Raw genomic sequence first — 144,179 nt, forward strand, 5'->3', positions numbered from 1 at the left:
CGGCGCCCTCACAATTGCAGGGGATTATGTGCGACACACACGCATTCGCTCCAAGCCTGTAGTGCTCCTGTCAGAAATTGAAGCTTCCGCGCCTCGATCGCCCCCCGGTGGCTGGTCCAAGTATAGCTCCTAAACCCCACCCCTCCATGTATTTGAATGGGCGCGAGACACACTAAACAATTTAATTACACTTCAAATAATTGTTTCCTAAAGATGGTTTCTGTCATTTTAGGCAGTTTTTATTACAATAATTTCATTTCAAGTGTTCGTTTTTTAAATAAGTTTAGTTTTAGTGAGGGCACTAACGGACTTTTTTCTGGATTTTTGGGAGGAGATTGGAGCTTTAGCTTTAATTTCTACATTTCCATAACTGTTTATTTCACACCAACATAATGAATTGTTCTGCATCTGCGAGAGTGTGGGCGGGCTTTTGATAATCGCGCCTCTACTTCCTGTTCTCTACTGCGCAACTCCGGTCCCGAGATCGCTACTGCGCAGACTCGGTCCCAAGATGTCAGCGCCGTGAGCGGGCCTATGAAAGCTTCAACTTTGGTCAGCGGAAGTCAATGAAGTCGCGTCGTCCATATTTTTTTACGGTCTATGATTCGCTCCTGTCTCATCATTTCTCTTCCTGTTTTCACAGGTATTACTTTCATTACAACAAAACTATATGCAAGCAAGTCACTTAATTGCTATGTGTATGCTTATGTTGCAAATATATTGTATTTAAGTGTTCTGATGTGTGAATATATTTAAAGTGCGTAGATCATCCGCCATTTTGTGAAAGCTCGCATGTGCTGTGAAATGTATTTAATTTACAGGCTCCAGTTACCAGGTTTATATGTTCATTATTTGTTTATCCCTATTATATTTGTGTTTGGTTAATTAGAGTTCATGTGTGACACAAATGTCAATGCAATTCTCCAGTTAAATGTTTTAAACAGACATTTCAGTGCAAACGAATGTAATACAAATATCTCCTGCTAATGCAGAAGGGAAATTAATTTTACAGTAACATGGTAGCAAATGTGATTGTCAAAATCAGTAACTCAGATGTTAAACATGTTTGGATTACATGCATTTACTTACATTCCCAGTCATGTGATGATTTTATGCATAAAATGCCTCTTGAATTGAGTAGATTTAAAGAAGCAAAGTGAAAAGCTCAAAAGTATGTTTGTAGAAAAAAAAAGGTAAATGTGAAATCTGCATTGTTTTGACAGAGGAAAAAAATAATGACATTTGTGCATTAAGGGGAAAAAAAGAAAATATATTTTATTGATAAAGCTTTATTGGTTTACAATGTGAAAAAAAACATTGAATAAACAATTGCTGGGGATTATATGCGACACACGCATTTGCTCCTGTCTCCTCATTTCTCTTCCTGTTTTCACAGGAGTTTTCTAATCTGCCAACACGGCCCCTCTGCACGGGGCCTGTAACACTTCAACATACCAAAACATTTTATACAATGCTATAATGCTTCTACCACAGCTTTTTGAGAACAGTTTGGATAAGTCCCTTTCCTATTCCAGCATGACTGTGCTCCAGTGCACAGAGCAAGGTAAAGACACGATTAGTTTGGTGTGAAAGAACTTTACTGGCCTTCACAGATGCTGACCTCAACCCCATCAAACACCTCTGGGATAAACCGGAATGGAGATTGTGAGCCAGGCCTTCTTGTCCAACATCAGTGCCTGACCTCACAAATGCTCTACTAGATGAATGGGCAAAAATTACCCAAAAAAATCGAAAAAATATTCAATACTTTTCAAAGGTTTGGGGTCAGTAAGAATTTTTTTTATGTTTTTTAAATAATTCTCTGCTCACCAAGACTGCATTTAAAGACAGTAGTAGTATTATGAAATGTTTTCATGTATTTTAAAATCATCCTAATGGCAAAGCTGAATATTCAGCATCATTACTCCAGTCTCCAATGTCACAGAAATTCTTCAGAAATCATTCTAATATGCAGATCTCTTGGTCTCTTTCTTGGTCTGGTCTCTAATACAGATTATGAACTTCTTACCCGCTCTAAGTGATCTATTGCTCAAGAAACTTATTACATCAATGTTTTTTCAGGGTTCTTTGATGAATAGAAAATTTAAAACAACATTTATTGGAGATGGAAATGTTTTGTATCCGTGTAAAAGTCTTTACTGTTGTAATGGTTGAGCTGTATAGAATCCAACAGACGACGTGTGATGCCGAATGAATGATCAGGAATAACTTTAACACAAGACAATAAACAAAAAGAACAGAGGGCTTAAATACACAGAGGAAGATCAGAACAGGGGACAGGTGAGAACTAATAATGAACTAGAACTTGGGCAAAAGGTGACAGGTGACAGGGAAAATTAAACCGATCATGGAAATGAAACTAAAAAGAACATGACTGTGACAACTGTCACCTTTGATTTAAAAAAAAATCTACTGAATGGCAGTTTATATACATATAAAATAAATGTTTTTTTGTTTGTTTTCAGAGTACACAGCTAATTTTGAATAGCTGTCAATAAACAAAGAAGCTTTTTTAGAAACAGATGGTGAAGTAACAACATCTGCCAGCAGGGGTTAACGGGGTCATGGTAACCAGACAAACCTTGGCTACTTGTATTCTTTAAAAAACCTCCCAGGTCCTTATTTATGAAACCTGAGCAGAATGAATATTTATGTAAATTGTTTGTAAAAACCATGCTGATGTAAACTGTTCAGTTCCATGCAACAGTAGGCTATAAGAATGGAAATTCACTCTGCATGTGTTTCCTGAACGTGCATGAATAGGTCCGTTTTCTTTATATCACATTGTTAATGGCCTTGTGAACCCATTACCTCTAATTATGATCTCGAAATCTCTATGTGCATCAATGTGCTCTCATTCATCAGAGTCACGCATAAGCTGCTCAGAGCTTCCCAAAATACCCATTGATGTATCCAGGGTAACCCTCTGCTAAATACATGGAGGATGGGTTTTCTTCACCAGCATCCCCCATCCCTCTGTGCTATTTTGGCAGGCTTTATAGAAGAATACCACTGATTGTGGACAGAAGAACGGCATATAAATTTGATCAAGATGCACTAAATATCATTGTGACTCCAGAATAAAAAACCTGATGGAATACAAATGATGCAATCTTTTGTGCAATAACAATGATACTTCACAAAAATAACACATTCACATCCACAGTCATATGCTCATACATATCTTTTATCACCTCACAGTGTTGCACATTAGACAAGTCTGCCTGACAATAACCAAAATCATATTTTTGTTGTTATTGTACATGCCCTTTCTGTTTCTCTTCTCTTACTCTGCCTGCTGTCTCCGAGAAATTGACATGCTGCTTCCCAGTCCTACACACACACACACACACACACACACACACACACACACACACACACACACACACACACACACACACACACACACACACACACACACACACACACACACACACACACACACACACACACACACACACACACACACACGCGTACACCACACGTTCTCCTTCAGTGAGAGAAATGTACACAGTATTACCATCTGGACAACACAGAACCCTTACAATGTGAGGCTGGACACCATCTCACATACAATATATATATGCACAAATATGCATGGCATAGACTTTTATCAGTTTTATATAGCTCACTTTGTTTGGCTAAGGTGTTGATTCTGTTGTTAAGTAAAAAAATAAACAAAAAAGAACTGACTGACTGACTGATCAAATGTCTTTCCCATTACTATACCGACTAAGACATGCCAAGAAAATCAAGGGCAGCTGGTTTGTTTCAGCTCTCTCTTTCTCTCTCACTCTGTCTCTATTTCAGTTTATGAGAGTCCAAACCAACAAAGCTTTGTTGATGTGACTGTACATCAAGTTGTTTTGTCCATATCTTTAAGGTATTAGGTTAACTTATTTTGCTTGCTGTCCACTGATGAAGGCCTCGATGAAGCAGCTTCAACTTGAGCTCTGATATACCCCCACACGCAGTGAATAAATATAGGATATTATTACATAGGGCAAGGTACTTAAGATGAGGAGTGGAGTGGAGTTTGAGGAGGTGGAGGGATGCTGGAACAGCTGAGATTGAAGAGAGGTAAGCAGCTGCTTATATACTCTGGCTGTTGATTGGAAGCTTAGATTGGCTCGCTCCTCCCTAAATTACGTTTAGGAACTTCACTTAAATAGTACAGGAGTATAAAATAATAATAAGTATGTCATAAATGATTGTGCTCGTGACGCATTTGTTGATAAGTGGTATGTGCTGTCAGGCTGACCAATATAAAAGCACACTCAGATGGAGACACACATAGCTACACCTTTAGAGCAAATGAAATCTCCTCAAGCATGATTCTTGCTGCCACCAGACATGCATGAGTCATAATCAGACAGTTCTTCCAGAAACACTTTAAGAATCACTGTAACAAACAAACACTAGCACACAACAGGCTATGTTCAAATTAAGTTAAACTGTCTTTATGAGCAGTTTAGGTGAACAACAAAAGACACAGGAAGCTTTTGCCTCATTTTTAAAAACTGATAAGCTTATTTATTTGGCTGTACACTGTAACTATGAAAGATTATGTGGTTATTTGCACTGTATTTGCATTTAGCATTGATATTTTCCTGCTGTCCATGACCTAATCAAAACAGACCTGATACCCTTTTTTGGGTCCTGACCCATTAGAGAACATCTGCTCTATTTTAGTTTTTTGAGCATCTTTCTATCCAAGTCTTGGGCTTGTGTATGTGTTTGTTGGATAAATAACCTGTCCTTTAAGAAAATGAACAATGGTTTTACTCCAAATAAAACCAAAAAAACATGGTTGTTATAGTTAAACAATATATATATATATATATATATATATATATATATATATATATATATATATATATATATATATATATATATATATATATATATATATATATATATATATATATATATATATATATATATATATATATATATATACTTTTATGTATCGTAGCATGCTATAACTTGGCTGAGGTGATGGTTTGAGGTTTGGCTTCCTGAGTGAGTTCTTCAGAATATTGTAATCTATGATGACACAATGGTTATAGGTTAAGAAATTAATTTAAGAAAGAAAAACAGTGTCTCACAATACTGTTCTCACCAGAAAAGGAGGAGAAAATGTTCGTTCATTTGAGAGTCGCCGCCCCACAAAAATGTGTCTTTTTTCCCCCCATTCTTCTGGGTAGACAAGACATTAGGACCGCGCAGACTCTACGGCTGAAGCATTATATTACTCCAGTATACACTACCCTAAACAACGGGGAACGGGGGGATCGACCCGGTCCGGTGATTATTTTACCGACGACTTTTTGCACTTTTGATCCAAAGGAACCGGTATGAATGGAGTTTACGAATCCCTTTTCTCAACCCAGAGCACGTTTTATCGACTTGAATCACATCTTCTTTAGCGGTAGAAAGTGTGTGGCTCACTTTTTGGTTTTCCCGTGGAGGAGGACCCTCTGTTGATCTTATATTCCCCTCTCTCTTTGTGCGCTCTCCCGGTTCTCCATTCGCCAGACGCGGAGCAGAGCCGCATCACCATCATCATCAGTGCTCGCGCTGCCTCTGTGTCTCTGCGCGTGCAGTCAGGACCCGTGTGCCCTGCTATCCCACCACCATGAATTCGGATATTAACATGTACTTGGGGCGAGAGAAAACGGGGATCATGCGAAAGAGAGCCCTACTACTCAGGAAAGGCTGCAGTTTCGAAATAACGAGGTGAGTTGATATATGGGGAAAGGGGTCTTATGTGGGGAGTGGGCATTTTGAGAGCACCGCATCATCCGGTTACCGGATGGTAGGGTTGTAAATTATTACAGCAGTGTGTAGGGCATCTGAGATAGACATGTTATACTCAAGTGTGTGGTTTTGGACTAGTTTTCATGGGGATTTGGCATAGAACAGCAGCATATTAAAGGGTCTTAAGGCTGTCGCTAGGGATCTCAGAGTCAACAAAGCTTTATTGGCATGATTGTCAGCATATATTGCCAAAGCATAGATGCAGCAGTCAAAGTACTGAAATAAACAGGAAACGCAATAACAGAGAATACAGATAATACAGAAAATAAATAAGAGTAGGGCACATAAAACCATACAATGGGAATGCACACACACACACACACACACACACACACACACACACACACACACACACACACACACACACACACACACACACACACACACATATATATATATATATATATATATATATATATATATATATATATATATATATATATATATATATATATATATATATATATATATATATATATATATATATATATATATATATTGAGAGTTTAGACGCGAGTCATGGTTCATTAAACGCTGAGACATCAGCCTTTAACGGCTATAACCCACTTTTTCCATCGGGATTCCCCATGAACAGTCGTGAGGAGATCAAAACATGTACTCAGAGAGCTTAAGGCTATGATTCGATTTATTCCTTCCTATAAATGCACATCTCGAGTATCGACCCGTTGTTTTAGTATTTGCAAGAGTATTGTGTTTTCAATGTTGTTTTCCATTTCTGTCAGTGAAAGGATATCATGATAGCAGTGTTAAGGCTCAGTAATGGTTCTGCATTAGTGTCAGACACACCAACACAAGCACTGGTGGTTCAGCACATGAATGTAGTGTGTCTGAGTTTGTGCCAGAAATGCAAAGATACATAGAAAGGGAAGGAGAGAGAGAGAGGTCACACCCCATTTTGGCCTATCGCCTGTGTTGGGACCATCATGGTGTAGACTGCGGTGTTATGTTGAGCTGTAGACTATTTCTACTGAATCTTAATTTGTTTTGAAAAGAGAGACCCTGTGTATTCTGCAGCTCTGCTTTACTTTGTCATGTAAAAAAATTACCACAATTATGTGCCCATATTACATGCTATTATAATTAGGAGTGTGCAATATTGACAAAAAATTATATTTAGGTTTTTTCTGTAATTTTGTTTATAATGATGATAAGACAATATTTTGCAGAGATGTTTTCTGGTATACCTTGGCAGGTTTAGGACTGCCGTGGTCAGCTGACTCCTAAAGTTTTAGCTATTCTTTATATTCTGTGTGGTGGTCAGTTTGTAGCAGTGACAGAAATTACATTATCCAATAAGTTAAAATAGATTTGTACCTTTTATCTGCATAATTTAATCTTACCTAATTAAATGTAGCCTATGCATAATTTATTATGTCATATTATTACAATTAAATCAATAAATTCACGGGATAAAAGAGACGGGTTGTTACCAATCTAATGAAATCAGGATCAGCAAAATATGTCTTTGCAATACAGTGGGAAGCTGCATCTGAAGTGGCATTTAGATGTATTTACACAGACTGTTTTATGCAGCTCAGAGATGACATACATGCATTTAACCTGCAGTTACAAATGCATAAATAATGTTTTGATTTTTAAAAAATATATAAAACATTGATGATCTATGAAAGGATTTTACAATTGAAAAGATACTTTAAATAGGAAACCAAAACTGCCAGTGGCGGCAAGTCATTGTTAATGAGCGAAGTACCGCTGTGTGTTGCTCAGAGACACAAAACAGTTCTGTAGTGGCTTTCTTTTGAACTATTGTGGCAATATTGTGTGTAACATGTAAATCACTTAATTGTTTATTAAACTGTTGTATAAAATCAATATCGCATTTGCAATCGTGCAGATATTTGGAGAAAAAAAGCACTCTTTGTGTGATTGCTTAACTATATCATATGATATTTAGCCTGAAAGACATACTCATACAGGGGCATTTTAATGCGTACATGCAGTAGTCTAACCTAAACTGAAAAGGTTACATTACGCAGTGTATGCACTCTCTAGGCAACAGGATGGACAAACTTGATAATGTCAGATTGCACATTGTTAGAAAATCAATTGCGATATTATCATGGACATTAATATCATGGATATTATCATATCGCACACCCCTACCTATAATATGGATAACATTTCTGGTCTTCAAATTTAGCCAGTGGAGCGATGTTTGTATCACTCATCTAGACAGACAGTCAGTCTGTTGGTAGAGATTTTTCAGAGACCCTATCTGCTGACAAATTACTGTCTTTGTGAGTCAATCGTTGAATCATTCATTCCAAAACAATTCATTCAAATCACTGATTCATGCAGGAACAAAACAAGGGACTGCTTTTATGAACAAGTCATTGAATCATTTGCTCAGGTTGTTCAACAACACTGATTCTTTCATAAACGAAACAAGTGACTGGCTGCATCCGATTTTGCATACTTTACTATAGTAAGTAAAAAAGAGTATGTGAAAAGAGTAGGTGAGTAGATTCACTATTCCTGGCTACATTCTGAAGTGCACATCCAATATTATCCAACTTTACTATCCCATGAGGCCATTGGAGAGGATTTTTGAATGGCAGTGAACTGAACTGACTGATAGGTCACATGACAATGACAACATGATGAATTTAGTACATCTGGCTTACATTCATAGTACAGACATTCACACTATAAAGAACGCACATTTCAATGTTCTTATTCAGAAAAGTACCTACTCATACAGTATTGAGATTTTGGCCAGTGTCATGATCATGCCACTAAATCATCCATTTATTCAAGAACAAAACTAATGTGTATTGCTCAGATACACAATAGCTATTTCTACTGTGACTATCTGGCTACATATTGAATTATTTAGTTTTGTGGTTAGAAAATTAGACACACTGACAATATTGTGCTTAACATGTAAATATGAACTTATTGAACATTGAACCATTACAGTATAAAATCAACTGCAGAGAGTGCAGCAAGACTGCTATTGGTCTGAATATATCTGCTGTGATACTTGAAGCACTTGCAGGCAATTAATAATTAATTAATAACACAGCAACATGAAGTCTGTAAAGTGTGACCAAAAATTGCTTAATATCTTCAATGGGCTCATGGAACAGGATATTTCTATAAAAGCTACATAAATCCCTTCCCATATAAACCACAAATTACATGCTCCCCAAACAAGCAACAAATTACTCCTGCGGACAGACTTATTGTGCTCAGACAAGGACCTTGACGAGGAGGAGAATGCATCAGCCCCTAACGACATGTACGCCAGAGGCTCACTGCTTTCATTTTATTCATCCATAACGTTTTATCATGAAGACAGTGTTTTCTCAAGTGGCAGAGTATAACATGATCATTCAATTGTTTTGAAGGCCACACACAAACACACATGCACAGAACTGTATATCTATTGACAAAGAAGGACTAGTGAAATGCAGTGAAACTGGTGAAGGCTGTTTACAAAATATTGCTGTCCATTATTATGTAACAGCTTTCTATTTTTCCTAATTTGCTACCTTTTTTTCTTTCTGCTATCCTTTCCCTTTCTCTCTCTCGGCAGTTTTTTTTTCAATTCAGTCAAGTCTAGAATCTTTATTAATTTTTGTTATTTCAAAGCTATGCATGATCTTTCTTTCAACTTGATTTGGTGTTACGGTGGGGCTTTGTGTGAGGTTATTGAAAACAACTTGGTCTTTGCTCCCATCTTGGATTCATTTTCCTGTTGTTATTGTTTTCCCTTTTTTTCTTTTCTTGAAGTTTTTGACTTGATTGCCAATATGGACAATATGGACAATATGTTAATATTTGTAATAAAGTTTTTTCGAATCTCTCTCTCTCTCTCTCTCTCTCTCTCTCTCTCTCTCTCTCTCTCTCTCTCTCTCTCTCTCTCTCTCTCTCTCTCTCTCTCTCTCTCTCTCTCTCTCTCTCTCTTACTTAATAGGTAATTTCTGTGCTCATTTATGCACCATTTATTTTCCTCTCTCTTATCTACTTTCTTTTGTAGCCTATGTCAGGAATCAGTTGTAAACACCTCTAATGAGACTTTAAAGGGTTAGTTCACCCAAAAATGAAAATTCTGTCATTAATTACTTACCCTCATGTCATTCGACACCCGTAAGACCTCCGTTCATCTTCGGAACACAAATGAAGATATTTTAGTTTAAATCCGATGGCTCAGAAAGACCTCCATTGGCACAATGCACTGTTTTCTAATCATGATTCGACTCGCTGATTCATAACGCTTCGAAGCTTGCATAGTTGCATAGTTTTGAAATCGGTCATCACTATATAAGTCGTTATTTAGGTTTTTTTTTGCGCACAAAAACTATTCTCGTCGCTTTATAAAGTTATTGTAGAACCACTGTAGTGATATGGACTTTGTAACGACGTCTTTAGTACCTTTTATGGGTCTTGAGAGTGTACAGTGCATTGTGCCAATGGAGGCCTTTCTGAGCCATCGGATTTCAATTAAAATATCTTCATTTGTGTTCTGAAGATGAACGGAGGTCTTACGGGTGTCAAACGACATGAGGGTAAGTAATTAATGACAGAATTTTCATTTTTGGGTGAACTAACCCTTTAATTTCCTCAACATTATAAATCATTCAATGAACAAAATATACCTGTTGTTTATTCTTGTATTTTTTAGTCCTTCAAAATAAATAGTCAAACAAACTAAAATAATAAAATCATTGTGAAGTGTAAGAAATTGAACATCAATGATTATCAATTCCAGACTCCCACTTACTATTGTTTTTAAATAATTAAATATATTTCAAAGACATACTGTAGTACAATAATAGAGCCCCATTGTGATCATAGAAAGTATAGCAAAGCATTCTATAGCCATTTCTTCCTTTTCACTGGAGAAAAGAGAATGAATGTATTCGTGTGGATTTGACAGTTGGTCTTGTGTTACCTACTTCCTTTGTACTGTCGCCATAAAAAAGCAGAAATAGCAGTGAACTGCTCACGTTCTCTACAGGAAATAACTAGAAAGGATCACTGTTAATGTAGTTAAACACAAAGCTCTACATGCACAAATACAGGCCATCACTTTATCAAAAAATAATAAATAAATAAATCCTGAATTTTAGAAGTTAGAAATATTTATATAATTTTTGAAATATTTGGTAACACTTTATTTGACAGTGTCTATGTTACACATTTACATATCCTTACTGTAGTAATAACTGTAGCAATATAGTAAATTAAGCATAATTACAAGCAACAAGCCCTAAAACAAATTCTACCCCTACCATGATTATACACTAATTAATATTACTCAGTAATTATTTGTATAATTACACTGTAACAAGGATACCCTAAAATAAAGTGTAACCAAATATTCATACCAAATTTATGCCTTGATTTTTTGCCTGTCCTGAATTTTAGTACTCATTGCTAAGCAATCTGCAGTTAATAAACAAGTTATCAAACACAAGCCTTCCTCCCCCTGCATTCTGTACTTATTACTGATGAGAAAACGATGAACATAGAAATAAGAGTGAGAAAGTTCATGGCACCATTTAAACTGTTAGGGTGGAGATTACACTCTGTGACTCACACTGAGATCATTTGTGTTTGAACGTGTGTGAATGTGTATGTGCTGAGCAGCTGAACACAAACTCATCCAGTAACCCGAGCATGAGCCTGTATAGTATCTCATGAATCTCATTTGAGTCATATGGATTGTGCCTGCAAAGAGACTAAAGAAGAGCATAAGTTCTTGCTATTTTCAGCCATCTCCCTCTTTCTCTCTTTGGCTTCTGCAGCCAGCCCTGCAGTTCGTACCAATCTGATAATACTAGCACTACATCTAACACTAATCACTCTCAGCTGTGCGGTCGGCATGTGCTCGAGCACAACCTCCTCATTTGGAGAGAAAAATAGACGGAAATCAAGCAGAGGAATAAAAGAACGAGTCCCGCTCTGATTACAGCCCTATGTAAACTTTCATTCCACGCCCACATATGCTTCCATTTAAGGTTTAAAGACGCATACCTACACATTAGTGTTCTTCGCTCCAGGAAGCCTCACTAGGAAAGACTCTCTTCCCGTTATAGCAACCCTGGAACGCACCCAGCATAGGATGGATGGAGCTTTTTGGAGTTTAGCCTTTGGCCGGACCACTGTTTAAAATACTGGTGGTTAGGTCCCCACCACAAGGGCATTCACATGGGTGTGTGTAGCTTATATTTAACAGTGTGGGTCTGTGTTAGGATGGCTAGGGATCTTTAAATTGGATAACATAAAGTTTTTCTATGAGACTGATCAAAAAAAGACAAGAAGTGCAAACAATGGAGGAAGTGCTGTATGTGTAATGCCTGACAAAGTGTTATATGTAGGTAGGCCTATTTAATTTGATGAGGTAAAGAGGTAAAGGATTTTTTTTTTTTTTTTTACATGTGAAGTTAATGACACTTTTTTATTGCTCATATAATCAAAGTTATGGGGTATATTTCAAAATACAGGCAGGTGTGTAATAGCAGGTCTGGAATGGAACTCCTGGAGCAAGGTTGGGCTTCTATCAGCTAGGCGATATACAGTATATAGTTTATCCAGTTTGCCCCACCTGGTGGTCAATGACCACCACTTCTGAAGATAAGATTCTAATTACTATAGCAACATGTTTTCATATTATCTGCTAATAATGAATAATAATTCATATAGCCTATACAGCCTATACACAAAAAAGTTCTATATGGCACTAAAAGTGGTTCTTGGCTCATAATCATAGGGGAACCTTTTTAAGTGCTGGATAGCACCAATTTGGTGCTTCAGTGGTTCTTCAGCGGTTCTTCACCGGTTCTTTTGCTAAGGTGCTATATAGCACCACTGACTAAGGCGCTATATAGCACCGCTACCATATACAGAACATGTTAAGATATGGAGCTATATAGCACCAAAAGGGGTTCCTCTATGATTACGACGAAGAACCACTTTTAGTGCCATACAGAATTTTTTTTTGAGTGTAGCCACATGATCTTCCTAAAATATTCAGATAGTTTTAGGATATTCAAATACATATTTTCCATTTCTGTTATATTTAACTCTGTTAATGGACAATATCAGCTTCTTCTGAATGCAAAAGAAGATATTTTGAAGAATATGGGTAACTAAACAGTTTCCATAGTATGGAGAACAGAAAACTATGGAAAATACTTTGTTTCGACAATTGATCAACATTCTTCAAAATATCTTCCTTTATGTTCAGCAGAAGAAAGAAATTAAGGTGAGAATTAGGGTGAGAACTTGAGGGTGAGTAAATGATGACAATATTATTTTTTGGGAGAACTATCTTTTTAAATAATTAAGATATTTTCTGTAATTCTTCCTAGTGTATATTTGTATTGCATGGTCACTCCCAATAAATCCCAGAGCTTGCTGCTGGATGAGTTGTTTTATATTATACAGTAATGAGTTATCTCTAAATCAGAGGGGAAAGGTTGATTTAGATGTCTTTTAATGCAACTAGTCAACGGACATTACAAGCAGACCACATTACAAAATGTATCTGGTTCTGCAATAGACACATATAACCACTAGAGGACACTGTGGTCAAATTTATCGAACCTATTGGATTTTAAGACACAAGAACCAGGTATCATAATTTAGCTGCACTTTAATATCAAGTCAGTTGATATTTTCAGAGAGATTTGTTGTTGCCACAAAGCATTTCAACAAAGAAAAGGTGTCTTTTGGTTTGCCAAAAGGCCCATATATATATATATATATATATATATAAATAAATATAAATGTGATACCGTGATAGGTTACCAGCTGTGCAATAAGTCCATTTGTGAAATGTCCTCACTACTAAATATTCTACGGTCAACTGTTAGTGGTATTTTAACAAAGTGGAAGCAATTGGGAACAACAGCAGCTCAGCCACATGGTGGTAGGCTGTGTAAAATCACAGAGCGGGGTCAGCACATGCTGAGGTGAACAGTGCACAGAAGTCGCCAACTTTCTGTCAATAGCTACAGATCTCCAAACTTCATGTGGCCTTCAGATTAGCTCAAGAACAGTACGTAGAGAGCTTCATGGAATGGGTTTTCATGGCCGAGCAGCTGCATTCAAGCCTTACATCACCAAGTGCAATGCAAAGCATCGGATGCAGTGGAGAAGTGTTCTCTGGAGTGACAAATCACACTTCTCTCTTTGGCAATCCGATGGATGAGTCTGGGTTTGGCAGGTGCCAGGAGAACGGTACCTGACTGCATTGTGCCAAGTGTAAAGTTTAATGGAGGGGGGGTTACGGTGTGGGGTTGTTTTTCAGGGGTTGGGCTTGGCCCCTTAGTTGAAAGGAACTCTTAATGCTTCAGCATACCAAGACATTTTGAACAATTTCATGCTCCCATCTTTGTGGGAAAAGTTCGGGGATGGCCCCTTCCTGGTCCAACATGACTGCGCACCAGTGCACAAAGTCAGATCCATAAAGACATGGGGTGCTTCTCGTTTTCTTTCCTCGCATCTTAACTCGATCCCATCAGGGTATGACGGAAGGACGCAAGGAAAAGACGCGGGGATGGAGGAATTGAATCAAGTGAAATGATATATCCTCACTCCCTTTAGCGTCACTTCAAAGCGTTGTCAATTAATGACTCTACACCGCTGGATTTAGCCTGCACGTCGGGATTCTTGAACATTAAAGATAATTATTTATATTGTAATAGTTCCAATACCATTTGTCTGTATTTTTTATATTAGTTATTATTAACAATGAATTATTGACTGCTTTTTATTTGTTGTATAGTATACAGTTTGTTTAATTTTCTTTAATTTTCTTATGCTTTGATATAATTCTGTAACTGTCCTCCTACAGTTGTACATGTAGCCTAAACAATAATAGTAATTATAATAGTAATAATAATTAATAAACTGTGGCAAGATGTGAAGGGGGAGGAGAATTTATATGTACATCACGTTTAGTCGATAAAACACTTCTGCAAAGGATACACCTGTGTATCCTCGTTCATGACTCCTTAGGAAGCCTCCTTACTCCTCAATCCTCTCCTCTTCGTGGTGCAGTTAGAGAGTTTAGATGTCCTACAAGATGGCTGAGCTCCATCGGTTTCCGGGTCATAGGATGGAGGTTGGAGGAGGAGGGATATTGAGAAGCACCCATGGATGATCGAGTTTAGTGTGGAGGAACTTGACTGGCCTGCACATGAGTCCTGACCTCAACCCGATAGAACACCTTTGGGATGAATTAGAGCAGAGACTGCGAGCCAGGCCTTCTCGTCTAACAGCAGTGCCTGACCACACAAATGTGCTTCTAGAAGAATGGTCGAAAATTCACATAAACACACTCCTAAAACTGGTGGAAAGCCTTCCCAGAAGAGTTGAAGCTGTTATAGCTGCAAAGGGTGGGCCAACTCCATATTAAACCCTACAGATTAAGCATGGGATGTCATTAAAGTTGATGTGCATGTTCATGTGCTTGTAAAGGCAGGCATCCCCAAACTTTGGCAATTACAGTATATGTTTACCTGCCAATCAATCCAGCCTATAGTATTCTAGGGCATGGAGCATAGGTTTAAAATGATTAGTATTGCACTCTGTTCATCAACTGCTTTATCGTTAGATTTAAAGCTACACTGTGTGATATTTTCCCCCATCTAGTGGTGAAATGGTATATGACCATCCAGTGAATTTTAGTTTCTGTTCCTCTCAATTCCGATTTCGTTTTAACTCCTACGGTGGCCGATTTAGTCCAAGATTAACATGGCTTCCAGTTCGACCTCGTCCACATTCGACACGGTGCCATAGAGTGTTAAAACGCGAAAGGCGAAGCTTGAATTTACGGGTATGTCCCTCTTTGGCTAATGTACTTTCAAGATGGAGGGGCAACATGGTGACCCGCATCCGAACCCCTTACCCGTATGTATTTTCAATGGCATATTATAAACTTACGAGAATACTTTATTACTTGAAAGAAGTAAATATACATTAATGAGCACATATATTTTTGAAAGAACTAAGTGTTTTTAGCTAAGAATAAACTAAAAAGTTACACAGTGTAGCTTTAAACAATAAAATAAGAGACTGTGTATTTGTTAATCACACCAATCATGCTGAGAATTTAGTTTAATGCATTTGCAAAAAAATTTTAACGAATATTTGCTTTGGTTCATTCTTCTTTCCTCAGGGAGAGTTTAGCCCTAACATCTGCCCTCAGTCTGATCTGCTCTAAAATGCCAGCAGTTCACAGACTGGGCTCTGAAAATGTCACTCTGTCAAACACACACCATGAAGAATGACCCCAGTCTTTTTCATAATCAAAGGACATAACCTTTGTGCCACAGCTGGCCAGCAGCAGATATGTGCATTTAGATGCATGTGCATGTCTGCGTCAAAGTCTAAAAGGGAAAAGGTTGCTGTCCTGTCTGGTCAGAAATGCTCTTTTTTTTTTACATTTTGTAAAAACAATAACCTAATGACCAAAAAATCTGTGCGTCATTCATAAATGACAAATTCCGTTTAGGGGATACATATTTTCTGTGTAGCTGCCACTTGCCAATTGTTCATTTCTGGCAGGCAGAATAATAGTCTTTTTTCCTGTGTTTTAGGTTGATGTTAGTAAGTTTTATAGAAGACAGAGTGGAAAAGCTGTACCTTTTCCAGAAAGTATTGACGATAGTGAGGGGGGGGGGGGGGGGGGGGCAATGCATCAGAAAATAAGGTTATAGTTAGAAAGAAAGAAGTTGAAGATCAAGGAAGATAGAAGCAGTGAGGGTGATGGCAGTGATGAAGAATGGAGTCATAGATTGTTGTTGAAGTCAGGCATTTAGGTACATTTTCCTATGCCAGTTTGGAAAATATGATACATACCATTTTGGGAGCATGAAACCAATATTTTTTATATATAAATATATATATAAAGATATAAAACGACACCCTTGCATTTTCGTGTGTACAGCCAAGCCGTATATTTTGATGGGGCCTTAGTTTGTCTGTTTCTTTCCTTACCCTCGTTACTTAAAGGGTTAGTTCACCCAAAAATGAAAATAATGTCATTTAATACTCACCCTCATGCCGTTCCACACCCGTAAGACCTTCATCATTCATCTTCGGAACACAAATTAAGATATTTTTGTTGAAATCCACTCTCAAGATCAATTAATGTACTAAAAACATATTTAAATCAGTCCATGTGAGTACAGTGGTATAATATTAATATTATAAAGCGACGAAAATATTTTTTTATGTGCGCCAAAAAAACAAAATAACGACTTATATAGTGATAAACGATTTCAAAACACTGCTTCATGAAGCTTCGGAGCCGAAAATAATCAGCGAGTCGAATCCTGATTTGGATCTCGTGTCAAACCACCAAACTGCTGAAATCACGTGACCTTGGCGCCTCGAACCGCTGAATCGACTCGCTGATTAGTTTCCGCTTCATGAAGCAGTGTTTTGAAATCGGTTATCACTAAAGTCGCTATTTAGGTTTTTTTTCGCGCACGAAAAATAGTCTCGTCGCTTTATAATATCGCTTTATTAATATTGAACCACTGTACTCACATGGACTGATTTAAATATGTGTTTAGTACATTAATGGATCTTGAGAGTGTAAATTAAATTGATGCCTATGCAGGCCTCACTGAGCCATCGGATTTCAACAAAAATATCTTCATTTGTGTTCCGAAGATGAATGAACGGAGGTCTTACGGGTGTGGAACGGCATGAGGGTGAGGAGTAATAAATTACATTATTTTCATTTTTGGGTGAACTGACCCTTTAAGTTCTGTTCAGCTTTGTTTAGTTAATTATCTCGTTTCTGTCTGCTATTTAAGTTCCTCTTGTTCATCACTCAGTCTTTGTCCGGTCACTGTTATGTGAAGTGTGTGTTTCGGATTTTGGATCTTCTGATTCCTCCATTTGTTACTGACTGCACACACCCGTGAAAAATACACAATTCACCTTTTTTTCAGGCAATGAAGTTGCATCTGAATTTGTGTCAAGTTTTTTACATTTTCAAATGTGAGTTCCAAATGAAATAGTAGCAGAAGATGAAATGTAATGTTAATAAAGTTTTAATATATATATATATATATATATATATATATATATATATATATATATATATACATACATACAAAATTCAGTTAATTACAGCACCGTAAAAAAGGTCAAAGGTTAGATGTAGAAAACTAATTCTAAAAAATTATTTTAGTCTGAAATATTAAGTAATTTTTTTTTTCTAGCTATGATTTTACAATTAGTCCCATAGTGGGTTATCATGTGTACACTGTTAAACAAGTCACATTTACACTCAGATATCACCCCTTTATTGATATTTCTAAATTACTTGATAAATGTTGGCATGTAACATATCATCACTAAATAAGGAAAAAATTACTCTAAAGACAAATGCAAATAATTGTATATAATAATATTATATACAATGCAGTTATATATACTGTATATATATATATATATATATATATATATATATATATATATATATATATATATATATATATATATATATATATACACTCACCTAAAGGATTATTAGGAACACCTGTTCAATTTCTCATTAATGCAATTATCTAATCAACCAATCACATGGCAGTTGCTTCAATGCATTTAGGGGTGTGGTCCTAGTCAAGACAATCTCCTGAACTCCAAACTGAATGTCAGAATGGGAAAGAAAGGTGATTTAAGCAATTTTGAGCGTGGCATGGTTGTTGGTGCCAGACGGGCCGGTCTGAGTATTTCACAATCTGCTCAGTTACTGGGATTTTCACGCACAACCGTTTCTAGGGTTTACAAAGAATGGTGTGAAAAGGGAAAAACATCCAGTATGCAGCAGTCCTGTGGGCGAAAATGCCTTGTTGATGCTAGAGGTCAGAGGAGAATGGGCCGACTGATTCAAGCTGATAGAAGAGCCACTTTGACAACTTTGACCATAATTGGACAGTTGAAGACTGGAAAAATGTTGCCTGGTCTGATGAGTCTCGATTTCTGTTGAGACATTCAGATGGTAGAGTCAGAATTTGGCGTAAACAGAATGAGAACATGGATCCATCATGCCTTGTTACCACTGTGCAGGCTGGTGGTGGTGGTGTAATGGTGTGGGGGATGTTTTCTTGGCACACTTTAGGCCCCTTAGTGCCAATTGGGCATCGTTTAAATGCCACGGCCTACCTGAGCATTGTTTCTGACCATGTCCATCCCTTTATGACCACCATGTACCCATCCTCTGATGGCTACTTCCAGCAGGATAATGCACCATGTCACAAAGCTCGAATCATTTCAAATTGGTTTCTTGAACATGACAATGAGTTCACTGTACTAAAATGGCCCCCACAGTCACCAGATCTCAACCCAATAGAGCATCTTTGGGATGTGGTGGAACGGGAGCTTCGTGCCCTGGATGTGCATTCCACAAATCTCCATCAACTGCAAGATGCTATCCTATCAATATGGGCCAACATTTCTAAAGAATGCTTTCAGCACCTTGTTGAATCAATGCCACGTAGAATTAAGGCAGTTCTGAAGGCAAAAGGTGGTCAAACACAGTATTAGTATGGTGTTCCTAATAATCCTCTAGGTGAGTGTATTTATATATTAGCATTTTATTCTAAGGATTTTTGAATGCTAGCTATGCATTTGCATTATTTTCTTCCACTTATAGAAAAGGGTCTTAATGAATTTTGATGCATTATTAATGTTTTTATTGTGCTGCACAAATAGAAAATGTAAACAAATATTAATTTATTATTATTGTATAATTTATACAACCTATAAGCAAATATATATGGTTTAAGTAAAATTCTGTCATCATTTAACCAGTTCCTATAAAGCCAGCATTTAGCAAATGATTGGAATACTCAATTTGGAATGGAGTGAAATTGTTTTTGTTGATATTGCAAAATGCTGATTTTGTATAGCATGGTGTCAGTGAGGGTGCTTTACATTTAGGCTGATCTATGTGGGAAAAGATCGTGCTGTGCTTAAGTCTGTACTTGGCAAGCAAACACACAATATGTTCATGTGTTTCTGGGCCCACTCGATCTTTGCTCTCCAAGGTGTGTGTGTGTGAGAGAGAGAGCAGAGGATCAGTGGTGTGGTATAACCGGATTTTCTATCAACACATTTCTAGTTCTCAGGTGCACAGACAACAACAAATACTCATAGCAGAATTCTGCCAGACAGTTATTTCTGTGTCACTCTCTGCCTACTTTTATTTACCAAAAAAAAAATCTTCTGATGGTCCACAACATTCATGATGGGAGCAGTGCAAGGGTTTAAGTCGACTAATGAGGATCTTGTTTATGAGCAATGAGGATTTTAACAATGTTATTGTTGTTTTAACGATTGACATCTTAACTATTGCAAGGATTTCAACATTTAAAGCTTTTTTCATGCAACACCCAGAAGTCAAAGACTCATCCATGATCTGCTTAAAGTATCAGAACACTGATAGGTAAGGTTTTTAAAATATACATTTAATGTGCTGATTGCATTGATTTTATATTTGACACTCCCATTCAGGTTTTTTTTTTTTTTTTTTTTGACATATTATTTCACTTTAGCTGAACATATCTAATGTTACCAGATGCATAAACTAGCCGATGCCAAGCAAGTCCTATATTTGTGTATGAAAATACAAATTCAATTTTTATGGAAATAGAAATAGTTTCAGATTATTTATTTTTAAGGCATGAACTTGGATCAGCATTATGTCTGATAGTTACAAAGCAACAAGAAGAACCAGGGATAGCTATAGATGTGTAAGGTATCTTTTGGTTTATCAAAAGGATCATATTTTACACAAAAGGGATTGTCCATAGATCTGGCAGTAGCACATATGATATCTGATGAGGCACAATAGAAATGTTAGCTAGAAGCTTTGCTGATGAGCTGATAATGCCTCAAGTGGCGTGTGGGAAATTGCTGTCCTATGTTGTTGTACGATCACATCTGTGCTGATATTCTACTCTCTTGCTCATGCAATATTGTTTCATTTTATAATAACAAAGTCTACTACTGTTATTCAAGGTCATATCATAACTTTTTGTGTTAATGTTACTAAAGTGTTTTGCACTAACAATACTTAGAAATTGTCTTCTCTCTAATGGATTCTATGCACAATGACTGTCTACATATTTCTTCTAAAATCTCAGCTTCCGTTGTTCTCTAATAGCACATTTTTTCTAAAAAAAATGTCTAAAAACTGTCAATATTATATTATAATACAGTATATTATATATTATTAACTATAGTAAATGTAACATTGTAATATAGTAAAACATGAGAAGCTTTTAATATCAATATTGCTTTGTCCTGTTGTGGGACACTTCAGTACATACATGCGTGTGCTTAATTTTGTTCCAAATTTCTATACCCTGCACTCCACCAGAAGTTGCAGTGGCCACTATTGGGCTGAATGCAGAAGCCATAGCGCATAAAGGCGATTCACAGAATTAACCCTTTCATGCATAGAGGTCACTACAGTGGACAGCTATTCAAAAAGCATTTTCTTGCATTTGCACGGGTTCACATCAACCTCTACAGTGGACCCTAGTGCATCATCCTTTACATTGCCACATGCCACCAAGTGGCAAGCCGTTGTATGTCAGATTTATTTTAGATTAAAAAGTAGTGCATGTTGCTTTAATGTCTAGTGTGTTTGGGTTTTGTTCATCCTTCCTCATGTGTTATGTTCTCATTGGTTGTTTCAGTCATGTGTTCTCAGTTCAGTTCTGTCATTGGTTCATTGTCTTTATTGTTCACAGGTGTGTCTTGTTTAGTTATTAGTTATTTGTGTATTTAAGCCCTTATGTTTGCCATGTGTCCTTGATGGGTATTGTTCCCTGTAACCTGCTGTTGGTGAGTGTCTGTCATGGTTTAGTCAAGTCTGTTCTAGTCTTTAGTAGTGATGGGCAGACCGAGGCTTCGTGAAGCACTGAAGCAAATGTGCCATTTTGTTTTGAAGCTTCGAATCAATCTGACACCCGTCTCTACGGCGACATCTAGTGGTCATTTGCATGTGTTGATCTGAAATACCTTGACAATGATCCATGTAAAAAAAATAGTTTTTAACATCTGTCTGACAACTACATGATCTTGGTTTTGTAACCTGTAGCCTCGTCATTGTAAAGAACTATATATATATTTTGTTTGTTATACAAAATGATCATTAATAAAATAAATAAAGCCACAATGTGTCACATTTGTCACAAAACATTTTTATTCAAAAATATTAATTGCTCTGCTGTTGAAGGACTCAGACGACTTCTTTTTTTACATATAATTTCTCCAGCCTTTGAAAAAATCCTCTCACAAGGGACACTTGTTGCTGGCATGCACAAATATTTTTTTGCAAGTACACACAAATGAGGGAAAATTACTGCTCTCTCTTTCCAATAAATTAATGGATCATGCGTTCTGGGCAAAAACGCATCTTTCAGGTACTTCTTCACTTCTACGGTTGCATCAGCTGTAGTACTGTGTGTCGTCTGGGTTTCACGGATACGACTATCAAACAGTTCCAATAAACTGTCCTGGGTTTCTGCTGGTGTTGTTGTTGTTGATGATGATGATGGGCCTGATGTTGACATTTGTGGCTCTGAATGAAAATTAAAACAACAATTACTTACAAAGCATAAACTGACAGCATATATGAAGTATAATGTTCATAATTATTCAGATTACCCATCTCCATAAAGTTAGATGAAGACTGAGACTGCTCACCAGGAGTTGCTGTGTTTGAACGCATCAGTGAAGCGCACTCCAGTGTGAGGTTTTTTTTCAGCTTCCTGGGCGTATATCTATCCTAACTATATGTCACTGTCTATACCTATCAGTCAATATATCTCATTTAAATCTAGCCTAAATATAACTAACCAAAGCGCACTATAAATCTCACTGCTATCACAAAATCACTGCTATCACAAAATCTCTCTCCTCTCACAAAAACCCACGAGGTGAAGATGGATTTACTTCACTTTTAAACTGTGGTGAATTAGGTTTATGTGTGACTGTGTGGTTTGTTCCCGCCCCCTTTAATCAACGCAGTTTCGGCAGGCGCCACCTGATGAAACACTTCAGAGCTTCGTTTAGCCATAGTCACGTGACACGGGTGTTTCGAATCACAGTTCGGAGCAGTGTTTCGAAACATCTGCACTTCGGGATCTCGTCAAAGCCCCGAAACGTCAGTTTTGCGTCTGCCATCCCTAGTCTTTAGTGTAGGCTTAGTGAAGCACTGAAACAGTTGATGCAAATGTGCCATAATGTTTGTCTACGGCGACACCTAGTTGGTCACTTGCATGTATTGATCTGAAATAACCTTGACAATGATCCATGTAAAAAAAAAAAAAAAAAGACCACTGCATGATCTTGGTTTTGTAACCTGTAGCGTCCACATTGTGAATAACTATATAATTTATTTGGTCATGAAAAATGAAGATTAATAAAATAAATAAAGCCACAATGTGTCAAATTTGTTGCATAACATTTTTATTCAACAATATTATTTGCTCTGCTGTTGAAGGAATTAGCCGACTTCTTTTTTTTTTACATATAATTTCTCCAGCCTTTGAAAAAATCCTCTCACAAGGGACACTTTTTGCTGGCATGCACAAATATTTTTTTGCAAGTACATACAAATGAGGGACAATTACTGCTATATCACAAAATCACTATCACAAAATCTCTCTCCTCTCACAAAACCCACGAGGTGAAGATGGATTAACTTCACTTTTAAACTGTGGGGAATTAGGTTCGTACAGATGTGTGACTGTGGGGTTTGTTCCCGCCCTTTTCAATCAAACACCGTATCGACAGGCGCCACATGGTGAAATAAGAAGCACTTGAAGCTTCATTTAGCCATAGTCACATGACATGGGTGTTTCGAATCACAGTTCGGAGCAGTGTTTCGAAACATCTGCGCTTCGGGATCTCGACAAAGCGCTGAAACGTCAGTTTCACATCAGCCATCCCTACTAGTATGTTTCAAGTCAAGTCATCGTTTGTGTCATATCTGTTCACATTGTAAATAAACTACACTTGGGTTCACTACAACTTGCCTTCAGTGGATTAACATTACAGTTGCTTCTAATTCATTACTTTACTCGTTAGATCAAAAAGTAATCTTATTATGCAATGCATGTTACTTGTAATGCCTTACTTTAGTCGTAATATCAAAAAGGTAATCTGATTACATAATGCACGTTACTTGTAATTACTTTACTCCTTACGTAAAAATATAAGTTGAAAAAAACTTTACTTTTAATGCGTTACCCCCAACACTGCTCATTTCTGATGAGATTGAAAACACCTGATCGCTAGGTTTTCTCAGCAAAATCATTTTGTTTGCAATATTTCGCATTTATATTTTTTTGTATATATATATATATATTTTTATCATAGTTTTCACATGATTTTATATAATTTTATTCATTGATTTGTTAAATATACACAATATTGCTGTGTTATTACTGTTATATTTAAAATTTAGTATCTCTTCAGTTAAAACTATAAATGCATACTGTCCACTCAAGTGGACATCTGAAAATCTCTGAAAAATATGTGTACATTTTTTTTCGTGCCCTAAGAATAATAAAACAATAAAAAATCCTGAATGAGGTTATCATAATTCATGCATTAAAAGGGTTACATTTCATGCTGCTGTGCCTGTAATTCTTCTACAGTATGCAAATGTCCTCTTTACATGTGAAATTTACTCACAAGCTATATACTTGCATTGCTGTCAATAATAACAAAAACACTGAAGACTTGGAAGTAAACGCCCACGGCTAGGATTGGATAAGATTTGCATATTTAATGAGCTTCAGCTCCCCTCAGTACATGTGGGAATCGTCTGGGGAAACGCTCCCAGGACTTGCAAAATATCTTTATCAAACAAACACAATGATTAATCTCTCATCCACCAATTGCGCGCGCACGCGCAAGAAAGGAATGTTATTTCACTATTTAAGATAGCCCGTCGGCAGGCCGGTGATACGTTTTGTTAGGCCGTCTGAAAAATACATAGCCCCAGGACGTTGGGCTTTTAAAAAACTCAAGTCCGAGCCCTGGCCCATAACGTTACAAGTCCAAGTATGATAACGAATGAAGCAATAACACTTTAAATAGAGGATTCTCCAGCCTGTTACAGCGTGCTAAGGTATGTAATCAGTAGATTTCAAACGATCTGTAACAATGCAATACTAACACATAAAAAATATGTTTTACTCACATAAGTGTGTTGCACTGTTCCTGTCGGATCCAATATAGAAGGCACAGCATTGTGTTTTAATCTCAATATGTCTGCAAATCCAGTCTCGACCTGTATCTTGTTAACAAACGATTCTGCAGTGAAATGAAGGAACAAACGTGCAATGTCTTACGCACGTGAGCTGGAACCGGCATGTTTATTGCTCGTGGCACAATCCGTTTAGCTCCACGAGTCGGTGGGCGGGGCTACAGAAGCAAGCGTACATATTTATCTGTTGAGGCAGTGTTTCTGCATTCTATGACGTCAGTGGTCGACATATTCTGAGATCGAGCGTTTTCTGGGCCTAGTGTCAATAAAAGCTTTTCTTTAACTAACAAGGAAGTTTTCAGCTCTGAAACTTACAGGATATTCTTATATCACAATGAACATTTATATATCAAGGGCTCAAGGGAAAGTTGATTTCTCAATTCATCACCCATTTAACACACCTACAACACACACAATTGCCAAAACGGTTAATTTCATGCTCAAAATCACATTTTGTAAATTAAAGCTACACTATGTAACTTTTCCGTCCACTAGAGGTCGCCTGTTCAAAACAAAGGCGTAGTTTGATGACGGCACGTTTGAGCGCAGAATCTCGGGACATGTGGTCTTCACCTCACAGCCGGTGGAAAACACTCAGGATAGGACTCGGGCAGAAATCACGTTCATGGATGCGATTATTAACATTACTGTAGTCTGAAGCAGAGCAGGACCGAGTGTTGTGGAGCTGAGCAAGGCCGCAGGAGCGATTGAAGAGCGGGACTGTTATTATGGCATAGTCGCTGGCGGGACTTTTATTATGACACGGTTGCCGGCGCCACTTCCTCTTTTCCAGTCATGAGTGAGGTAACGCAACTCTGTTTATCGTATTAGATATATCTGAGTGTGTTGAAAAGGAAGTTATGACGTTCGCTCGGCGGCTGCTATGACACTTAGTTCACACTGCAGTGAGAGTAAAGTGTTTCACTGAATAAAACCGGAAACCGAGGGTGACGCAGATATGACGCAATCGACAGGCGACTCCCTCACACGCATAGCTCACACGTCCTGGTTCCTTGGTTAAAATAGCAATTTTCTCACGATTTACAAATAGTTGAAAATATTTGGGATATTCTAAGTACTCAACTGAACAAAATATATAACACTGGCCTAGTGGTTTCTGGATATTTTACTGCAAAAATCCTACATAGTTCACCTTTAAACTCAAACACTAATTTTCAAAATACAAATACCCTAACACGTTCTCTCTATTTAGTCAATCATAGCACAATGTCATAAAAACACTAACACTAGATAGAATTACAGAAACGGCATTATTTTATGTGTCAGGTCTGCCTTTATACAATAGACAGTATATTTTATTGATCATAGATTGTATCTTTTGAAGCCTCTCAGTCTCCACATTTTTGTTTTGTAGGGTTTAGTACATGCATGCATTTAGTTTCTTTTGCTGCAAAAATTCAATACAGAAAATGAATGACGTATCTCAGAGTATCTATAGAATGCCCTTCAGTTTTATTTCATTATCAGCAATCACCATGTTGGCAATAGCAAGTTCCTGTTCTTCATTTAGGAGCTTTCCTCTGCCCCTGAGGGAGGTAGACATTGAATCCTTAGATAGACAAAATACAGTTAGGGACCAGAGGCATACAGTCACTGTAATACATGGTAAAATGATTTACACTTTGCTGTAGGAGAAGCCCTTATACAATATCCTACCTGTTGGCAGTGTTGGGGGTAACACATTACATGTAACTTGAGTTACGTAATAATATTACTTTTTCCAAGTAACTAGTAAAGTAACGCATTACTTTTCAAATTTACAACAAAATATCTGAGTTACTTTTTCAAAAAAGTAACGCAAGTTGCTTTTTCACATTCATTTGACTGACAGCTCTCCTGCCCCATGTTGAGAAAAATAAGTGCAGAGGCGTTGTGTGTAAACATGATGGTTGTCGTAGTTCCAGACTAAATGTAAATGTAAATGTGAGCATTTATTTATCTCACTTGCACAATAAAGATTCTGTACTCCTCAAAATGAATAAAAACAGTCAAATGCAAAATCAGAGTACTATGCAAACCTCCGATAATTAAAAGTTAAATAAAACAACTATTTTTATGCATAATCTACCTTTATATTTAATTTACATATGTCTTGCTGCTGACCTTTGATGATGAAAATTACTAGATTTTTTGTTTTTATTGGTAAAACTTTTTTCTCCTGCATCCTATTCTACCATTATCCAGAATGGCAGCAGAGCAGTGCTGCGCCCTCTACTGTTCATGCGTGAATTTGCATTTTTACCTCAGCCTGGGGCTTATTATTTAAATTTTGGTATGAAGAGGTCTTTACCGTTGCACAAAAATATAACTTTTTTTGTTATAAACAAAAGCAAAAACAAGCCCAGCCCAGGTGAGAAAAAGTAAAGCAAAAGTAACGTAACGCATTACTTTTCTTAAAAAGTAACTAAGTAACTCAATTAGTTACTTTTTAAGGGAGTAACGCAATATTGTAATGCATTACTTTTCAAAGAAAGTAACTTTCCCCAACACTGCCTGTTGGTTTCTCGAAAAGTCTGGATAATGAATGCCACTATGCCACTAACTTCAATCCGCTGTTTCTCAGTAACAATGGAATAAAATACAGGGGATATATTTGTGTTTCAATTCACAATATAAACAGCTGTTTACCTTGACTTTAGCCTATAAGGTTAGGTTTAGAACATGGTGTTATCTGTTCTGACATACAGTGTGAAGGTATTTGTAAATTTGGCAGTAAAAATCCATTGTTTTGGTCTTGGTTGAGCTTGTGTGTAAAAGATGTGTTCAAGCATGAAAAAAAACCCTATGAATTTTGTGTAAAAGCAACAATAAATGTGTTAATACTAGTATAGCCTACACAGACAGATGTTGTGCTAACTGCGTTAAGAGTTTAGGAAAATTGTTAAAAGTATTGAAAAAATGGCCATAGCGATTGTAAAAAACTGAAATTAAAGTTTTTATGAAGTAGGCCTATAATAAACATGTTATGAAGAGAATAATGTGTTTGCATGCTGCATAGTTTGAAAGTTTGATCTGCTTCAGTATTCAGTTGCTTCACTCTTCCACGCATGCAAAGCATAGCTCTTTAGCAAGGACACAAACACAGCCCTGTCTAATGTGCTATTTAGTTGGAAGAGCCAATGTGTGATGAATGCTGTTGTTCTCTCTGTAATCATGTGCTGAATTTTTCAAAGACTAGCTGTTTCTAATGTGACAACCGTGCACCTGTCTGTTGTTTATAGTCATTAGCATCTGGATTTTGCGTGAAGAAAAAGTCATTATGGTTTCTGTTGTGTAATATTTGTAGTGTGTGTGTGTGTGTGTGTGTGTGTGTGTGTGTGTGTGTGTGTGTGTGGACGTGTATGTGATTACTGCACCTGTAATTTGAACTCTTATGTTGACAATGAGGTGCTCAACCGCACATTTCATTTGGTGCTATAATACCCACAAGCCTCGAGACAAAAGAGTTTAGGTTACAAACACACACAAAAGCCTGTGCACACACACACACACACACCTGAAAACAAACCATTCAGCACACAAACACCACATGCATGTTTCACATTGTAAATGGTTTGATTTTCTTCTGTTCATCAGTTTCCAGAAAAAAATTTGCAGTTCTTTTATAACTTTGTTTTCAGTGCTTTTTCCCCCAAGAGGATTTCATAAAGTAATTCAGAGTCCTTTATAAATTAATTCAATTAATAACTAATTCTACTATGTTGTCCTTACCCGTCAAAATACCATCTTATGAAAAATATCACATAAAACACTTTTTTTTTTTCACACATCCCAATTTTATTTCTATTCATTACCTCTTCCCAATCATTCCATTACTTGTGATGTCATCAGGGAGGGTCTTATGTTACTTTTGTGTTGGAGTCTGTTTACTGCGTGCCTCGGTTTGGCTAATAACATGCTGTTCTGCTACTAATAATTATGAAGAGTAATAAACAGTCTGAAATGAAATCTCTGCTCACTTCCTATTGCATGTCTCAGGATTCTTATATTCTTTAATATACGCAAGTCTTTCTCTCTGTCTCGCTAAATCTCTAGCATTGAAACAGTTATATGCTCTGCAGGTGTATAATGAACAGAACAGGCAAGCAGATGTGTCTGAGTGTGTGACATCATCAGACAGTGAGGATGAGTCAAGAGAGAGAGAGAGATTAAATGAGAAGAAAAGGTTATTGTGTGAACAATGACCTCATTGCGCCCCTCACTTCTGTGCTAGACAGGAGGATTATGGATAGACCTGGGGCAGTGGGAAGAAGACTGAAGGTTATGAGATCATAAGGGCAAAAAACACTGTCTAGAAACACATAAACACCAGGAGGGATGCTTTTCATTAGTGGTTGGTTTGCATTTTGTGAATGCAAAGTGTGCAGCGTCCTTGGAGACAGATGTCAAAACATGAACACATTCACATCTCGAATGCATGCAAACATATATGGCTGGAAGTGGAAATATTACGGTGTGTCACATGTGTTTGCATACAAAGCTGGCGACAACAGTTATTCCTTTACCACGATGAAGCAGTTTTAAGTCACAGTAACCAGTTGTGACATAATTTTAAATCATGCAAGCCTGAATCTTACTAATGTAAATGAGTGTCATAATGAGAAGCTGGCTGGCTCTACAGCATGATGATCTCGGGTAGCCTACCATTGCATGCCGTTCAACACACCATAGGCTACGCTTGTGTAAATGCCTCAAAATGTTGATGTTGACAGCAAAACTAACAGGCATGGACGGATATTTTGCTAATCAAAAGATGCTCAGTATTTCAGTGAATGCACTCAATTAATAATAATCTTTCACCCTTTAAATCACTTTGCCACAAAGGCAATTAAATATTCCAATTAAAATATTTCACCAAGTAGCCTATTATTGTATGTGTGTGTGTGTGTGTGTGTGTGTGTGTGTGTGTGTGTGTGTGTGTGTGCGGGTGCGTGCGTGTGTGTGTGTGTGTGTGTGTGTGTGTGTGTGTGTGTGTGTGTGTGTGTGTGTGTGTGTGAGAGAGAGAGAGAGAGAGAGAGAGAGAGAGAGAGAGAGAGAGAGAGAGAGAGAGAGAGAGAGAGAGAGAGAGAGAGAGAGAGAGAGAGCTACACATTAATTTCTTGACTCCAAGATCCTTTTCAAGTCAAAACATTTTACTGTGAAAAAATTAGTTATGGAAAAATAAAATGTATATTTGACTTAGCAAAATAGGCTTTCAGGGTAAATTATTGTTACCTGTATTTTTAATAGGCATACATATAAATGATGTAGGCTATGAGTCGCCTTAGCACGAGAATTCACTGTATGAATGAACCATCACATTTATTTGGATGTTTTTGCAAAAGTTTTTCTTTAATTAGCCATGTTGTTTTTAAATTATATGTTTACTTTTAAATTATTTGATTTATAGCATTCATTTAGTGTCATGTGTGTTACCCTGATGATGTGTTGTGTCAGTTGCTGCTTATTTATAGGCTACTTCAATATTTTGTCGTCTTTTATCATTTTGCAACGGGTCTGCTTTAGCAACGCAAAGAGAATATGCGGTTGACATGCTCCCCACCTGACTTTCTCGGTCACGAGCACAGCGCGCGGCCGTGAGGGGACTCCAGTCCATGAGAATCTGTTTCTTGAATGTTCAGTTACGCGCGAGGTGTGTCTTGTGTGTCCATATGAATCTAACCGCTGCGTCCATCAGGTGCATTAAAAAAGGGACTGGCAGATACGCGCTATTACCAATAGCTACTAAAACGGCAACGCAATGAAGGGGTACAGCAGCACGCGCAGCTGTAGGGGAAATTATGGTCACTAATCTGTCTCTTTGAAAGAGAAGACTAAGAGAAAAAGGCGAGAGGCAGAAGAACTTGGACTGCGGGAGAGAATTACATCGCATGGGGCCATGAGCGTTGCAGACCCTGCAGCGAACAAACTGTTGAGTTTCAACCAACGGTAAAGCATTTAAAATGACATATTTCATATCAGATGTTGGTTCGTGGAGGTTATTCTGACACAGTCAGTCATTGCAGCAGTATCAGGGGTTATATAGCTACTCAACACATCTCATTTCAACGTGCAACAAGCGGCACCCTCTCAGGAGTGATCAGTCAATAGATGCGGATATTGGAAATATGCACTTCCAATTTGAATCATTCATTTTTCTTTTTACAAACTGGTATTTCAATTATTATTTTATGATTATTAATTAATTATGCTAAGTGTGTGTGTGTGTGTGTGTGTGTGTGTGTGTGTGTGTGTGTGTGTGTGTGTGTGTGTGTGTGTGTGTGTGTGTGTGTGTGTGTGTGTGTGTGTGTTAATAATGTTGCGGTCTAGTTATCTTAAAGGGATACTTAACCCAAAAAAATCTGTCATCATTTACTCACCCTCATATTGTTCCAAACCCCGTGTGACTTTTTTTCCCGTCAGATGAAAAGAATGCCTGTCAGTCATCATTCACTTTCATTGTACGGAAATATGCAGTGAAAGTCAGCAGTGACAGAGCTCGTTTAGTTTAACATCTCATTCTGTGTTCAGAAGTCCTATAGGCCTGCATATTTTAAACAAGAGATTACAGAATTTTCCTTTTTGTGTGAACTGTCCCTTTAAAAAGAAGCTGCGAGCTCTTATTTCTCTTCAGCACCGCAGTAATATTTGTACAGTCCACAAATCTTTGCATCGCAAGTGTTTGTTCGGATTAAATTCAGGTGGGAAAGAGGAAAACACCACCGTTTTTTCTTAGCCTATAGCATACAGTCCTGATGAAACAGTGTTTTAGACTTTCCCACTGTGTAGTGGGTTATAGGCTACTGGAAAAACGGTAAATTATTCATGCGAATGCCTCGGTAGAATGGACATCCATGCGCCACAGTGGTGTCACCGTAAACATGTTTTCTCTGATTAAAATAAGAAAGAAAATATTGATTTGCTGGTCATTTTAAGACAGTATACTGTATTTATTGTGGTGAAGTGTTGTGACAGCTTTCGCAACCATATAGGAGGTGATATGAACACCGCAGCGAATCTGCGGTAATTTGAGGTGAGTGTGATGTCACTCTGCAATTATTTACATGAGAACATAGCTAATGTGACCTCCGATGAGTAGGCTACAGGACAAAACAAACCACAAATCCACCTGTTGACATTTCCCAACTAAACGCAACAGAAGTGTATCACACATCTTTTACAGTAACAGTATTTTTTTTTTTTTTTTTTTTACAAAACAAACCCACACACATAGGCTAACACCTGGCATAGAATGACAGATCATGTGTCAACACAACAATAGGCTACTACACATAGCCAGGCCACTTCAAACCCTCCATATAATTCATATACAGTAACTGTAGACTCAAATTTCAGCTTGCCTGCTACTGAATTATCACCATAAATCCCAGGGGGGAAAAAATACTTTTAAGTTGTGTATCTGCAATGTGTTCATCTTTCAGTTAAAATAAGTGACATTATTTCTCTCCAATACTGTATGTGATTATATCTGTTTTCCAGATTTATCACATATATTCTCATAAGGCAAGTTCCCTGAACTCTTGCTACAGTTAGTGTTGGTTTAATTATATTAATCTGTTTTAACAATGCCATTGCTTTTTTCTACAGCAGTGGTGGTGAATAATTAGAAAGTTGGAGTCTGTGTCAGCTTCACTTGTAATTTTTCTTCGGTCATATGGCGAGACATCAGAGATGCGTGGTCTGAAAATGTCTGAGGCATTGAGCTCTGCATTATTAGAAACACAATATCATGCCATTGCCAGATCATTATCACTAAATTATTATTGCAGATGCATAAAAGGAGTGATTACTGTGAACAAACTTGACCGTATTTGGTTTCTCATGGTAATGGACACGCTAATTATGTCATGCTGTTGCTGTCATCATTACCATAATCGCAAACACAGTCATCTGCCGGTGCACTACCATTTAGGATTTCTTTTCGTAAAGATAATATCATTTTTCAGATGATTCTTTTTGTCAACAGAACTATTTAATCATAAGCGACAATCAAAGGTTTGTTTGAAGATATGAATGAAACAATAAGACGTTCCGCATCTTAAGATGTTAATTGTGTCCTCAGCTAATTGTTTTGTCCTCCAGGGTAGTGTTTCTGAATAAAAAGTCTCGTAAAGCAGCTTTCTTTCAGCCCCGGGCCACAGCAAATCATCTAATGACGAGCCACTCCTTTCTTTTTCTTGTTCTCCTGAATCACTTGCATTTGTCTTTAAATGCTCTTAGTCAAGATATGCTTCTAGTAACTGACTGTAATTCAACAGTGGGTCATTCTGACAGGATTACGAGGCCATTTCTGAAGTCGACCTTTTATTTCATTTCATTTTTTCCCCTCTTTCAATTAACCATCTCCCTTCCCCCGTCTGAGAGCCATTACATAGTGCATAGCAGAGGTGCATAGGGAATGAGGCATCTATGCGCAAACTTCTTATGAAGCTACATAATCAAAGAATGTATGTGCACTTGCAATTTTAAAATTGTATACAATTATGGCCACATGGGATCTGCAGAATTCAGTATTTAATTTGATATTTATTTTATTAATTATTTTGGCTAATTTCATAATGCTTTTAGCTACAAATAAGAGTAGTTAAACACATTTTACCATATTTAAATCTATAAAAAATCATCTCAAAAAGTCCACCGGGTTATAACTTATCAGCCCGTATGCATCCATGACATGCGCAGTATATCTCTTCTGTTGTTAGTAAAGACATTATAGCTGCATTCTGCACTAATGGAAACATAATGATAGCCCTCACACAGAGGAAATGTGTTTGCTCACATGCACTATTTACATTGCACTTGAAGTGAAATGGCTATAATAAATGTAAGCGTTCATGTGGCTCAGCATAAAAATAGTTTAAACCTCAGTCAGAGGATGCTGTCTTCGATAAAGCAAATATAATGAAAAAGAAAATAATTTGATGAGTACTGCATTAGCCAGAATCACAAGTAGTTAGCTAAAACAGCAGCGTTATTAAAGGTGGTGTTTGTATTTTCTACATAAAAAACTACTTTTTCATATCCCAGTTTAATATACAGATCTATAAGTAAGACGTTTGTAGGTTGATGCCTCTGAAAAGTAAACACTGTTGCTCTTATGATGGATTTTTTTTGTTTACAGTAAGCATTTCAACCTGACATAGCAACACTGGCTCAACCAATGGTATTAGTTTTAGGTCTATGTATTTGTCTAGCCAATGGCTGACAGGGGTTAATGGACCAAATCAGGACAGTCGTTTTGATTTGTTCTTTCCCTGCTAACGTTAGCTGCGTCCCAATTCAGAGGCTACATCCTTCGAAGGGCACATTCGAAAATCGATTGCATCATCGCTGAGCGGCGAAGGCTCCTTCAAATGCGTGAAATTCATTGTGTGACGACAGGATAGAAATTGCTGAATTCACCTCAAATATTTACACAGCAATTTACACAATTGTAAAAAAAAAAAAAGAAAGAAAGAAAACACTTTAAAGCAGTTTAAATATTGACATGTCTTACTAAGATGCTATTATATATAGTTTATACTCTGTATTATATACAGAAGTCGACCATGGTGAAAATATAGACAGTTTGTGAACCCTGTTTTGTTTTCAAACAGTTTAATATAACCTTAAAAAAAGGTATAGTACAAAAGTTACTGTTACGCATCAAAGGTAGTTGTCACAGTTGCTAGGTGACAAGAACAGTCCTCCATATGCTAGACCGTCCCATTTAACAACGTTCGTTCCGACCTTTGTGGCCTTCGAAAGATGCAGCCTCTTAAGTCCGAGTTCTTCGAAGGATGCAACCTCTAATATATATATATATATATATATATATATATATATATATAATATATATATATATATATATATATATATATATATATATATATATATAATATATAATATATATATATATATATATATATATATATATATATATATATATATATATATAATATATATATATATATATATATATATATATATATATAATTTTCCTTTAAATATATATATTATTTAAAGGTGTATTTCCTTTCAAATAAAACTATTTAAAATACTTCTTTATACTAGTTTATATTTGCAATAATAGCTGGAAATAAAACTGTAATGTGACTCCATAAATGCAATGCACACACTTTGTTGAAAAACAATTGCTTATAAAAATTTTTTTTATTGCTATCAAAAGGCACCTGCGTCGATTTGATAGGACAAGTGATAGTTCTGGGCCATTGTGGGCCATACTTATTGGCAGGGGAAATTTGGAAAACCTGTTTAAAAACATTACCACGTTTGCTATTTTATTTGGTGATGATAGTGGCACAGAAATGGCACACCTTTAGTGCATTTATGGTCTTCCTGTGAAGTGGTTTCAATGAGAGAGATCCTCTTTAAGGTTTTGGGAAGATGTGTGATGTCTAGTTGTCAGCTGCGTCACTGAGCATGCGGTTCTCGCTCCAATAATCTGAAACAACCTCACTCGAAAAGTGTCAAACTTAAGTGGGCGGGTCTTCTACTTTTTGGAAAGCTGGGCTGCGTTCAGCCCCAACAAAACGTTGCAAAACGTTTTTTAAACGGAAACGGTGCTGCGTTGAACACCCTGTTCTGATGACGCAAGAGTTGCAACTATGGCAGCTGAGAAGGTCATTCTTTGTGTTCTTTTTGAGGAATTTTCGGAGCCTGATGAAATCGATATAAATAAGTGTTTAATACTGCAAAATACATGCAATCACTGCCCTTGCTGTCCAGAATAAAAGACAACATCCCAATCCCATTTAATGAACCTTTTTTTATCTCCTGGTAAACAATTCTAATTTTATTTGATTTTATTTCTAGTTCTTACTTTTTTAATAGCTTGTATTTTCGTTCTCATTTTTATGTAAAGCACTTACGTAATTACCATATATGAACTTTGCCTTGCAATTAAGCTAAAAATGAATAAATACATCATCATGTTGATATAAATACTGTATAATTTTTTTTTTTACGACAATCATGTCTTCTAATATCTTCAATTGTTGCGTATACCGAGCAGCAGCGAAAAAAACAACTTTACTTGGACCCATTGTGTGAGCTGTCTCTTTAAAGGTGAACTATGTAGGATTTTTGCAGTAAAATATCCAGAAACCACTAGGCCAGTGTTATATATTTTGTTCAGTTGAGTACTTAGAATATCCCAAATGTTTTCAACAATTTGTAAATTGTGAGAAAATTGCTATTTGAACCAAGGAACCGGGACGTGTGAGCTATGCGTGTGAGGGAGTCGCCTGTCGATTGTGTCATATCTGCGTCACCCTCGGTTTCCGGTTTTATTCAGTGAAACACTTTACTCTCACTGCAGTGTGAACAAGTGTCATAGCAGCCGCCGAGCGAACGTCATAACTTCCTTTTCAACACACTCAGATATATCTAATACGATAAACAGAGTTGCGTTACCTCACTCATGACTGGAAAAGAGGAAGTGGCGCCGGCAACCGTGTCATAATAAAAGTCCCGCTGGCGACTATGCCATAATAACAGTCCCGCTCTTCAATCGCTCCTGCGGCCTTGCTCAGCTCCACAACACTCGGTCCTGCTCTGCTTCAGACTACAGTAATGTTAATAATCGCATCCATGAACGTGATTTCTGCCCGAGTCCTATCCTGACTGTTTTCCACCGGCTGTGAGGTGAAGACCACATGTCCCAAGATTCTGCGCTCAAACGTGCCGTCATCAAACTACGCCTTTGTTTTGAACAGGCGACCTCTAGTGGACGGAAAAGTTACATAGTGTAGCTTTAATACCGCGTGTTTTATATACATGTTGCTGCTGATTGGGCTGACATTTTTGACACACCCACCAAACGAGATAAAACGCATCTCAAACCTGTTGCACACATGGAAACATGACGTTCAACTGAAAACCGTAGCAAAACGTTGCGCACCGGTTTGAGCTTTGAACGTGCCCCAGGTTTCTGGTATTGAAACTAAAATGCTGTTTCTGTCTGTATGTTTGATGAGTCAAATAGCAAAGCATATAAGAAATCAAATTTACAATAAGATTGTCTTATAAGCGTAAAACATACAGACATTCAACAATTCTTTCCAAGAGAATGAAAAGATCCTATTGTTTGCCGTTAAACATCATGAAATCAGTTTGAATTGTTATATGCTCTGTTTTGCAGCTCAGCATCAGAGGATCTTGGGTGCAGGAGAGGAGAGTTCAGCCGGAAACACTATGGATCAGTTGAACTGGTGAGGACCGTCCTATTTTAGCTCTTCTGTATATGTTTACATATTCCACCTCCTCCACCTGCTGTGAACTTGGATGCTACGTGTTGCTCCTTATATATCTATGTTATATATCTGTGGTTTGGTCTTTTATATCAAATGAGATTTGTACGTCTTGCTAATTAAATTGTTCTTGAGATGAAGTTCAATTAAACAATCTCACACTAGCAGGAGCTTTGCAATAGGCTAAATAGCCACAATTATAGCATAATTAATATAAAGAGTGTTTTGACTGGTCAAACACGTGTTGCTGTATTGAGTTGATGTGGGTGTGTTACTTTTCAGCGGTGTCTGTCTCTCCTAGATAGTTGTTGCATGGAGGAAGTGGCTTAAAACCACACTAGATGCTACTTCCTATGTGAAACGTGCAAGAGGTTTGTGGGAAGAATGAAATGGGTGAACTTGTGTCAGATAGAAACATGTCACAAAACCACACGCATTATCATGCGCGACAGATGGAGAATATAAATATGTGTGAGAAAAGGAGAGAATTTGGCTTCCAAATGTCTGAGATCACTAATACAATTTTTTTTATTTATTTGCAAATTATCATTACAATTACCATTATCATTATATGTTATCAGCATAATAACTTCATTGTTTTTAAAGTTTTGAAAAATGTACATGCATCTCATCTCAGCATCTCATTGGGTTGTTTTTGTTGCTGTTATTGTTATTGTTGTTTTACATTTTTCAAAATCCCAAAACTTTTATTTTTGGGTTTAAATTCGATTACGAATCCCAGATTTTTGAACATCACTATATGATTGTATGTATGACCATGTTGTTGTGACACTAATATTGGTAAGAATGTTTTTGTCTTGTGTAGAAGATCTCGTAATTTCCTGTTGCATAATAGTACCTTCATTGCGCTCTGTAATACTCGATTTGTTTTGGTCAGTCGCTCATTCTGATATTTTTGAATAATGACCGTTGTCCAGGGCAATATGACCGCTATGTGAATGTGTTCTGTTTCTTCACAGTTTCTACAAGGCAGTAAAATCTCCAATTTTCATCTCAAATCAATATTTTATGTCCATGTATTTTTTTTTAAATAATTTACATTATTATTCAGAAAGTCACCACAAAAATAAACATGGAAGGGTTGATCCTGGACACTCCATGCTCTCTTTCTTCTCACATAATAAAATAATTTAAACTCAAATCAATATTTCATGTCCGTTTATTTATTTAGTAAGTGGCCATGTAATATGTTTCACATAGCGGCCCTCTTCTCTCTGTTGGGGTTTATTTTGTGGTAATGACCATCTGATTGCACATTACCCCATTCTTATATCCAGTTTATTTAAAAAAAAAAAATGAATGCATGCAAGCCACTTTTCTTTTGTTATGTTGTCTGTCTTTATTTTTCCATATGATTGTTTTGTTTTTATTCTGTTTCTTTCTGTTGTTTTGTTTTGATTTGCCGCATTGCTCTTATTAATCTAGGTTACTATGAAAACAAGCTTGTACCGTTTCTCTCTTTTTCTCTAATGATTGCTGTGCTTAATTACATTCATTATCCCTGAATGTGTGTCTCTTATTTTGGGTGGAATCATTGGTTGGTGCGTGTATCTGTCTGAAAGTGTTGTTCCGTTATATCAATTATTATATTATACTGCTAATTGCTTCTATTATGGTTTTCATCATTTTTATACCATTTTACATTAACACTTGCATGTGCATGTTTTGCATTTAATAGTGTAATCATCATGAGGGGAAAATATCAGTATTGACCGCCTTGATCACATTATTATACAATTATAATGTGCAAACATACATACACAGGGTAGATAGCCACACATACAGATTACAAACAGACTCTGATTGTCTGAATTATGATCAGAGCATGATTATAGGAACATATTTTGTGACTATACTTTTCATAGGATGCAACCTGAGAACCAAAGAAATGTGTAAGCTCTTGATGTTTTAGATGTAATTTTTTACATCTAGCTGTATGTTTCAGTCAGTTTATGCAAAGTGCATTAGCTCTAGGGGTCCTCTTATAGGTGATTTTATGACCTATAAGTGCAAAGTGTGTATGTAAGGGCTGAAGTATGTAATGCGCGTGTGTCTATGAAGGTTTTAAGTTAAAAGCTTCTCAAGTGCTCCATCCTCTCATTATTGTATGATGGCTTAATGTAAACATGACTTATGTTTTAAACGTTATTACATGCCTATCAACCATTTCTAGAAGTGGCTAGACATTATCTAGAAACTTCGCAACCTATAATCACAGCAAACTCAACCAAGACATTAGACTGATCACAGATCAACACCCAATGCAATATTTAGTTGGAAAACCAGAATATGTGCTGCATTTGATGACTTTTCCATCGTTATGTAACATATGCATGTGTGTAGTATATATACAATCTGGATGAAATATATCAGCCATGTTGACTTCGGACATACTGCTCATTTGACATAATGCTTTTCTCATACTTTATAGTAGGGAAGTAGACATCTTTGGATGGAGGGACTGTGATGTCAAAGGTTGACTACTTAATTAGGTAACATACGAGATACCAAAAAGATACCAAGGCTGTAACCATATCTTGAACATTGGAGGGGGAAACAAATGTCACAAGTGTAATGGTAATTTTTATTTATACATATTTTATTTTAAAATATGCTCACATTCACTCTTAATAGTATACCTACTATGCTACGTTTTCTTTTCTTTAACATTCAATTACAAATTACATTAATAATTACATAACTGGTACTACTACTGTATAGTCTATGTTCAATTCAAACAAAAAAAGTTAGCATAGAATAGTTTGCATAACTGGATATTATTGTCAGTAGGGGTGTAACGTACTCGTATCGTACTCGTATACACGTATTCGTATTGAACCGTTTCGAGGGCTTTCGGTTCGGTGCACGCGTGTACCAAGCGGTTATGAATGTAATCTTTAACAGTTAACAGTCGGCTTGTTTAAAGCACGGAACACACTTCAATCCGAGTTCCCACATGAACATATTGAGTATTCAGTCCATTTTATCACAAAATTCAAACGATAAATGCTGTTTTAACGCTCTTTAATGTGACATGACTGATAGACGCGTATCAGTTCCTCTTCAAGCGGCAGCGCGCGAGTGAATGCAATCATCTCCTACTAAAGAATAAACATAAATTAATATCTCTTAAGGTATGTTGAGGATACATTACAACTTACTGAAATGTATCATATGTTGTGTAATCGCTCTATCGGTGTTTCAACCGCGGAAAGACAATAAAACAGCTTGTAAACAATGTCATGGAGAATCACGTTTACCTCAGAAGTCATTCAGTGTCCACAGCTGTTAGCTCACTAGGGAAATCAACTCTTTCACTGAATACATACATGCACTATATTAGCCTATATATTCATTATATTAGCCTATATATATTCATTAGCCTACTACTTAGCCTGTTAGTGATGTCTTGTTTATTTAATGTATGTTTAAATAAACCTGTCATGAAAATTACAGCCACTAAATGATTATATTTCAACAACGAATAACAATAATTAGATTTAGAAGTTAATGCAAAAACTGCCTTATGTGAAGCTTATGAGTGTTGATTATTATATCTAAAAATAAATAGCAACTGAATTTTGGCTAATAGTTTGGGCTCTGTTGTTAATCTTTAATAGCAATATGTAAGTAAGGGCTCCCTTTATAGTTTACAGCATTATCTTTAAGAAACTTTTAGTTATAAATGAATTCATTTAAGGACAGACACAATTTTTTTTCATTAAACCGGTGTTGAATAAAAATGTATAAAAAGCAATTTTGTAAAACTTCTGTACCGAATCCGTACCGAACCGTGACTTGAAAATCGAGGTACCGAACCGTCAGTTTTGTGTACCGTTACACCCCTAATTGTCAGTGATTAAACATTTCTATCGTTAAACCAACGCTATCTCACGACCAATTCGTACTAATTCATACGAGTGAATAAAAGGTGTCTAATTCGTACGAATTTGTACGACCTCACTTGTACGAATTCGTACGATTTGTCTAAACCCACGTGATGGGTAAGTTTAGGGGCAGGGTCAGGGGTAGGTCATTCGTATGAATTCATACGAATTTGGTAACTCGTAAAATATGTACGAATTAGCAAAAATCGTATTAATTCTTACGAGTGAGGTCGTATCAATTCGTACGAATTAGCCACCTCGTAAAATTAGTACAAATTGCCGTGAGATTGGGCTGGTTAAACAGTTAAACAGCTACTTCTTACCTTGTACTCTTTTACTGTTAAAACTGAAGTGTTCAGCGTCTGTGAACAGCCAAACTTTCTACGGTTAAATTGATCATCACTATAATGGTATTGACCATCACAGTGTAATGGAGTGAAGGACAGCAACATCAATAATATTAAATATTGGTTATCATTTCTGATTATTTTGAGGACTTGGTCTATTGTGGCTATGACTGCAGCCCGTTACCTGCAATATTTTACCAGCATTTTGTAAATATCCAATATTTCTAAACTTCCGCAATCAATCTCTCATCCATGTTTGATGTTTAATATACTGTACATTGATTGTTGAAAAACTGGGATTACCATGAAAGAGGTACCTTGTTGCATCGCACCTGGTCACCTGTAATCAGCATTTGAAAGAGCAAGAAATAGGATGTTTCAAAGAGAGCAAATGAAAATGCTTTGTCATCATCACAGCAGCATATCTGAAGTCTATAACAGTACTTAATCAGCATGAGTCTGTGAAAGCAGATAGCATAAAGGATGGAGAGAACACAGCTGACCTACACTGCACACCTGTACATACAGGTTGAAGATGTGTCCTGATATAAAGGTTAGAACCTTTATGATCCCGACAGAAATCATGAGAAACAGAAATCTGATATGGAGTGCCGCATAACTATGCTTCAATATAGAGTGACGCATAACTATGCTTCAATGCCCCTCTTTCATTACATCACTTTTTCTCCATTCAGACACATTGCTGTATGTGCTCTTCAATGCCTCAATGTTCCTCATTCAATTTCTGTCTCTCAGTCACTCACCATTATATTTCTTACTTGTGTGATGCTTTAAAAAGTTTGTGAGGTTTTTCCTTTCTCTGTTTTATTGTCAGTTATTCTTACAGCTCTTTCAATTAATATTTATAAATGCCTTCAAAAACCAACCAGATGAAGAGATCTTGAGGGTTTTAATGGCACCTGATGGAGCAATTGATAGGAGCAAATTAATTATTATTCCATTTCTATTGAGAAATAAGCATTGTAGTCATTAAGTCGTCACATTTGCTTGGTTGTGTCTAAAGCATACGGTGAATGGGAGGGGACATGTTCAGTTCACTTTTGTGATGACTTGACATATTAACTATGTGATATGTGGTGGCCACAAGATCATTTTGACTAGGTAACAACATCCTTGTGTTGTGGCCACACAATACGAAGCCTTGGCCTTGAGAGCCAATGTTGAGAGAATAACATTTATTTATTGTGACCATGAGATTAATGCGTAAACAAACCTGCGTGACCTGGGATTATCAGAAATGGATATTATTGATAAATTACTATTTTATTTTGAATTATCCCACAGAAGTTGTTGCAGTTTTACTGTCAACTGTCTCTACCGGTCATTTAAGCTGATAAATTCAGATATATATACACCGATCAGGCATAACATTATGAAAGGTGAAGTGAATAACACTGATTATCTCTTCATCACGGCACCTGTTAGTGGGTGGGATATATTAGGCAGCAAGTGAACATTTTGTCCTCAAAGTTGATGTGTTAGAAGCAGGAAAAATGGGCAGGCGTAAGGATTTGAGCGAGTTTGGCAAGGGCCAAATTGTGATGGCTAGACGACTGGGTCAGAGCATCTCCAAAACTGCAGCTCTTGTGGGGTGTTCCCGGTCTGCAGTGGTCAGTATCAAAAGTGGTCCAAGGAAGGAACAGTGGTGAACCGGTGACAGGGTCATGGGCGGCCAAGGCTCATTGATGCACATGGGGAGTGAAGGCTGGCCTGTGTGGTCCGATCAAACAGACGAGCTACTGAGCAATTTGTAGCTCAAATTGCTCAAGAAGTTAATGCTGGTTCTGATAGAAAGGTGTCAGAATACACAGTGCATTGCAGTTTGTTGCGTATGGGGCTGCATAGCTGCAGACCAGTCAGGGTGCCCATGCTGACCCCTGTCCACTGCCAAAAGCGCCAACAGTGGGCACGTGAGCATCAGAACTGGACCACAGAGCAATGGAAGAAGGTGGCCTTGTCTGATGAATCACGTTTTCTTTTACATCACGTGGATGGCCGGGTGCGTGTGCATCACTTACCTGGGGAACACATGAACCATGATTCACTATGGGAAGAAGGCAAGACAGCGGAAGCAGTGTGATGCTTTGGGCAATGTTCTGCTGGTAAACCTTGGGTCCTGCCATCCATGTGGATGTTACTTTGACACGTACCACCTACCTAAGCATTGTTGCAGACGATGTACACCTTTTCACGGAAATGGTATTCCCTGGTGGATGTGGCCTCTTTCAGCATGATAATGCGCCCTGCCACAAAGCAAAAATGGAACAGGAATGGTTTGAGGAGGATGATGAGTTTTAGGTGTTGACTTGGCCTCCAAATTCCCCAGATCTCAATCCAATCGAGCATCTGTGGGATGTGTAGAACAAACAAGTCTGATCCATGGAGGCTCCACCTTGCAACTTACAGGACTAAAAAGATCTGCTGCCAACATCTTGGTGCCAGATACCACATGCAGCACACCTTCAGGGGTCTAGTGTAGTCCATGCCTCGACGGGTCAGGGCTGTTTTGGCAGCAAAAGGGGGACTAACACAATATAATGATATGCCTGATCGGTGTATATCTTGTTATATATTTATATACTATATCTTATATCTTATACCGTATATTGGATGCTGGCCTGGCACTGTGCGGTTTAGTAGTTTATAATTAATTATAATTTCTGATACTATTTCTTTAGAAATACAAATAGCTCTTGAAGATGATCTCCTGATTTTTAGAGGTTGTTGTTTGAATTATCTTATACTATTGATCCAGATACAGTATTATAACAGATATAGCTGACTAGAGAATTAAATGTGTATATAGTCATGAGGGCCTCCCTCTGGCCGTATTGAAAATTCTAATAACGCTGCATGATGACACATATACACATCTCACAGTATGCATATTCTGCCCGTGACTTATTGCTCTTATTATAATTATTTGATTCTAACTGAGTCCAAACGCCTTCAAACCCCACACACATATGCTGAGCAGAGGGAGGGTTGGCTGCAGAGCAACAGCGGTGTGTAAAATTAGCATGTTGGACTCAGTGGAACTTGTTGCCTGCAGCTCTATCATATAAAGCATGAGGAGTGACTCATGCTTACTGTGTCCAATGTTGTGGGTGGGTCACTGTCATAAAGATGGGACAAAATGAAGCAATGTTGAAGACATTTATTGGTTTAGTGTTGGATTGTCTGAAGGTTGTCAAAGACTTTGTGTGTAATTCTGGTGAAAAATGACTTGCAGGGAAAAGAACAGCGCACTTTTACACATCAAGTCAGCATGAATAGTACATTTATAATATGTGTGGGTGTACATTTATAGTATTGGAGGGAAATCCTTTATTTTGTTAAATATAACATATAATATATCTTAACTAAAACTCTTTTTTAAATTATTTTCTCTTTCTCCATCCACTCTCCTTTTTTCTCTCTCTTTCCGCAGATTCATTCAGCTGTAGTTGATAAGTTCATGTGTATGTATTGTGCAGATAGTGTTACAAGCTAATAATACATACAAATAGTTGATGTCAGCTACAAACAAAAAGTAGCTACATTGAAGTTACCTTACAGTTCGTTCTGTTTCTTGAATCTGATTGGCTGAGGGCATTTTCCAGCCGTGCAATATTCTCCCTGTATCAGCACTGGAACTGTTTCACTGTTTGTATCACTCTGTTTGCGGCGACTGTCATGGCTGTCGAGCAAATCCACCATATTTTTTACAAATACTACCGGTTTGGTGTCACGGAATGCAGTTTTAAGATTTTTTTAGGTGAGAATGTTGTTATTTAGACCTCAAATATGTGACTCATATATAAAAAGCTTTAAAAAGCTCCAGGTTGTCAGCGGCCAGTGCTCATGTACCCGCCGAGAACAGCTTTATCTCTTTCTTATGTGTAGTGGTCAAACATGTGATATGATTAATTTGGGGTATATCAAAAAGGCCATCTTTGGTCTTATTAATCGATTACTTGTTCCAGAACAAAAAGATTTGGGTTAAGGGAAAAATTTCATAACTTAAGTTTCATAACTTTATATTTAGGCAATTTTTTTACTTAAATCCGGTGCTAGAGTGCTGTATTTGTTCCTTTGACTGAATTGCTTGCTTGTGTTTATTTCCTATTGTCTTCTATAATTTAAATATTAATGTTCAATAAATATTATTTTAAATAAATAATATGCCGTATTTGGTATTGAGAAAGTGTCAGTTAGTGATCGTGATATAGACTTCAGTGAAAGTTCCATTATTACGCCTTTATGAGTAAGTCAGTAGCAAATTGAAGGGACTGGTTGTAAACAACAAGGAAGTTGTTTGAGCGCTGTCATAGGAAATCCCATTAACAATTAAAAGGACAAAGAAAAAGATATCATTTTCCTCAGCGGACATTCAAACTGATATTTTATAATGTATATAATATGGACATCAACCTGAGGAATAAATGCTATATGCTTTAAGTTATATGCTATAAGTGCAGATAATGCACGTGTTTAGTCAATTTCTCTCTCATAATACCATAATACTCTACATAATACTTTACACCATGGTCTATCTGAATTAGTAGTGCACCGAAATTTTGGACGCCGAAAATGGCATTATCGGTTTCGGGCCGAAATAAAAAAAACAGCCGAAAACGTAAACCAAAAATGAATGTCACCCGCTCCTCCCATCCGTGCGCAAGTGCTTAGGTTTCACTCACGGTCGAGCTGTTATCACACGACGCATCTGCCTATCAAAGATTAAGCATGTCAGCGGTATGAGAACAAATAGAGACGTATCCAGCTGAACTACCCATTGCCAGAAGCGACAATCCCCTTGACTACTGGCGCGCGAACGAAGGCCGCTTTCCATTGCTTGCGCGGATTGCACGCAGGTATTTATCTGCCCCAAGCAGTGTTGCCAAGTCCGCGGTTTTCCTGCAGGATGTTTTTCAGTTCATCAGTTCATTTCAATTATCATACAGTGACAGTGTGGGCTTTAGATCAGTAATTTATATGGTTAATTTAGTTTAATAATTAGATTTATTTGGATATTTAGTTGAAAAATGTAGTGTCCCCAACTGAGCAAGCCAAGCCAGAGGCAACAGTGGCAAGGAAACCAAAACCCCATCAGGTGACCTAATGGAGAAAAATAAACCTTGGGAGAAACCAGGCTCAGCTGGGGTGCCAGTTCTCCTCTGGCCAATTAACAAGCAGTGTATGATTATTACTCTGGAAACTTTACAGGTCAGAGGTCATAATAGATCGGAATATTCTAAAGATCGGAGGCAACACGCCGGAGACGGGTTTATTGAGGATGATGTGTTGATTAAATAATTATTAAAGTGCAATATTCGAAGGATCGGAGGCAACACGCCGGAGACGGGTTTATTGAGGATGACATATCGATTTAACCATTATTAAATTGTAATATTCGAACAATTGGAGCCATCACGCCGGAGACGGGTTTATTGAGGATGCCGTGTCGACGAGGCAACTTCTGGGGGAGTCTAATTGAAGCGGTCTCTGCAGACACTTCAGGGTCATGCGTTGGTCATGTCTTGGCGCAGGTCCACCATCTGATCTGGATACGGCCCAGATCCGGCTGACTGCAGTAAACCTCGGGATAAAACAGAGAAACTATCATTAGCGTAGATGCCATTATTCTGATGATGTATCGAGTACATCAGGTGTTATTGGAAGTGTTCCCGGTTCCGGCTGACCTAGTTAATGCAGCCTAACAATCATTTAATTGAAAAAGTGTTTTATGTGAAATCCATAGTAAAGAGATGTGTTTTTAGTATAGATTTAAACTGACAGAGTGTGTCTGCTTCCCGTACAATGTTAGGAAGACTGTTCCAGAGTTTAGGTGCTAAATAGGAAAAGGATTGACGGCCTGCAGTTGATTTCGTGTTAAGAGCTCACTCAGGTACTGGGGAGCTAAACCATTTAGTGCTTTGTAAGTAATAAGCAAGATTTTAAAATGTATGCAATGTTTAATAGGGAGCCAGTGCAGTGTTGACAGAACTGGGCTAATATGGTCATACTTCCTGGTTCTAGTAAGAACTCGAGCTGCTGCGTTTTGGACCAGCTGGAGTTTGTTCATTAAGCGAGCAGGGCAACCACCCAGTAGAGCATTACAATAATCTAGCCTTGAGGTTGGATTGAGAGCATGTGCCGTAATTTAGGTATATTTTTAAGATGGTAGAATGCAATTTTACAGATGCTAGAAACGTGGCTTTCAAATGAAAGATTGGTATCAAAGATTACACCCAGGTTCCTCACTGACGACGAGGACTTGACAGAGCAGCCATCAAGTGTTAGACAGTATTCTAGGTTACTACTTGTGGAGCGTTTTGTCCAATAATTAAAAAATCATTTTTTTCTGAATTGAGTTGCAGGAAATTACTGGTCATCCAATGTTTTATATCAGCTATGCATTCCGTTAATCTTGTGAATTGGTAAGTTTCTTCAGGGCGTGAAGAAATATAGAGCTGAGAATCGGCATAACAATGAAAACTAACGCCATGCTTCCTAATGATATCTCCCAGTGGTAGCATGTAAAGGGTGAAAAGCAACGGTCCTAGCACTGAGCCCTGCGGTACTCCATACTGAACTTGTGATCGGTGTGACATCTCTTCATTTACTGCTACAAACTGATAACGGTCACATAGGTATGATTTAAACCATAACAAAGCAATTCCACTAATGCCTACATCATTTTCGAGTCTATTCAAAAGAATGTTGTGGGCGATAGTATCGAATGCAGCGCTAAGATCGAGTAACACTAATATAGAGAAACAGCAACGATCTGATGATTAGAGTAAATCATTTGTAACTCTGATGAGAGCAGTCTCAGTACTATGATACGGTCTAAATCCTGCCTGGAAATCCTCACAGATATCATTTCTTTCTAAAAAAAGGAATTTTCACATAATTGTGAAGACACTGCCTTTTCAAGTATTTTTGACAGAAAGGGTAGATTTGAGATTGGCCTATAATTGACTAATTCTGTAGGATCAAGTTGCGTTTTTTTAATAAGTGGTTTAATAATAGCCAACTTAAAAGTTTTCTGTACATATCCTAATGACAAAGATGAATTAATTATATTAAGAAGAGGATATATGACCTCTGGTAGCATCTCTTTTAATAGCCTAGTCGGTACAGGGTCGAGCATACATGTTGTTGATTTTGATGATTTAATGAGTCTAGCCAATTCTTCTTCTATAGCAGTGAATGAGTGTAATTTTTCCTCAGTGACACTACAATGCTCTGTCTGATGTGATACTGTAGTAGACGGCTGCATGGTTAAAATGTTCTTCCTAATATTATCAATCTTACATGTAAAGAAGTTCATAAAGTCATTACTGCTGTGCTGTTTACAACCATCAGAAGTTGAAGCTTTATTTTTGGTTAATTTAGCTAATGTATTGAATAAATACCTAGGGTTGTGTTTGTTATCTTCCAAGAGAGTCGAGAAATAAGCAGATCTAGCAGTTTTACGGCCTTTCTGTATGTGATCATGCGCTCTTTCCACGAATTACGAAATACCTCTAGTTTTGTTTTCTTCCAGCTGCGCTCCATTTTTCTGGCTCCTGTTTAAAGGGCCCGAGTGTGCTCGTTGTACCACGGCGTTGGACTATTTTCTTTAATCTTCTTTAAGCGCAGGGGAGCAACTGTGTCTAAAGTACTGGAAAAGAGAGAGTCAGTAGTTTCTGTTACAACATCGAGTTCTTCTAAGCTATGTGGGATGCTGAGGAGATGATACTGATGAGGAAGATTATTTAAAAAGCAATCTTTAGTGGCGGCAGTGATTGTCCTGCCATTTTTGAAATGAGGCGGCGGCTTTGCAACCTTAGCTAAATTAAGTATACATGATACTAGGTAATGATCTGAGATGTCCTTGCTCTGCTGCAGAATTTCAACGGTATCAACATTTATTCCATGTGACAATATTAGGTGTAAAGTATGATTATGGAATGAGTGGGTCCTGACACGTGTTTCCTAACTCCAATAGAGTTTAGAATGTCTTTAAATGCTAATCCCAATGCGTCTTTTTCGTTGTCTTCATGGATATTAAAGTCACCAACAATTAGTACTTTATCTACAGCCAGTACTAACTCTGATAGAAAATCAGCAAATTCTTTGATAATGTCTGTATTGTGCCCTGGTGGCCTGTATACAGTAGCTAACACAAATGTTAAACGGGATTTATCATTTACACTACATAACATTACATAAAGCACCAAAACTTTGAAGCAATTATATTTGAAACTAGACTTCTGAGTAATACTGAAGACTAAATTTTCTGACCGCCCGCTCCCACGAGATTTGCGTTGGGTCCAAAACCCAATGCAGCCCTCTACACTGTAAAAGTGTTTTAAAGGTAAAAGTGTTTTGAGGTAATATTATGCTAGGAACCTTGCAAAATAAGGCTTTATTTTTTTGTCATTCTGCCCTTGTCACAGGTAGCGTGTGTATACAGCACGAAGAGTGGGTTTAAACATATTTTTTATGAATTTTACAACACATTTAACAAACAAACATACATACATAACATACACTTAAGTACTAAACATACCTTAAAATAACAGTGTTTTAATGACAACACTCAGGAGAATAGGGAGATATCCAAACTAAACACAAACAAGAACGTACTGAGAATGAGGGATAACACAGGTTATAAATATACAGGGGCTGCGTTCCACTCCACTTTTAGACACGCACTTGTGAACTTCCCTAAACACTTCCCCTTGGGTGAATCCCTGCCGCCATTTTGAAGTGCATTCCACTTTGTGAAGTGGACAAGGGAAGTTTATATGGACAGACCCTCGCTCCCTCGATTTTGACCTTCATTGGTACCACAATGTAACACAATTGTGATGTCACCGCATATCGCGTTTAATTTACCCCACCACAAATTACACTATGATATATAATATATTTTTTTTTAAATATTTAAAATAACCCAAACTCACCTATTTACATATAGAATGCTGCATTAAACAATTTTGTAAGGGAAAAAATAAATAATAAATCAACTCCATAGCGGATTCCAAGTGATCAAGGGCTTAGGACGTTCCCATTCAGCCCATTGCAAAGGTTCTGCCAGTAGTGGACATTAATGCAACGTAAGCAATGACGCACATCCGAGTGAAAAAGATGGAGTGAAGTTAGCAAGTGAAGGGCATAACAAAAACAAACTGGAATGCAGCCAGAGACTAACGAGTTAACCAATGAGACTAATTTGTGAACTAAATGACTAATCAGACTAATCACTCGGAAACTAAGTCAGAGGAAAATAGGGAAAAACACAATGAAACATAACTCTAACACCCCTGTAATAATAATTTGTGTGAAAAAGAATAAAAGTTGTTGGTGTTTTACTGCCTCTAGTCTAGTGTTTTCCCTGGAAACTGCAGTGAATTGTATGTGCTGTATGTAAATTCTTCAAGTTTTATGTTGATATTCCACTTTGGGATGTTCAAACTGGGTTTATCCTTTTTTATTCTACCCTGTATGCAATTAAACTGTTTTAAGAAGAAAAAAAGTTGAAGTAGCACAAAACTTGCAATGATTAATGTCCTGCCAATTTAAAAAAAAAAAAAAAACGAAAAGATTAATTGTAGGCTTTTGTTTGATGGTCTCATTGTATATAAAACCTGTTCTGTATTTCACAATTCACCAAAAGCTCAGTTCCACTGTGTAGACTGATTTAGATTATGGAAATGTTTCCTTTTGTTTTCCTCTCAGATTCAGATGCTTTGCTTTCTCCATTTGTGTCTGTCTCTTTCCTCATCTCAACTGTCTCTCTCTCTTTCTCTTGCTCTTTTGTGTGAGGCATGAGAAGACATACAGAAGCTCTCTAAAAAGATCAATGTTACAATAGCATTGATTCTCTTGCTCTCTTTCTTGCACTTCCATGCTTCTTTGATTGTGTGTGTGTTCATGTTTTTCTTCAATCTGACTGCACACTGACTCATGGGGACTCGTGTAACCGATAAATGTAAGGGGATAGAATATACAGTTTTTACAGTATAAAAACTGTTACGTCTATGGAGAGTCCCCACAAAGATAGCAAACAAGACTCTGTGTGTGTGTGTGTGTGTGTTGAACTTATGGTTGAGTTTGGTAGACTGTCCTGTCATTATCCTTCTATCATTAACCTAAGGGAATTTATCAAACACCTTAATAGCATCACAGAATGTCACAGAGCAAAATAATAAAAAAAATAATAAAATAATGAGACACAAGTAATTGTGTCTCTGTATGCTTAAAGTGGATTCCTGGGGTGTGTAAGTTCATTAGAGGGGATGTTGTTTATCAAAGGCATGTGTCATGGGCAAATGTCAAGTTGTCTCAAGGGTTTTGATCCAGCTGAATCTATTTTAAAACAGTATGAAATGTACCCACAGAACCTTTTGATTATTTACCTACCACTGATTTGCCTGTTTTGCAGTCAGTGTACATTCACTGTTCTGCACATGTTTTCCACTGCTCAAACCCAGCTAACAAAAATATGCTCTAATAATGTTTTCAGTCTAACATTTTCATTAAATTATGAAAACGTTGGCTGTGTTGGCTGAAAGCTTAAAATGCTGCTTTGGAGGATGCATTCCGAGGTAGAAGGGCATCAAGGCACATCCAAATCTAATGTTAGCGTCACTTCCTGTTCCATGAGATACCCAGGGTTGGGTAGTAACAAAAATGCATGTAATGCCAGTACGTAATCAGGATACAAAAATCTGGTAACTGTAATTCGTTATAGTAAAAACAAAGTAATCAGATTACATTACTTTTATATTGTGGTGATTGAATTACATTACTAAATACTTTTTAAAGCATTTTTTTAAACTGTAACGGAATACATTTTTTAAGAAACCCACCCAACTCTAAAGAGACCTTCATCTGATCAAATTTTGAAGGCAGCATAGACCATGTATCCTTCACTGCCTTTGATATCCCAGAAACCTGTGTGTTTCATTTTGTGGCAGTTATGCTAAGATGTCATCTGAAAGTTGTGTTTGACGGTCAGTTTGTGTATAAATGTATGTTTTTAACCAACGTTTTCCACTTTTGATGTCTCTGAACATACAAAACTTTTTTTATGTTTTAAAAACGTTATTTATTTATTTATTTTTTTGGTTATGCAAACGTTAAGGAAACATTAAAATTTGCAAACATCATATGATTGTTACTTGTGAATGTTACTTTAGTTCTAACCACTTACATACACGGAGGGTACTCTGGGTTTGGTGTGTCACAGTGTGGCATGGTTTGTTTCTTAGGCCCTGTCCAAAATGGCAGACTTCATGTGCACTTTCGGTCTTGGGGACTTACAGTGGCCGCTGCGTGTGCGTGTCCGTTAAGTCCACGAGACCGCAGGGTGTCCCATTTGTCATTTTAGGTCTCAGAAGGGTGCTCGGCTGCTCGCGAGCGCCCCCTTCGAGGTCGATATGCGCCCTCGATGCGCACTTCTGCCGAGCCCGCACTGGTGAGCGCCGTTATGCTGTGAAAGTGCGGACTCAGAGGAAGACCGCGAGGGTTTAGGGTGCCATTTGGGACAGGGCCTTAGTTTGTCATGTTCACTGTCATGCTTCCTGGTTGTCACGTGATTCCCATGCCCTCATGGGTTCTTGTGTCATGTTGTCATTGGTTCATTGTTTAATCATTGGTCACAGGTGTGTCTTGTCTAGTCATTAGTCTCTGGCTGCGTCCCAATTCGCATACTATCCGTACTAAATAGTATTCGAAAAAAGAATTAGTATGTCCCAAATCGTAGTATGTTGAAAAGAGTATTCCAAAGATTCCCGGATGGTCTACTATTTCTGGTCACAATTCGAAGTGCAGATCGATGCGCACTCTAACGGCTGATATTGCCCACAACCCATTGCGAGAACTACAAACGCGGATAAAAAAAGTGTTAAAAAACTACAAAAATGATGGTTACGCGAGTCTGACAGCTAAGTAGAGAGGATTAGATAAAGGGGCTTGAGTGAGCAATTATCAGTATTTAACCTGACGAAAAGATATTTATTCAATGTTAGCCACATTATATTTCACCTGCAGCAGCATTGTGAACTTTTGTAATGATACGTTTGGCCATTAACTTTGCAAACACATGAGAGGAGTCTCTGCATTAAAGACCCACGAATGGCAGACCAACGTGCTACTATATTTCTCTCCGATACGGTAGGAAATTAAATTGAATGTGGAGGATTTGAACTGTGACGATGATTGACAGGGTAGTTTACGGTGACGGGACTCACCTAACTAAGCAACAGAGTCCGTTAAAGATGACGAAGTAGTATGTCCCAAAGCTTGCATACTTTTCTGCTACACACTCAAAAGTATGTACTTTTTCTTCACAAAAAGAGTACATACTTTTAGGACGTAGTATAAGTAGGCGAATTGGGACGCAGCATCTGTGTATTTAGCCCTCGTATTTGCCATGCGTTTTTGTCTAGTACTGATGTTGTAACCCGTTGGTTGGTGAGTTTGTGTCTGTTCAAGTTTAGTTCATATTGTGTTAAGCCAAGCCTAGTCTTTGTTTATTGTGTATCTGTGCACTATGAGAATTTAAATAAACTGCACTTGGGTTCTGCAACTCGCCTCCAGTGGACTCGAATGTTACGATATCCACACGCACACGGGTGTGAACTCGTGTTAAAGCATTCCATGAACGATGTATAGATAGTTTTTGTCCTATTGTTTTGAGAACATTTATTAAAGACCAGATAAATTTAAACTAACATTGTATTAACACTATTGGAAGAACATTTGTTCATAGCTTTGCAAGAACCTTTCCAGAACATTAGGGAAGTTCTGAGAATGTTCCATATTATCTGGGAATATTGCAACTATGAAAAATATTGTACATAGAAAAACCGATTTTAACACATACACTATATTGCCAAAAGAGTGCTAGGTTGTCACTTGTGCAATAAGTCCATTCATGAAATTCTCATAAGTATTCCACTGTCAACTGTTAGTGGTATTATAATAAATGTGGAAGCAATTGGGAACAACAGCAACTCAGCCACAAAGTGGTAGACCATGTAAAATCACAGAGCGGGGTCAGCGCATGCTGAGGCGCACAGTGCACAGAAGACGCCAACTTTCTGCAGAGTCAATAGCTACAGACCTGGCGGATGGCCCCTTCCTGTTCTAACATGACTGCACACCAGTGCACAAAGCAAGGTCCATAAAGACATGGATGAGCGAGTTTGGTGTGGAGGAACTTGACTGGCCTGCACAGAGTCCTGACCTTAACCCGCTAGAACACCTTTGGGATGAATTAGAGCGGAGACTGCGGGCCAGGCCTTCTCGTCCAACATCAGTGCCCGACCTCACAAATGCGCTTCTAGAAGAATGGTCGAAAATTCCCATAAACACACTCCTAAACCTTGTGGAAAGCCTTCCTAGAAAAGTTCTTATAGCCGCAAAGGGTGGGCCAACTCCATATTAAACCCTACGGATTAAGAATGGGATGGCATTAAAGTTCATGTGCATGTAAAGGCAGGCGTCTCAACTTTTGCAATAGTGTATTATTAATCAAAAGAAAACAAGCATGCATCATGCCAGTTCAGATATTCGAACCAAGTGGATTGTAGGACTGTTTCACCAATAAACTTTATATATATATCTATCTTATATTTAAAAAAAATCTTCTTGGTCTTGATTCATCTCAACTAGGATGCCAAATGAGGGCTTATTAATTGATTAGTGTGAGAGCAAGAGTCTATCTAGAATGATCTGCCTGGACCTTTGGCATTCTCAAGCCAAGGCAGACCATCTGCCACACGCACACACACACACACATACAACGACAATCTTACCCTTACAGCTAGTCTCTCTCTCTAGCTGTAGTGCAGCTGCAGTCTGTTTTTAGCAGTTTGGTTTGCCAGATACAAAGAAGAGGGAAGAGAAAGAGAGAGTGCAGAAGAGGGAGACCAACAGGTGGAGAAGAAAGGTGAGAGAAATGTGAGTAGGAAAACAAGGTGACTGAAGAAAAGGAAATGGGAGAGGTTCTGTGTTCTGTTGCCTAGCAACCAACATTGTTCCATCTGGGGGGATGTTGCAATTTTACTGCAAAGACCAGATTACATCGTGTCAGGTGCAAGTGATTGTCCCACATACACACGCAATATCTGAGCAGATAGACTTTCAATTAAACTACTGTGTGTGTGTGTGTGTGTGTGTGTGTGTGTGTGTGTGTGTGTGTGTGTGTGTGTGTGTGTGTGTGTGTGTGTGTGTGTGTGTGTGTGTGTGTGTGTGTGTGTGTGTGTGTGTGTGTGTGTGTGTGTGTGTGTGTGTGTGTGTGTGTGTGTGTGTGTGTGTGTGTGTGTGTGTGTTTGTGTGTCTGTCTGTCTGTCTGTCTGTCCGTCTGTCTGTGTCTGTCTGTCTATGTCTGTGTCCTGGTAGACCCTTCGTTATGGGGACAACTGTAGTGTCTTAGGGTTACATATATATTTAAATTAAAAATTAGCTCAATAGGGAATTATGGGTATTAATATTTAGGGATTTATGATTAATCATAATGGGTTATAATCTAATCACAAATCTCCAAAATCACCCAAAAGGGGAATACCTAACCTCTGTATTTTATGCAATATGTAATATATATATGGTTAACAACAAATTATTGCAACTAACTACAGATATATCTATATTAAATAATCACAGAATAACCTAGGGAGCTGATTCAAAATTCCTCTCCGTTCCGTTTAAAGAACGAGCGGAGATTCTTTATCCACTCACCAGGTCTATTCTTTCTACCCAATTTTCGGGAAGTTTATCCCTCTGGCCACAAAGGACAAACTTTCCGAGTTATGGTATTAATTAAAGCATTCAACGATGCTTATAAGAGCTCGTAGCTTAGATCTGACATTAAAGGGACTCGTGTTCCGTGAGCAAAACAATGACAATCAAAACGTGAATATCATGGTTTTAATAAAGACTAATACTACAATTACATATGACTACATAAAGAATACATGTATTTACAGAATAGTGGAAAGTAAAGAGGAGGATGAGGGGGAAGGGAAAGGAAGGAGGGTATGATCGTGTCCGATCCGACACCTTCCCAGACATAACCATTGGAGCCAGCAAGAACTATATCACCTTAAACAGGGGTACAATCTTAAAACGCATCTAAATTTCGGTAGAATTGATACTTGCATGGTTTCTTGGTGTTGTGTAAAGCAAGATGCGTGCGTTGGCGTTTCTCAGAGTGTTCGTGCACTGAAGCGCTCTCTCCGTTTGGTTCTTCCGGAGCTTCGTTGGTCCGCGGGAGTTTTAAAGGTGTTTGGGAAGGGAGCGTCTTGGAAGGGAAAGTTCATCTCGTCCAGCTGAGTTCCTCGTCTGGTGGAACGCGCCGCTGACTGCGTCGCGGAGCACGTCGATCTTCAAAGGAAACAACAGCTTGGCTGGACCGCGCCGGCTCGCAGGTCGAAGCCCGCAAGCCGCGCTGATGAGATGGGAGGAAAAGGAAATTTGTCTCGTCGGGGTCCTTGCAAGTTGACTGAGCAACAATGTGTGGGTGTTTCTGTCCTTTAAAGTCCATTAACTACGCCCATTTTCCCCGAGACGACCAATCGTTGGTGTGAATTTCAGGCGGGAGAGACTTTCTTTGTTCGGACTTTATTACTCAATGGAATGTTCTTGCTGGAAGCCAGAATTAGTAAAGTTTCACTCCAAAGACCTAACCATACTAGTGGTACATCTCATAATCATATACTTTGTACCATTGACTAAGACAGAGAAAAAGGAACATTTAGACATCAGACATGCCTTGGTTTACAGACATGAAGGCAGTGCATCTTCTATACAGAGCAATTTGGAGCGTTTAAGATAGCTCTTACATCACGCAAGCATAAGAAATATAGGGAGCATGCATACACTTAAGAAATCATCATATATGTAATTTCTGGGATAGTTTAATTAAAGGCTAAATAGAGGGGAATGCTTGTGTGTGTGTGTGTGTGTTTGTGTGTGTTTGTGTTAGAGTCAACCCCCCATGGCCCCTCCAGACTGAAGGGTGAGGGAACTGTTCTGGCTGATTAAAATCTGATTGAAGTTCAGAAAGGGCCATCGCTAGTATCTTCTGGTCATCTTCTAGCTGGCCATTAAACAGTCGGAGGTGCCATTTGACTCAGACCCGCCGGAGCCAGTGGGGCAGAAATTTAATTTATATGCAGAGCTGTTTGGAGGAAAGCATCTCTGATCACTTTGATCCTAGTTGAGAGACACTCCAGACGCTACACAACATATCCCCACTAAGATGCCAATATTTTAAATCCTTGTCCTTGTGGGAAAATTGTTTGGTCCCCACGAGGAAAACGTCTCGGGTTATGACTATAACCCTTGTTCCCCGAGAAGGGAACGAGACACTGCGTCGTCGAGTGACAACACTCTGGGGAACGCCCACAGCGTTACGCATCTGAAGTATGAATGAAATCAAGCCAATCTGATTGGTGGTGCGTCGTGACGTAGTAGATGACGGCATACCCGGAAGATACAAAAAGGAAGCTGATGCAAACACACACTAGCTCTTTTGCGATGAAGCAAGCGCTCTAGCCGTGATAGGTGTGGCGACGAGACGCAGTGTCTCGTTCCCTTCTCGGGGAACAAGGGTTATAGTCATAACCCGAGACGTTCCCCCTCGAGGGAACTCGAACTGCGTCGTCGAGTGACAACACTCTGGGGAACGTTAATACCCACTAGGCCACACCGAAATCACCCCACGTCCCAGTGTGAAGCTGGAGACCCAGGCACACTCAGGACGCAAGAACTCGAGCACCAGGCGTCACCGGGAGGTGCAGACTGTAAAAACGTATGAAGGTGTGCGGGGTGGCCCACCCGGCCGCCTCGCATACCTCTTGAAGCGAGACGCCAGAAAGGAGGGCCACAGATGAAGCCATGCTCCTGGTGGAATGGGCCCTCACGGCCATGGGTGAAGGCAAATTGCGCACCCTATAAGCCGTGGCTATAGCCTGGACGATCCAGTTACTGATCGTCTGAGTTGACGCAGGCAGCCCCTTCTTGGGTGAGCCAAAGCACACCAACAACTGGTCTGACCTCCTCCAATGGGAAGACCTCTCTAGATAAATACTCAGAGCTCTGACCGGGCAGAGCAGATGAAGTCTCCCCTCTTCCGCCGTCAGGTGGGGAGGGGGATGGAAAGCCTGAAGAACCAGAGACCGGGCTCCCTGAGATGGAACCTTGGGAATGTAACCCGGTCTAGGGTGAAGAATGGCCCTTACTCTGCCGGGGGCAAACTCCAGGCAGGTTGGCGTGACCGCCAAAGCCTGGAGATCTCCCACTCTCCTCAGAGAGGTAATGGCGAGTAGAAAGGCCACCTTCAAGGTCAGGTTCTTAGGCTCAGCCAGCTCCAGTGGCTCGAAGGGGGCCTCAGCCAATCCTTCCAGAACCACCGCCAGGTCCCAGGTTGGGACTCTGGAGCGAGCTACCGGCCTCATCCTCCGAGCCCCACGGAGGAACTGTACAACCAGGTGGTGCTTCCCCAAAGGTCCATCACCTAGAGGTGCGTGGAAAGCCCCAAGGGCAGCCACGTACACCTTCAGGGTGGACGGGGTAAGACCAGCGGAGAAGCGATCTTGGAGGAACTCCAGCACTGAAGCCACTGGGCAGTTAACTGGATCCACCACACGCTCTCTACACCAAGTGGAAAATACATTCCACTTGAGGCTGTACAGTCTCCTGGTAGAAGGAGCCCTGGAGCTGAGTAAGGTCTCGACTACCTCTGCTGACAGGCCCGCCTCTAGGTACCGAGCCCCCTCAGGGGCCAGACCCAGAGGCTCCACAACTCTGGCCGGGGGTGAAATATTGTGCCCCCTGCCTGAGAGAGCAGATCCCTCCTCAGAGGAACCTGCCACGGAGAGCCGTCTAGCAGAGTTATGATGAACGATTTTCGGTGGGTGCACACGTTTGCTGTCCAGCCGCAAGTCCTGTTGGAGGCAGCGAAGACAACACGCGTGTGCGGGAGATCAGTGAGGCCCGAAGCGTCTGTGACGGCGGGAACACAGCACTGATCTCCCGAGAGCTCCGGGGGGAAAACGACCTCGGTCAGAGCGATCCAGCCGCAGCTAGGACCGCTTAGTGGCAGCCTTCTTCGCCTGAAGGACGGTCCTCAGATCGACCTTAGGCTCTGAAGGCTTGCCACGAGAGCGCCGCCTCTTTTGCCAAGCTCCCTCAGGAGGGGCGCGAGAAGCAACGCTCTCTTTCTGCACCTGCCGGTGCGAGGAGCTAGTAGACGGCCGAGGCTGTCCTTTTGAGACAGCCTTCCCCGAAGAGCTGGATCGACGAGGGAGATACTGCTGGAAGGCCGCTGCCTGTTTTCTCACCTCCTGGAACCTCTCGACGAATGTGTTAACCGCACCGCCGAAAAGCCCAGAAGGCGAGACCGGGGAATCCAGGAGAAAGTGTTTCTCTCTCTCCTTCATCCCCGACAGGTTTAACCAGAGATGCCTCTCCACACATACCATACCCGCCATGGAGCGACCGATGGAACGGGCCGTCTCCTTGGCAATGCGGAGAGACAAATCGGTGGCCTTCCTGAGTTCGAGGACATCGTCCGGAGACGGGCCCCGCCCTCGTCAAGCTCCTTGAGGAGGTCGGCCTGGTAGGCCTGCAACACCGCCATAGTGTGCAGGCAACTACCAGCCCGTCCAGCCGCCATATATGCCCTCCCCACCAGCGCTGATGTATCGCGCGCTGGTTTGGCGGGCAATACCGGGGTCTTCAGGGACGAAGCGGCCTCGGGAGAGAGGTAGCTCGCGAGAGCCTCCTCTACCCTCGGCAGTGTCCCATAACCCTGTTCGGCCGCCCCCAGTACGTTACCGAAGTCGAGTACTGGAGGGCTGGTTAGTCTGGCCGAATAGGGTTTATCCCAGGACCTACACAACTCATTGTGTAGGTCCGGGAAAAAAGGCAGACCCCGGCGTGGAGGTTGAGGCTTGCGCCTGAAGAACCGTTCATCCAGCTTACTGGGCGGCTGGATTTCCGGTTCTTCCTGCGGCCAATGGATGTTTAATTTGGCCACAGCGCGTGTCAAAACCTCCACTAGCTCCTCTGGAGCGGGTGCATGAAGGGATGGCTCAGGCTCCACTGCACCCGCCTCGACGCTCAGCACATCCGACTCCTCAGAGCCAGACAGCTGAAGCATCGGGTTCTCCGCCCCGCGGGAAGAAGCCGCATCGCGGGCTTCCGCACGGACCGGGAGAACATCGGAGTCCTCGGACGAGGATAGGGAAAGTGCCTCAGCAGTCCCATATCCTGTCACGAGGTCCCGCTGCGAGCCCCATGATCTACGGCGCCGCCGTGCCTCAGCAACAGCGGGCCCAGAACCCTGGGGCTCGCGGGCTTGGCCGGTCTCACTGAACACAGCCAGCCGTGAGCGCAACACCCTGAGCGGCAGCTTTTCACACTCACTACAGGCGGCTCCCTCGAGAGCCGCCTTAGCGTGCTGCACGCCCAGGCATTGTACACACAAAAGGTGTGTGTCCGTGCCCGAAATGAATCGCGGACACGGGTGCACACACCTTGTGAACTGTTGCTCACTAGCCATCTTGTAAGGATATATTTGACAAAACAACACCAAATAGACAGACAATTTTTACACATAGCGCTTCGCTGAAGAGCAAAAAAGCTAGTGTGTGTTTGCATCAGCTTCCTTTTTGTATCTTCCGGGTATGCCGTCATCTACTACGTCACGACGCACCACCAATCAGATTGGCTTGATTTCATTCATACTTCAGATGCGTAACGCTGTGGGCGTTCCCCAGAGTGTTGTCACTTGACGACGCAGTTCGAGTTCCGCTTATACAGTGTATCAAGTGATGTTTTTTTTTAAATGTAAAAATGCAGAAAGCTTTGTGTGATGGGTAGTACAGTTTGTACAGTATAAAAATCATTGTGTCAATGGAAAGTCCCCATGAAACATGAAAACAAAACATGTATGTGTGTACACAGAGACACACAGATGAAGTGATCAATGCTGCACACAGATGGATCATCAGACACACAGGGATCTGTAATTAGTCTGATTGTGTGTGCAGCGCCTTCTACATTGAAGGGTTTTTATGTAAACAAAATCTGTATGTGTGTTGAGTGTATGTCACAGCAGATATGCTGCCTTTTCACTGCCTCTCTTCAGGTTTCAAGTCTGAGGTTACAATAAAATCTGTCATTCAAAATCTATTTTAAATCTGGGAATAAATTTATAAAAATGTTGAAACAAAAGAACCAATTCCTATTGCATAACATTTACATTTAGATAATAGACACAATCATCAATGTCAAAGTTTGAGATGGCTAGAAGCAAAGGGGCAAACTAGTGGATTATTTCAGCATGAATCAGTGGTTTAAGAGGTTAAAACAAAGTCCCATATAAGATGTACATCGACACATATAGAATATTTGCCCTCTGTTTCAGCAACATTACTCCAGTCTTCAGTGTCACATGATCCTTCAGAAATCAGTCTAATTGGATGATTTGCTGCTCAAGAAAAATGTCTTAGTATTATCAATATTGAAAACAGTTGTGCTGCTTAATATTTGTGTAGAAACCTTGATGAAAAAGAACGGCATTTATTTGAAATAAAAATCTTTTGAAATAAAAGTCACACATTTGATCAATTTAATGCATCCTTGCTGAATAAAACTATTAATTACGGGAGGGGGGGGGGGGGCAATTGCATATCAGCAATTGTTATGCTGATAGTATAATTTTTATTAAAATAATACAGTTTTGGACCCTATTATATACTGTAGCTCTTCCACATGATGCAGGTGGTCTCACGTTCATGACGTATCTGTGTTTTTCCTCAGCTCATCTCCAGTGATGCAGACGGGGCCATACAGAGAGCTGGGAGATTCAGAGTGGAGAACGGTTCAGTAGATGAGGTAAGACCTCATTAAATATTGTGCAGTCTGAAATGTGTGTGTGCACTGTATGTGCTGGATTGTAATAGACCACCAACCAAGCATTACAAAACTGTTATGAAAATTGCCAGGATCGAGGTTAAACAGCCCTACAATTGTTGAAGCTCTCATGACCATGGAGAGATTCAATAAGCTTTTCAACTCATCACATGCACACTGATGGCTGCAGGTTCAAGTCAGTGCAGTACTGCAGGCACGGGGGCGATACAATGTATTTAAATACATGCATAAGGAGTGAAGGTGGACAGGAAGAGGAACACAGATTAAAAGAAGTGGGAGGAAGGATGAAGAAAAGAGAGAGAACAAATATACTCATCTTCTGGCAGTGAGTAACAGACCAAAACTGCCAGCTTTTGTGTTTTGTGAGTGTGTATGTAGTTGTTTCAATGAAGCACACATGCATCAGCAAAAACAACAATCAAAGCAAAGCGATTCAATCAATCCCCAATGTTCTCACTCTCATTTCCTCCCTCTCTCTCTCTCTCACTCTCTTTCCCTCCATCCACTTGTCCTTTTCATTTTAAGCACCAGACTGTAGCTATGACAACCTCCAATGCTTTATCCCACCAAAACAGACCTCTGATTGGTTGTTAATGATTTAGGGTGGACTGTCACCATAGTGATTAGGGTTCCTGACTCTCAGAGTATATTGGAAAGCTGTTGTTTACGTTGAGTTTTTTGCTATTTGTACAACCAGACATGTTTTTATGATATATTACATTGTTGCTGCAAATTCTGTCCCCAGGATATAGCTAAGATAGAGGATTTGTCAAATTTGCAAGAATGACTTGTGATAGTCTTGAATGTGCTAGTAAAAAAACTACAAACCAATCAGAAATGTTTTCACATGCATATTTGTCCAGCTGAAATTTGTAATGTGGCTTGTTACAAACTATCTTTTTGTATAGAAAATATATGCTTTTGAATAAGCATATATATTGCAAAATATATGAATATTATTTCTAGCAAAAATTAATTGCTAAAAATATATTGTATTTTTGGGGCCCATGAAAATGTTATAGGGCATGTACAAAAAATGTTTACTGTTGAGTTCTGCACTTAGTTAGATTCTTGGTGGGGCTTTTCTGCAGACCTCTGACTACACGCCTGGAACATGGAGGAGAACTGACGTCCATTTGGAGAATCCAGAGTACCACACCAGATGGTACTTCAAGTACTTTCTGGGAAAAGGTGGGATTCTACTTACAAGTATAGAGTATGCACACATACACACACAGATTTACATGTATACTGTACATGCAAACACATACAGGACATGTTGACATTATACTCAACACAGCATAATGGAGAGCATAAATGTGGCATTATTTAGTAAAATCCCGTTCTGTGAAATTTTGGTTTGGAGTTTGTGGGAAAGAAAAAGTTGAATTACACTGATAAAAATTAATAAGGTAGATTTGTGCTGTTTTTAGCTGTAGGTTTAGGTCTAGCTTTTTGTTGTTAGGTTTAGTGACATCTGGAGTTCATTTTCTACTCAAAATGACACATCCATACTCAAAAACGATCCATCAAATGTTACCATCATTGTGTATTGCATACCAAGTATTGAGGTCTCTGTGTTCAGGTGGCGCATTACTTCTATCATGTAGAAGTGGTGTCTGCACAATATCTATTATTTTATTGAACTAGATGTTTCTAAGTAAAGCATAAACTTTAAAAGTATGGTTTAATTCAGTGTTATATTGTTTATATAAAAAGTATTGCAAAGGAAACTTCAACTCAAGTAGACATTACTCAACCTTTTGCTTATTTTCTTTGTTAATTTTACTTAACTTAGTTAAGTAGAGTTGACTTAAGTCCACATGAAATGTACTTAAAAAATATGTGTGCAAACATTTGCCAAAGAAAAATTAAGTACATTTTACTCATTTTTTTTTTTTTCAGTATATGTATAGGGAATGATTTAACAATGTTTGAAATTAGTCAGATTGTGGTTGGGAATTGAGTCCTTATTCAGAAGCAGTTTCATTTTATTAAAAAAATGGTAACACTTTACATTAATAACATTAGTTAACTATTAGTTAACATGAACTGATAATGAACTGCACTTATAAAGCATTTATTTATCTTTTTTAATGTTAATTTCGACATTTACTAATGCATTATTAAAATCTTGTTAACATTAGTTAATGCACCATGAACTAACATGAACTAGCCATGAACAGCTGTATTTTTATTAAGTAATGTTAACAAAGATTAACTAATGCTGAACAAAGGTGTTGTTCATGGTTAGTTTGTGTTAACTAATGCATTAACTAGTGTTAACTAATACAACCTTATTGTAAAGTGTTACCTAAAAAACAATACTCTATTTTACACTCTCTTTTTTCTTTTCTGTCTTTCTTTTTCTCCCTTGCTCACACAAACACTGTTTTCCTCACACACATTCCCGAGGCAGATTTTGCATTATGTATCTGTAATTGATTTAAATCACTGCAAATAGCTTTCATTCAATGAGTGAGAGATTGAATGAGACAGAGGGAGAGAGACAGAATATTCTACAGAGGACGGGTGGAGATGCAGAGACAGACCAGATCTTGTCTTCTAATTGGATTTCACCCTCTTTTCATTTGTCTTCTGTCTGTAAACCTGGACTATCTTAGTCTAAAATATTCCCCTCAAACAGCAGGCTTCCATCCCTTCCTTTCTCTGTGCCTCTTATTCTGATGCTCCAGGAATAGATCTAAATAAACAGGCGTCTTCACAGTCACGTCTCTGAGGACAGTTTAAATGGTCACAGTGCTTTGGTGTGGCATCCATCAGCATCATTGTGCAGGCAGCACATCAAGAAGGCACAAGTTACATTATTTAGAAAAGAAAACATAAAAAATAGAAGTTAGATTCACTGTTGATTCAGCTGATTCATTTGCATTAGTCTTAAAATATGTTGATTGTTAATCATTTGTTAAAATCATTCTCTGAATCGTGAAACATAAAAAACACTCGAGCCAACTCATAAGATACACGTGATAGAAGATTTGAAAAGACAAACCGTTTTTCTCTAGAAAATAGTGAACACATCTATTTAACATTTATAATTAATATTCAGCTGAAATTTTGTAAGAATATGTAACAGAACAATGTGTTTAAACAAGATCAAAATAATATAAAAAATATATAGCTCCTGTCTGTATTTGATTAATACCAGCGGTAACGTTCTACGTCATAATCACTGTCCCAAATTAGTGAACCAGGGTCTTCACTAGTGTCCGGATTCGTGTACACGATTTATTGATTCACAAGCTAGGTAGCTGATTGTGACACACCCATAGTTCTAGTCATTCATTCGTTGTCATTGTTTCTAATTAGTCCACACTTGTTTCCTGTTCTGTTCTGTTTCTTGCCTTCTGTCTTCCTCAGTTCATTGCCGTGTGTTAACCTTTATGGATTGTTGTGTTTGCGTTCTCTTTGTGTTTAATAAAAGAAGCATATCTTTGTTCATTCTGCATCACGCATCATCCTGGATTCAGACAAGCAACCCATGACACAGCAAGGATGCATTAAATTGTGTCAGTAAAGAAATTTTATAATGTTAAAGGGATAGTTCACCCAAAAATGAACATTTTTTATAAAAAAATGTAATGTATACACATTCAAGCCGGAGTTATATAAAAAAAAATATCCTGGCTCTTCCAAGCTTTATAATGGAAGCTAACTGGCACCACGATGACGTTGGACGTAGCATAAGCATTTTGAACTGCGAGAGGCTACACTTTTTCCATAAGTTGAATACAGAAGAAGCTTATTATAATGCTTGGAAGAGCCAGGACATATTTTAACATAACTCCGATTGTATTCGTCTGAAAGAAGAATGTCATATACACCTAGGATGGCTTGAGGGTGAGTAAATCATGGGGTGATCTATCCCTTTAAGATTTATATTTCAAATAAATGCTGTTCTTTTGAACTTTTTATCCATCAAAGGAATTCTAAAAATAAAATTAACACGGTTTCCACAAAATATTAAGCAGCACAACCGTTTACAACATGTGACACTGAAGACTGCAGTAATGGCTCCTGGAAATGTAGCTTTTCCATCACAGGAATAAAATACATTTTTAAAAAACTTTTCTGTCCCTTCTTTCTGTAGTTCATCAGAACTATGTGGGGACGGATGCGGAGAAGAACCCCTTCTTCCTGTCTGTGGTTCTGTCAGACCAGAACAACCAGAGGGTCCCACAGTACCGAGCCATCCTCTGGCGCAAGACGGTGAGTCGTTTGTGCGTCACTTTTGCTCTGAGCAGTGAGTGACTCACATAACAGATTGACCTCTTCATGAAGTGACTGCACTGTTTTGTTCTGTTGTCTCAGAGGCCAGTATGTGAAGACTAAATGCCTAAAAACACTGAATGCACTGTCAGTGACACAGTATTAAATGTCACCTTCCTATGAACAACAAGGTCTCGGTTATAAAACCTTGTGTCACAGCCTCCAGCAATACTGGCTTGCTGTCTTGTTATGCCATCTCACATTTCATTCATGTGTCCATTTCAGGGTACTCTAAAAATCAGCCTTCCATACAGTCCGACAAAAACACTATCAGTCAAATCTATATTAAGGTAAGTCTGTCTGTAATGCACCCTATTCGCACATGCAAAGATTTAATTTGAGCGAAATAAATTAAAATGCATTAATTTGCCCCCTTTGACCCTTTCACCCAGTGCCATGAATGTGGATCGTTTCGAAAAGGGCCCGAGGGAGATCCTTAACCCAGAGATTCAGAAGGTGCCCACCCACACCTGTCAATCAACATCACATGTCCTCTGCTCTGTTAATTACTGTCTATTTTTTGCTCTGGTTTGTTGTTCTGCTTCATAATCACTTTAGGATTCAAACGCAGCCGCTGTCTGAGCTGCTATTGCTCCAGAGAGCTTAGCTTTTGTGGAAATGTGTGCCGCTAATCAAAGGCCATTGTCAGTGGCATTCAGATATTTGAATGCATGAACATGCTCTCTGTAATGTTTGTGTAACCCACGCTATTAGTGCTCCTAACTGGTGTTTAGAAATTTAACCTCGATAGAAACTGATTGTTTTATTATACTGGGATATAATGATTTGAGCGAAACTGTTTTTTATTCAGTTATTTATTGTTGGCAGGATTTACTGGTGCTGGAGGAGCAAGAGGTGTGTACTGTCAAATGTGTGTATATGTGTTTGATTCAAGTATGAAATGTAAATAAAAGACCTTCTTAGTGATTTCTAAATCAACTTCTTAGTGAATTCGCCCTGAATGCTCCCTCACATGTGTTTGTATGTTCTTACAGGGCAGCGTAAACTTTAAATTTGGTGTTCTTTATGCCAAAGATGGACAGTTGACAGATGATGAAATGTTCAGCAACGGTTAGCACATAACCACTCATAACATACTTATAATACTAAATATTCATTTCCCTTTCTACTGACGATGTGGCCCTCACACTGTGTAATAATAATGATAATCAATAACAAGTTTCTCTCATAAATACTAACATAAATAATCACATTACAGAAGTACAATACAATTAATTACAATTCACATTGATTTTTTTTATCTATGTGAACAGCATAAGGTGGCTCACTTGATGTCTGTTAAATGTATTATTGCGCTACAATCAAGTTGATTTTCTATGGTTTTGCACTTTTTTCAGAAACAGGAAGTGAGACCTTTGACAAATTTCTGAATCTGCTTGGCGACACAATCTGTCTGCAGGGCTGGGCAGGGTATCGAGGAGGACTGGACACTAAAAGTAGGACAAATACACATACACATGTTTACAAATCAACAGAGGGTTATTTTTTCCCTTTTCACTATATTTTACTCTCTCTCTCTCTCTCACTCTTTCTCTGTTTAGATGACACTACAGGAATGAATTCCATCTACACAGTCTATCAGGGTCATGAGCTCATGTTTCATGTTTCCACCATGTTACCTTATTCTAAAGAGAACAAGCAACAGGTATGTTGAAGAACACATAAGCTAAAGATGCACAATATGTTGCATAGTGGTTACTGGCCGATATTGGTGGTTTATTCTAATGTGTACTGCTTTTTAAAAGTTTGGGATCGGTATGTTTTCGGTAAAGAAGTCTCTTATGCTCACCAAGGCTTTTATGTGATAAAGAATACATTAATTACATTATAATACAGATTTTTTTTTTTAAATGTATGTAATATAACTCCATGTAAACCTACTTTTGATCAATCAAATGTGTCCTTGTTAAATTAAAGTATACATTTCTCAACAAAAACAAAAAAATCTTACTGACCTCAAACTTTCGAACGGTAGAGTACATTAGTCAGTATTGATATACCGTATTGTTCCGAAGATAAGACAATGTTTTTTTTCTTTGAAATACATCAGAAAAAATGGGTTTGTCTTATATTCAGGGTCTAGACTTTTTACATGTCAAAAATACACCTGCAAAAATAGGTGGCGAATGTGCCAAGAAATATGGTGTGTCAGAGTGTAATGTTAGAAGATTGCGAGCGCAAAAAGGTATTAAAAATGCTTACAGTCAAAGAAAAGTTTACCGTCTAAGAGCAGCGTGACCCATGCGTGATTTTATAACGTAAGACGGTACCCAGATTTCAACTACAATAACATTTCACATTTTGTACTATGTATTTTTTTTCCTTGTTTGATTCCTATTTTGTTCTGTATATGTTGTAGCGCTTTGAGTTTGAGAAAGGCACACTACAAATAAAATGTATTATTATTATTATTACTACTGTTAATTCAATTTTGGTAGGCTGCATGGTTTTCACTATGAGATGGCTAGCCTAATTGTTATATAATTCAGATGATGCCAAAAATTGTTTATTTTTTTTATTTTTTTATGTGATCATTGGACTTTATACCCATATTTACTATACTTCCGATACAAAAAAAATAGGCAATATGAAAATTGATTTCAAATAAAAGCATTTTCTTTATAAAATAAAAACTTTTAGTTAGTTAAAAAAAACTTTTTCCAAAAGGTACATCTTGAAAAAGGTGGGTCGTCTAATAATCAGGGTCGTCTTTTATTCGGAACAATACAGTATAACAGTCAATACTGAATATTTAATTGTTCATGCTCATTACCTCTATTTTTAGTTTTAGATTATCTTTGTCTTCATTTGAAGTTTACTAAAAGTTGATCTTTAAAAACAATAATAATTTCATTTAATAACATTACAAATGTCGTTACAAATGTAATCTTTAGCAAGTCCCAAAATACCCATTTTCACACTGTACATTCTAATGTTGTGATGCCTAAATTGCATCATTTCAAACGACTGATTTTACTTTTTGTATAAAAGTTTATTATCAGCCATAGCATGAAAATAATTATGTGATCATCATACTTTCATTATCAGCCTTGTCAGCCCAGTCCTGTCTGAATGGGAATATAGAGAGACATTCGGGTTTCAAACACCACAAAAAAAAAAAACCACATCCACTACAAATAGAATTAGATGAAGACAAATAGAGAGCAAAAGAAATACAGGGAGAAGGGGAAATGAATGAGACATTTGAATGATAGAAAGAAGGGAGCTGCGTGTGTTTGTTGAGGCAGAAAGGAGCCAGTCTGTAGCTCAGCAGGTGGTGAGGGGAAAACAGGCTATATTTAACATCCAAAAGCGCTGGACATCACAGCGGTCAGTCTCTCCCTCTATTTACTCTGTTGCTTTTCCCCCTTCCCCCCTCCGCTCCATATCCTGATTACATCAAGCGTCAATCACTTCACTCTCTCTCACTTCATATCCCTCTCTTCTCATCACACAGTATTCCCTTTGCTCTCCTTCTGTTACTCACTTTTTCTATTTCACTCTATCACATCGTATGATTGAGTACAAGTAGAGCTCTTGTGCACTGGAGTGCTTGTGGAAGCATTCACAATAGCAGGATTTTCAAAGTGTTTGTGTCGGTTCAAGGTCTTGGCACTCTACATCCAAGAGCCTCTTCAGCCCTCGTTGTCAGTAACAACCTTTACCTATGCTGAACCGCTCATGAGAAAAGCTCCTACACGCTAAGTCTCTTGCTGACCCTAAAAGCATACAGACGCACAGAACAGGAGGAATACTCAGGGATTAGGTACTGTTCACAAGGGAGAGTGAGTCTTTCCATGTAAGAAAACTGTTCTCTACCCAAAAATGAAACTTCTGTCATCATTATCTCACCCTCATGCCATTATTAACCCAAATGACTTTTTTCTGTGGAACATGAAGAAACATATTAAAGAATCATAGCTATTTTCCATCAAGGGCAGTTCATAGGGACTGCATGAAAGATATGATCACTACGAACTGTTGTATGGTTTAAAGTTTTTCATACCAATGGTGTTCTAACAGAGGACTTAACAACATGGGTGTGGAAAAACATGAAGGTCAGCAAAAAAAGACCAACTTCACGTTTTTGGGTGAACTATCCCTTTAAATTAATCTCAGACAGCTTAACCCTGTCAAACTGCTGGAAACATGTAGGAGTCAGTCATGAAAGCCTGTTGGTATTGTTCAAGTGTTATGTGTGTGTCACTGGAAGGATGTTCTGTGTGACAGCGAGGGGAAGTGGCAGAGAATCATAATTAAGCTTTCAGTAGAAACAAATCTGTCCCTGCAATAAGTAAATACTCATTCCTGTCACAGCTCACGGTCAAGCGTATGTATCTGTGTCTGGATGCGCGTGTTTTTGATATACCGACGGAGAGGGGAAGGTGAAAAGCAGCCATGTAGTAATTGAGCTTTAAGGGGATGTTTGTGTGCGTGTGTGTGCTCTCGAGACAAAAAAGATAAAAGCTCTTTTCAAGCATAATGGTCCAGACTCATTAACAAGCTCAATTATGCTTCCTGGCTAACGGGCGTGAGGTGTCAGAGGGCATTATGAATGTCCAAACATGCACACAGACCAAACTCACCAACAAACACACACAGAGGCATGTATTCTTTTCAAAATTATTTTTAATACTGGAGAGAGAAAAAAGTGGTTTCACTTTATTTTGACGGCCCTTTAACATATTCTCTTGACTATAAGTAACATTTCACCTACATATCTACTAACTCTCATTACAGTGTTAGTAGAGTATTTGTAGACTGGTAGGGTTAGGGTTAGAATAAGTTGACATTGCAAAGTTACTTGTAGTGAACAGAATGTTCAAAAGGGACCATCAAAATAAAAGTGTTACCAAAAAGTTGATGTATTAGTAGCTGTAACAAAACCAGCTTTTTGAAATGTGCTTTACGCATGTATGATTATAGCTTTAATTATTTTGCTCTCTGCAGGTAGAGAGGAAGAGACACATTGGGAACGACATCGTGACCATCGTATTTCAGGAAGGAGATGACGCCTCTACGTCCTTTAAACCCTCTATGATTCGCTCCCATTTCACACGTATCCGTCATCCTCAAACTAAATGAAACTGCTGGAATAAGTCACTCAGTGGCAGTGATTAGGCTATTTATGGGTGACATGTTTTTAAAGGGGGGGGGGGGGGTGTCTAAATTAATTTAGATGTTTGTGTACATTAGTAGTTCCCCTTCGAGGGAACTCGAACTGCGTCATCGTGACGACACTTTGGGGAACGCCTCTCGCGTAAAGCGTCTGAAGAAACTGTAGAATCAGCCCAATCCGATTGGTGTTGCGTGATGACGTAGTATGTGACGGCATACCCGGAAGATACAAAGAGACGTCTGAACGCAACAGAGATAGCTTTTTTGCTCTTCAGCGTGAGCGCTCTGTTTGTGCGTGAAAGAAAGTATTTAAAGTATATTATGGCGAGCGAGCGTTTCAGGCTGTGTGTGCACCCGTGTCCGCGCTACATTACGGGCATGGACACACATCAGCTTTGTGTGCAGTGTCTCGGCGTGCAGCACGCCCAGGCCGCTCTTGAGGGGGCGGCTTGCGGTGATTGTGAACTGCTGCCGCTGAGGGTGCTGCGCTCGCGGCTGGCCGTCTTTGAGGAGACCGGTCAGCCTCGTGAGCCCCGCGGTTCTGGGCCTGCGTCTGTTGAGGCAGCGCGGCGCCGTAGATCGTGGGGCTCACAGCGGGATCTGTCAAGAGGATATGGGACTGCTGAGGCATCTTCCCTATCCTCCTCTGACGATTCTGATATCACACGCCCGCTATAGAGGAGCTGGTGGAGGTTTTAACCCACGCTGTGGCTAAGCTGAGTTTGGATTGGCCACAAGAAATAGTGGACATCCAGCCACCATCTAAGCTGGATGAACGCTTTTTCAGGCGTCGGGTTCAACCTCCACGGCGGGGCCTTCCTTTTTTCCCCGATCTGCATAACGAGTTGTGTAGATCGTGGGAAAAACCCTTCTCAGCCCATGTAGCAAATCCCCCAGTACTCGACTTTGCTAATGTGCTGGGGACGGCTGAGTTGGGGTATGCAGCGTTGCCACAGGTGGAAGAGGCGCTTGAGGGCCACCTCTCACCAGGGGCCGCTGCATCATTGAAGGCTCCGTCGCTGCCCACTAAACCTTGCCGCGACACGTCCAAGTTAGTCGGCAGGGCTTTTAGTGCGGCAGGTCGTGCTGCTGGTTGTCTGCACACCATGGTGGTCCTGCAGGCATACCAAGCCGACCTCCTCAAAGAGCTGGATGAGGGCGAGGGACCATCTCCGGATGACGTCACCAAGCTCAGGAAGGCAACGGATTTGTCTCTCCGCATTACCAAAGAGACGGCTCGCGCTGTGGGCCGCTCTATGGCTGGAATGGTATGCGTTGAGAGGCATCTCTGGCTGACGCTGTCGGGAATCAAGGAGAGCGAGAAACATTTTCTCCTTGATGCCCCGATCTCGCCTTCTGGCCTCTTCGGCGGGGCAGTGGATACTGTCGTGGAGAGGTTTCAGGAGGCGAGGAAGCAGTCAGCCGCCTTCCAGAAGTTCTTCCCTCGCCGCTCGGGCTCTGCAGTTAGAGCAGGCCCGGCTGGGCAGCCCGGACCCTCATCCAGCTCATCGCACCGCGATGTGCAGAGGCAGAGTGTCGCCTCCCACGCCCCTCCTGAGGGAGCTTGGCAAAGGAGGCGGCGCTCTCGCAGGAAGCCTTCTCAGCCTAGGAGCGACCTGAGGGACGTCATCCAGGCTAAGAAGGCTCCCAAGCAGTCCTAGCTTCGGCAGGACCGCTGAGAGTCATCCCCCACAGGGATGGAGCGATCGAGGTCGTTCCCACTCTGGGACTCTCGGGGAATCGTTGCTGCGCTCCCGCCGTCCAAGACGCTTCGGGCCGCATCGATTCCCTGCGCGCGCGCACTGAACCAGTCGCCTCCATTAGGACTTGCGACAGTTCAGCAGCCGCGTGCGCCCTACGGACCTCTTCCCCGACGGCACCCTGCCGGTCAGCCGCTTCAGGGAGTTGGGGTAGAGGCTCGATTAACACCCGAGGCTGGCCTCGAGAGGCTAGTTCCCTTAGTAGATTATCTCGGCGCATGGTCATGCCTTCCGGGTATATCTGCGTGGGCCCTGCGTACTGTGGAACGGGGTTACAGACTGCAGTTCGGTTTCCCTCCCCCGAAATTCAACGGGGTGGTTCGGACTGTGGTCGGTCCCGAGCAGGTGCGGGTGATGGAGCAAGAAGTACGCTCTCTGCTGGTCAAGGAGGCTATAGAATATATTCCTCCTCCAGACAGGGAGTCCGGGTTCTACAGCCGGTACTTCATAGTTCCCAAGAAGGATGGGGGGTTGCGTCCAATTCTAGATCTCAGGCATCTGAACCGGTCTCTGAGGAGATACAGGTTCAGGATGCTCACAATTCCAGCCATCGTGACTCAGATCCAGTTCGAGGACTGGTTCGTCACGATAGATCTGAAGGACGCATACTTCCATATCTCCATCCTTCCAGCTCACAGGAAGGGCCTGCGGTTCGCTTTCGGGGGCGAAGCGTACCAGTATCGGGTTCTTCCTTTCGGCCTAGCTCTCTCCCCTCGCACCTTCACGAGGTGTATGGATGCAGCACTGGCTCCGTTGAGACTCCAGGGCGTCCGTATACTCAATTATATCGACAACTGGCTGATTTTGGCTCAGTCGTACGATATGGCAGTTCGACATCGAGATGTCGTTCTAGCCCACATTAGGTGCTTGGGTCTCAGACTCAACACGAAGAAGAGCGTGTATACGCCCTCCCAGAGGACTACGTTCCTGGGGGTTGTATGGGATTCGACGCTGATGCGGGCACAGCGGTCCCCCGCACGCGTGGAGTCCATACTGGCGATGGTCTCGAGAGTGAAACTGGGCCGCAGCCTCACTGTGAAGCAGTTTCAGAGACTGCTGGGTCTCATGGCAGCGGCAGCCAACGTGATTCCGTTCGGTCTGCTCTACATGAGACCCCTCCAGTGGTGGCTGAGAACCAAGGGGTTTTCCCCCAAGGGGAATCCTTTCCGTATGATCAGGGTAACGCGCAGATGCCTTCGTTCCCTCGTCATGTGGAAGAAACCTTGGTTCCTGTCCCAAGGGCCAGTGTTGGGAGCATCGTGTTGCCGGAAGTCCGTTTCAACAGACGCTTCCCTCACTGGTTGGGGCGCGGTCATGGAAGGCCGCTTTTCCAGGGGTCTGTGGGGGACCCGGCATTCTTCCTGGCATATCAATTGTCTGGAAATGTTGGCGGTCTACAAGGCTCTGAGGAGCTTTCTCCCGGACCTCCGCGGCCACCATGTCCTGATACGATCCGACAACATGTCGGCAGTATCGTATCTAAACCACCAGGGGGGCCTGAGGTCGCGCCCTCTTTGCAGACTGGCGCATCAGGTCCTTCTGTGGTCCCAGGGGAAGTTGTCATCCCTCAGGGCGATGTACATCCCCGGGGACCAAAATCAGGGAGCAGACATCCTGTCGAGGCAGGGGCTGAGGCCCGGGGAATGGCGACTCCACCCCGAGGTGGTGGAGGCTATGTGCGAGCGGTTGGGCCCGGTGGAAGTGGATCTATTTGCGTCTCAAGAGACGTCCCACTGCCCGCTGTGGTTCTCCCTCACTCATCCGGCCCCACTGGGGCTGGATGCCATGGCACAGACGTGGCCGAGGCTGCGTCTGTACGCTTTTCCCCCGATTGCTCTGCTCCCGGGAGTTCTGGAACGTGTCCGCCGGGAGGGCGTCAGCCTTCTCTTAGTAGCACCCCGGTGGCCCACTCGAGTATGGTTCTCCGACATCATCGACCTGCTGGGATCTCTGGGTCTGGCCCCTGAGGGGGCTCAGTTCCTAGCAGAGGGCCTGTCGGCAGGTGTTGTGGAGACCCTACTCAGTTCCAGAGCTCCATCTACCAGGAGGTTGTACAGCCTAAAGTGGAATGTATTTTCCACTTGGTGTAGAGAGCGGGAGGTGAACCCAGTTAACTGCCCGGTGGCTTCAGTGCTGGAGTTCCTTCAAGACCGCTTCTCCGCCGGTCTTTCCCCGTCCACACTTAAGGTGTATGTGGCTGCCATTGGGGCTTTCCACGCACCTTTAGGTGATGCGACATTGGGAAGGCACCATCAGGTTGTACGATTCCTCCGTGGGGCTCGGAGGATGAGGCCTGCGGCTCATTCCAGGGTCCCAACCTGGGACCTGGCAGTGGTGCTCGAGGGGTTGGCTGAGGCCCCCTTTGAGCCGCTGGAGTCAGCTGAGGCGAGAATACTGACCTTCTGGCTTTTCTCCTTGCCATCACTTCTCTGAGGAGAGTGGGGGACCTCCAGGCCTTGGCGGTCACGCCGACTTGCCTGGAGTTTGCCCCTGGCATGGTTAAAGCCATCTTGCATCCCAGCCAGGGCTACGTGCCCAAGGTGCCATCTAACAGGGCAAGGTCAGTGGTTCTCCAGGCATTCCATCCTCCACCTCACGTGACGGCGGAAGAGAGCCGACTTCACCTCCTCTGCCCCGTGCGGGCATTGAGGATCTATTTGGAGAAGTCTGCTCAGTGGAGAAGGTCAGACCAGTTGTTGGTGTGTTTTGGCTCACCCAAGAAGGGGCTGCCTGCATCCAAACAGACGATCAGTAGTTGGATTGTCCAGGCTATAGCCATGGCTTATCAGGTGCGCAACTTGCCTTCACCTTTAGCCGTGAGGGCCCATTCTACTAGGAGCATGGCCTCCTCTGTGGCCCTCCTTTCTGGAGCCTCTATGCAGGAGATCTGCGAGGCGGCGGGGTGGGCCACCCCTCACACCTTCATTCGTTTTTATAGTCTGCATCTCCCTGAGACGCCTGGCGCGAGAGTGCTCGCCCCCTAGTTGTGCCTGGTTTCCAGCTTCACACTGGGGTGGGTATGATTGGTGCGGGATAGTTGGTACTCGTTCCCCAAAGTGTCGTCATGATGACGCAGTTCGAGTTCCCTCGAAGGGGAACGTCTCGGGTTATGACTATAACCCTTGTTCCCCGAGAAGGGAACGAGACACTGCGTCTCGTGTCCACCCAATCATCAGAGCGCTCGCTTCATCGCAAAGAACGCTATCTCTGTTGCGTTCAGACGTCTCTTTGTATTTTCCGGGTATGCCGTCACATACTACGTCATCACGCAACACCAATCGGATTGGGCTGATTCTACAGTTTCTTCAGACGCTTTACGCGAGGGGCGTTCCCCAAAGTGTCGTCACGATGACGCAGTGTCTCGTTCCCTTCTCGGGGAACAAGGGTTATAGTCATAACCTGAGACGTTTTGCATGTGGAGATATTGTATGGATGATTTCCTTTACGTACCCCACAGATATTTTTGCCTTAGTTCGATATAATAGCCAGAATGATAGTTACAGGTATGTGTGTGTTTGGAGGTTTTACTTTTTGTGAATATCATATATATAGAAATATATTTAATATTTTAAAATGTAAAATTTATTTTAATAATATATGAAAGATTATTATATTGTATATACACTAACACTACTGTTCGAAAGTTTGAGGTCAGTAAGATTTCTTTTTTTTTAAATGAAATTAATACTTTTATTCAGCAAGTATGAAGTAACAGTAATGACTTTTACATTATTACAAAAAAATATTTTAAATAATTTTCTTTTGAACTTTTCATCAAAGAAAATAAGATAAAAATAAGAAATGTTTCTTGAGCACCAAATTGGCATATTATAATGATTTCTAAAGGATTATGAGACACTGAAGCTTGAATACATTACATTTTAAAATACATTGAAATAAAAAGTTAGGAAACACTTTATAATAAGTATACAGTAATAAAGTATTTACAAATCATTAAACAACTATTAGTTTATAGTTAATTCATAGTTAATATATTGTAGTCTCTACATTGTTAATATATCATACAAATAGTGAGTTCTTCATTCATCGCCACTGTAATTAAGACAGTTATTATTGTTTAATTAGCTTATAGTAAAGGAATTGTTAATTGATTATTAGGAGTAAATTGTGACAATGAAGAACTCATTGTTTGTAAATAGTCTATTAATATTAATATATTAATAATAATTCATATAACAATGTATAGACTTCTAAATATTTATTAACTACGAATTAACTATAAATGAATACTTTGCAAATTATTTATAAGTACTTTATTGCTGTATACTTATAGTGTTACAAAACAGTTATTTTAAATTGTAATCATGTTTGATACATTTCTTACTGTTTTTACTGTATTTTTCATCAAATAAATGCTTTTTCAAAAACATTTAAAAAATATTTCTGACCCCAAACTTTTAAATGGTAGTGTGTATCATTTGTACCATAATCATTTTGTTATTTTGCAGGTTGAAGATTTTCTCAGAGGAGAGTGTGCCACTGTTTGGCCCACCTCTCCCTTCCCCTCCAGTGTTCACAGACCACCAGGAGTTCAGGGACTTTCTACTAGTTAAATGTTAGTAAACTCACCCGTACATAGAGCCGTTTTACATGACAGCATGAAATCACTTTTCATAATCTTGCCTCTGAAAAAACACGTCTCTGCTGATGTAACCAAAAAAATACAAGCACTATCAAAGCCTATTAATATTGATTCAAAGCATGAAAGCCCATCCTACTAAACGGTTTCTCACTGAATATCCTGTTTCAGTCAAAAATAGATTGTATTACAGAATTTAAAATTTCATGTCATTTCAGTACACAGACCTCCTGTTAGGATACACACCTGTGTTTTCTGTTTAATGATTTGTTTAATGACTCCGTAAAGCTGATGCTTTCATTAAACAGACCTTGTAAAATGTGACATGATGGTTCCTAAGGGAGATTCTGTTACATAATACTGTTACCTTTATCCTTCTGTCTTCTGTAGTAATAAATGGAGAAAAAGCCACTCTTGAGACTCCCACTTTTGCTCAGAAACGTCAGCGTACACTGGACATGCTGATCAGATCCCTGTACCAGGATCTCATGCCTGATATGCCCAAGGTATGGACACATAATCTAGAACAATGTTCTCAACAAAGGGGCCAGGGGCCCATTAGGGGGCCTCAGCAAACTTCCAAGGGGGCCTCAAGATGATTTAAAATAAGCCAAAACAAGTATTAAAATATGTCAAAATATTTCTTATTTTTAATCCCCAACCCCCCACCCCTCATCTTTTTATTTTATAATTTTTTTGTATTTTTTTTTTTTTCAGAACCCTTTATAACCATGTCTTATAAAGAAGCCAAATTTTAAAAGTGTAATGTGTAATTTCCAGACCTGAAAAAGTCATGAATAAATAAAATTAAATATTATATATTCATGAGCATTTTTATGAATACACAAACGTAAACAAAAGTTAATCGCAAACCAATGGAAAAGTCATAAGGCCATATAAGGAATTTTTTTGTGGACAATGAGGAGCCTTGGAGTCAAAAAGGTTTAAACCCATTGATCTAGCATACTATGTTTCTGTACATTATTCTGTTTCTACATCTATCCTGAAGCTATTACCTCACTTTCTTTTCCTGGCATATATGTTTCATCTCACAATTCTCTTCTGTTCGTAAATACAACTCTTTCAAACCACTGAGCTGTCAAATGCACTTTCATTCTGTTGTAGCACCCTGTCAGCTGGTCCTAGAGCTGGATACTGTCGTGTTATTGTTGTCTATTCCTGTTTCTATTCTCAATTACTAGGGTTAGGAATCAGGAACCGCTTTCATTTTTAAAATGTCATATTTTAATGAGAAGAAAAGACCTGCTGCAAAACAATACAAAGACAAAACAATCTTGTTGTTGTGTTGGAATCAGAATTTGAACCATCATTCCCTTGTGATTCTGAACCCAATGTACAGTATTACTACTGATAAGGTACAGTGGTGTAAGACTTTGTTAGTCTCTGCTTTGCTCTGTCTTTCTGGCTGTTTCTGAGTCAGTCGCTCAGACCCATATTCATCTCTACCACTCCTGTAGGTTCCCTTCTCTCCACAGAACATGCTGAACCGACGCTCATTCAGCGATGTACTGCCAGAGTCGCCCAAATCGGCTCGTAAAAAAGAGGAGGCGCGTCAGGCTGAGTTTGTTCGGGTGGGACAGGTAGGATATAGACATCTATGCAAATATGATATTCCACATTGGTATGAAAGAGAATGTTATTGTTATTAATAAATATAATATTGTGTACAGGCCTTGAAGCTGAAAACTATAGTTCGAGGGGATGCGCCCACCAGTCTTGTCACTACTGGCCTTTGCAGGAAAGAGGTGAGGGGCATGAGGAAAATGCGAGGGATGCTGTTATTTTGTTTACGATTTATCTCTTACAGTGTTTCCTATGTTTTCTGCAGCCATGGGAGTCACAGTCGTTCTGCAGCAGCTTCCCATATGATATAGTCTGTGGAGACTCATGGGGACAGTCATTACTGGTCGCCACAGATTCAGCAGGGGTCATGCTGCTGGAGGGTGAGAATGCTTTTTCATGAGAAACAGCACAGTTGGATAGAGTAGCGGTTTTCTTAAAAATGTGATGCTAAATGTCATAGATGCAATACATTTCATTGTGAATCCAAATTGTATAAATAAGATTTCAGGGTTATAGTAAAGGGGTGTAACGTACTCGGCAAGGATGAGCAGAAGGGAAACACAATTATCCAGGAATCACAGGAGTAAACCAAGGCAGTGTAACAGCTTGTATAAATAAACACAAGACAATACCGGACGAGGACCAGAACCAAACTTAGGACTAAGGAGATAACAATTAACTAAATAAGACACAGCTGATAATTAACTAAATAAGACACAGCTGATAACCATAGAAACAGACAGGGACATAATCAGAAACCAAGTAAACCGAAACTAAAGGAAACAGGAACTAAGGGAAATAAAACATAACATCAAAATAAGAGTCCATAACCCATAAATGTCAAGGATAGCATTTTCAGTAAATAATAAAGTAAATAATTCTCTGGGACTTCTATCCTCACATAGAGCTATAGCATGACTTCAGAGGACTGTAAGACAATAAAAAAACAGCATTAAGATACTTATAGTGATACTTATTAAGATACTTATTTTTAATATACTTAAAAAAAAATCCTTGTGTGTGCAAGCACACTTGGCAATAAAGCTCTTTCTGATTCTGATTCTGGTTCTTTTTAGTCATTTTTGAAGCCCCTGGTCATCATGTATATTCAATGAAAATAAATAAGAAATGAATATGCTGTAACACTTTATTTCAAGGTTGAATTCTCGCTATTAACTAGTTGCTTATTAGCATGTATATTACTAGTATATTGGTTGTTTATTAGTACTTATAAAGCATATATAAATTCCTTATTCTGCATGACCTTATTCTACATCCCTTAATCCTACCAAATACCTAAACATAAACGCTACAAAAGCTACCGTACTAACTATTAATAAGCAGTAAATTATAGTTTATTGAGGCAAAAGTCATAGTTATTAGTGAATATGTGTTCCCTATACTAAAGTTTTACTGAATATGCTTAACATATTCTTTTGTGATCTATGGAAGAAGAAAAAATTGGAACATGAGGGTTAAAATATTTTTTCATCTCTTTGAATTAAAGTACGGGAAATGTTTTAATATTTTTAGGACAAATACACTCACCTAAATGATTATTAAGAAAACCATACTAATACTGTGTTTGACCCCCTTTCGCCTTCAGAACTGCCTTAATTCTACGTGGCATTGATTCAACAAGGTGCTGAAAGCATTCTTTAGAAATTTTGGCCCATATTGATAGGATAGCATCTTGCAGTTGATGGAGATTTTTGGGTTGCACATCCAGGGCACGAAGCTCCCGTTCCACCACATCCCAAAGATGCTCTATTGGGTTGAGATCTGGTGACTGTGGGGGCTAATTTAGTACAGTGAACTCATTGTCATGTTCAAGGAACCAATTTGAAATGGTTCGAGCTTTGTGACATGGTGCATTATCCTGCTGGAAGTAGCCATCAGAGGATGAGTACATGGTGGTCATAAAGGGATGGACATGGTCAGAAACAATGCTCAGGTAGGCCGTGGCATTTAAATTATGCCTAATTGGCACTAAGGGGCCTAAAGTGTGCCAAGAAAACATCCCCCACACCATTACACCACCACCACCAGCCTGCACAGTGGTAACAAGGCATGATGAATCCATGTTCTCATTCTGTTTACGCCAAATTCTGACTCCATCTGAATGTCTCAACAGAAATCGAGACTCATCAGACCAGGCAACATTTTTCCAGTCTTCAACTGTCCAATTTTGGTGAGCTTGTGCAAATTGTAGCCTCTTTTTCCTATTTGTAGTGGAGATGAGTGGTACCCGGTGGGGTCTTCTGCTGTTGTAGCCCATCCGCCTCAAGTTTGTGCGTGTTGTGGCTTCACAAATGCTTTGCTGCATACCTCGGTTGTAACGAGTGGTTATTTCAGTCAAAGTTGCTCTTCTATCAGCTTGAATCAGTCGGCCCATTCTCCTCTGACCTCTAGCATCAACGAGGCATTTTCGCCCACAGGAGTCAGGACTGCCGCATACTGGATGTTTTTCCCTTTTCACACCATTCTTTGTAAACCCTAGAAATGGTTGTGCGTGAAAATCCCAGTAACTGAGCAGATTGTGAAATACTCAGACCGGCCCGTCTAGCACCCACAACCATGCCACGCTCAAAATTGCTTAAATCACCTTTCTTTCCCATTCTGACATTCAGTTTGGAGTTCAGGAGATTGTCTTGACCAGGACCACACCCCTAAATGCATTGCAGCAACTGCCATGTGATTGGTTGATTAGATAATTGCATTAATGAGAAATTGAACAGGTGTTCCTAATAATCCTTTAGGTGAGTGTATAGTGGGGGGGGGGAGGGGGGGGTAGCATAATGAAATGTACACAACCATTTAAAAGCAGGTCTGTAGATTTTTTTTAGGCTGCATTTATTTGATCAAAAATACAATAAAAACAGTAATATTGTGAAATTATATTACAATTTAAAATACCTTTTAAAATATATTAAAATAGAAAATGTAATTTATTCCTGCAATGGCAAAACTGAATTTTCATCAGACATTACTTTAGTCTTCAGTGTCACATGATCCTTCAGAATACATTTTAATATGCCGATTTGGTGCTCAAGAAACATTTCTTATTATTGTCAATGTTGAGAAGAGTCGTGCTGCTTACTGAAACTGTGATAGTTTTTCGAGATACTTTGATGAATAGAAAGTTCAAAAGAACAATATTTATTTAAAATAGAAATATATTTTGTAGCATTATTGACCAATTTAATGAGTAAGACAACATCTTACTAACCCCACATTTTTTAACAGTAGCAGGTGTATGGTGCAGGTGGCACTTTTGTGTTCTTTGAAACTAACTTGCTGAATCTGATAAACTCTGTCCTCCTTTTTTAGCCTCAGATCCACTGTTCTTCAATGCAGGTATGTATAAAATGCCCACAACACTACAGTGGAGATAAATGCTTATATATATTAAAAAGTATTTATACTGTACATGTACCCAGTATATTTTTGTAGTGACAGTTATCAAATGTGTCTGTTAATCAAAGCAAGTGAATCTCAATGGGGGATTAAGTTACTATGCAAACCACAAACTAATCTTGCTTTGCATGTTGGTCTAGATTCACCAACCCTGCCTCCGGTGCAGGTATTTGACAAGACCTTGACGGTCAAACAATTGCACGTGCTTGAACCTCAGGACCTCCTCATTGCAAGAGCAGATAAGGGTAAGATGTGTATTTTGTTTTTAGATATATTTATATGAGCATATAAAATAAATAATATGGCTCAGTTCTTATGTGGGTAGAAAAAATGTGGAACAATCTGCTAAGAGAACGAGACCAAAGAAAAGTGGTGAAGGAATCTCTTGGTCCTTTGCTCTAATAAGCATCTTTATCCAGCTGAGAATAGCACAAATGGAATTCAAACCCACACACACACACACACACACACACACACACACACACACACACACACACACACACACACACACACACACACACACACACACACACACACACACACACACACACACACACACACACACACACACACACACACACACACACACACACACACACACACACACACACACACACACACACACACACACACACACACACACACACACACACACACACACACACACACACACACACACACACACACACACACGTAAGGGCATTACCTTTGGTTCACATTTTCTAGACTTATAGCTCATTATAAAGAGAACCAAGAGTAGAGATGCATGTAATTTAGTATCTACCGCCGTCTTCTATACTGATCATTAGTTCAAGACCGTGTACAGCAAACTCTCACTCTTATTGGGAAGCACAGCTTCTGCAGAGGGGAAATAATGAATCCATTATAAACTCCGTCACCAAGCAACTTTCATTCACTATGACAGGCATTTGAAATCCAAACATGTTGCATTAGCTGAGACGTCATTCAGTTTGATGAGATGGGTCCCTCATTTGTTGCCAGGCTATTGTCATATATTAATGGTACTGAAAGCTTCATTTGTAGATTTCATTAAAAAGCTGAAGTAGTCACGCTCATTTGCATAACTGTACCAGGATGGTATAAGAGTGCTTGAATTTTGGTTTAATTTTAATTACTTTATGTACAATTTCAACTCTGTTGCAGGAAAAGACGCTCGACTGTATGTTTACAGACTGAGCATGCTCAAACGAGGGATAGAGGAGCGGCAGCTTGTCCGCACCAAGTGTGATAGTCGGGAGAACAAGCTTGAGAAAACCAAAGGTACGAAAGACTTGTCTATATATATGGACATACTGTAAATATAAAATTCCTTCTTAAATTTATTCTAAATTCACAAGACTTCCCAATGCTACTTGAGAGATATTCTAGGAGCCTGTGTTCAATATTTGCTGTTGTAAAGCTGTGTGCGCAATACAACGTGACATAACAAATAGCATCATTGCTACCATATCTTGGGCACTGTTTTTGATGATAAGCTATGAAGGTTTTCAAAATCAAGAATACACAGTGCATACATTTGAAAGGAACAAAATTGTGTTTCCTCAGGCTGCCATCTCTACTCCATAAACACACATCATGGGGTAGAGCTTAGAATTGTTGCGGCGATAAGAAACAAGCTTCTTCTGATCACCAGGAAACAGTCACGCCTCGATTGCCTCAGCTCTATCGCTACAGTCACAGGGACTACTGACTCACCTGTGGAAGAATTCCAATACATACGGGTAGGGCACAGATTCAACTCACACACACTCATGCATGGAAGTTTGTTTTCATCATAAGTTAACTGGATTTTACTGTAATTTGTAGCTTATAGGAGAGCTTCTCACAGACATTTAGCTACTTTTAAGCTCTTAACGATGTTTGCTGTTGCTTGTCTTAGGAGATCTGCTTATGTGACTCTCCGGTGGTCATGGCTCTGGTTGACGGCCCAACAGGAGAGAATGACCACATGATCTGTGTGGCCTACAGACATCAGTTTGACTTGATCAATGAAAGCACAGGAGACGCCTACAGACTGCACCATGTAGACTCCAACCGGGTGAGAAAAAAAAACTTGCATTATTATATATATATATATATATAATTTACTTCTGTGATGGCAAAGCTGAATTTTGAGCATATATATATATATATATACATATATATATATATATATATATACATATATATATATATATATATATATATATATATATATATATACATATATATATATATATATATATATATATATATATATATATATATATACATATATATATATATATATATATATATATATATATATATATATATATATATATATATATATATATATATATATACATATATATATATATACATATATATATATATACATATATATATATATATATATATATATACATATATATATTTATATATATATATATATATATACATATATATATATATATACATATATATATATATATACATATATATATATATATACATATACATATATATATATATATACATATATATATACATATATATATACATATATATACATATATATATATACATATACATATATATATATACATATATATATATATATATATATATGTATATATATATATATATATATATATATATGCTCAAAATTCAGCTTTGCCATCACAGAAGTAAATTACACACAAATATACAGTACTTTGCAAATGTCTTAGGCACGTTCTTTTCACCCAAAAGAAACGGTTAGTAGGAAATATCAGTTTACATTTCCAAACATTCCTTTTGCCATTAATTGTAATAATCCAGTGAGATTTTTGTATGCACAAGGAATCTGACAACAGCCGGTGATATATCCTACTGACATACTATAGCAAACAATATAAATATCTGGCTTAAAACCATTTTTTGGGAGGGTGAAAATAGTAACGTGCCTAAGACATTTGCACATTCTTCAGTTTTCCGGCATCTTCTGCATATTGAAACCCTTTCCAGCAGTGATTGTATGATTTTGAGATCCATCTTTTCACACTGAGGACAATTGATGTACTCAAACACAACTATTAAAAAAGGTTCAAACATTCACTGATGCTCCAGAAAGAAAACGAACCGGGGGGTGAAACTTATTGAATTTGAAGATCAAGGTAAATTATACTTAATTTGTCTTCCAGAAAACATGTAAGTATCTTCTGTTGCTTCTGAAGGGCAGTACTAAAGGAAAAATATATATATTTAAACAAAATAATACAAATTTGGACATCTTCATCCTGTTCAAAAGATTTCACCCCCGGATCTTAATGCATCGTGTTTCCTTCTGGAGCATCAGTGAATGTTTCAACCTTTTTTAATAGTTGTGTTTGAGTCCCTCAATTGTCCTCAGTGTGAAAAGATGGATCTCAAAATCATACAGTCCCTGCTGGAGAAGGTTCAAAAATGCAAAAGATGCTGGAAAACTGAAGAATTTTTGGGACCTGAAGGATTTTTCGGAAGAATTTTCGGCAGTTTAACTGCTCAAGACAAACAAGGGACTCATGAACAACCATCACAAAACACAAAAACAGTCGTGGACCATCCAGATACCGATACACAGCACTGAGAATCAATGGTTCATAAACTTTTTAATGGGTCGTTTTACATTCAGTAATTTTTTTGTCTTGTGGAGTATATGTAAACATTTTTATGTAAAATATCGTATTCAGGACAGTACTAAATAAAAAATTATTTGTATGATCTTCAATCAATCAATCAAATTTTATTTATATAGCGCCTTACAACAACCAAAAGGAGCACAAGGCGCTTTCCAGTAGAAACATCAATAGACAACAGAATGTAACAACATAACTGTACATAAAATAGCAGTCAAGTCAGAGGCTACGTGTTAAAAACTTGTATGAATAAATGTGTTTTCAACTGCGATTTAAAAACACTCAGCACAGTGATGCTTGTAAGTGTGCTGGAAGTGCGTTCCACAGCTTTGGTCCCTGGGCGGCGAATGACCGGCCTCCAAACTTTTTATACTTGAACTTGGGAGTAACCAGAGAGGTATATTCAGAGGAGCAGAGAGTTCTGGCTGGCTGGTAGACCGTAACTAATTCGGCGAGGTAGGCTGGGGCCAGACCATAAATGGCCTTGAACACGAACAGCAGGACCTTATACTCCACCCTAAGCCACACCGGGAGCCAGTGAAGCGAGCGGAGGACAGGGGTGATGTGTGAACGTTTGGAGGTGTTGGAGAGAAGACGTGCTGCCGCGTTTTGTACCAATTGAAGCCGACTGAGGAGTGATAGATTTAGTCCAGTATAAATCTTGTTTATTTAGTTAAAATTATTCACATTTTCACAGATTCTGCAAGCGGTTCACACACTTTTTCTTGCAACTGTATATACAGTATATTAAAATAGAAAACAATTGTTTTGAAAGATGAAAATATTTTTTAAAAAATGTTGTATTGTAATTTTGATTAAATAAATGCTGAGCATAAGAGACTTCTTTCAAAAACATAACAAAGGATCAACCCCAAACTTTTGAACGTGTACACATTCATATACAGTATACAATATAACACAATCCAAATATCCTTTTATATATCAGTTTTGTACACCACTGTATTATACAGTGAGGCAAGGCAAGCACATGACATACACAATGGTAATTCAAAGTGCTTTACATAGAAAAGGAATTAAAATAATCATAAAATAATCACAACATATGCATAAGAAATAAAAGTAACAATGGTATTTAACTAAAGGCTAAAATACTGTTCCTGACTACCTGAATCACTAAATTCAGGGCTCCTCTGTCTGTCTCAGTAAGTTCAACTACTTTCAGCTACAACTACAGTTTTTGATTGGTATTGATATTAGTGTCTATTATTGACATGGACACTTGACTTTTTTTCAGGTGAACTTTGTTGCTGCCATAGATGTGTATGAAGATGGAGAGGCTGGACTTCTTCTTTGCTATAACAGTTAGTGTCTATTTAAATGTCAGTGATTGTATCTGTGTAGTCAGATCCTCTAATGCTATACTTCTCTTCTAACAGATATTTGCGTTTATAAGAAGGTGTGTCCGTTTAACGGAGCCACACCCATGATTCAGCCCAACTCTTCAGACTTCCATTTCAGCTGGAACCAAATGCCCAACGCTATTGGTCAGTACCTTTAGGACCTGCATCTCAGCCAGTGCTTGAATATACTTTATTATTACTACTTTATCTTCATTTCAACACTCGTTTTGCATTTGTGGAAATAATTGAGATATTTCCCTATTTTGTCACTTCCTTTGTCACAGTGTGTGCGTTCCCATATATCCTCGCATTCACCACTGACTCCATAGAGATCCGGTTAGTTGTTAATGGAAACCTAGTATATACAGCTGTTGTTCCAGAATTGCAACTGACTGCGTCCAGAGTAAGTGTTTAAGCCATAAGGCTTTCATTTTAAATACATTATACAGCTGTATATTTATCAATACGTCAAGTATACAGTATATACGGGGGGTTCTAAAAGTACATTTTATTTATTTGTTTAGTCTTAGACCATATTTAAAATCTGGGATTTAAAATCTAATGCAGACCTGCAGATAAACAGTTTTACAAGAATGAATAAAAAACAAATAAGAAATACTTGAGATGTACTGATAAAATAATTAGTAGTGAAAAAATGTGATGTTGAAATATTTTGGAACCCACTGTATGTGATTTATGTATTTATTTAATATAATGTACGACACTACTTATACAGTACCGTTCAAACATTGTGGGTCTGTACGATTTTTTTAAAATGTCTCTTATGTTCACCAAGGCTGCATTTATTTTATCAAAAATACTGTGAAATGTTTGTATTAATATTATATATTAATAATAATTAAAATAACTGTAATATAATAATTTTAATGTGGAGAACAGTTTTTTCTAATATTTTTAAGTTCAAAAGAACAGAATTGATTTAAAATATAATTTTTTGTAACAATGTAAAAGTCTTTACTGTCATTTTTTTTATCAGTTTAACTAATAAACCTTACTGACCCCAAACTTTTGAACGGTAGTGTACATGTTAATAATAATTTTAAAAAAGAATCAACGCAAGGAGAAATTCTTAACAGAAAATTTATTGATGACAGTGTCATCTCTTTTATACAATGCATTCCGCTGTCAGTCACGTTACTGTCTGTTTTATCTGGCTATTTCTTCTTATTTCTTTCTGCAGTCTGATATCTATTTCATCTCGTCAGCACCTATAAACTCTGCCTCTAACTGTAGCTCCAGAGACACTAGTTCCCAGAGTTCCCCTCAGACTCCCACCGGCTATGAGATGCCCGTCTTCCCTTCGCCGCTCGGAGATGGTATGCTTCTGCTCTTGACAGAACATGTACACAATTTACCTTACCAATTTTCTAAACTGTATTCCCATTCTATTGACCTTAGGTATTTGTGTTTAGGATTTGAGAGAGTGTGATACTGGGTGAATTCACCCATTCCCAATAAGTATATGAAATGTTGTTGTTGTTGTTCTTTTTTGCTGTTATAGGGTAGCGAGTTACGTACATGCGAGTCGTCTAACTGTCTTTGTGTATTGACTTACGGTGCTTTTGTCTTTTAATCTGTGTGTGGGTTGGGTTGATATATTGCTCTTTTCCATCCCTGGTCCAGATTGTATTCGGATCCCCTACGGCACCAAGCTATCCCTCTACATGTCTAAAGACTCTGAAGGTACTGCAGGCACTTCTGTTGCCTACATTTCCCATGCTGCCTCACTAATGCACGTTACCATGGAGACTCGCCCTGTCTATTATTCAATTAACAAACGCATGCAGACGGTGTTGAGTGAAATGTGAGGCTAATATAATGTGTCCCTTCCTCCTTGCAGTCTCACAGAAAGAATAACTAAGACAGATAGAGAAATGGTGGGATGAAGAGTCTTGGGGGAAAAACTGAAGTGAATGAGATAGAGCGATGGCAGAGGAAATCAATAGACAGAAAGAGACGGATACATAGGGAAATGGGACACATTTGCTGCAGCATGAGTTAGCCTACAGATCGCTATGTCACCATGGATACTTTTGTCAGAGCCCCTCTTCTCTTCATGTGCACACACAGTCTGGACGGCCCTCCAGAGCTTAGCACTTCTGTCTAAACACGTGGCCTGAAGAGGGCCGTCAAGGGGCTGTGACAAAATCCACATCCTGGTGTGTCTTTAAACATCCAGTCAGTTGTCTGTGGCTGACATTTTACCATGGGAAATAGACAGATAGCATACCATTACTTATCTCAACATTATGTTCACATTAATATAACAACATTGTGTTATAGCCTCCACATTTTGGTAACACTTTACATTAAGGTTCAGTTTGTTAACATTAGTTAATGCATTTGGTATCATGAACTAAAAATGACATTGACAGCATTTATTAATCTACATAACATTTTTAACATTTCATGCTGTACAAATCAACATTAATGTATTATAAACAAACATGAATGAACAATGCTATATTTTTAAATGAGCATTATTCTGGATAATTTAATGTTCATTGTTGGTGCATTCTACCTAAAGCATTAGCTAATTTTAGTGAATTTAACGATAAAGTATGCTGATTTCATGTATATCCCATTGGGGTTCTTCATTTATGGGTCACACTCAGGACCTTCGGGTCAAAAATGACCTGGAGGGTGGGATTAAGATAAAAAAGATTTGAGTAAAATCAATGAAATATATTTTTGTTAAATAATATTTTTTCTTTTCTTTTTTTGGTGTTTTGAGATAATTTTATGATTTATAATTAATATTTATGCAATAATTATGACCCATTTTTTCCCATTGAATATTAAAAAAAGTTATATCTATATATATATATATATATATATATATATATATTATTTTTTTATTTTTTTTATTAAAGCTGTATTTCATTTTAGAGTCAAGCCTGGGCCTCATGAAAGCAATTTTTTTTTAATTAGATCGGTGCCATCCGGTGGACACATTGAGCATTTTTATCACGCAATAGGACATTTTTACCACTATAGTGGATCTTGCGTTTTATTAAAAAAAAAATGTATCGTAGCTTCATCGGAATGGTCCGAAACTTGGTGACTTTATTGGTACTTTGTATATGAACACCCCAAAAAAATGGGGACAGGATTTGAAAAGTCTAAGTGGTCGTAAAAAAAATAGTCACACTCAGGAACCTTCGGGTCAAAAATGACCCCCATAGGAAATGAATGGGAAATTGGCAAAAATATGAAAATACAGAGTTTTTTGTGCATACAATCTACAAATTAGCAGGATGCAGAAAAAAAGGACTCAACAGTGAATGGGGTGAATCTCTAAAACATCAAGAGTGCAAAACAGACAAAAAAACTCACACTCACACACACACACACACTTATACACACAGAAACACACGCACACACAAATTAACGCGTGCCATTCCAAAAGCTAATTGTGTTTTTGTGTGTGTTTGTGTGAGTTTTTTGACCCGAAGGTTCCTTAGTGTGACTATTTTTTTTTTTTTTTACGACTACTTAGACTTTTCAAATCCTGTCCCCAATTTTTTGGTGTGTTCATATTCCAAGTACCAATAAAGTCACCAAGTTTCGGACCATTCCGATGAAGCTACGATTTTTTAAAAAATGTATTAAAAAAAATTGGGTCAGAAATGACCGAAGAGCCCCAGGGGGTTAAATATATATATATATATACACAAACACACACACACTATATGTATGCATATTATGTATTGTGCTGTCCTGCATGGAGCAAAGATGTCTGTGGAATACTTTCATTGTATTCCAGACACACGCATGGATTTATAACCAAATAGTCCTGTGTTTGATTATGACTCTCTAATTATTCTAAATTAACTTTAAGGGGAAGCATTCTTCCTCGCCTGGAAATCTGTATATGCTGTTGGACATTGTCATGTCTCTAACCAGATCCTTGCTCTTTTATCTAACATGACTACAGTTTTCAAGAATATTTGTTGCTACTAAATATATGTGTGAATTATTTTCTCCAAATCACCATGTCTTTGACAAATATCCAAAGCATAGTTTAAAAAAAAGGATTAAAAAGAATACCGTATTCAATATAGCAACCAGAATACTTTATTTGCATAATAGCATGTATTATTTCTTATTTTTCTTATTGAAGCGTCCTACCCAGACAAAAGTAGCATTTTTTAAGATTTATAAGGTTTAAGTGTTTTAGATTTTTATTGTGTTGGTTCTTTATTATAAAGCTTCTTCTGACAGCATATACTGTATTTTTGTTGGTGTTTGTTTACTCTTTTTTTTTATTGAGACACTGTTGAAGGTTCACACTTGCAAATTGATATATTAACCCCATTTTGTTGCAGTTGCCTAGCAGTTAGTGCCATTCCATCATTTCCTGCTCTCGCTCTACCAAAAGTTTTCCAAAACCAAGTGATTTTACATTGAACTGTTCATTGATAGACAGACAGCCAGCACTGATCAAGTGGCTTCCCTTTTAAACACCTGCATTTGAGGAACAGGAATTAGAGATTCATTTTCTCAGCCCGTCTTTAAGCCATCTACATGATGTCAAGTTATTGTTTTACAAGACTTAGTCAAGAGTCTAGTTTTAAACTTGAGTCTCAAGTATAGTGGAGAGAAAAATGGAGAATCAAGTGTTGTACATTTGTGGTGCTGTACACATACCCAATTGACTTCTACTGTAAAAGCAGCATTACAAATGTGCTTTTGTTTATTTTCGTGCTTATTAAAATAGCATTAAATCAAAAATCAATAATGTAACCGATCAGACTTTTCTGATAGCTGACAATGAAATTTCCCAAAAATCCCATTCCTGTTCTGACTTTATTTTGGTCTTATTTTAGGCTTTATTTTGTCTATCAGGTTAAACTTACAATTTTACTGCATCTGGCTCAGAATGTTTAAGGCAGTAGACAAATGTAAACACACAAGATTAGGCTCGCTGTGCCCAAAAAGTATGTGACTAAATAGCTCATCCGGAGTCATCAGATCAAGTCTAAAAACAGTCACTCCAGTCTTCCAAGTCATGAGTCTGAAGTCCACACTTAGTAGGGAGGAAAAAATAGCACTGTGTCCTAAGCAGATTTGTTTCCTGATACAAGTATTTTGTCTGTCTGAATGTGAAAAAGCAGCGTATCAGTCAAAGCCAATCACAACATAGCTGTTCAATTTATAGCGATGTAGATTGAGATTTTGGAACAGTGACATTTCACAAAAGGCAGGACTACACAACAGTACAACGCAAGACAGTGTTGCAATACATATGGGTCTTGAGTGTATGTGTATATACATTCAAAAGTTTAGAGTCAGTAAGATTTTGTTTTGTTTTTTAAGAAATTAAGGGCATAGTTCACCCAAAAATGAAAATTAGCCCATAATTTTCTCACCCTCAAGTCATCCTAGGTGTATATGACATTCTTCTTTCAGACTAATAAAATCGGAGTTATATTACAAAAGTCCAGGCTAATCCAAGCATTAGAATTGGATTCATAGTTGCTTTGTTTTTGAAGTCAATAAAAATTGCATCTGTCTGTCAAATAACGTGCTAAATGCGGCTCCGGGGTGTTAATAAAGGCCTTCTGAAGCGAATCGATGCGTTTGTGTAAGTAAAATATCCATATTTAAAACTTTATCAAGTAAACTTTCGGCCGACCGCCTTCCCTGTTCAATTTAGGGAAAAAGTGTTGAAAGTTCCCCTGCCGATCGAAAGACTAACGCGACCAGGTAGGCTCGTCATGACGTCACGTACGCATCTTGATTTTCACTTTCAACATTCAACACTTTTCCACGGAAGGCGGTCGGTCGAAAGTTTACTTGAAAAAGTTATAAATATGAATATTTTTCTTACACAAACACGTCGATTCGCTTCAGAAGGCCTTTATTAACACCCTGGAGCCGCGTGGAGCACGTTATTTGATGGACAGATGCACTTTTTATGGACTTCAAAAACAGAGCAACTATGAATCCAATTCAAATGCCTGGATTAGTCTGGACTTTTGTAATATAACTCCGATTTTATTCGTCTGAAAGAAGAATGTCATATACACCTAGGATGACTTGAGGGTGTGTAAATTATGGGCTAGTTTTCATTTTTGGGTGAACTATCCCTTTAATACTTTTATTCAGCAAAGATGCATTAAATTTATCAAAAGTGAGTTCATTTATAATCTTCTATTTCAAATATTATTCTATTTAAAAAAGAAAACTTTGTTTTGAACTTTCTGTTCATAAAATAATCTTGAAAAGCATTTTCCACAAAAATATTAAGCGGCTGTTTTCAACATAATACAAGGAAAATCATGATTTCTGAAGGATCATATGACACTGAAGAATAAATTACATTTTAAAATATATTAAATAGTAAACAGCTACTTTACATTATAATAATATTTCATAATAGTACTGTTTTTACTGTATGTTTTATCAAATAAATGCAGCCTTGGTGAGCATAAGAAACTTCTTTCACAAACCTAAAAAACAATAATCTTACTGGCCCCAAACATTTCAACAGTAGTGTGTGTTTACTAATAGACTGCTGTGTCTGAATTTTACCAAACGGTGTGTTTTTAGTTACCCCACAAATGCAGATTTAATATAGGCTTACCTGTGGGTAGATGAAACGTCTCGGTTACGTATGTAACCCTCGTTCCCTGAGGAGGGAACGGAGACGTAACGTTAGTGACTAACGAATGGGGGTTTCGTCTAGAAGCCAATAATCTTCGAGATCTTAGAAAACGCCCAATGGCAGTGCCAATACCATGGGCATGCGGAATTTGCATACGTAACTCCGCCCCACCGCGTGGGTATATAAGGAAGTACGTGGGCAATATCGCATTATGTTTACCTGCTGAGGAGCCAAGACTGAACTCTCGGCCGTTCCAGCGGTACAGCGGATGTGGCAAATGGACGTTAAATCTCCGATCCCTCCTCAGGGAACGAGGGTTACATACGTAACCGAGACGTTCCCTTTCGTTCAGTCACTACGACGTAACTTCAGTGACTAATGAATGGGGGTCCCAATATAATCACGCCACTCTGCTGTCTTCCAGTGCCCTGCGTAAGAACGAGCGCCCTGTCGTAAGGCTAGTACGGACGAAAGACTCCCACTTATCACAGGAATACCAAGGTACACTGGGAGCATATTCCAGGTGGAGATATGCAAAGACGCCTACCCGAAGGGAGGACTTAGAGAGTACACATATGACCCGCTGCGGGTAGCATATGGAGAACTCTGGGGGACCAGCCGAAGGTGGATTTTTAACCCCAGGGTGGCAAGGCTTGCCAAGGGAAAGACACCCGCTCAAGGAGGCTTATGGTGGAAATACACGTGTGGGGGTCGCCAGAGGGGAACCATGCACACGGGGCACCTGGCCGGACACGAGGGTCTGGGCTCATAGAGGGCAGACTTACTGGTGTCGGCGTCAACAGTGCTGGAGGAGCTCAGGGCTTCCGGGAAGCTCACCTGAGGAGAATATCGCATGTATCCAGTCCGAGGAGTGGAATGGCGAGCAAGCGAAGACACCTGAGCCTAGTCCATAACCGGCCACTAGTAGAGGGGAGTACCTAGACGGATACAGGCTCCACTCGGAGATGTAGAATCTGCGAATGTATTCGGTGTCACCCAGCCTGCAGCTCTGCAGATGTCTGTTAGCAAGGTGCCATGCGCTAAACCCAAGAGAAGGCCACACTCCGAGTGGAGTGTGCCATGACCCCAAGGGGGCATGAACAGCCTGCTGCTGGTAGCCAAAACAATGGTGTCCACTATCCAGTGAAACAGCCTTTGCTTTGAGAGAGCCCTTCCCTTCCGCTCTCCACCAAAACAGACAAAGAGGAACCTTGGGGACATATCCAGGCCGGGGTCTCAGGATCACGTGAGAGTAGGCCGGCCTGAACTCCAGGCACGCTTCGTCAACCGAAAATGCCTACAGGTCCCCTACCCTCTTGATGGAGGCCAATGCGGTCAGGAGTGAAGTCTTCATTGACAAGAACTTAAGCTCGACTGACCGCAAAGGCTCAAGGGGAGACCTCTGCAGAGCAACTAAGACCACTGAGAGGTCCCCAAGAGGGTACGAGGGGAGAGTGAGGAGGATTCAGTCTCCTCGCTCCCCTCAGGAACCTGATGACTAGGTCGTGCTGACTTACCTTTCTGTTCCCCAAGAAGTCGTGGTGGGCAGATATTGCGCCCACATATACTTTAAGGGTGGAAGGAGACAGCCTTCGTTCCAACCCTACTTGGAGAAACAAGAGCACAGACCCGATCGGGCATCTCCAGGGGTCTTCTTGGCGAGAAGACACCAGGTGACGAAGAGGTTCCACTTCAACGCATAGGCGAAAGTACTCTGCCCTAGCGGAAGTGATGGTAGCCACCACCAGAGGTGGTAGGGTACTCAAACCTGCCGCGTCCCATCCAGGAGCCACACGTGGAGGTTCCAAAGATCGGGACGCGGGTGGCATAGGGTGCACCCTTCTCTGAGTGAGGAGGTCCTCAGAGGAATAGGCCAGGGAGGGGCTGTCGCAAGGAGTAAGAGTTCAGGGAACCAGGTCCGGCCGTGCCAATACGGGGCGACCAGAAGGACCTGCTCCTTGTCCTCCCTGACTTTGCACAATAGCTGCGCGAGAAGGCTCACTGGGGGGACGCATATTCACGTAGGCCCCACGGTCAGCTGTGCGCCAGTGCATTCATGCCGAGCGTGCCCTTGGCAGGGAATAAAACAGGCAGCAGAGGGAGGAGTCGTGGGAGGCAACAGATCTTCCTGTGCGTCGCCGTACTGTTCCCAAAACAGCTGGACCGACTGGGGATGGAGTCACCAATCTCCAGGAAGTGGCTGAGACCGTGAGCTCGAGGGCTGCACGGTTCAGTTCTCCCGGGATATGGACAGCACGAAGGGACCTCAGAGCTTCTGATTCCATAGAACGAGATGGCGGGCGAGTTGAGATATAAGGCGGGAGCATAGACCAGCCTGGTGGTTGATGTACGCTACTGACCGTGTAGTCTGACCGGACTAGTACATGTTGACCCTTCAGCAACGCTAGGAAGCCGTGCAGGGAAAAGAGATCCTCTGCACGGGGCAGAGTCGCTCTTCTCCCAGTTGACTCGAAGGCCCAGACGGGCTAAGTGCCGGAGCACAGCTCTCGAGAGTGACCCAGTATGAGCCAGTCGTCGAGGTAGTTCAGGATGCAAACCCCGTGCTGCCTGAGTGGCGCAAGGGCTGCCTCGATAGACTACGTGGAGTCACGAGGGGACAGAGCTGGCCCGAATGGGAGGACCGCGTACTGAATGTCCGCCCCTCGAAGCAAACCGTAGGAACAGTCTGCGTCGAGGTAGGAGACATGGAAGTAAGCGTCCTTCAGGTCGATCGCTGCAACCAATCTACCGGACGAACGCATCCGAGGAGGCGTTCACAACCAACATCCTGAACGGAAGCCTGTGAAGGGATCGGTTCAGGACGGGCAGGTCCAGGATTGGCCATAACCCACCGGTTTCCTAGGGTACAATGAAGTAAGGGCTGAGGAAGCCGGACTTCATTTCGGCTGGAGGGACAGCTGTCAGGTGCCGCCCCCAAAAACCAATCGTGCAACCACGAGCACTCGCGACAGGGCAGAGTTCCACACCAGCGCATGGCTCGCGGCTGCCCGAGATAACATGGCTGTCAACTCTAGGTCGGATCAGGCAGCGCTGGCACACCCGAAGGCGGAGCACAACCTAATCGTCATCCCCAAAGGACTCTAGCCTACCTTGGGATGCGCCGATCGACATCTCGCTGCAATCTGTGTGAACGAAACGAACGAGGTGTCAGAGACGGGCCGCTGTTTCAGTCCAGCACTCGCGGGAAGCGGTGTGCGAGAGGGGGGGCGTGGCCCGAGGAATGTATCGTCGGGGTTCTTAATACCACAGCACCACCCTCAGGTCACCCTGGCCACCAGCCAAAGTACCACCTCACTCGGAGACGGTAGATTGGGGTGTGGCAGAGGGGACTCTCTCTCCTCACGGAGATCACTGAGTCTCGACCGCAACATCGTGATGGTCACGTTCCCGCAGTGGGAACGTGACACATCCACAAACACTGCCCGAACGTGCCGAAGCCCAAACACATCGAGCAGTGAATGTGCCCATAGACAGCAACGGAGATCGATCGCACCTGGAAGTGCGCAGGCGAACCGTCTTGAAAAAGACGTGCCACACGCAAGCTCTTTTTGTGAGAGGAAAGCTCTGCAGAGTGCCGAAGCGCCCAGGGAAAACACACACAGCTGTTGCAGATCAGTGCACAGATCAGCAGGCAGGCAATGTGAGATCGCTGGAACGCGCCGTCACACCAACACCCTGGAGAACCGCTCGTCTCGAAGACTGAAGACAGGACTTCAGAATTCAGGCTTGCAAGAGTGAAGAGAGGCTCTTGGCTCCGAAGCAGAAACATAATGCGATATTGCCCACATACTTCCTTATATACCAACGCGGTGGGGCGAAGTTATGTATGCAAATTCTGCATGCCCATGGAATTGGCACTGCCATTGGCCATTTTCTAAGATCTCGAAGATGATTGGCTTCTAGGCGAAACCCCCATTCGTTAGTCACTAACGTTACGTCGTAGTGACTGAACGAAAGGGAACAGTTGTTTTCATTTCAGCTAATTTGGCTAATTACAGTAATGTGGACAGTATTGTGACTCTGGGTGTATTTATTTGCATCTTTAAACACAAGGCAATGCGTGCACAGGTTATGTTTTATTCTGTGCAGAGTAAAATGCCTTGCTCTGCTCCTAGATCGACCACTAATGCTGTGGGAGTTACACCATTTATTCTAAAGTCTCATTCTTTAGCCTTCTCTCTTCTTTTCTGCTCCTTTCCAACCATCCCTTTCTTTATTCAAGGTGAAGCTCCCTCAAAACACATCTATAAGATCCCGTTGAGTAACCTAGTTGGGCGGAGCATAGAGAGGCCCCTCAAGTCTCCGTTGGTCAATAAAGTGCTCACGGCACCTGTCCCAAGTGTGATCGGCCCTGCTCCCATGATGGCAAGCACAACCTCCCTCTCGCTGTCTCGCATGGAGATCAAAGAGATCGCCAGCCGCACGCGGAAAGAACTGCTGGGTGAGTGCCTCTGTATTTGTGAGCTCTTGAACTGAAAGCTATCATTACGTATGTGAGGCTCAGTGGGAGGCTGGCATGAAATGTACCGAATGAAATCTGCCACAGGATAAGTGTCTCTTTGGACAATAAAGCTCCAAGTGGAGCAGCTCAGTAGCATTTATTAACCTTTTAACTACATGTGATAAAAAAAAACTGCAATGATACTTGCATACTTGATCTGTTGTAATGCTTGTTCTGCAGTCAAATTCAGATGAGACATTTTTCATTATAAAGTGTTGGAGCGAGACATCCTGATCACACATTAGATAAGCTGCTAGATCTAGTAGACAGCCGCACTTCACACCCCACACACACACATACACACTCAAGTCTGGTTTACTATCTTTGCGGGCACTCTCCATAGACGTAATGGTTTTATACTGTACAAACTGTATATTCTATCCCCTTACACTAAACCTACCTATCACTCAAAACTTTCTGCAGTTTTTACATTTTCAAAAAAAACTGTATTATTTATAAGCTTGTTTACTCATGGGGGCCTCAATTTAGGTCCCCACGGTGACAAGAGTCTCCATGAGTCTGTGTGTATTCATGTTGAAGTCCCCACCAGGGGTCCGTTCTTCGTACCTCGCTTAATACATCTGAGATTATTTGACAGATCCCAGATATATATTTTTATAAAATTAAGAATTAAAAAATTAAGAATTTCTTGACAAGGAAACAGCAAAGCGACCAAAACAACATCAACGTTATAATAGATAAATTAAATGTGAACTATAAAATCTTCACTATTAAATTGTGAATATAAATAATTTGGAATCATGTTTTTTTCTTGTTTTTTTAAACATGATTCCCAATTATTTTTATTCACAATTTTATAGTATTTGTACAGCCTTTACATTTTTATTTCAATGTTGTAATTGAAGCAGATTTGTTACGCGACAGCATTCATTAATGTTTCTTAAGGGTCGAGATCAAGTTATCTGCATCTGTATCAAGCCACTCCAATAATATCTGTCACCACTCAAATTAATGCACATCATGTGTGTAAGACTCCAATAAAATTATAAATGATTCCATCACAAATAAATCTCTCAATCAAGGGGCTGTGTATATAGTGTTATAGACTACACAATGGATGAGCGTCGAAGAAACAAACAATCCGAGATTATTCCAAATCATCAACAATCAAATCCAGCTAAGTGAGTTAGAGACGTACGAAGAAAGGACCCCTGAATAGAAAAACATGAACACACGCACACAAGAAGGGCTAAGTGGACTATAGGAAGCGTTATGGCACCACCTGCAGTTGCATCTTTAATGTCATCTTAAAGCATAAGAATCACAGTAGCGTAATTCTTGTGTCTGACTTTGTCTATAAACTCTGTACCTGTTGTAGGTTTAACTGAGGAACCCAGTAGTAAGGCAGACGGTAACTCAGTGAAACAGAGAAGAATGAGCAAGAAGAACAAGGAGGAAGAGCAGAGGAGAACAGCAGAGATCAGCACCACTGAACAGTAAGTGTGTGTGTATGTTGGGTGGGTGCCATTGAATATATTTATTATATAAATAGTTTGATTTATTCCATTAATTTGAATTCATGTATTGAAATATTATATTGCTAATAAAGAGCAGTATTTACTAACATGTGCATTTAAGTTTGGGGTCAGTAAGATTTTTTAATGTTTAAGGTTCAGTTTCGATTCAGTCCACATTTATATGTATAGCACTTTTCTCAATACATATCGTTTCAAAGCACGTTTACAGAAAATGTTACAAGTTACGTTATCAGAGGTGACTGTCAAAGTAATGTTCATATGGCAAAAATTTACAGTTCTGAGATTGATCATGTGGTTAGTTAAGAAATCTCTTATGCTCACCATTTATTTTATTAAAATAAAGTAAAAAGCAGTAATATTATTACTACTTAAAATTACTCTTTTCTATAGTAATATAGTAAAATATAGTAATTTATTCCTTTGATGGTAAAGCTGAATTTTCAGCAGCCATTACTCCAGTATTCAGTGTCACATGATCCCTCAGGAAACGTCTCGGTTACGACTGTAACCTTAGTTCCCTGATGGGAACGAGACGCTGCGTCACCGCTTTGGGAACGCCCCTGCGTGATTGCGTCGTGAAGCACGTATGTCATCAGTCCAATAGAGAGACGGAACGTCATAGGCGGGTGACGTCATAGACCCGGAAGCTATAAAGCACACCAGCAAACACACGCCGTTAGCTTCTGAAGAAGGCCTGAAACAAGGCGCTTGCGGGCATGCGAGGAGTATGGCCGGGTGACGCAGCGTCTCGTTCCCATCAGGGAACTAAGGTTACAGTCGTAACCGAGACGTTCCCCTTCAAGGGAACTCGAGCTGCGTCACCGCTTTGGGAACGAGAATACCCACGTCCCCATGCGAGTCTGGATGCCCGCCTGTAACAGCTACGAGGCGAGCACCCGAGACCCCGGAGTAGCAGAAACATCTAGTTCATAGAACCTGACAAATGTATGCGGCGAGGACCACCCCGCCGCATCACACACTTCCTGCAGGGAGGCCCCTGCCAAGAGAGCTTGAGAAGCAGCCATACTCCTAGTGGAATGGGACCGAACAGCCAAAGGAGAGGGCTGTCCGGCCGCCACATAAGCCAGTGAGATAGCCTCGACTACCCACTTGCTCATCCTCTGCTTTGACACCGGACCCCCACGGGATGGAGGTCCGTAGCAAACAAACAACTGATCAGTTTTTCTCCACAGGGCAGCTCTGTGGATATAGGCGTCTAAGGCGCGAACTGGACAAAGCAGATTTAACTTTTCCTGGTCTGACGTCACAAAGGGAGGAGGACAGAAGGCCTGGAGCACAATAGGTCTCACAGGATTAGTGAGGACCTTAGGAATATACCCGGGCCTCGGAGAGAGAAAGGCCTTAGCCATACCCGGGGCAAACTCCAAGCACGAGGGTGCGACAGAGAGGGCTTGCAAGTCCCCAATTCTTTTAAGAGAAGAAATAGCAAGAAGAAAAATAGTTTTGAAAGTGAGAAATTTCTCAGGAACTTCCTCGAGCGGCTCGAAGGGAGCCTCGGAAAGGCCTCGAAGGACGATGGATAAGTCCCAGGCCGGCACCCTGGTGCGTGTCACAGGTCTCAGCCTCAAGGTTCCACGGAGGAAACGAGTTACTAGAGGGTGTCGCCCTAATGAAACACCACTCAAAGGAGTGTGGTAAGCAGCTATGGCCGCCACGCACACCTTTAGTGTGGAGGGGGCTAACCCAGCAGAGAATCTCTCCTGCAGGAACTCCAGCACCACGCTCGCAGGGCAGTTAACTGGATCCCGCAGGCGATCTCGACACCATAAGGTGAAGAGTCTCCACTTCAGGTAGTAAAGTTTCCTCGTAGAAGGAGCTCTGGAGTGTAGAATGGTCTCAACAACCTCAGTTGAGAGACCGGAACTTATGAGCTGGGCCCCCTCAGAGGCCAAGCCCACAGTTTCCACAACTCCGGGCGGGGGTGAACAAAAACTCCGCCCGCCTGAGAGAGAAGGTCCCTCCGGAACGGAATCTCCAGGGGAGAGCCGTCGAGGAGAGACACCAGATCCGAGAACCATACCCGGCCCGGCCAGAACGGGGCTACTAGAAGGAGACGGGCCCCGTCCCGGCGCACTCTCTCTAGAACTCCCGGAAGCAGAGCGATCGGGGGGAAAGCGTACAGGGGCAGCCTCGGCCACTCCTGTACCATCGCATCCAGTCCGAGAGGAGCTGGAGGCGACAGGGAGAACCACAGATGACAATGAGAGTTCTCGTGAGTGGCGAACAGGTCCACTTGGGCCCTGCCAAACTTCTCCCAAAGGAGCTCCACCACATCGGTGTGGAGTCTCCACTCCCCGGGCCTTGGCCCCTGCCTCGACAGGATGTCTGCTTCCACGTTCAACCGCCCAGGAATGTACATAGCCCTGACTGACAGCAATTTTCCCTGAGCCCAGAGGAGGATAAGGCGCGCCAGCTTGTATAAGCGACGAGACCTCAAACCCCCCTGATGGTTGATGTAGGAGACCACCGATGTGCTGTCTGTGCGTACAAGCACATGATGGCCCCTGAGATGCGGCAGGAAGTGCTTCAGAGCCTGAAACACCGCCAACATTTCCAGGCAATTTATATGCCATGAACGCTGGTGCTCCTGCCACAGACCCTGGGCCGAGCGACCACTCATGGTCGCCCCCCAGCCCGTCAGGGAGGCATCCGTGGTCAGAGAAGTACGCTGACACGGTGCCCCCAGCGACGGGCCCTGGGTCAGGAACCTGGGGTCCTTCCACATAACCAAGGTGCGGAGACACCGCCGCGTTGCCTTGATTACGCGAAAGGGGTTCCCCCTCGGGGAAAAACCCCTGGTCTTGAGCCACCACTGTAGCGGCCTCATGAACAGCAGGCCCGAAGGAATAACATTGGACGCGGCTGCCATCAGACCCAACAGTCTCTGAAACTGCTTTACAGTGAGCGGCTGGTCTAGCTTCACCCCTTTCACGGCTGAGAGGATTGACCCCACGCGAGGCTCCGACAGACGAGCCTGCATAGCGACCGAATCCCAACTCACCCCGAGATAAGTGATCTTCTGCACAGGAGAGAGAACACTCTTCTTGGAGTTGAGCCTCAGCCCCAACCTCCTCATATGCGCGAGAACAACATCTCGATGCTGAACCGCGAGACGCGCTGACTGTGCTAGTATCAGCCAGTCGTCGATGTAATTGAGGATGCGGATCCCCTGCAAACGCAAGGGGACCAGAGCAGCGTCCACACACTTCGTGAACGTGCGGGGTGAAAGGGCTAAACCGAAAGGAAGCACCCGATATTGGTAGGCTTCTCCCCTGAAAGCGAACCTCAGGAACTTCCTGTGCTGCGGAAGGATGGAGACATGGAAATACGCATCTTTGAGATCTATCGTGACAAACCAGTCCTCGGACCTGATCTGAGACACGATCTGTTTGAGTGTCAGCATCCTGAACTTGAGCTTTGCCACGGCTCGGTTCAGGACGCGAAGATCCAAGATGGGGCGCAGCCCACCATCCTTCTTTGGCACTATGAAGTACCGGCTGTAAAAGCCTGACTCCCTGTCCGGGGGGGGAACCCTCTCTATAGCCCCCTTTTGCAGCAGAGTCTGTACTTCTTGAGTCATCACCAGAGCCTGCACCGGGTCCACCACAGTGGAGAGGACCCCGTTGAAGTTGGGGGGACGGCATCTGAACTGAATCGCGTACCCCAACTTTACACATCGCAGGACCCAACGAGATATGTGAGGCAGATTTTCCCACTCTGACACAAAATCTACTAAGGGAACCAGCCCCTCGAGGCTGGTCTCTGATGTACTCTGCACCGCGAGTGCAGCGCCCTGAAGCGGCGAACCGGCAGGGAACGACTGACTCGACGGCATAATTTCCCTCCGAAGAGGGTGCGGGCCATCCTTGAATGACCCGCGGGGCCCCTCCGCGCCCCGGCACTCGGGCGGGGTTGGCGGACTGACCCCGTGAGGGTACCGCGGACGCACGGGTACCGTGTACAGCGGTAAGCACCGTGCGCCCGCGGAGGGGACCACCCTCACTGTCCTGGGCCCAGAGGCGTCAGGACTTCTTTGACGCAGCCTTCCTCGCCACAATGACTGTCCTCAGATCAGCCCTGGGGTTAGAAGGCTGCGCCTGTGAGCGCCGCGCACCCGACGACCCTTTCTGCGGGGGTGTACGAGTGGCGACACTCACTTTTTGCTGCGCCCTGTGCGAGGAGCTTGTACTCGGCATCTGCTGCTCCCGCCCAGCAGCAGACGAGACCTGGGGCTTACGGGGAAGGAACTGCTTGAGCGCCGCTGCCTGTTTTTTCGCCTCCAGGAACCTGTCGGTAACCGTGGTGACAGCGTCACCGAACAGGCCCTCCGGAGACAACGGCGCATCAAGCAAAAAGCTCTTGTCCCTTTCCTTAATATCTGTAAGGTTTAGCCATAAATGCCTCTCCGTGGCCACTAGGGCTGCCATAGAACGGCCGACGCATCGAGCCGTCTCCTTGGTGGCACGGAGAGCGAGATCGGCAGTCGATCGAAGTTCATTAATAGTATCGACTCCGATCTCGTGGCTTTCCCCCAGGTCCCTTAGCAGATCAGCCTGATATGCCTGCACGATAGACATCGTGTGCAGACACGCGGCGGCTTGACCTGCTGCCGAGTATGCTTTGCCCACAAAAGATGATGTCACTTTAAGAGGCTTTGTGGGCAAAGACGGAGCCTTTACGGTCGACGCAGACTCGGGTGACAGATGGCTCGCAAGCGTCTGTTCAACCCGAGGCAGCTGACCATAACCGTGTCTCTTACACCCCGCGATATTACTATACACGGACGTTTGCGGGGTGAAAATGCGTGCAGACACGGGCCGCTTCCAAGACCTCGACACCTCGGTGTGGAGGTCCGGGAAAAACGGCAGACTCCTTCGGGGAGGCTGAACAGAGCGCGCGGGGAGAAAGCGCTCGTCGAGTCTGCTTTTTACAGCAGCTCGCTCATGATGTTCATGTGGCCAGTCAATGTGAAGTCTGGCCACCGCTCTGCTCAGCACCTCCATGAGCTCCTCACTTGCAGGGGAATGAAGTGACGAGTCTCCACCCCCTGCATCGATGCTACAGACATCAACCTCCTCGGAGGAAGATAGCTGCAGTATCGCGGCCGCTCCCCGGGCGGGAGAAGCCGCAGAGCGGGCTCCCGAACCCAGAGAGGCAGCGCTGGATCTGGCGGGTGAAGGAAGAGATAGGGCGGGGCCCGTCTCCATCCCCTCCGTCAGATCCTTTTGCGAACCCCACGACATGAGTCGCCGCTGAGCCTCAGCCGCAGCGGGACCCGTGCCGTGGGGAGCGTTAACCGGGACGCCCTCCTCGAAGAGCGCCCGGCGGGATCGCAGCACGCGAAGAGGCAGAGCCTCATACTTTTTTTCTCTTGTATCAATGTGGTGAATAGTGCAAACGTAACAAAACAGTCTGAACTCAGACACAACACAAAGACACTTGGACAGAATAACACAGAGCGCTTGTTGAAGGCAACAGAAGCTAACGGCGTGTGTTTGCTGGTGTGCTTTATAGCTTCCGGGTCTATGACGTCACCCGCCTATGACGTTCCGTCTCTCTATTGGACTGATGACATACGTGCTTCACGACGCAATCACGCAGGGGCGTTCCCAAAGCGGTGACGCAGCTCGAGTTCCCTTGAAGGGGAACATTCTAATATGATGATCTCTAAAGAAACATTTTTTTTTATTTCTTGTTAAAAACAGTTGTGCTGCCTTATATTTTTGTGGAAAACTGTAATGCCTTTTTTTCCAGGATTCTTTGATCAAAAGAACAAAATTTATTTGAAATAGAAATCTGTTGTAATATTATAAATATCTTTACAGTTACTTTTGATCGATTTAATGCATCCTTGCTGAATAAAAGTATTAATTTCTTTCAACAAAAAATTAACAATTTTACTAATCCCAACCTTTAAAACAGTAGTAGATATTGCATAGGCTGAAAATGTAGTGCTATAATTTTTTTAGCTATGTGCATCTATAAGCTTTTTTTCCTGCATGTTAGATGCAAATATACCAGGGTGTATTCTGACTTTGAGATATCTCCAATCAGAGTGGGAATGGAGTCTGTAGAGGGAGAAACTGACATCCAGCGGCTTTGCTCATCTGGCGCTGAGGTGGAGCCACGAGATGATAGCCCACCCACGGCCAGCCCTTTTACCTTATCCACATCTTTTGAGGAGGATATTTTGGACCTTAAGTGATGACAATCACAGTCTGTGGATTAAAGTGCACCTCTCACCTAACACATCCTCTTACCTTTTACTTTATATCATACTTTTTTTATCATGTTACATTGAATTTTGTGTTTTCCTCAGTCTGCCCACTCATCTGTGTGTTCAAATGAATCCCCAGAGCTTTAAACTTGAAGGAGTTTACAGTATAGTGATGTCAAAATTCACTCCTGGTGGATGTGTGTGTGTGCGTATGATCCTGTTTACTCTATAAGAAAGATATAAATACAACTATAAAATCAGATTATCAGTGATCATTTCAGAATTCTGCTCAAAGGAAAATTGATTTAGTGTCTATGATCGATGAGACATATTCTCCATCAGCTTTGAGACAAATTTTTAGCTTTGTAGCAAACCTGAAGCCATATGAACAGAAATAGAATATTTAAACAATTTTGGCGTGAAAGGTTTGAGCCAAAATCTAAGGTCAAGACAATATCACTTTTCATTTTTCAAAACCTGAATGTAAGATTGACGCTCCTAAACACAATGACACATATTTTTTAACTCCTTATTTTGTGTTTTTAAATGTTTTCTATGTTTGTGATTTGTACATTGTGTGATTATTTCAAAGTTGTAAAAAAAAAACTCTATATGCATCTCAGACCAGATGCACATGAACATACAAATGTAAACATATACCTTTCTAGTTCTGTTGTATTATGGAGAAATAAAACTCACTTCTTGTGTATATTATGGTCTAACCTGCCTTCACCCTTACCATGCTTTTAAACCCTGACATGCAAACCCTTGGCAGAAACGGCAGGAGTCTCCCACAAGTGCCATTTTCTACTGCACCCATCAACCACTAGCGCCCTCTATCAGTCTGACCATAAATTGCACATGTCATGAGGCAGAGGCAAACAAAACCATTAAGGAACACAGTTTGGTCACTACAGCTGGTAAATTTGCAGCTGTTTTCTATGCTATATAAGCAGTATAAGCTTCGATCCATGAACATCCGCATTTACAGGTACACAGACAAAAGCATTCTTAAAGTGCTGTTGCTTTTTGAAAAGGGCTCTGGATCACCTGCATGCCTCCCTTCAATCCCACTACAAAATAATAGGGATTTGATGTATTAATGGTTTAGGATTAGGATGTATCATCTTTATATTTCTCATGGATTTGGTACAAACTGAAAGAAACTTCTAGGAATTCAAGCCAGGGCCATTTAGATTAAATCTCTGGCTCTGGGTTACACAGCAAACATAATTTTTTTTCCCCTATATATTAAGGATGTTTGGATATTTTGACTGGAAAACAATGCAAAAATCTGAAAAGTTACTATTGCTGTGAAATAAGAGAACGAGAATATTGATTCTGCTGTTTACAGTTCAAACTCAAAAGTGACACAAGAGCCTCAGGAACAGCACAAGAGGAGGAGTAAGTATTAAACTGCTTGGCTGAATGCATGCATCCACCCCACACCTCCCACACACACCCCTCTCAACCTTCATCTGAATGTGAACCACTCAACACTAGTAGCAGACTGGACTAAAAAGGGAAAATTTGGGAATATTTTTGTAAATGAAAAGTTTTACATATTATTTATTTGCTTTTGTTGTACTTTGAGGGGAATGCGTGAGTTAGAGACTGATGGAATATATTTTTTTCTGTTCTTTTGTTTCCTTTGGCATAATGTTGTCTGTTGTCTTCCTCTGTTTACTCTTCTAACTGTTTTCGCAGTGGTTTTGTATCTATATCTATATTATCTGATCTGTTTAGACTGTTGCAGAAACTCTGTGATATCGGAAAATAAACAAAAGTGAATTAAAAAAAAAAAACACCAAGTGTCTTAAAATATTGTATTGCCATTGTTTTTAATGCCAAGTACTACTTGTAAATGTTTGTGTTTCAGATGTGGCCTCAAAAATATTATTATTATAGCATTTATTTGGAAAAAGTGCTGTAGCCCACTGCTGTAGTTAATATTGTTCATTGATATGAAATAAATATTTATGAAATTTCACCATGCAGTTTGTGTTTTAACGAGTGTAAACAGACATTCTTAAACATTTATATTGGCATATATCTTATGAACTAGCATTTTTGTTGTATGGTTTCCCAACATTGAACTGTTTGCTTTTCCAATGAAACAAAGATACTGGCCATGAATATGATACAATGCTATCTAGGTAGGCAGCTCAATATGTTTTCAAGTCGTATACGAGTTATATGGTAAGCAAGTTATTAATCCCAATTTAACAAGCCTATATGTAATTAAGTCATTTGAGTAAAATCATGAAAGTGATACCCTTATTTTTCAGTGGAAAGAAATATAGCCTATACTGATAGTATTCCCTGATATAATTTTTTCACATCTCCGATTTAAAAAGGGTTCCAAAAAGTTATGTTTTACACTGACCTATAGGTGGTAGTGTTTTTGAATCAAACCGTTCAGCAGCCCACATCAAGGTTTGTTGGAAGATAATAAAATATAAATTAATGATTATTAACATCAATGATATCATAATGTACATCAAATAACATAATTAAATAGGCTATGCTAATACAATGCAAATATATCGCTGGTACAAGTGCTGACAAACGTCTCGAATTCAAATATGGGAGAAATTTAGTTCCCTTTCGAGAGGTCTCTCGTATTGCGTATGGGAAAAGCTCCTTTTCTCGAGAATATGAAGCAAAAACTTTATTCTATAAAGTGTCTATGTATAACGCAGTACGGCTGCACAGCAGCACAAGCTGCAACTGCAAGATCCTATGGCGAGGCGGCTGAGAGAGCGAACCAATAGGGGTCGCTAGAATATCCAGCCGAACAAGGTCACTAGAATTAACATATTGAGGCTATAAAACAGTGTGTTCAGCCATATGAATTCAGATTTAATCTCCTTCAGCGACACCTTCGTTGACCTTCGGAATTGAAGCACCGTTGTCGAAAAGCACTCAGCGGAACTTCTCTGCAGCCCTGAGGACGCCGGATTCCCGCCTGGTCTCCGCCTTCAACCGCCTGCAGTTCCAGCTGCGCCATCTGGCATGATACTATATCCTTTATTCTGTCTATGTTGTGTGGCTTAACCTCACAGAGATAAAGGACACCGACAAAGCCTCCTTTCTGGATGCTCCCATTTCCTCCTCTGGTCTGTTCGGTCCGGCGGTAGTTGGCTTCGCCGAGCGCGTTACGGAGGCTCAGAAAGTGTTGCAAGCGATGAGGCACTTTCTGCCTGAACGCTCCAGCTCTTCCTCTGGCCATCACAAAGCGCCGCCCCCTCAACCCGATAAGGCGGCACCGCCGACCTCATGGCCGTGCTCAATATCCAGGAACCGGCAACGCTCACGCTAAGTAAACGGCAGCAGGCAGCCCGAGCTTCGAGGACCCCAACCCAAAGTTGTATTTAGACCCGAGCCACCGAAGCCTTCCTAGCCGTGAGAAGGAAGAGAAGGTGGTCAGGTCCCGCCTCAGCCGAAAACCCCACCTCACACTCTCGGTCTCCCAGTTCCCTACAGTCAGGTGACTGGCGACTCAATTTCTGCAGTCAACGAGCCTGTTGTCAAAAACGCTCGCCTGCACACAAACGCCGTATTTCGGCGACCCAAATAAATCTCAAAAAGAGCTTTTTCTCTGTAGACAGTGTGCCCACTTCACTGTATGCACCCCTACACTCAAACACCTCCCACACAGCTCACGCACTGTCATGTGCCACAAATGTAATGCGCGCACCCACTACACAGTGCACGCCGCCAAGCATAAACACTATCCCCACAGTGTTACAAGCACAAAGCAACCAGATTACCGGGTCCCTATCACTAAGCGGCCCGCCCCCGATTCTAATTTAACCCCTGGCTTCACGGGCCCAGGCCTGGTAGGACATTCCCGGTATATCAAATTGAACCCGCCTCGCCCTCCCAACCCCTGTATCTAGAGCGTTCCCCCCCTTTCAGGCAGTCGGAACAGCTCTTTGTGTGCTTCAGTGGCCGCACTAAAGGTTACGCTGTCACGAAGTAGAGACTGTCACACTGGATAGTAGACGCTATCTCACTGGCTTATAAGTCTAAAGGTCTCGTTTGCCCTATAGGCATTAAAGCCCATTCCACCAGAGGCATGGCCTCGTCGTGGGCATGGTCATGTGGCATACCGCTGGAAGATATCTGTGCGGGGCAGGCTGGGCCTCTCCGTCCACTTTTATCGGATTTTATAAACTGGAAGTCCCCGCTCTACAAGCTGGGATTCTCTCCATTTAATAAGTATTGCCTGTTATTATTAACTAAGACACGATTTTCTTCCGGTCTTCCTGTTATACACATAAACTGTGTTCACAAGCATGTGTTATACTACATAACTATAAGGCCCGACTATGTCCGGTCATAGTTTCTATAATCATATGGCCTGATTCTATCCGGTCTATATAAATATACTTTATGCCCTTACGAGGCCCGATTCTATCCGGTCTATATATATACATTATGCCCTTATAGGAGGCCCACTTTGTTGGCCTCCCCGGGGCTCACTGTTACCCATCTTATGTGCCTCAGGTTCTCCTCAGGCCACAGTTTAGGTCGGTTAAGCATGCACAGCGTTTTAAATTGGGGTTCCCATACGCAATACGAGAGACCTCTCGAAAGGGAACGTACCCAGTTTCTCACGTAACCTCGGTTCCCAGAGAGAGGGAACGAGTATTGCATAACGTGCCGTGCTTGTGCTTCTCAGGGTATCGCTTCAGTCGATTTTAAACCTGAATTTAGAAAAAAGACACTTTATTGAATAAAGTTTTTGCTTCATATTCTCGAGAAAGGAGCTTTTCCCATACGCAATATTCGTTCCCTCTCTCAGGGAATCGAGGTTACGTGAGTAACCGAGTACTTTTTAATAGACCATTTATAAGAGGCTTTTTTCATTTATAGACAGAACGATCGACGCAACATAAGTGACAGGAGATGTGAATTAGGCCTATCAGGGAGCTATACTCGCTAATTTTCAAAAGTAAGCTTTGAAAGCCTGTACACTTGCCTTCTGCCACAATTTTCCCCTTTAAAAAATGATGGTAACTTTTATTCCGCAATTTGTAAAGTGAATATCTCACATTGTAATGATGTGGTGTACTCAGGAACAGGCTGAAGACCCAGAAGATGAAATCCAAACATAAACTTTAATTGTAAAGGCCGCAACATACTCCACAAGAACAGAGAAAAAAGTTCACGCTCCCAGGGCTACGAGAACAAAATTACGTAATTTTTTTCTCTGAGCCCTGGTTTGGGAGTTCTCGCTGCTTGTTCTCGACACATCATCTGAGCAGAACTTTTTTCTTGTGGGTGTCCGAGAACTATTATGCGATTGGTCAGAATTTTAAAGTGGGCGGGGTTAATGCTGAGAAACGGAGATGTTTGGCACCTGCTTTTCTCATGAAGTATGTAATGTCCTGGCCATAACGAACTTTGTTCTTGTTCTTGCCACCTCGAGAAAACGAACAAATTTATTTGTTCTTGCAGAGTATGTTCCAAGCTTCACACTCAAGAACTGGCAGACAGGCAAGGAAACATACGCAAACATAACAGTGATTGGACAAAGACTGAAGGTGAGGGTGCAACTTAAATAAAGAACGTAAAGAGACAAACAAGTTAATGACTAAACACAACTGAACTGAATGAACTCATGATGACCGTGACCATGGAAACAAAGGAATGGTGGGAAACTGAACACAGGAACAGGAACGAATCAAAATACAAACAGAAAGTCCAAACACAAACAGAACTGTGAAATTACCTCCTCCTCTCGGAAGGCGCATCCTTGTGCCATAAACAGTTAAGGGGGGAGGGGGGTGGGCGCCCTGGAGGCTGGCTAGGAGAGTCTTAGGCAGGAAGGGAAGCCTCCAGGGTGATATCGGTGCTACAGGGAGCCCAGGCAAAGCTGGCAGTTCAGGTGACCAGGGCAGCTCCGGCAGCGCAGGGAACCATGGTGATGCAGGTAGCTCAGGGGACCACTGCTAATCAAATGCTTTTGATTAACTGATCAGTGTGATCACTTCTATAAAAGCAGAAGTTTTGGCAGCTTGCTGGTCTGGAGCATTCAGATGAAAGAGGAAAGACATCAGCGATGATCTTAGAGAAGCAATTGTTGCTGCCATCAATCTGCGAAGGGTTACAAGGCCATTTTCAAACCATTTGAAGATTATTCACAAGTGGAAACATTTAAGACAGACACCAATCTTCCAATGAGTGAACGTCCAGGCCAATTCACCCCAAGATCAGACTCTGCTGCTCAGAAAAATTGCAGACAACCCGAGAACTACACCTCAGACTCTACAGGCCTCAGTTAATGTTAAATGTTAAAGTTCATGACAGTACAATTAGAAAAAGATGGGTCAAGTATGGCCTTTTTGAAAGGGTTACCAGGAGAAAGCCTCTCTCTAAAAAAACATGGCAGCACGGCTTAGGTTTGCAAAGTTGCATCTAAACAAACCATAAGACTTCTAGAACAATGTTCTTTGCACAGACGAGAACAAAGTGGAGAGGTTTGGCCATAACGCACAGCGTTAAGTTTGGTGAAAACCAAAAGAGCATATCAGCACAAAAACGCTTCATACAAAAAGTCAAGCATGCTGGTGGAGGGGTGATGATTTTGGGCTTGTTTTGTAGCCACAGGACCTGATCACCTCACAGTCATTGAGTCGACCATGAACTCCTCTGTACACCAAAGTATTCTAGAGTCAAATGTGAGACCATCTGTCCGACAGCTAAAGCTTGGCTAAAATTAGGTCATGCAACCAGACAATGATTCAAAGATCACCAGCAAATCTACAACAGAACGGCTGAAAAAGAAAAGAAAGAAGGTTTTACAATGGCCCAGTCGAAGTCCAGACCTCATCCTGACTGAAATGCTGTGGCAAGAGCTGTGCATTAACAAATACCTACAACCCCAAATCAGAAAAAGTTGGGACAGTATGGAAAACGCAAAAAAAAAAAAAAGAAGTGATTTCTAAATTTACTTTGACTTGTATTTCATTGCAGACAATTTGAACACAAAATATTTCATGTTTTGTCTGGTCAACTTCATGTCATTTGTAAATATGCATCCTTTCCTGTCATTCAGACCTGCAATACATTTAAAAAAAAGTTGGGACAGGAGCAATTTAGGGCTAGTAATGAGGTAAAATGGTTAAATAATGATGTGATTTGAAACAGGTGATGTCAACAGGTGATTGTAATTATGATTTGGTACAAAAGCAGCATCCAAGAAAGGTCTAATCCTTTAGGAGCAAAGATGGGCAGAGGATCGCCAGTTTGCCAACAAATACGTGAGAAAATTATTGAAATGTTTAAAAACAATGTTCCTCAAAGAAAGATAGGAAGAGATTTGGATATTTCACATTCAACAGTGCATAACATAATTAAAAGATTCAAGGAATCTGGAGGAATTTCAGTGCATAAAGGACAAGGGCGCAAGCCTAAGCTGAACAACCGTGATCTCCGATCCCTCAGGCGGCACTGCATCAAGAATCGTCATTCATCTATAAGCGATATCACCACATGGGCTCAGGACTACTTTGGCAAACCTTTGTCAAGTACCACAATACGTAGTTACATCCACAAATGCCAGTTAAAACTGTACTGTGCCAAAAGGAAGCCCTATGTTAACAGTGTCCAGAAGCGCCGTCGACTTCTCTGGGCTCGGAGGCATCTGAGATGGACCATCACACAGTGGAAACATGTACTGTGGTCAGATGAATCAGTATTTGAGGTATTTTTTGGGAGGAATGGACGCTGTGTGCTCCGGACCAAAGAAGAAAAGGATCATCCAGACTGTTACCAGCAACAAGTCCAAAAGCCAGGGTCTGTCATGGTATGGGGTTGTGTCAGTGCCCTTGGCAAAGGTAACTTGCACTTCTGTGAAGGCACCATTAATACTGAAAAGTACATAGAGATTTTGGAGTATAATATGCTGCCTTCAAGAAGACATCTTTTCCAGGGACGTCCATGCATATTTCAACAAGACAATGCAAAACCACATTCTGCACACATTAAAAAGACCTGGCTGCAGAGGAAGAGGGTACGGGTACTTGACTGGCCTGCCTGCAGTCCCGACCTGTCTCCAATAGAGAATGTGTGGCGCATTTTGAAGCGCAAAATGCGACAACGAAGACCCCGTACTGTTGCCCACCTTAAGACTTGTTTGCAGGAAGAATGGGACAAAATTACACCTGAAACACTTCATCACTTGGTGTCTTCAGTCCCTAAACGTCTTTTAAGTGTTGTGAAAAGGAATGGCAACATTGCAAAGTGGTAAATGCTTTACTGTCCCAACTTTTTTTGAAATGTGTTGCAGGTCTGAATGACAGGAAAGGATGCATATTTACAAATTACATGAAGTTGACCAGACAAAACATGGAATATTTTGTGTTCATATTGTCTGCAATGAAATACAAGTCAAAGTAAATTTAGAAATCACTTCTCTTTTTTTTTATTTGCGTTTTCCATACTGTCCCAACTTTTTCTGATTTGGGGTTGTACAAACCTCAATAAACTGAATAAATGCTAAAAGTGGATCTACCGACAATTGAATGATAGGGTGTCACCTAGTTTTCTTTAAAGTCTATGGGTGTCACCCATGATTTTTCCATCTTGACTTTATTTTTGCTAAATAAATAATGCCACAGTGTAATATGTTGTGTTTTTGTTCATCTGAGGTTTTATTTTCAAAATGTTAAGACCTGCCAAGCACTAGTTGATTTTTTATTATATCGTGATACAGAAAACCATGGAATTCAATAGGGTGTCCAAAAATGTTCACATGACTGTACTTGATTTTTGTAAAAAGATGCTGTTTTTATTTTAGCACAGAGTATGACATTGTTTATCTCAGTATTATTGCTCGTCTTTTTGTTGAAGACTTTCTTATAAACATCTCTGCAGTTCTAAGCTCTGAGTACACAAGTATGTATACAGACATTTAACGCTGACAAGCCAGGGCATGTTTCAGATGACTATATATGACTCCATGCAAACTCAAACACACACGCTTCCTTCAATGCTCTCAAGCAAGATCACTCCTGCTGCCCTTTCACATATTTATCTTCATTCACTTCCACCATTTTCATCAAACCATTTAAGATTGTGTCACTTGATATCTGTAATAGTGCTGGAGATCTGGTTTATTTTAATGGTAAGCAATAACAATCCATTCTCACAAAGTTTTTTGAACTCATGCATCTATCTTTTCCTGTCAGTCTTTTTCCTTCCCTTTTTTGTACGGAGAAGTGGAGAAGAAACAAAGGGGCCTGCTGTGTTATAATTGCCTATTTGGCAGCAATTCATATCCATCTTCTTTGATTTGTCTCACTCTTTGTCCCTGTTTTTAGCATGCAGCCAGGCAGTCCAATGTCCCTCATTTCTTGATCCGAGTCAACAAAGTATGCACACAAAAAAACTTTCATCAATCCTTTATTATAAAATCTCTTTTGCAACATCACTACACAAACGATACAATATTATAAACAAATAAGTTATACCTTAAAAATATATATTTAAAAAAAAAAATATATATATATATATATATATATATATATATATATATATATATATATATATATATATATATATATATATATATATATATATATATATATATATATATATAATAAAAATGCTGTGTGATGAATTACCAAAACCTTAACTTAAAATAAAAGTTAAGGTTTTTTCACCCAAAACACTGGCTTTGTATACTGCATGCAGCATTCTTGAGGACAGGCAAAGCCCCTGACTGTGTTCAAAATGCAGTAAAGCCAGAGCCCAGTGGGCAAAGAGGAAGGACGGTGGTTGTGCAACAGGCCAGTGGTTGTTTAACGCTGCAATAACTTTGAAAGGCCTTGGCTCTGCAGGGCTTATGGTTCAATAACAGGAATTTTTAGGAACAGTCACGTAGACTCTGAACTGACCTCAGCAGTTATTGCTTGTGTAAACTTTGCAGTATGAAAGTGAAAAGATGGTGGTCACTGAAATTCTTGTAAATAATGGCTGCATGCGCTACAGACTGGAAGTCCATTTAAGGATAGTAAAGGCCTAGTTACACCAAGAACATATCTATAATAACTATATTAATGTCCACACCAACGGATGAGATTGTCCTGTTTATTTTTTAAGCAGTTTTAATGTCTGCCGGTTTAAATTCTGAAACTCTTTTAAAGCAGGGTGGATTATGATTGACTGTTTAAGTTTTCATAGTTCATCAGCTGGAAAAAAAATTCTGAAAGTGATTCCAACGATACAGTTTCCCCATGCCGTTATCATTATAGTTCTGGTGTGGACTCTGCTATTCTTTTATATTTAGAATTATTTTTAGAACTATATCATTATCGTTATTGTCCTTGGTGTGAACGGGCCTTAAGGCCTGTTGTTTCAAATATATAAATATGATGAGAATATGCAGTCCTGATCGTGGAGGGAAGGGAAGAAAATAACGGTAACACTTTACAATAAGGTTCATTAGTTAAAATGAGTTAACTACATTAGTTAACATGAACTAATAATGAACTGCACTTATAAAGCATTTATTTATCTTTGTTAATGTTAATTTCAACATTTAATGCATTATTAAAATCTTACTAACATTAGTTAATGCATTGTGAACTAACATGATCAAACCATGAACAGCTGTATTTTTATTAACTAACGTTAACAAAGATTAGTATTTTTGCAACCGCTACATAAAATTTGTTCGCGCGTTTATCGAAAACGATTTGACGAATCAACTTACATTCCATAACTTTTTGTCAAAATGTTCTGAAGATGATCTGGTTAAATTTTTGTGAAAATTGGAGCAACGGTCTAGGAGGAGTTCGTAAAAGTAGGTTCATTAAAAATGGCGGGAACATTTTCATGACGGAAAATGACATCATAGGGTGCAATCGAATTGTCTTGAACCAAGGAATCAGAGGAAGAAATGGTAATTTTGTTTCTAGCCCTTATGGTTCAAAAGTTATTTGCATAAACATGAGTGCAACTTTAGACAGGTGGTGGCGCTAGAGGGATTGATTTATAGACTCAAAATTTGCTATAGTGACTTTCCCGCAAGCGGTTCTATGGGCTGCCATAGACTCCCATGGCGGAAGAAGTAGAAGAAGAAGGAAGAAGAATAATAAGAACGCTAACGATTTCAATGGGTGCCTTCGCACTTTCGGTGCTTGGACCCTAACTAATGCTGAACAGATGTGTTGTTCATGGTTAGTTCATGTTAACTAATGCATTAACTAATGTTAACTAATACAACCTTATTGTAAAGTGTTACCAAAATAACATTAAATAACCTTCATTTGAATGGTAATACAACAATACACGTGGCATTAATACATACCCTAGTGTCCAGTACAAAAATGACAGCCAAGGAATGTTGTGTTTTAAGAACAGAGCTATTAATTTTCAGTCATCAATAAAAGTCTGATTCTAAAGTGAAATGTGAGATGTGGAGATGCTATAAGTCCATCAAAGCAGCATTCCGCATCGCATTTGTAACCAGAAGTCTTGACCAGTCACAACTCCATATTTGACAGGGTTATGCGAATGAGGCTACTTCCATGAGTATCTGTATTGCCATGGAAACACAAGGCACCTGAGCGATGACATAGGCAAATGAACGCGTCGGTGCTTTAAGTGCCAACAGGTATGCTATGCTGTGAACAACTCGTCCCAGGAAGAAGACCAGAAAATGAAGTCGTGCTACTGCATACGAGGGGCCTGTCATGGCGTAGACGGCTCCGAGAAATAAAAAGGGGAAAATGTTCTCCATATCATTGCAATGTGCTCTGAAAAATAAACAAAAAACACACACAAACAGTGTAAAATTAATGTAGGTAAACTTGTTGAAAATTGTAATGTTAACAGCGTGTATTGGTGTAGAAGAGGAAGTATAAGGAGAACAGCTGAAACATGAATAAGACATGACTTTGGTAGAGGCAAACAAACGTTTTGTTGCCAATTATGAATGATGTAGTACAGCATAGCATGACCATGCTTGTTTAATCATTGCTCATCATGATTAAGTTCTTTTGCAGTTTTGACCACATCCCTCATTCCCACATTGTCATTTAAGCCTCTCTTTCATCTACTTCCAAGTAATGTAATTCTCTGAACACTGCATTTGAATGAATAGCGTTTGAGGCATTTTTAACGATCCAGACTGCGGAAATACATATGGAAAGCTGCTTTTCTCAGGAGCTGAGGAATGTACTCTCAACATCTGGCTTTGATCAGGACTGTAAACTGTCTGGCTCTGTCTAATGGCAGCATGCCTAGACAGTAAACGTTGTCAACGTCACACAATCTTGCAACATAAATTTACTTTCATTGCGAATCACTCACGCAGTGCGTCATGGCAGTGGCTGTCCCATGAACAGATCACAGCCAGTTGTAGTACTTCCTGTACCCGCTTTAAAGGGATTAATCACATGTTGACATTCATACCACCATTTCACATTATTTTCTCAGCACAGCTGTTACGTATAAGTGCTTGGTGATCGTTGTGAAATCCTGGATTACACAGCTTCTTCCTCATCTCTTTGCCCCAACAAGGACTTTCCATTACAAGTCATTTTCTGCTGGTATTTCATTTTAAATTTTGTTATTCATCATTGTCCTTCATTAGAAAATGTTCTATCTTTTATCCTACTATGAAATCTGATTGTACGCACCAGGTTCGAAGAGATTATTATAGTCAAGATGGCGCCGAGGACGGCCGCAACGTCGCAAGCTCTGCTGAAGCATTGTAGTTTTTTGTTTGTTCTGTTTATAGTTTTTGTGTTTTTTGTCTTGGATGTTGTCTGCCTTACTACGTACGACAGACAGACACTTTTGGACATTGGTTCGGCAATCGCACACCGAAAACCGGACTTTAAATTCATCAACGACGACACGCCGTTTACAAACACAGCAGCGGAACCCTTTGTCTGGGTGGCCCGGCCGCGGAGACGCGGCCGGAGAAGGGGCTGTAGAGCTGGCGTACTCGTCAGATTAAGACGCCGCGCAAACCGACCCCCGCTTCCCAGTATTTTACTGGCAAATGTTCAGTCTCTGGACAATAAACTCTGCGAGCTGAGAGCGCGGATCTCTTTCCAACGAGACACGAGGGACTGCTGCATTATCTGCCTTACAGAAACTTGGATGTCCGCTGAGATTCCAGACTCAGCCATCGAAACCACGGGGTTCTCCGTGCATCGGATGGACAGAGAAAAAGATCTCTCCGGGAAAAGCAAAGGCGGGGGTGTGTGTTTTATGATCAACCGATCCTGGTGTGATCAGAGGAACGTACACTCTATCAAGTCTTTCTGCTCTCCTGATCTGGAATTTCTCATGGTTCTGTGCCGACCATTCTGGCTACCGAGGGAATTCACCGCGGTCATCATCACAGCGGTGTATATTCCCCCACAAGCCGACACAGACCGGGCACTAAAGGAACTGTATAGGTCAGTGAGTGAGCAGGAAACCGCGCATCCTGAGGCTGCGTTTATTGTGACCGGGGACTTTAACAAAGCCAACTTCAAGCGCATCGCACCCAAATACCACCAACATGTTAGCATCAACACGCGAGGGAACCGTGTTTTAGACCACTGCTACTCCCCCTTCAAGGAGGGTTACAAGTCCCTCCCTCGCCCACCATTCGGCAAATCAGATCACGCGTCCATTCTACTTTTGCCCGCTTACAGGCAGAGACTGAAACAGGAAGCACCCGCCCTCAGAACCATCCAGTGCTGGTCAGACCAATCGGACTCTATGCTACAGGACTGTTTTGATCACGCGGACTGGGAGATGCTCCGGTCGGCCTCTGATGACGACATCGAGGTCTACGCTGATAGCGTAACGTGTTTCATCAGGAAGTGCGTAGATGACGTTGTTCCGACCAAAACAATTCGGCTGTACCCAAACCAGAAGCCGTGGATAAATGGGGATGTTCGCGCGGCACTCAATGCGCGGACCTTCACTTTTAACTCTGGTAATGCGGAGGAGCATAAACAAGCAAGTTATGCCCTCCGGAAAACAATCAAAGCAGCAAAACGCCAGTACAGGGACAAGATTGAAGGACAGTTCAACACCACCGACTCCAGAAGCATGTGGAGGGGAATTAACACCATCACAGACTATAAAGGGAACACAAACTCCACCGTGAACACCGCTGCCTCTCTCCCGGACGAGCTCAACACCTTTTATGCTCGCTTTGAGGGAAATAACACCGCCCTCACGGAGAGAGAGCTCGCGGCTGAAGATACAGAGGTTAGTGCACTCTCCGTATCTGAAGCGGATGTTACCCGATCCTTCCGGCGGGTGAACGTCCGAAAAGCTGCGGGTCCAGACGGGATTCCCGGCCGCGTCATCAGAGCGTGCGCGCGCCAACTGGCTGGAGTTTTCACGGACATTTTTAACCTGTCCCTCTCCCTGTCTGTGGTCCCCACATGCTTCAAAACGTCCACCATTGTTCCTGTACCTAAGCAGTCAAAAACACTCTGCTTAAACGACTGGCGTCCTGTTGCTCTGACCCCCATCATCAGCAAATGCTTTGAGAGACTAGTCAGAAACCACATCTGCTCTGTTCTCCCCCCCTCACTGGACCCACTGCAGTTTGCATACCGCAAAAACCGCTCCACTGATGATGCCATTTCATCAACAATTCACACTGCTCTCTCCCACCTGGAAAAGAGGAACACATATGTGAGAATGCTGTTTGTAGACTACAGCTCAGCATTCAACACCATTGTGCCCTCCATACTTGACATTAAACTCCGGGCTCTCGGCTTAAACAGCTTGTTATGCAGCTGGATCCTGGACTTCCTGTCAAACAGACGCCAGGTGGTCAGAATGGGCAGTAACATCTCCTCACCACTGACTCTCAACACTGGAGCCCCTCAGGGCTGTGTTCTCAGCCCACTCCTGTACTCTTTGTACACACATGACTGTGTGGCAACCCACAGCTCCAACACCATCATCAAGTTTGCTGACGATACGACGGTGGTAGGTCTCATCACTGACAATGATGAAACGGCCTACAGAGAGGAGGTGCACACTCTGACACGATGGTGTCAGGAGCACAACCTCTCCCTCAACGTCAGCAAGACCAAGGAGCTGGTGGTCGACTTCAGGAGGAATGAGAGAGAACACCGCCCCATCACCATCGATGGAGCACCGGTGGAGAGAGTCAGCAGCTTCAAGTTCCTCGGTGTCCACATCACAGAGGAACTCTCATGGTCCGTCCACTCCGAGGCCGTTGTGAAGAAGGCTCATCAGCGCCTTTTCTTCCTGCGACGGCTGAGGAGGTTTGGAATGAGCCGCCACATCCTCACACGGTTCTACACCTGCACCATAGAGAGCCTGCTGACTGGCTGCATCACCACCTGGTACGGCAACAGTACCGCCCGCAGCCGCAAAGCCCTGCAAAGGGTAGTGCGCACGGCCAGCTGCATCATCGGAGGTGAGCTTCCCTCCCTCCAGGACATTTATGTCAGGCGGTGTGTGAAGAGAGCTCAGAGGATCATCAGAGACTCTAGCCACCCGAACCATGGGCTGCTCTCACTGATGCCATCAGGCAGACGGTACCGCAGCATCAGATCACGCACCAGCCGACTCCAGAACAGCTTCTTCCCACAAACAATCAGACTCCTTAACTCTTGACCCATCAGGATCATAACACACACTGGACAGAATATCACTCAGCACAACCCACTGTAGATAAACACACATTATATACACATTTATTTATCATACAGCATCTATTGCACTTGGATTTCAATTTTTCAATCTGTGAATAATATTTTATACTGTACATTGTATATTATTATTACTATTATAGCGTAATGTATATTGTTTAGTGTATGTTTAGTGTATATTGTTTAAAGTATATGTATATTGTAAGTATGTGTATATTGTTTAAAGCTGTGAGAACTACACTCACATTGTGTAAATTATTTATTGTTTATTGTAGAGTTTACTGTGCTGTGAGTAATTGTGGGCGCATCAGTGTAATCTGATGCTGCTTTAAATGTTGTACATGTCATGTCATGACTACCATGTTGCTCGGAACTGCACCTAAGAATTTCACCTACTGTTGCACTTGTGCATATGTAGAGTGACAAATAAAGTGATTTGATTTGATTTGATTTTGATTGATTATAAAATAGCTGAAATACGCAAACCTGTGTCTACACATCTTTTCAATTCTATATTAATCTTGCTTTAAAGTTGCTTTAAAGCTAAATAATATTAATAATTATTATTTTAAATTGAATAAAATGTAATAATAATAGTAATGATGGTGATTTATTAATAATATAATTTTACCAAGTCTTTGAAATGTCTTGTATGTTTACTTGTATTTATTCTGTAGCTTTTTTCCCAATGATCAAGAATGTGCCTGTTTGTCATTAAAACCATTTTTGTTGACACATCAACACAAAGTTGTTGATCCAAACAAAAACTTTCAAACTATTAGTTCTATTTTAACACCTTCTCCGTGTTTCCTTTCACTTGTTAGCCACTGAGTTGTAGTGAAATACCTTTGTGAATGCATTGCAATTAAGGTCAAATATTGGTCTTGTCAGGACTTGCTGACAAGCCCTCCATATAGCACATTTTAGCAATCTGGCAATCACAAGCTGCCACTCACAGGTCCTCAAGATCACATATGAATCATCTGAATACCTTAAATTATCCACTTTCAGAAAACAAGTGCCAATTCCAGTGCCAATATTTTGAGTGGTTTCAGAGTAGCCTACTGAAATAACATCTTTATCATTTTCCTTTTGTGCAGATGTAGGTTAGAGTGGCCTGTAAAGGGCAGAACAGGCGAGTTTCCTGATGATAAATTAGAGAATAGCAAACCCTAAGAATCCTGCAGCTTAAAGTATAATGAACGTTTCCTAACAGGCAGCCAAGTCTGATAGTTTTTCCAATAAATTATCTCTTTTTCACATGCTCTCACACACACATAAGTATTGATAGATAGTCACTAGATTTGTGATGTTGATAACTGTGAAACACAACATAACAGTCTATACAAAATATCTATAGACATGCAAAGTTTTTACAGACAAGACATTTTTGAAAAACATTTTGAAAAATTCCCCAGTCAGAAAATGGAACCCATGTGAACAGAATAAATGAAAACTAATTTTTGAGGATTAATGGAAAACATGTAGACTACATGGGAAATATATATAAAAAAATAATGCATTACATTTATTCTTGATATTACATTCAATTAGGCCAACATATGTAAAGATGTTTCACTATCTAATGTTACAGTAATTCATAAATGGTGGCATGCATTAGGTGTAACATGGCAAAAACAACAACAAAAACAGTTGTTAACATTATCCACGTCTGTTGTCAATTAAGCATGGCTGATCACTCTAATTATTATCTCTAAACATAAAATCATAGATGTTACATTTAAATGAGCAGAATTGTGCTCCTACCTCCTACAGCGTTCCACGTATGGATCGATGCGGCAGAACTGCACACCTCCGTGTCTCTCGGCGTCCTCGGGATTAGCAAAAGCCTGTCAAAAACATTTAACATCGGTTTAACATCTGTCTAGGACGTCATTCCGGTAAAGTACATCTCTGACCAAATACCTTCATTTATTTAATGTTAAACCAAACAGTTTCAATAGGCTATGCCAACTATTTATATTCGACATAGTTCACTTTGGGTGCATCTCAACCAGCTCTATAGTTTAGTAGTCAGGGAAATGATCGGGGAGTCAGCCCATGATTTCCTAATCAGTGCCCAGGCTAGCTACTGAACTAGGGAGCTGATAGAGGCGCAACTTGCATTAGCTCGCTCGACATGACAAAGATCAATGCTTCCTTTACAGTGAACGCGGACTGCCTTGCATTGATTCTGTCGCGTCGCTAGCGGTGTGATTGCAAAAAAGTATTGAAAAGTATTTTGAAAAAATGTTCCACAGCTTACCTTTTTCCGAAGTCTCACTTGGCCCGTAATGATGGCAATGATGTACATCTTTAAGATTAATAGCGTGCTGTAGAAGATGAAGCACAACAATACATCGCTCCCGAGCATCTTGACTTCAACAGACTGTGTCTGTGTGTGTAGGCTACCGTATATGATATGATGGAGACGTATTAGGAGAAGTTTTTATATGCGAACCCTAGACCGTTTGGTCCAGCCTATTCCACAATCATCACTGCCTGGCAAGAAACTTTCACTGACGTGAAGACTTCCTGCGCGCTGACACAGATGTCCCATATGAGGATAGAGTGAGACAGGAACTGGACAAATTACATTCAATTTAACTAAAGAACTTTCACCACATTTCAATTGAATACCAATTTAAACCGTGGAAAGAATTAACCCTTGTGTTTACTGTTTTTATGTTTGGGCTACCAGAGTAGCCAGGGCCGGCTCTGTAAATCTGGGGGCCCTAAGCAGGATAATTTTGGGGCCCTGCCTTGCAGTGAATAATGGAGTATTGCACTGCAAACCAGCAACTGTATACAATCTAACACTTACATATTTCATCTGTATATCTTTTAACATGATTGCCTACAATTATTTTACTGCTTATTAAAGTACACTCACTGAAACAGTAAAAGTAAAGATTATAGATTTGCAAATTTAAGGTCAATTTGTTGTAAACAAATAAATATTAATAATTTAGCATTAACAATATATAGCTAACTTACAACATTAGCCATAGTGGTATGCGGCTCGCTATGCTCTACTGAAGCAGCAGTAGAGTCACCTCCTCCAGCTGTTGAGATTATAATATAATTAATAATAAATACAGTATGCAGAGTAGATAAAACACATTCATTTTAAATTAATATTAAAGTACAATTAGCCAACATAGTGAATTATGATTATAAAACTAAATTTTTTATTGGCAAGAGGAAAATTAGCTATGTTGAAGTTGCGCACAAAACTATTCAAAAGAAAGGCAGTGGGAAATATTTACTTGTGTCAGCCTCATGAAATGTTTCTCCACGACCACCAAAATATTTAAGAATGGCTCCTCCTGAGAAAGTGACATTTAGTTTTTTACAATTATGTTAAGGGTAAATTAAAAGAAATCCAATGTTAAATTATATTATTTAATTATTGGTTGATTAACTCTTACATACTGTTCATATTTTAAACCTTCACAGCATGGAGTGAGATATTTTTTACCTTTTATGATTACATACAGTAATACATTCACTGTAAAAAAAAAATCAGGTCCCCAATTGAAAATTTTCTAGTGAGCGATCACATCTAAAATTTTCAGCTGGCCAAATTTAATTTCTTACATTTTAATTGAATTAAAATGCATCAATTCACATTAATTCAATTTGGCCAACTGAAAAATTTAGATGTGATCGCTCACTAGAAAATTTTCAATTGGGGACCTGATTTTTTTTACAGTGTTCTTTACTAAAATTTACCACAAATCCATTTTGCTTTTAGGTGTCTCGATCATCATTTAATAATGTTTCAGAGAGGACACTGTGTTTTCTTTAGGTTTAAATGGTCTGGGCGATTTAGCTTAACAATATATAAAATATTTCATAATAGTATATAGATTAATATTTATTAATAATCTTTAATTGCCTATTCAATTAAGACCATAAGAAAAAGTTTGTATTTAACCGCTTTATTTTAAACTTCATTTTGATTTTGACTGTCAAATGATTGCTCTTTCTCTTCCTATTACTTTTTTTCTCTCGAATGTTCTTAAACTATTTTTTTTATTGTAATAAGCGTCTATTGAGACAAAGATTTTTCGTTTTTTTCTTTCCCAGAACTAGTGTAGGTCATGTAACGTTAACTGTTAAAAAGAAAATACATTCAAAGGAGATGGGTCTGTCTCAAGCAATGTTGATTCAGCATAATCGACGGACAGCTAACGTTATGCTGTTCACACCAAACGCAAATAGAGTGTCTGGCGCGAGTGATTTGATTTCAATGTTAAGTCAATGGAAAGGCGCGTTGACGCGCGTCTAGAGGTCCCGCGGCGCGGAAGGCGCTTTTCGCGCGGTGCGAATGACGCGAATTGAGCGTCTTGCGTGATAAACTGCGGCGACGCTGGCGAGTGCAATCTGTAGTTAGGGGGCCCCCTAGTGGCGGCGGGGCCCTAAGCAGCCGCTTAGTTCGCTTATAGGGAGAGCCGGCTCTGAGAGTAGCTATTCTGGAAAATATAGCTGGACATAGTATTTTTAATAGAATATTAATAATTGTAGAACAGACTGATACAGTAGAAGAAACCATAATAAACTACTAATGCTTATTCATTTTAGAAGGGGTCTTAAGACCTCAATCAAAAGTAATGTAGCATTTTTCTCGGAGGACAGCTGAAGCGTATTATCGAGTTTAAATTGTTTGCAATCAGTTTTCAAATATATTAAAAAAAGCCATGAAATACAATCTGCTATTTCAGTGTTATTTTTATTTCTTACAATAGCTTTGGATGTCACTAGTACCATAGGCTACATGATGTGAAGATATAGCCTAAATCACTTAAATAATTTTGAAGGAAAAAAATTAGAAAAGAAACAATGTATTTCTTAAGTTTTGAAAACTGAATAGAACTGTCACGGATTGTGTTGCTTGAACACACACATGAAGATGAAGGTATACATGCAGCCTTTACTAAATCCACAAGGAAAATCCACATAGCCTAAAGAAAGTAGCGTAACACATCCAAACATGGACGAGACCCAACAACAAAGAACAGAAACAAGGGGACCTAAATACACAGGCAAACAAGGATAATTAAAATCACACACACCTGAACGGAATAATGAACCAATGAGTGACCATGACAACAAACAAGGCAGGAAGAAATGGTGCAAATGAAAACAAAGTCCAAACTGAATGAAACTGTGACATTACGCCCCCTCCCGTAAAGTCGAGACAGTGATTTAAATGGAGGAGGAGGCTCAGGTGGAGGACGAGAGTCCAGGAGAGGGATCGAACGAAAAGTCCAGGGTGGTGACTGGCAGGTGATGACCCAGACGACAGTCAGGACTGCGCTCTAGGGTGATGTCGTAAGAGGGAGGAGCCATAGAGGATGGAGTCCAGATGGTACCATGGGGATGACCCAAAGTGACGGCGATGTAGGAGGAGGAGCCCGCCGCGCAGCCAAAGAGGGTGGAGGCAGAGCCTGAGGGAGGGACACGCCTATCATCATTGAAATATCGTAATAGAACAAAGCCGACCATTATGAAAATCTCGTAATGAAATGAAACCGACCATCATGAAATCTCGTAAGCGAACAAAGCTGACCATCATTGAAATCTCGTAACCAAACAAACCGACTGTCTTTGAAATCTCATACTTTAAATAAACTGACCGTCATTGAAAACTCGCAACCAAACTAAACCAACCAACATTGAAATCTTGAAATTGAACAATACCGACTGACACTGACAAACCTACTGTCATTAAAATCTTATAAAAGAACAAAACCAACTGTCATTGAGATCTCGTGAAGGAACAAAGCTGTCCGTTATTAAAATCTCGTAACTAAATTAAACCGACTTTCATTGAGATATTGTAACAGAACAAAACTGACTATCATGGAAATATCATTAGGTAACTAAACCGAATAGCATTGAACAAAACCAACCGTCATTGAAATCTCGTAACCGAACAAAACGGCTCGGGTTATGTATATAACCCTTGTTCCCTGAGAAAGGGAACGAGCACTGCATCGGAACTACGAATTTGGGGACACTCCCTAAGCAACAGCGCGTCTGAAGTATGAATGAAATCAGGCCAATCCTGATTGGTGTTGCGTCATGACGTAACTATGACGGCATACCCGGAAGATACATAAAGGGGAGCCCAGGCATAGTAATGGCAGTTATCGCGATGAAGCATGCGCTCCAGGCCTGTCGAGGTGTGGCGACGAGATACAGTGCTCGTTCCCTTTCTCAGGGAACAAGGGTTATATACATAACCCGAGCCGTTCCCTTTCGAGGGAACTCCCACTGCATCGGAACGACGAATTTGGGGAACGAGTACCCACTAGGCCACACCGACGGTAGCACCAGTCCTAGTGTGAAGCCGGAGACCGGGCACAGCTAGGACTGGAGTACCCTAGCACCGGGCGTCGCAGGGAGGTGCAGACTATAAAATCTAATAAAAGTGTGTGGAGTAGCCCATCCGGCCGCCTCGCAAATGTCCTGCAAAGGGACCCCAGAAAGGAGGGCCACCGAAGAGGCCATGCCCCTGGTGGAATGTGCCCTCACGGCCATAGGTGAAGGCAGGTTGCGCACCTGATAGGCCGTGGCTATTGCCTGGACAATCCAGTTACTGATAGTCTGGGTTGACGCAGGCAGCCCCTTCCTAGATGAACCAAAACACACTAATAGCTGCTCAGATTTCCTCCACTGCGCAGACTTCTCCACATATAATTTAAGGGCTCTGACCGGGCAGAGCAGGTGAAGCCTCCCTTCTTCCGCCGTCACGTGAGGCGGAGGATGAAATGCCTGAAGAACCAAAGGCCTGACCACGCTTGATGGCACCTTGGGCACATAACCGGCCCTAGGGTGTAAGATGGCCTTCACTTCGCCAGGGGCAAACTCCAGGCAAGTCGGCGTAAGCGCCAAGGCCTGAAGGTCCCCCACCCTCCTCAGAGAAGTGATGGCTAAGAGAAAGGCCATCTTAAGGGTCAAGCTCTTTGGGTCTGCTGACTCTAGCGGCTCGAAGGGGGCCTCAGCCAATCCTTCTAGAACCACTGCCAGATCCCATGTTGGGACTCTGGAACAAGCCACAGGCCTCATCCTCCGAGCCCCACGGAGGAACCGTACAACCAACTGGTGCCTACCCAAAGGCCCATCACCCAACGGTGTGTGGAAAGCCCCAATGGCAGCCACGTACACCTTGAGTGTGGACGGGGTAAGCCCTGCAGAGAAACGATCTTGGAGGAACTCCAGCACTGAAGCCACTGGGCAGTTAACTGGGTCCACCTCACGCTCTCTACACCAAGTGGAAAACAAATTCCACTTGAGGCTGTACAGTCTCCTTGTAGACGGAGCCCTGGAACTGAGTAAGGTCTCGATCACATCCGCCGGCAGGCCAGCCTCTAGGTATCTGGCCCCCTCAGGGGCCAGACCCAAAGGTTCCATAACTCGGGCCGGGGGTGAAATATCGTGCCCCCTGCCTGAGACAGGAGATCCCTCCTCAGAGGAATCTCCCAAGGTTGACCTGCCAGCAGAGTTATGATGTCCGAGAACCAAACCCGAGTCGGCCAACGTGGCGCCACCAGAAGCAGGTTGGCGCCTTGTCGACGGACCCGCTCCAGGACTCCCGGGAGCAGAGCGATCGGGGGAAATGCATACAGACGCAGCCTCAGCCACGTCTGCACCATGGCATCCAGCCCCAGAGGGGCCGGATGCGTGAGAGAAAACCACAGTGGAAAGTGGGTCGTCTCTCGAGACGCGAATAAATCCACTTCCACTGGGCCAAACCTCTCGCACATGGCCTCCACCACCTCTGGGTGGAGTCGCCACTCCCCGGGCCTCAGCCCCTGCCTGGACAGGATATCTGCTCCCTGATTTTGGACCCCCGGGACATACATTGCCCTGATGGACAACAGTTTCCCTTGGGCCCACAGGAGGATCTGATGCGCCAGTCTGCATAGAGGGCGCGATCTGAGACCCCCCTGCCGGTTGAGGTACGCTACGACAGACGTATTGTCTGTCCGTACCAGGACATGGTGACCGCCGAGGTCCGGGAGAAAGCTCCTGAGAGCCTTGTAGACCGCCATCATCTCCAGGCAATTTATGTGCCAGGAGGAATGACGGCCCTCCCAAGGGCCCCTCGCAAAGCGGCCGTCCATGACCGCGCCCCAACCAGTGAGGGAGGCGTCTGTCTGTTGAAACGGATTTCCGGCAACAGGACGCTCCCAACACTGGCCCCTGGGACAGAAACCAAGGTTCTTTCCATATGGCTAGGGAACGAAGGCATACGCGCGTTACCCTGATCATACGGAACGGGTTCCCCCTGGGGGAAAACCCCTTGGTCTTCAGCCACCACTGTAGAGGTCTCATGTGCAGCAGGCCAAAAGGTATTACGTTGGACGCTGCTGCCATGTGACCCAGCACCCTCTGGAAGTGCTTGACAGTGATGCTGCGGCCTAGCCTTAATCCTGAGACCATCGCCCGCGTGGTCTCGACTCGCGCGGGAGCTAGTTGCGCCCGCATCGATGTCGAATCCCACACGACTCCCAGGAACGTTGTTCTCTGGGATGGCGTCAACACACTTTTCTTGGTGTTGAGTCTCAGCCCCAAGCATTTTATGTGGGCCAGAACGACATCTCGATGCCGAACCGCCATATCGTACGATTGGGCCAGAATGAGCCAATCGTCGATATAATTCAGCACACGGATGCCCTGGAGTCTCATTGGAGCCAGAGCTGCATCCATGCACTTTGTGAATGTGCGTGGGGAAAGAGCTAGACCAAAGGGAAGCACTCGATATTGGTGCGCCTCGCCCCCGAAAGCGAACCTCAAGAGCTTCCTGTGACACGGAAGGATGGATATATGAAAGTATGCGTCCTTCAGATCTATCGTGACGAACCAGTCCTCGGACTGGATCTGACTCACGATGGTAGGAATGGTGAGCATTTTGAACCTGAACCTCATCAGAGATCGGTTCAAATACCTCAGATCCAGAATAGGACGCAAGCCTCCATCCTTCTTTGGAACTATGAAGTACCGGCTGTAGAACCCGGACTCCCTCTCTGGTGGGGGAACATACTCTATGGCCCCCTTTACCAGCAAGGATTCTACGTCCTGTTCCATAACCTGAACCCGCTCTGGTTCCACTACAGTCCATGTCACTCCACAGAATTTTGGTGGAGGATGACTGAACTGCAGTCTGTAACCTTTTTCTACAGTCTGCAGGACCCACGTAGAAATACTCGGAAGGCATTTCCACGCGCCGAGATAATCTACTAAGGGAACCAGCCTCTCGAGGCTGGCCTCGGGTGTCAACCGAGCCTCGTCCCGGTTGATTTTCGGTGTACGGACGCGCTAACTGCCCAGTCGCAAGTCCTCCCGGAGGCGGCTGGAGCAGTGAACGTCCGCGGGAAATCGATGTGGCCCGAAGCGTCTGTGACGGCGGGATTACCACATTGATTTCCCGAGAGCGCCGCGGCGGGGACAACCTCGGTTGTTCCCGCGCGGGGGGGACCGCTCTTTGAAGTCCAGCCGAAGCTAGGACTTCTTCCCAGCAGCCTTCCTAGCCTGAAGGACGTTTCTTAAATCGCCCATAGGTGCGGAAGCCTGCTGGTGCGAGCGCCGCCTCTGTTGCCAAGCTCCAGGAGGAGGGGCTCGAGAGGCGACGCTCTGCTTTTGCACCTGCCGGTGCGAAGAACTGGTGGACGGCTGAGGCTGCCCGCTGGAGGCAGCCTTCCCTTTGGAGCGACGAGGGAGGTATTGGCGGAAGGCCGCTGACTGCTTCCTCGCCTCCTGGAATCTGTCGACGACGGTATTAACAGCGTCGCCGAACAGTCCAGAAGGCGAGATCGGGGAGTCTAGGAGGAAGGTTTTATCCTTCTCCTTCATCCCCGATAAATTCAGCCACAAATGTCTCTCCACAGTCACCATGGATGCCATGGAGCGGCCCACAGCGCGGGCCGTCTCCTTGGTGATGCGGAGAGACAAATCCGCAGCCTTCCGGAGCTCCAATATGTCCCCCGGAGAGGGACCCTCACCCTCATCTAACTCCTTCAGGAGGTCGGCCTGGTAGGCTTGCAAGATGGAAAGAGTATGCAAGGAACTACCAGCCCGCCCAGCCGCCATATAGGCTCTGCCCACCAAGGCTGAGGTGTCCCTGCAGGGCTTGGTGGGCAGTACCGGGGCTTTCAGCGACGATGCCGATTCGGGAGAAAGATAACCCGCGAGAGCATCTTCCACCCGCGGCATCGTCCCGTATCCGGCTTCACGCGCCCCCAGGACATTAGAATAGTCCAATACAGGGGGATAGGAAATGCGCGCAGAATACGGCTTTCTCCAAGACTTGCACAACTCATTGTGCAAGTCCGGGAAAAAAGGCAAGCCCCGGCGAGGTGTTTGAGCCCGGCGTGAAAGGAATCGGTCATCCAGCCTGCTTGGTGGCTGGATTTCCTCATTTTCCTGTGGCCAATCAATTCTTAATTTGGCCACCGCACGGGTCAAAACCTCGACCAGTTCCTCTTGAGCGGGTGGGTGAAGTGGCGACTCATATGATGCTTCACCACCCGCTTCGATGTCCACCTCATCTGGTTCCTCAGAACCAGAGAGAATGAACACCGGATTCTCCACCCCGGGGGAAGAAGCCGCAGCGCGGGCTTCCACACGGGGAGGGAGAATCTTGGAATCATCAGACGAAGTTTGGGAAGGTGCCTCAGCAGTCCCAAACCTGTCTGACAGATCCTGGCTCCCTCGAGAGCCGCCCGAGCATGCTCAACACCCAGGCACTGTACACAAAGCGAGTGTGTGTCCGAGCCCGACATGTAACGGGGACACGGATGCACACACTGCTTAAAGTCTCTTGCTTTCTCAGTCGCCATTTCACACACACTTTTTCACTCTCACAACGAACAACAATAAATAGACAGACAGATTTCACAAAGAGCGCTATGCTGAAGAGCGATAACTGCCATTACTATGCCTGGGCTCCCCTTTATGTATCTTCTGGGTATGCCGTCATAGTTACGTCATGACGCAACACCAATCAGGATTGGCCTGATTTCATTCATACTTCAGACGCGCTGTTGCTTAGGGAGTGTCCCCAAATTCGTCGTTCCGATGCAGTGGGAGTTCCCTTGAAAGGGAACTGTCTGTCATTGAAATATCATTTGGTAACAAAACCGAATTGGGTTGTACAAAACCAACCATCATTGAAATCTCATAACCGATCAAAACCAACCGTCATTGAGATCTTTTAACGGAACAAAACCGACTGTCATTGAAATATCACTAGGTAACAAAACCGAATTGGGTTGTACAAAACCCAAACGTCATTGAGATCTTATAACCGATCAAAACCAACCGTCATTGAGATCTCATAACGGAACAAAGCTGACCATTATTAAAATCTTGTAATGATCTCAATGAGATCTCAAAAATCTTGTAATGAAATGAAACCGACTTTCATTAAAGATCTCATAACAGAACAAAACGCTTCAGTTACTTACGTAACATCGGTTCCCTAAGAAGAGGGAACGAGTAATGCGTTTGCTTAAACGCTAGGGGAAATTCCTTTCCTCGAGAATATGAAGCAAATTTTTATCCTAAAAATTACCATGTAAAACGCAGTGCAGCTGCAGGGCGCATCAGCAGGAAGCAGCTGCGTGCTGATTGGCTGTGCTGCTGCAACTGCAGGAACCTATGGCGAGACCGCTGGGCGGGAGGACCAGTCAGGTCGCTCTAATATTCCCGCCTCAGGGGGCAGCAAGAATTTGCATAGCCAGGGTATAAAAGACCCTGTCTCGTCAGGTTCGTCAGGTTAAATCGACTGAAGCGACTTCCTGAGCAAGCGTAAGCACGGCAAGCAGTGTTGTGCATGAACGCGTTCAATGAACGACGTTCACTGAACGCGTTCATATTTTCGCCAAACGCTGAACTGAACGAATCACTTTTCATTCAATGAACGTGAACGAGAGCGGCGCTCACTCTGGCAGGAATGAGCAGCATGCGCAGTTCACGTTCACGCTCATTTGAAAAGTCAGGTTTTACAACTGTTTACAGCAAACACCTTGATGGTCCAGCATCATGACTAGTGCTAGTACTAGTTCACTTGATTCAAACTTAGCTACTGCTGAAGCCAGTTTTGAAGAGCACTTAGCAGAGTTTTATGTACAAACAAAGGAAGACTCAGACGGAAAAAACCTTACGTTTTTGTGCAAACTGTTCCCACCGGGACTAAACAAACAAGTACGTACGTCAGCCACATCGAGCTCAAATTTGAAACGACACATCGAGTAACGCCATCCGAGCTATCTTGGCAAATATCTGCGACTGAATGATGAACGCAAGAAATCATTAACGAAGAGAGGACCGCCGCCAAGCACACCCACCCAAGTTAAGCTCACTGAACATACAGTATACCTTGACTGCACCTTGTTTTTTCCAATTTCTACATAATATTTACCCCTTAAATAATGTGTAATCATGATATTTTTCTCCTGGCTATAATAATTGTCTCTTGTTTATTGATTAGTTTTGGAGTGGCAGTGATTTGCAGCTGGTAATGGATGGTAAAGAGGTTCTATTGAGTAAGATAGTGGCCTATCTTAAAAAGAATTTAACAAATGAACGTGAACTAGTTCATTTTTAGATATGTGAACTTAGTTCATTTAAAAAAAAAAAAGAACTATGAACATGAACTAGTTTATTATCATCTGTGTGAACTGAACTTTGAGCTAGTTCTTTTTAGGTATGAACTGGCACAACACTGACGGCAAGCAACGCAATACTCGTTCTCTCTTCTCAGGGAACCAAGGTTACTTAAGTAACCGAAGCGTTCCCTTTCGAGAGTACTCTCGTATTGCGTTTGCTTAAACGCTAGGGGAACTAGTGCAAAACGCTGTGCGCGCTTAACGGCTCCAATAGCCTGGAGACACCAAGCAACCAAGATAGCCAACATACCATAAGGCCGACCTAAGTTGGCCCGTAGATACGGTATTCACGGGGAAGCCCCCTAATATTAAGCCGGACCTAAGTCAGGCCATTAAAAATATGAATATATATATACATTTGACCGGACAGAGCTGGGTCATAACACATGTGGTATACTGATAGGACCAGACAAAGTCGAGTCACACGAGGGAAGTGTATGCTTATGAACCTTACATAAGTTATATTAACCAGAACGGAATATTCGGGCCATAAGGGGTTAACATGTGTCTTTTAGACAGAGAGAAGCCCAGCCTGTAAGGCAGGGATATCCAATTATAAAATCCGAAAAAAAAGTGGATGGAGAGGCCCAGCCTGCCGCCGCACAGATATCATTCAGTGAAATGCCACTGGACCATGCCCATGAAGAGGCCATGTCTCTAGTAGAATGAGCTAAAATGCCTATAGGGCAGCTGAGATTTTTAGACTCGTAAACCAGAGAGATAGCGTCCACTATCCATAATGACAAAGTCTGCTTTATGACCGCGCACCCATGGGTGCAGCCGCCAAAGCACACAAAGAGCTGTTCAGATTGTCTGTAAGCGGCGTGGAGGGGGAACGACCCGCGTCCAATAGCTCTTGTAAGAAGGTGAGCACTTCTGATATTTCACAAGTATGTGGGATCAGACTTCGTGCTTTACACCAGTCAGAAAAAACTGACCATTTGCCTGAGTAGATCCGCCTGGTCGCGGGAGCTCTAGCTTCAGAAATAGTGTTTAACACACTTTCAGAGAGGTTCTCTTGTACCCGTTGATGGGCCAGATATGGAGTGCCCATGGGACGAGGATGCCAGGTCTCTCCTCAGCGAAATTGGCCACGGGGCTGTGTCTGACATCTGACTCAGCTGTGAGAACCATAGCTGATTTCTCCAGAGCGGGGCTATTAAAAGCACAGCACATTTGTTTTCCCTGATCCTCTCGATGACCTGGGGTAACATTGAGATAGGGGGGAAAGCATAAAGAGGAAGGCTGGGCCAGTTGTGGGCCAGCGCATCCTTGTGCTTGGAGAAATATATTGGGCATGAGCATTGTCTTCTGAAGCGAAAAGATCTATCTTTGCCTCGCCAAACGTGCTCCAAATTATTTGAATCGTTTGTGGGTGCAGAGACCATTCCGCTGGGGAAATGTTGCCTCTGGACAGCATGTCCGGACCCTGATTCAGAATATCTGGCACATGAGCCGCTCTCAGCGAGCTCAGGTTGCGCTTTGCCCATATAAGGAGTTATTTCACCATCGTGTGCAGACCGAGAGTTCTCAGGCCGCCTTGGCGATTTATATAGGCTACCACCGACATGTTGTCCGTTCGGACCAGGACGTGGTGGTGTTTATGTACGGAAGGAAAGCTCTCAGCGATAGTATGACCGCTATAATCTCCAGACAGTTTGTGTGAAGGCTCTTTTCCGAGTCTGACCAGAGACCTGAGACTGGCCTGCCCTCGTGAAGGGCTCCACAACTTAAACTGTTGTGAATTTCCTTTTCCTCGTTTGAAGAAGAGACCAGGAGACTTGGATAGGTTCTTCAGCAGGATTCTTTAATGAGAAAACGTGCTGTCTTTCCGCTGAGGTCATCAAGTCTGACTTAACAGTACAAAACAATGCAATTTATCTACATTTCAGGGGGAGGGATTATACAGCAGGGGAGGAGACATTCAAACAAAGGAATGCAAATGTTGTGTAGGTAAAGGACACACCTCAGACATAACGGTGTGACCCGTCCTAATTCAATCAGCATAACAGTGTCATTCAAATGCATAGATGCTAATCCAATCACTCGAGGTTTTGACAGTATTGATCTAAACTTGTCATGGTAAATAGTCAGGAAGTGCATAAAGACAAAATACTTAATGTCTCAAACACTTACACGGCCTGACGTAATCTCCTTAGAATTTCCTCAAATTTACTTCAAAATGTAAAACACAAATATAGATAATGTTTTCAGTTATATTCTATAACATTGGAACCTATATATAACAATGTATACATTTGTAATTTTACACTAGGTTGGATGCATCTGTCGAGATAACTTCCCACTTTGTAACAGTGTCCAAACTCACGCCAGTCTGATACCAGACGGGACTTTTCCAAGGAGCCAGAGCTAATATCCAGCTGTGGTCAACCTTGATTCGTAATCGGCCCGAAAGCCATGCGTGAGCTGGAACGCGGCAATTCAGCCAGCGCTGAAGTAACAGACCCAGTCTGAAAACTGGCGCCACCGAGACCATGAGAACTAACATCCTCTGAAAACATATGAGAGGAGTGTATACACCGGTCTTGAAAGAGGCTGCTCGGCTCTGAACAGAGAGCACGCGCTGTGACGTCAGTCGTGCGCTCATCTGTAGTGAGTTTAACACTGTTCCCAGAAACGGAACGTTCTGTGTGGGACACAATGAGCTCTTTGCCACATTGATCCCGAGGCCCAAGCACTTCAAATGGTTGAGAAGCCAAGATCTGTGGGTTAGCAACTGATCTCTGACTGCGCTACTATGAGCCAATCGTCGAGATAGTTGAGAATTCGCATTCCCCGTAGTCTCAGCGGGGTTAATGCCGCGTCCATGCACTTCCTTAACGTGCGGGCGCCAGAGATAGACCAAAGGGTAACACTTTGTATTGTAAGGCTTTCCTCTCGAAAGGCGAATCTCAAGAATGGCCTGTGATGAGGGGCTATTTGGATATGGAAATAAGCATCCTCTAGATCTACAGTGAAAAACCAATCTCCCGGGCGAAAGTGCGCAAGGATTTGTTTCATTTTTAACATTCTGAACGGGCGCTTCATGAGGGCTTAGTTCAGATGCCTGAGATCTCGAATGGGTCTGAGACCAAGTAGCGACTGTAAAAGCCTGACTCGCTCTGTGAGGGGTGCACGGCTTCCACCGCTCCCTTTATTAACAGTTTTGATATTTCGGTTCGAAGCACGTGACTCATGTCGCTTCTCACCGTTGTCTCTACCACGGCGCGAAGGCACGGTGGTCTGCGAGTGAACTGTAGCGAGTAACCTTGTTTTATTATGTTCAACACCCATGCCGGGAATAGCCTGCCAGGCCTCGGCTTGCAAAGCCTTGTGTTGAATTAATTTGTGGGGCGGGTCACTGAGTAACAGGGACCTGGTAGCCCAGTTGCATTGTGCTAGTGGCACTGTGAGAGGCAGCGTGCCCTGAATGGCGGGCGCGCGCTTTATTTGGGTCGCCGTGGGAGTGCCGCTTACCAAGGAGATTGTGTTTGTGTACAGGCGAGCGCGTTTGTTCACGGGCTCGTTGACTGTGGGAAAAATGTTTCCCGCTGCCTGAGTGCAGGGGGCCGGGGAACGTAGAATAGCGGGCGAACGCTTTATTTGGGTCGCCGGGGAGATGGTGCTTGTGTACAGGCGAGTGCATTTGTTTACGGGCTCGTTGACTGTGGGAATAATGATTCCAGCCGCCTGTGTGCAGGGAGCTGGGGAACATAGAAAAAGTGCTTGAGTGTAGGGGTACAACTTTGATGTTGGCACACTGCCAACAGATGAGCTTGTAACACTGTGAGGATAGTGTTTATGTTTGGCGGCGCACACTTTGCAGTGGGCGTGTGCCTCACCTTCATAGTTGTGCAGACTGTAAAGTGGGCACATTCCCTACATAGAAAAAGCTCTTGTGATTCATTGTAGATAATGTGTATTGGCACGCACTGTGTAGTGGGCGCAACTTACATTAGAGTACTCACGGCGTAAGCCGGTGAGCGAGTCCACAGGGGTAAACGCGTAACAGCGTTAGTGTGCAACCGAGAATGTTTGACCACAGGCTAGTTGACTGCAATATTTACATCTCCAGTCACCTGAACCAAGGGAACTGGGAGAATGTAAGGAAGTCTAGGTGGTATGGAAGCCGTGTGCAGACGAGTGTGCTTGACCACTGGCTAGTTGACTGCAATGTTTACATCTCCAGTCACCTGAACCGAGGGAACTGGGAGAATATAAGGAAGTCCATGGTAGTAATCCGGTCATGGCGGATTTATGAGTGATTTTGTGGCGCTGAATTAACAGTGCTTATGCAGGAGTGCACACTATGTAGTGGACACATTACCTACAGTGCTGAACCTCTCCAGCCGCCTGAATAGAGGGGACTGGGAGAAGTGATAGAGTGAAAAAAGGGCGCAGGGCTTGGCAGGAATATTACGACACCGTTATGCTCTAGTCTAGACCGAGAGAGAGTGTGCAGACGAGCGTGCTTGGCCACAGGCTAGTTGACTACAATGTTTACATCTGTGAGGGGTGCAAGCGGCTGTGACGTAAGCCGCGTTTTCGACATATCCAGCAGCCTGAGTTCGCTTGCCTACTCTAGCATTCTCTGTTCGCGGCCATTATCAGAGCGGCGGGAGCGAGAGAAGAGGAAGAGTGAGGAGAGCTTAGGCTTGAGTTTGCTCGTCTTCTGTCAGTGGCACTTCCTCAGCCCGGCGGGAGTATAGCATTCTCTGTCCACGGCGCTTCTTCAGCGTGGCGAAAGCAAGAGAAGAGGGAGAGTGAGGAGAGCTCCGTATGTCCACAGTGCTATTAGCGCGGCGGGAGCATAGCATTCTCTGTCCACTGCGCTTCTTCAGCTCGGCGGAAGCGAGAGAAGAGGGAGAGTGATGAGAGCTCCGTATGTCAGCAGCGCTTCTAGCGAGGCACGCTAGTAAGCTCTTTGAAGTGCCATTGCAGCGGCAACACACATACACATAGACACAGTAATAAAGGATATTTAACGCCTGATGGCGCAGCTGGAACAGCAGGCGGCTGAAGGCGGAGACCAGGCAGGAATCCGGCGTCCTCAGGGCTGCAGGGAAGTTCCGCTGGTTGCGTTTCGACGGCGGTTGCTCAATTCCAGAGATCAGCGAAGGTATCGCTGAAGGAAATTAAATCTGACGAACCTGACGAGACAGGGTTTTTTATACCCTGGCTATGCAAATTCTTGCTGCCCCTTGAGGCGGGAATATTAGAGCGACCTGATTGGTCCTCCCGCCCAGCGGTCTCGCCATAGGTTCCAGCAGCACAGCCAATCAGCACGCAGCTGCTTCCTGCTGATCCGCCATGCAGCTGCACTGCGTTTTACATGGTAATTTTTAGGATAAAAATTTGCTTCATATTCTCGAGGAAAGGAATTTCCCCTAGCGTTTAAGCAAACGCAATACGAGAGTACTCTCGAAAGGGAACTGACTATCATTGAAATATCATTAGGTAACAAAACCGAATTGGGTTGTACAAAACCAACCATCATTGAAATCTCATAACCGATCAAAACCAACCGTCATTGAGATCTTGTAACGGAACAAAACTGACCATTATTAAAATCTTGTGACGGAACAAAACCGACTGTCATTGAAATATCCCTAGGTAACAAAACCAACCATTATTGAAATCTCTTAACCGAACAAAACGGACCACCTTTGAAATCTCATACTGTTATAAAACTGACCGTCATTGAAACCAAACAAAAATGTTAATCATTGAAATCTGATATACACTCACCTAAAGGATTATTAGGAACACCTGTTCAATTTCTCATTAATGCAATTATCTAATCAACCAATCACATGGAAGTAACTTTAAGCAATTTTGAGCGTGGCATGGTTGGTGGTGCCAGACGGGCCGGTCTGACTATTTCACAATCTGCTCAGTTACTGGGATTTTCACGCACAACCATTTCTAGGGTTTACAAAGAATGGTGTGGAAACAGAAAAACATCCAGTATGCGGCAGTCCTGTGGGCTAAAATGCCTTGTTAATGCTAGAGGTCAGAGGAGAATGGGCCGACTGATTCAAGCTGATAGAAGAGCAACTTTGACTGAAACAACAACTCGTTACAACCGAGGTATGCAGCAAAGCATTTGTGAAGCCACAACACGCACAACCTTGAGGCGGATGGGCTACAACAGCAGAAGACCCCACCGGGTACCATTCATCTCCACTACAAATAGGAAAAAGAGGCTACAATTTGCACAAGCTCAACAAAATTGGACAGTTGAAGACTGGAAAAATGTTGCCTGGTCTGATGAGTCTCGATTTCTGTTGAGACATTCAGATGGTAGAGTCTGAATTTGGCGTAAACAGAATGAGAACATGGATCCATCATGCCTTGTTACCACTGTGCAGGCTGGTGGTGGTGTAATGGTGTGGGGGATGTTTTCTTGGCACACTTTAAGCCCCTTAGTGCCAATTGGGCATCGTTTAAATGCCACGGCCTACCTGGGCATTGTTTCTGACCATGTCCATCCCTTTATGACCACCATGTACCCATTCTCTGATGGCTACTTCCAGCAGGATAATGCACCATGTCACTGTGGCGAGCAGCGAGGCTGAGGGACCGTGAGAACGGGACAAGGCCGCGGTCATTATTATGATGATGAGCGCCAGCTGCGTGCCGCATTGGCCTCATGTCTCACGGAGGAGTGACGGGAGTATAAAGGAGGAGCGACGACAGTGAAGGACGAGAGAGGACCAGGCCTGGACTATGATTTGTATTTTGTTTACGTTTTATTTATGTATGTGCGCGGCAGTCGTCCGTGAGGGGCTGCCGCTTTTACTCTCACTTTGTTCATTTATTTTATTAAAGTTTGTTGTTTATTGTTCGCCGGTTCCCGGCTCCTTCTTCCCTGAACCTACATACCTCGTTACAGTCACAAAGCTCAAATCATTTCAAATTGGTTTCTTGAACATGACAATGAATTCACTGTACTAAAATGTCCCCCACAGTCACCAGATCTCAACCCAATAGAGCATCTTTGGGATGAGGTGGAACGGGAGCTTCGTGCCCTGGATGTGCATCCCACAAATCTCCATCAACTGCAAGATGCTATCCTATCAATATGGGCCAACATTTCTAAAGAATGCTTTCAGCACCTTGTTGAATCAATGCCACGTAGAATTAAGGCAGTTCTGAAGGTGAAAGGGGGTCAAACACAGTATTAGTATGGTGTTCCTAATAATACTTTAGGTGAGTGTAAATATATATATATATATATAAATCTCTGGAGTTGTGCAAGGTTCCCTCCTGCTTCAAATGCTCCACCATCATCCCCGTTCCAAAGAACTCCAAGACAACAGGACTTAATGACTACATCCTGCAACATATGGATAAACCAGGGACTTATGTAATAATCCTGTTTGTGGACTTCAGCTCGGCTTTCATAACTATCATCCCAAACCTCCTCCTGCCCAAACTAAGTCAGCTCTCCTTGCCCACCTCTGTCTGTCAGTGAATCGCCAGCTTCCTGACAGACCGGCAGCAGCTTGTGAGGCTGGGTAAATTCTCATCCAGTACCCGTACCCTCAGCACTGGAGCTCCTCAAGGCTGTGTTCTCTCCCCACTGCTCTTCTCCTTCTACACCAATGACTGCACCTCTAAAGACCCCTCTGTTAAGCTCCTGGGCCCGTATCCCTAAAGATTCTGAGAATCCTCTCAGAGAGCTCCTAACTTAACCTAAAAATTCCTTGCCAGGAGTTTTAGCTTAGAAGTGATTCCAGAACATTTTCAGTGAACTTTGAGCAAGGAATGGATGGAAAATCCTATTTTAGTGAGGAGGTGTGGTTGACCCCGTTGCTAGGTATGACTCATCATTTCAAAAGCCGTGATTGGTTGATCCTACAAGTTTGATGAAAATGATTTTTTGGTGATAATGAGCAAAGGATGTACCCTCAAATCAATAAACATAATTATACACTCTAATCTTATGCAGACTGTAATTGTAAATAATATTTCACATTCAAAAAAATATCTGGAAAATGAATAGTAAGCTGTAGGGGTTATAGCCTAACATTAGAATCTAAAATATGTGAAAACTTAAGCTCATTACACCCTGTTCAAATAATGATTTGTGTCTTATTTGCTCATATTAATATCCTAGCTGGCATATTTTGTACTTTCACTCCCATATGGACCCCATTGAAAACAAGATGGCCTATCTCAAGGGGCTGTCCTTAATGAAGTAGAAATTACAACGTTACAACTCAGTGTGGTCTTAATGAGGGTAACACGGCTCAGCTTTTATCAATGTCTGTGATTGCTGGCTGGTCTATTTATGAAGGCTTGTTAACAAAAATATCCTACAAAACACAGAAAATGGAGAAAAAAAAGGAATCGCAAGCCGAACTGGACTGAGGAGCAAGGTTTGTTGCTGGCCCAGTTGGTGAACGAACATAAAGGTGTTACGAGGAAAATTTGGCCCAACTGTCACTAGCCAAGGCAAGAGGCGCGCCTGGGACACAATATCCCAAACAATCAATGCCTCTTTTCCACTGGTGGTGCGGACAGGCGACGATTGTGAGA

At 41.3% G+C, this 144,179-nt stretch overlaps 2 protein-coding genes across 10 annotated transcripts; one reads left to right on the forward strand and one right to left on the reverse strand.

Moving 5' to 3' along the window:
- Window positions 1–5,214: 5,214 nt before the first annotated feature.
- On the forward strand, window positions 5,215–109,285 carry garnl3 (GTPase activating Rap/RanGAP domain like 3). Of its 9 annotated transcripts, XM_079815631.1 has the most exons (32): window positions 5,246–5,376; window positions 5,560–5,760; window positions 37,308–37,377; window positions 62,504–62,578; window positions 63,709–63,808; window positions 66,729–66,847; window positions 67,133–67,197; window positions 67,300–67,363; window positions 67,736–67,762; window positions 67,903–67,978; window positions 68,266–68,364; window positions 68,470–68,573; window positions 71,879–71,987; window positions 77,264–77,309; window positions 78,276–78,382; window positions 78,797–78,912; window positions 79,885–80,007; window positions 80,098–80,172; window positions 80,256–80,370; window positions 83,321–83,347; window positions 83,548–83,652; window positions 84,572–84,688; window positions 84,974–85,149; window positions 85,308–85,466; window positions 88,301–88,367; window positions 88,443–88,550; window positions 88,691–88,809; window positions 89,608–89,743; window positions 90,051–90,110; window positions 99,281–99,499; window positions 100,899–101,016; window positions 107,134–109,285. In XM_079815631.1, the coding sequence occupies exons 2-32, from the start codon at window positions 5,660–5,662 to the stop codon at window positions 107,282–107,284; spliced, it is 3,153 nt and encodes a 1,050-aa protein (XP_079671757.1). In that variant the 5' UTR covers window positions 5,246–5,376; window positions 5,560–5,659; the 3' UTR covers window positions 107,285–109,285. The 9 variants fall into 9 exon arrangements, with proteins under 9 accessions (XP_079671756.1, XP_079671758.1, XP_079671760.1 ...); XM_079815630.1 differs by having other exon boundaries at window positions 5,215–5,760; XM_079815632.1 differs by having other exon boundaries at window positions 5,215–5,760; window positions 79,903–80,007.
- An 8,121-nt stretch (window positions 109,286–117,406) lies between these two features.
- Window positions 117,407–125,455, reverse strand: ptges (prostaglandin E synthase). Its single transcript, XM_079815767.1, has 3 exons — window positions 125,222–125,455; window positions 124,723–124,805; window positions 117,407–119,067 (listed from the first exon to the last, which is right to left on the reverse strand). The coding sequence occupies exons 1-3, from the start codon at window positions 125,327–125,329 to the stop codon at window positions 118,818–118,820; spliced, it is 441 nt and encodes a 146-aa protein (XP_079671893.1). The 5' UTR covers window positions 125,330–125,455; the 3' UTR covers window positions 117,407–118,817.
- Window positions 125,456–144,179: the final 18,724 nt, after the last annotated feature.

Source organism: Gobio gobio (genome assembly GCF_949357685.1).
Source record: "Gobio gobio genome assembly, chromosome: 4".
Lineage (NCBI taxonomy): Eukaryota > Metazoa > Chordata > Actinopteri > Cypriniformes > Gobionidae > Gobio > Gobio gobio.

Coding starts and splice junctions, on each gene's coding strand:
- garnl3 (XM_079815630.1), top strand. CDS start 5,660: ATGAATTCGGATATTAACATGTACTTGGGGCGAGAGAAAACGGGGATC. Junction 71,988..77,263: donor GATTCGCTCCCATTTCACAC/GTATCCGTCATC, acceptor CGTACCCCACAG/ATATTTTTGCCTTAGTTCGA. Junction 85,467..88,300: donor ACCATGTAGACTCCAACCGG/GTGAGAAAAAAA, acceptor ACTTTTTTTCAG/GTGAACTTTGTTGCTGCCAT.
- ptges (XM_079815767.1), bottom strand. CDS start 125,329: ATGCTCGGGAGCGATGTATTGTTGTGCTTCATCTTCTACAGCACGCTA. Junction 124,806..125,221: donor AAGTGAGACTTCGGAAAAAG/GTAAGCTGTGGA, acceptor TGTTTTTGACAG/GCTTTTGCTAATCCCGAGGA. Junction 119,068..124,722: donor TACGTGGAACGCTGTAGGAG/GTAGGAGCACAA, acceptor TTTATTTTTCAG/AGCACATTGCAATGATATGG.